This window comes from Salmo trutta, chromosome 16 (genome assembly GCF_901001165.1).
Source record: "Salmo trutta chromosome 16, fSalTru1.1, whole genome shotgun sequence".
Lineage (NCBI taxonomy): Eukaryota > Metazoa > Chordata > Actinopteri > Salmoniformes > Salmonidae > Salmo > Salmo trutta.
Window position 1 is genome coordinate 17,272,671 of NC_042972.1, and position 144,179 is coordinate 17,416,849.

At 42.1% G+C, this 144,179-nt stretch overlaps 3 protein-coding genes and 1 long non-coding RNA gene across 5 annotated transcripts; 1 reads left to right on the forward strand and 3 right to left on the reverse strand.

Moving 5' to 3' along the window:
• Positions 1–3,491: 3,491 nt before the first annotated feature.
• LOC115149852 (uncharacterized) lies at positions 3,492–3,815 on the reverse strand. Its single transcript, XR_003866981.1, has 2 exons — positions 3,775–3,815; positions 3,492–3,721 (listed from the first exon to the last, which is right to left on the reverse strand). It is a non-coding gene; the product is annotated as an uncharacterized LOC115149852 (long non-coding RNA).
• A 44,971-nt stretch (positions 3,816–48,786) lies between these two features.
• On the forward strand, positions 48,787–98,002 carry LOC115150189 (syntaxin-18-like). Its single transcript, XM_029693197.1, has 11 exons — positions 48,787–49,390; positions 88,078–88,145; positions 92,595–92,710; positions 92,795–92,872; positions 92,982–93,048; positions 93,629–93,738; positions 94,257–94,354; positions 96,375–96,433; positions 96,544–96,613; positions 96,720–96,800; positions 97,071–98,002. The coding sequence occupies exons 1-11, from the start codon at positions 49,238–49,240 to the stop codon at positions 97,164–97,166; spliced, it is 996 nt and encodes a 331-aa protein (XP_029549057.1). The 5' UTR covers positions 48,787–49,237; the 3' UTR covers positions 97,167–98,002.
• Positions 98,003–100,407: 2,405 nt separating this feature from the next.
• LOC115150190 (neuronal vesicle trafficking-associated protein 1) lies at positions 100,408–104,758 on the reverse strand. Its single transcript, XM_029693198.1, has 5 exons — positions 104,575–104,758; positions 104,108–104,266; positions 103,669–103,785; positions 102,327–102,437; positions 100,408–102,023 (listed from the first exon to the last, which is right to left on the reverse strand). Exons 2-5 carry the CDS (start codon positions 104,234–104,236, stop codon positions 101,832–101,834), a joined length of 549 nt encoding a protein of 182 aa, XP_029549058.1. The 5' UTR covers positions 104,237–104,266; positions 104,575–104,758; the 3' UTR covers positions 100,408–101,831.
• A 747-nt stretch (positions 104,759–105,505) lies between these two features.
• Positions 105,506–111,529, reverse strand: zbtb49 (zinc finger and BTB domain containing 49). Of its 2 annotated transcripts, XM_029693199.1 has the most exons (9): positions 111,286–111,529; positions 110,602–110,805; positions 109,216–110,354; positions 109,037–109,083; positions 108,858–108,931; positions 108,391–108,473; positions 107,455–107,547; positions 107,072–107,233; positions 105,506–106,821 (listed from the first exon to the last, which is right to left on the reverse strand). In XM_029693199.1, the coding sequence occupies exons 2-9, from the start codon at positions 110,751–110,753 to the stop codon at positions 106,052–106,054; spliced, it is 2,520 nt and encodes an 839-aa protein (XP_029549059.1). In that variant the 5' UTR covers positions 110,754–110,805; positions 111,286–111,529; the 3' UTR covers positions 105,506–106,051. The 2 variants fall into 2 exon arrangements, with proteins under 2 accessions (XP_029549059.1, XP_029549060.1); XM_029693200.1 differs by lacking the exons at positions 107,455–107,547; positions 111,286–111,529 and having other exon boundaries at positions 110,602–111,266.
• Between the last annotated feature and the right edge of the window lie 32,650 nt (positions 111,530–144,179).

Consider the following 144,179-nt stretch of genomic DNA (forward strand, 5'->3'; position numbering starts at 1 on the left):
GTCCCTACGTTACCTGAGGAGAACTTGGCACAACAGCCGAGCGCGCAATGGAAAATAGGAAAATCTTGTGCCCATGGGTGAGAAACAATTATGGGTTTGTGTTCATTACAATTGTGTACAAAGGGAATGAAAATACCAGAGCTAAGTTTTTTACCCTAAAAACGCCAGGAGCGAAATGAATGTAATTAAGACCACAAATATCTCAGGCTTTCGTAAAAATAATTTTACTGCTTCACCAGGATGCATGTACTCTAACTTCTTGAACCCTGCCTGAAATCAAGGGCCCACTTAACTGTATCTTTACTTTACTATTTATATTTTTGACAACTTTTACTTCACTACATTCCTAGAGAAAATATTGTACTGTAATATTTTACTCCATATATTTTCCCTGACAACCCAAAGTACATTTTGAATGCTTAGCAGGACAGGAAAATTGTGAAATTCACACACTTATCAAGAGAACAAGTGGTCATCCCTACTGCCTACGGTCTGGCGGACTCGCTAAACACAAATGCATCTTTTGCAAGTAATGTCTGAGTGTTGGAGTGTGTCCCTGGCTATCCATACATTTTCAAAATAAGAAAATGGTGCTGTCTGCTTAGCTTAATTTTAGCAATTTAATTTACTTTTGATACTTAAGAATATTTTAGTCAAAAAGTATTTTACTGGGTGACTTTTACTTGAGTAACTTTCTATTAACATATCTATACTTTTACTCAAGTAAGTACTTTTTCCACCACTGCTTATTCCTAGCACGCAATGATTACATCAAGCTTGTGACTCTACAAAATCGTTGGATGCATTTGCTGTTTGTTTTGTTTCAGATAATTTTGTGCCCAATAGAAATGAATAGTAAACAATGTATGGTGACATTTTTATTGTAAATAAGAATAGAATATGTTTCTAAATAATTCTACATTAATGTGGATGCTACCATGATTACGGCACAAAATAATCGGAAACACAACCCAAACAAACAGCAAATCCATTCAAAAAGTTTGTAGAGTCACAAGCTTGATGTAATCATTGCGTGCTATGAATATGGGACCAAACACTAAACTTTTTAATACTTTAATACAAATATAAGTGACTTTGTCCCAATACTTTTGGTCCCCTAAAATGGGGGGACTATGTACAAAAAGTTCTGTAATTTTGGAATGGTTCACCCTATATGGATGAAAATACCCTCAAATATAATTTCAAATTCAAGGTGCTGGAGTACAGAGCCAAAACAACAAAACATGTGTCACTGCCCCAATACTTTTGTAGCTCACTGTATGTAACTGATTATGTATTGTCACTGTGTACATAGTCAAACTCTAAAGCATCACTGTGCGTGAAGCTCCACGTATCTAGGGTACTTCCAACAGTGCTAAAACCCATTAAGACACAGGAGCAAATGATAGAACATTGTAAAGTCTCCCATGAATGATGAATCGGTGTTGTCACTCATACGTACTTTCTACTTGTTCTTGCCTTCCGTCAAAACCACACTAGCTGCCTGGCTCCTGGAAAATCTCATCATAAAGGTACACAGTACACTGTAAGAAGATAAGTGACATTTGGTTGAACTTTTGGGTGAAATTGGATTTTCCTCTTTAAGAGACTGTATTTTACTTTCATATTCCTACTCTTTCCCAGTAACATAATATGCCTCGTTACATGACGTCATGCCAAAGGACAATCAGTTTGTCAAAACATATTTCAAGACGGGTAGAAAGAGCATGAAAACGACAACAACAAAAAAACGCGAAAGGAGGGAAAGAGAACTGGAGAAGTTGAGAACGGAGTACTGTCTGAGGTATGTGACAACTGCCGATATTGAAAGAGTAAAGGATACCTCGTTCGGCCCTTTGGCATTTCAAGGTTAACCGTTACAGAGGCTGCTTGTAGCAACTCCCCTTGAAGTCAGGCTGAAGTCAGCCATCCCGTATGCTCGTACTGGACTGGGTGGGTCATTGAGTGACAGGTCCAATAAGCGTAATTATAGTGGCTGATGTGACTAAGTTATGTTGTCTACCGACCCCACCTTCTATGGAGCCAGTTGGACTGTTAACTACCGTGTCAGACCATGCAACTGAAGGCATCAAAGCCCCATTGACTTACAGCAATAAACACATAATCAGGTAACACACGGATACTGGGATGCACACACTCCTGCACAGCCTCACAAACAATTGAGAGTGTGAACGCATGCACTCATGCAAACATGCTCACACATACAAACACTGAGTCTCACACACACACATGCATGCAAGCACAAAGCACACACACACACACACACACACACACATGCCGCACACACACACACACACACACACACACACACACACACACACACACACACACACACACACACACACACACACACACACACACACGCCGCACACACACACACACACACACACACACACACACACACACACACACAGGAGTATGTCTCAAACATAATCGATAGGCCAGCGCTGCCCAAATCCTGACCTTACTGGACCTTTGCGTCTTGAAACTGTTCTTTCACACAAGTATTGCATAGGCTCACTGCAACATGTGTTGTGCTTTGAAAGGGTGGGATTGTGTGTGTGTAAAACAGAGACAGCAGTAGGGGATTCAGGATAGATATGTATATGTATCTCTTGTTTGGTATGTTTCCATGAACAATGCATGTATTTGTAAATAAAATGCGTGCATATCTTTCTGTTCCCCTTGCATGAGTTCAGGTTGTTTGAACCCGTATGGGATATTCAACATCCTATGAATTTTGTTTAGATTCGTCACAGATTGTCAATGCAAAGTATTTTGTTACCAGTATCGAATTTGTACAGAAATTTTTCCAATGTGTTTGGTAGTAAAAAAATACCTGGGTTCAAATACTATGAGAAATACTAGCATTTTCTTTTGTCTGCCTCGAGTGCCCGTTGGGCAGGGTTTGCAATTGTGTGACTATCCTATTAGTTCCATTGTGGCAGGCAAGCTCAATCAAACCTAACTAAAGTATTTTAAAGTATTTCAAATAGTATTTGAACCCAGGTCTATAACTCAGTACCATAACCTCAGGCAATTCAATGTTTTACTATGGTAGTAGAATACTGATCTGGTCCCCCACAAACTAAAAACAAGTGTAATTTAACCTGTTTACATCCAAACTGACAATTATGTTTAATTATAACGCAACTTAATGACATCTTCTCAGACCAATTATGTATATAGTGATTATTTTTGCCCGTCACAATAACTGGGCAATCAAGCTGATTCGTTATCATTACATGGAGTTTAGTGCAATCACAAACACATTGTTTGGGTTTTTATATAGTGGAGGTCGGACCACCTGCCTTGGCTACTCTTATAGAGAAGCAGGATTTTTAATGAGTTTGCAAGTATTTTGGTGAAAAAATATTAGCAATATAAGAGACATTTCTGTAATTGCTATACATAGGTACTCTACTGTACTAAAGGAAATCGTTCTCCTTCCTCAACTTGAATTTTTTTTCTTGGGGATGCACAAAGAGAAGAAATATACATTTTCAAAGCCCCATAACACAGCATTCAAGAAACATACCTTGAGCACAAGAGTATTATTAGTTAGTAGACCGCAGCTCAGTCTACCTGTAGTCAACTCATGGACATTGTCCCGATATATCTTCACAGTCGAGGTGTAGCTTTTATCTCTCACTTTACCTTGTCCAACAGTTGGAGCATCTCCATAACTTTTGCACATAACCTCCCTCACCCTGGCAACCCAGTTGGAGCATCTCCATAACTTTTGCACATAACCTCCCTCACCCTGGCAACCCAGTTGGTGCATGTATCTTGTATCCCTATCAAAAGTTAGATGAACATCTCAAGAACTTTCATACATTGCACAAAACTTCCTCCAACCTGGAAACCCAGCAGGTAGGCGTACTGTGTTTGAGGGTTAGTTACCGTGGGCTACAAGGATAGGAGGAAGGTCAGGCCCATTCCTCAGTGGAGCCAGCCTTGTTTAGAGGCATGTCCTGTCTGTCTGTGCCTGCTCCTCACAGGTCACTTTAATATCAGCCCAAGGCCTTGGATCTGCCCCCATGCAGCTCCAGCAATTACTGTCTGGAATATCCCCTCCCTCCTTCCTTCATTTTTTGTTGTGTAGTCTGCCTTTTCAGCTGGATAGCATGTACCTCTCCCAGCAGCTCTCCTTTGCTTTCTCTCTCTTTTTTCTCTGTCTCTCCCTCTCTGTCTCTCTCTCTCCCCCCATTTCTCCCATCTCTCTCTCTCTGTCTTTCTCAATTCAATTATGTCTCCCTGCCTCCCCCCCTCTCTCTCTCTATTTCTCTCATACCTCTCTCTCCTTTACTCTTCTCTCTCTTTCCCTCTCTCTCTCTCTCTCTCTCTCTCTCTCTTTCCCTCCCTTTTTTTCTCTCCCCCCTCTCTTCCCCTTTCCCTCTCTCTCTCTCTCTCTCAACACTCAGTACTAGTCAAAAGTTTGGACACCTCTACTCATTAAAGGGTGTTTTGCTGGCTTTGCTGGCATGCATCAAATTGTTTTTGTTTTTTATTTGCCCCACAAAGATGAAATACTAAAATCGCCACTGGAGCACTGCATTTAACAATTCCTGCTAAAGTGGATAAAAATGTCAAGCGATGAAATACATAAAGCCATCTTTAACAGTAAGACACAATCAATGAAAGTAACTAATCAGAAAGATTAAGTAGATCTAATGTACAATAACAGTTCTGGATTTGATCAAGTTGGAGCTTAGCAATTTTTTTTATGCTGGACGTGATATATGAGTGTTTGTGAAAAAGTAAAAGTTAAGTATATTATACATAAAAATACACAGTTGGAAATACCAAAAAAGCTGATGAAAATAGTTACTTAAATTTTTTAAAGTGGAAGTTGCACAATATTTTTGACAGTGTGTTTCTGAGTGTATGTGTGTGTGTGCGTCCGTTCACGTGCTTGATTGAATGTGTGCGAGTGTGTGTGCATGCATGTGAGAATGCTGTGCTTTGAGAGGATACGGAGTCCTGAAAGGCCCTTTAACTTCAATAAAACAGAGAGCTGCATCCTGATATCCTGGTGTGACTGTCTGGTTCCATGGGATAATCTGCTCCCTCAGAAACAGCCTTTTAGAGGTTCCACATGTGCCTTGGCACCAGACAGCAAGAAGGCCGGGAGGTTCATTAATTGCAGCAACATTCCTGTAGCGTTGTCACACAGTTTTAGTAGCGTTAGAGCCGCCTCGGGCCCTGTCATTACCTCTTTCACTCAACTCTTCCCGTTCCTGTCCACTCATTATAGCTGACAACCACAAAGAATGAACGATAGGACAGTAAAAACGATGCCATAATGCACCTATAGTTAATGGTTTTTTAAATACACCTCCAATGGCATGATGCAATTGGCTGCCCAGGTAAACCCATGCACCAATCAGGAATCGCCTAATGCCAAAGAAGACATCAGCGGACCTATTAGGTGGGACCGTTGAGTAAAAGCTCAAACTATGAAACTTTTGATTGGTTTAAAAATGTTATCGTCCTGATAGCTTTACCAAACCCTGTATCGTTGTCAACTTTAAATGTTTGTACTAGCAACCAGTTTGGCAGTTTCATTATTCCAGAGTTATGAAATGAAATCAAATTTTATTGGTCACATACACATGGTTAGCAGATGTTAATGTGAGTGTAGCAAAATGCTTGTGCTTCTAGTTCCGACAGTACAGTAATATCTAACAAGTAATGTAACAATTCCCCAACAACTACCTAATACACACAAATCTAAAGGGGTGAATGAGAATATGTACATATAAATATATGGATGAGCGATGGTCAAGCGGCACAGGCAAGGTGCAATAGATGGTATAAAAAAGAGTATATACATATGATATGAGTTATGTAGACATGTAAACATTATTGAAGTGGCATTACTTAAAGTGGCATTGTTTAAAGTGATTAGTGATCCATTTCTTAAAGTGGCCAGTGATTGGGTCTCAATGTAGGCAGCAGCCTCTATGAGTTAGTGATTGCTGTTTAACAGTCTGATGGCCTTGAGATAGAAGCTGTTTTTCAGTCTCCCTGTCCCAGCTTTGATGCACCTGTACTGACCTCACCTTCTGGATGGTAGCGGTGTGAACAGGCAGTAGCTCGGGTGGTTGTTGTCCTTGATGATCTTTTTGGCCTTCCTGTGACATTGGGTGCTGTAAGTGTCATGGAGGGCAGGTAGTTTGCCCCTGGTGATGTGTTGTGCAGACCGCTACACCTTCTGGAAAGACTTACGGTTGAGGGCGGTGCAGTTGCCGTACCAGGCTGTGATACAGCCTGACAGGATGCTCTCGATTGTGCATCTGTAAAAGTTTGTCAGGGTTTTGGGTGACAAGCTAAATTTCTTCAGCCTCCTGAGGTTGAAGAGGCGCTATTGCTCCTTCTTCACCACACTGTCTGTGTGGGTGGACCATTTCAGTTTGTCTGTGATGTGTACACTGAGAAACTTAAAACTTTCCACCTTCTCCAATGCTGTCCCTTTGATGTGGATAGGGGGTGCTCCCTCTGCTGTTTCCTGAAGTTCACGATCATCTCCTTTGTTTTGTTGACGTTGAGTGAGAGGTTGTTTTCCTGACACCACACTCCGAGTGCCCTCACCTCCTCCCGGTAGGCTGTCTCGTTGTTGTTGGTAATCAAGCCCACTAGTGTTGTGTCGTCTATAAACTTGATGATTGAGTTGGAGGCATGCATGGCCATGCAGCCGTGGGTGAACAGGGAGCACAGGAGGGAGCTGAGCACCCACCCTTGTGGGGCCCCAGTGTTGAGGGTCAGCAAAGATGTTGTTTCCTACTTTCACCAACTGGGGGCGGCCCATCAGAAAGTCCAGGACCCAATTGCACAGGACGGGATTGAGACCCAAGGCCTCCAGCTTGATGATGAGCTTGGAGGGTACTGTGGTGTTAAATGCTGAGCTGTAGTCAATGAACAGCATTCTTACATAGGTATTCCTTTTGTCCAGATGGGATAGGGCAGTGTGCAGTGTGATGGCGATTGCATCATCTGTGAACCTGTTGGGGCGGTATGCAAACTGAAGTGGGTCTAAGGTGGCCGGTAAGGTGGAGGTGATATGATCCTTGACTAGTCTCTCAAAGCACTTCATGATGACAGAAGTGAGTGCTATGGGGCGGTAGTCACTTAGTTCAGTTATCTTTGCCTTCTTGGGTACAGGAAGAATGGTGGCCATCTTGAAGCATGTGGGGACAGCAGACTGGGATAGGGAGAGATTGAATATGTCCGTAAACACACCAGCCAGCTGGTCTGCACATGGTCTGAGGACACAGCTAGGGATGTCGTCTGGGCCAGCAGCCTTGCTTGGGTTAACACGTTAAAATGTTTTACTCATGTCGGCCACGGAGAAGGAGAGGTGGGGCGCAGTCCTTGTTAGCGGGCCGCGGCGGTGGCACTGTAGTATCCTGAAAGCGGCAAAGAAGGTGTTTAGTTTGTCTGGAAGCGTGACGTCAGTGTCCGAGACGTGGTTGGTTTTCTTTTTGTAGTCCTTGATTTCATGTAGACCCTGCCACACACGTCTCATGTCTGAACCATTGAATTGTGCCTCCACTTTGTCCCTGTACCGGCATTTTGCTTGTTTGATTGCCTTGTGGAGGGAATAACTACACTGTTTATATTCAGCCATATTCCCAGACCTCTTTCCATGGTTAAATTCGTTGGATCACACTTTCAGTTTTGTGCGAATGCCGCCATCCATCCATCCATGGTTTCTGGTTAGAGTAGGTTTTAATAGTCACAGGGGGTACAACATCTCCAATGCACTTCCTTAAAAACTCACTCACCGAGTCAGCGTATAGATCGATGTTGTTCTCTGAGTCTGACCGGAAAAAATCCCAGTCCGCTTGATCAAAACACTCTTGAAGCGTGGATTCCGACTGGTCAGACCAGCGTTGAATGGTTCTAGTCACTGGTACATCCTGTTTCTGCCTACAAGACGGTAGGAGCAAGATGGCGTCGTGGTTGGATTTGCCGAAGGGAGGGCGGGGGAGGGCTTTGTATGCATGGCGGAAGTTAGAATAGTAGTGATTGAATGTATTACCACCGCGAGTACTGCAGTCAATATGCTGATATAATTTAGGTAGCCTTGTTCTTAAATTAGAGTCCAGTGCAAGAGCAGGAGGTTCTGGTAATTTGTGACTCACGACCTGGATTCGGTCTTACGAGGCAAAATTTGAATATCTGTTTTTGACATTGGATTAAAGTAGAGACTCAGAGCTACAAAAGTGTATGTCATACACTGATTTTGAGGAAACAATGGGAATGTAATTCTGCTTTGAAAGTTGATCAACTTGTAAACTTACTTTTGAGAAAACTGTCTTTCAGTGTTTTGGTACTACTATTCGAGACCCGTTCTTTGTCTACACCCATTCAGCATAGTTCACACCCTCTTAAGCCTTAGCCCCACCCATCTCTTTAAGGGTTGATCCGAGCATTCTGTATTAACTTGCCAGCTACTTCCAGACATCTAAGAGAGAGAGAGAATAACTCACTGAACATTACTCACCCTATCTGTGGTTTCGCGCTGAGAGCGCACACTTGACGATCTGGCCAATAAGTAGGGTTGTTCTGAAAGCTCAGACCTCACAACTACAGTCAAGCACCCAAGCTAACTGGCTAACATTGACTAGCTACTTTCAGACACGTAATGAGAGAACAACCCACTCTGACCATTTTACTTGCCCTAGCTTAGATTTTTTTAATGGAATCCAGAGCGTTGGTGAGTGTAACTGTGCTGCTGGCAACAATTGAATTACGATTTGTTGCCGACGTTTGGTAAACTCACTTTTGAGAAAACTGCCTTTCAATGTTTTGGTACTACTATTGGAGACCCCTTCTTTGTCGACACCCATCCAGCATAGTTCACACCCTCTTAAGCCTTAGCCCCACCCATCTCTTTAAGGGTTGATTTGTGTGTTCTGTACTAACTTGCAAGCTACTTCCAGACATCTAAGAGAGAGAGAACAGCTCATTGAACATTACTCGCCCTAGCAGAGTTGGTTAGGCTGTTATGTTATCCAGAGCGTTGGTGACTGCGACTGTGCTGTCAGATTGTCCATTCGTAAATTCAGAGTGTTTCGAGTTCAGAGCGCACACTGGATGCTCTGGCCAATAAGTAGGGTTGTTCCGAAAGCTCTGACCTCACAACGATAGTCAAGCACCCAAGCTACAGTAACTGGCTAACATTGGCTTGCTACTTCCAGACACGTAAAGTGAGAACACCCCACTCTGACCATTTTACTCACCCTAGCAGAGCTGGTTAGGAAGTTTTTGTGTTATCTAGAGCATTGGTGACTGTAACTGTGCTGCTGGCAACAATTGAATTACGCTTTGTTGTCGACATTTACTGACACCGGACATATTCAGCAGGTGTTGAGCGTTCAAAAATGCATCAGTTATTCTGCGCTCTGCAACACTAAGACGAAAATCCTTTGGTAAGATATGTAGCTAGATAGCTAGCTAGGTAAACAATGAATTCCAATGCATGACATAACATTAGTTAACGAGCCAGCCAGTTAACGTTAGCTAGCTAGCTAACAGTACACTTTAAGTTGAAATGAAAATATTTTGTCAAAATTATAGTGGAGTCTTTTGTTAAGAAATGTAGCTGGCTAAACAATGGACCATAATCACAACTCATGACGTTCCTACCCTGCATGAATCTGCAGGTAGTTAACCAACCAGGTTCTATGGCTATTACTGGTCAAGCAAATGTGTCTGAGATACGAAGAATAAGATCATACACACAACGTTAGCTAGCAACCCAGCCAGCTAACATTAGCTAGCTAACAGTGCACTTGAAATGAAACCACTTTCTGTCAAAATTAGAAACGTGTAATGTCTGAACATCTTACCAGTAGTATACATCATGGTTGGACCCGTCTCCTGTCTATTGACATGCATGTTGCCTTAGTTTGACGTTGTATTCCAGACTGGTGTTTTCTCTATCTCCTTATCTATCATACTCAAATTCCACTGATTTCAAAACTCGGTCCTCCAGAAAGTGGAGCGCATACACATAACGTTAGCTAGCGAGCCAGCCAGCTAATGTTAGCGAGATAGCAGTACACTTTAACTTGACATTAGGTTTATGCAGTTCAACTACGTGATAAAAAAATTCAATTCAAATTCAATCCGTTCAACACGATTACCTAAACATACTGACCAGCTCCAATAGACAGACGCATTCTATATGGTAGACCAATCCAAACTCATCTCTCGGCATGTCCAGCCCACTCATTATCTCAGCCAATCATGGCTAGCGGGAAGGTTGCTATTTTTCTGTGGCTCAACCAACTAGGCTCGTAATTTAACAATTTTATTCGTATTTACAGATGGCATACAAGTTTGATATTAAGGCACATGAAAGTTCACATGCTCGAAAAGTCATTTCTGCCAAAAAAAACAACACATTTTGATAAACAAATATTTTTTACGTTCAAATAGCTCTCCTGTGAAGTCATGACTTGCGACATATGCCTAATTTCCTGAATCGGATCACATTTGATAACAGCTTGACATTTTTAATAGACAGTATTGTGTCCATACACATATATTGAATCTACTTCCTTAATTACTTTAGAGGGTGAATGGCAGCATTTGCTTCTCCTGTCTGGTAGAGCCTTGTTTCAATGTCAATAACGACACGTTATCAATCACAAAGTAGAGTGCTAGTGAGACAAAGCCACGTCTGCCTCAAGGTTTAGATAAGATATACTCATTGGTGGCCAATTCTTCGTGTGCATCCTAGCCCTAGATAACTTGAATTGTTTGAACAGTAGATGCTGAGAGTGTCTCAAAGCATGTTAGCAAAGTCAACAAAAAGCTCCAACTTGAGAGCCCCTCGATTTAGCCCGTGAAGGGTAATAGTCCAAACATTCATGAATTTCAAATCATAACACTTACATTTTGGCTGATGACTCGCTTCTGAGATTCAAACAAACGGACCCACCATGCTCCTAATATGTACAATGTGACTTGACTTGGAGGGCCTCCTAACTGCTTACAATTTACTGAACAATCAAGCAACAAACAGTTTAAGTGATTGTATAACTTATTGTGACAATATTATTTTTGTGCTAGGTAATAAAGGGCCACCGGAAATGTTTGTATAACTTATTGCGACATCATTTTTTTGTGCTATGTAATAAAGGGCCACTGGAAATGTTTGTTTCTAATGACTTCATTAACTACCATATAGGCATGAAATCAGAGGAGGTTGGTGGGAGTGGAATATATGGAACGTAGTCAAACATGTGGTTTCCATATGTTTGATGTGTTTGATACCGTTCAATTTATTCCATTCCAGCCATTACAATGAGCCCGTCCTCATATAGCTCCTTCCACCAGCCTCCTCTGCATGAAATGTTTTGTACTTTTCCCACTTGGATTCCAAATCTCTTTACAGTGAGATGAGGGAACAAATGTGATTTTAATGGTATTCAAGTAGATTGCTACAGGGAACCCAAGTTCAACCAAAATACTTACTGAATGCATGTATGATATGAAATAAGATAAAAATCACACTGAGTGTTCAAACAATTAGGAACACCTTCCTAAAATGTAGTTGCTCCCCCTTTTTCCCTCAGAACAGCCTAAAGCTGTCAGAGGAAATTGATTCTATAAGGTATCTTCAATGCTTCCACAGTTGTGGCAAGTTGGCTGGATGTCCTTTGGGTGGTGAACCATTCTTGATACACACAGGAAACTGTTGAGCGTGAAAAACTCAGCAATGTTGCAGTTCTTGACACACTCAAACCGGTGTGCATGGCACCTACTACCATACCCCGTTCAAAGGAACTTAAATATGTTGTCTTTCCCATTCACCCTCTGAATGGCACACATACACAATCCATAGCTCAAATGTTTAAAGGCTTATAAATCCTTCTTTAACTTATCTCCTCCACTTCATCTACACTGATTGAAGTGGATTTAACAAGTTACATCAATTAAGGATTATAGTTTTCACCTGGATTCACCTGGTCAGTCTCATGGAAAGAGCTCCTAATGTTTTGTACACTCAGGGCATCACTAACAAACAAACACGAAACAAACCTTTCACTCAAGAATACACATTTCCTAAACATATCCGAAACATAATATGGCATTATGTTAATTGTCTTGAAAATGTATTTATTATTACCTATAGGCATATTACCAACATTAAAGGTCCAATGCAGCTGTTTTGATCTCAATATCAAATAATTTCTTGGTAATGATTGTTTTAAATTAAAATTGTAAAATACGTAAAAATAGTTTCTTAGCAAAGAGCAATTGATCAAGCAAGTATTTTGGAAGGACTGCTAGAGAGTGTGAGGGGAAAACTGAAAACTAGCTGTTATTGTCAACTTAACACTTATTCTTATTGGTCTATTAACTAATTTACCACCAAAACAAGCTGAAATTTCAGGCGGTCTTCTCAAACAGCTATTACATTTAAATGGTATTATCATAATTTTCACAATTTCACAGTATTATTCCAACTTGAAGAAATATATACAGTTGAAGTCGGAAGTTTACATACACCTTAGCCAAATACATTTAAACTCAGTTTTTCACAAATCCTGACATTTAATCCTAGTAAAAATTCCCTGTTTTAGGTCAGTTAGGATCACCACTATTTTAAGAATGTGAAATGTCAGAATAATAGTAGAGAGAATGATTTATTTCAGCTTTTATTTCTTTCATCACATTCCCAGTGGGTCAGAAGTTTACATACACTCAATTAGTATTTGGTAGCATTGGCTTTAAATTGTTTAACTTGGTTCAAACGTTTCGGGTAGCCTTCCACAAGGCAGTTCTGCCCACAAATTTCCTATAGGATTGAGGTCAGGGCTTTGTGATGGCCGCTCCAATACATTGACTTTGTTGTCCTTAAGCCATTTTGCCACAACTTTGGAAGTATACTTTGAGTCATTGTCCATTTGGAAGACCCATTTGCGACCAAACTTTAACTTCCTCACTGATGTCTTGAAATGTTGCTTCAATATATCCAGATCATTTTTCTCCCTCATGATGCCATCTATTTTGTGAAGTGCACCAGTCCCTCCTGCAGCAAAGCAGTCCCTTCACGTTTGGGATGGTGTTCTTCGGCTTGCAAGCCTCCCCCTTTTTCCTCCAAACATAACGATGGTCATTATGGCCAAACAGTTCTATTTTTGTTTCATCAGACCAGAGGACATTTCTCCAAAAAGTACGATCTTTGTCCCCATGTGCAGTTGCAAACCATAGTCTGGCTTTTTTATGGTGGATTTGGAGCAGTGGCTTCTTCCTTGCTGAGCGGCCTTTCAGGTTATGTCGATATAGGACTCATTTTACTGTGGCTATAGATACTTTTGTAACTGTTTCCTCCAGCATCTTCACATGGTCCTTTGCTGTTTTCTGGGATTGATTTGCACTTTTCACATCAAAGTACGTTCATCTCTAGGAGACAGAATGCGTCTCCTTCCTGAGTGGTATGATGGCTGCGTGTTCCCATGGTGTTTATACTTGCGTACTATTGTTTGTACAGATGAACATGGTACCTTAAGGCATTTGGAAATTTCTCCCAAGGATGAACTAGACTTGTGGAGGTCTACAATTTATTTTCTGAGGTCTTGGCTGATTTCTTTTGATTTTCCCTTGATGTCAAGCAAAGAGGCACTGAGTTTGAAGGTAGGCCTTGAAATACATCCACAGGTACACCTCCAATTGACTCAAATGATGTCAATTATCAGAAGCTTCTAAAGCCATGACATAATTTTCTGGAATTTTCCAAGCTGTTTAAAGGCACAGTCAACTTAGTGTATGTACACTTCTGACCCACTGGAATTGTGATACAGTGAATTATAAGTGAAATAATCTGTCTGTAAACAATTGTTGGAAAAATTACTGGTGTCATGCACAAAGTAGATGTCCTAGCCGACCTGCCAAAACTATTGTTTGTTAACAAGAAATTTGTGGAGTGGTTGAAAACCGAGTTTTAATGACTCCAACCTAAGTGAATGTAAACTTCCGACTTCAACTGTATATAAAACACAAGAAATCATGTTTTTGACTGCACTGGGCCTTTAACAGTCCATGGTAGACTAAAGGCTCTATTCAATCTGTAAAATCTGTTCAATCTGTTAAAGCTTGGACACATCGGTAGGATTGTCAAACATTTGCCTGCCAACATTACTTAGCACCTCTGAACAGTTTCGACAGTCAGTCTTTTTTGTTCACACAGCAACGACCTTGGATGTCGTCAGCCACTCAGACTTGTGAAAATACTCCAAACCAGAAGGTGGCAGTAGCGTTGTTTGGCAATGCTATATGCACAAGATGGCGAAGAAACAATTTAATTCACCCTCCATAATCCCATACTGCCAGTGCCAGCCCATAGCCAAATGTATAGCTAGCTCACTAACATTAGCATATTCACCAGCTAGCATAATATAGCTAGCTAGGGACACTTCACTGCACTATGCACTTAGTTACCATATGAAGTGTGACTGCCTCATCCATGGGTGTACAGAGAAAATGCCAAATGTTCTCCGTTTTTTTATTGGCTCACCCATGTGCTCTCTGATTGGCTCATTGTCACGTTTTTGGCCACTAACAAGCATTGCAATTCTACAAGTAGAATCGGTAGGTTCATCGCTACTGGATCAGAATGCAGCAAGCACCACTTCGGTTCTATCAAGAGAACATATGGCCTCCCACTGTGATAAGTATCTACCAGCAGTTTATAGACAGTACATTTTCACAGTGTCTTATTGCTCCAAACACAACACTATGTCTACCTACCACCCAATTAGCATGTCAGCTAGTTAGCTATGTGTGCCTAAGCCCTCTGTTCTCTGGACAGAGTTGAGAGGTGAGGAGTGAGTGCATACCGCAGCAGGATGGCCATGAGATCCAATACACATCATTGAGTGGAGGTGGTGGCGAGTCAGCCGACAGAACGACAACCTGTCAGAACAGAACTCCATCTCAGCTAGGGGCAATTACCAGAGTTTGCTTCAACTTTGGGAACATGCTGTCAACTGCTGGTGTCAATTACGTCCTTTTGACTCCTCTTTCTAGCACCGGTGTGGATTATTGCTCATTAGGACTTGGACAGAGATCTTTAACTGTTTTTTTTGGATACTGTGTGTATCATGCACAACATAACCTCCAAAGCAAAAGGAGGCATTCATTTTGCCATAACTGCAGGCAACAGAGATTACGGAGTGTATTGCCCTTTTAATTTGCAACAACGTGTCTCATTGGAACACTGTATCTGTAATCCTGCACAATATTCTATCTTCGTAGCTACACAGTAATTTCCATAGTAAGAATCTTGTATTAATACTGTATGTAGTTACATATTAACTGCTTTGATTTGATTTATTAGGATCCCCCATTAGCCAATGCCAATGGCGACAAATAATAAAAAAGACATTACAGACAAAATACTTTACAATTTACATACATTTAAAAACATTAACATGTAGTGCGGTTGTGCATCTATCAGGTATTGCTTTATTTGTTTTTTGAAACCAAATAAATACATTTTACATGGTAATAGAGTTTAGCATTAGCTAAAAGGCATGTTCCTTGGGTACCCATTCATTGTGCTTGTGGCGATATAGAGTACATTACCTTAATCTCCATTTTTGTTTGTGGATGTATCCAACATTCAGCTATATATTCTAACATTTACATCTCCCAAATGATTGTTGTTACCTGTATAGTGCCTCTTTCTCCTCTGCAATTACATAAATATGAACCTCCAAATACCTACAGGCCCCTTTCACTATACAATTAAGGTGGTGTGAAACCCAAGTTTTTTTAGATCGTCATTCCCATGCCACATTTAAATGACAGTGTAAGAACCCCTTGGAGGCAGTGTGAATGGGTTTATTGGGATTGTTTAGCATAAGTAATTATCTATAGTAATTTCCCTTAATTCCACCCACTCCTGATAATCTCCCAGGTTATGTATAGCTGCAGGGAAAGCTCTGTGTCACTGCTTGTCATAAAGAAGTGTAATGTATGGGAAACAGAACTGAAGAACTCCATGGGATAAAGGAGTGGGCAAGGAATGGTTATGATGACAAGGAATAGTAAAAATTTCCCTAGTGAAGCCTACTATTGGACTAAAAAGTATGCTCAAGTATACTAACTCCGACACTAATGGTCTCTCTCTGTCTCTCCTCCCTCTGATGGTCTCTCCTTCTCCCTCTCTACTCCATCTACTGCCTCCTCTCTCTCTCCCTCTCTCTCTCTCTACTCCATATACTGCCTCTTCTCTCTCTACTCCATCTACTGCCTCTTCTCTCTCTCTCTCTCTCTCTCTCTCTCTCTCTCTCTCTCTCTCTCTCTCTCTCTCTCTCTCTCTCTCTCTCCTCCCTCCTCTTTGGCCATCTTGTAGTCATGTTTTGATTAACCCGGGGGGCTTTCTGCCGACAGGCTCAAGCAGACAGGATGTCAGTGCTCAGTGGGAGGTTGCTAACTAGGGAGAGCATCAAAGAATGACTAAATAATGTAATTCTGATGACTCGCTTTGTAAAAAAGTGTAAAAAGGAACAATGTTGTCTAAGGACCAGACCTAGATCTCATTAGAAATATGTCAGAATGGTGGCATTTAACCATGGTAGTTATACGTCACTTTGGTGACTTAATAGGACATACATGTTTTATCCGACTTGGTAGTGAAATATGACATTTTGAAATTTATCCTAAACAAATGCTTTCTCTTAGCTTTCACTATTCTCCTTGCTGTTTTTGCTTATTATTGCATATCTTGACAATTACAGAGATGACGGATTGCAACGTTGGTTCATTATACGTTTTTCAATCAAGACTTTCAGAAATGCCCTTGAAAGCCGAACTCTATTGTAAGCCAGAACATCCCACTGAGTACCCACTTGGCAAAAACTGGTTGAATCCACGTTGTTTCCTAAAACAAAAATTCTATGTGATGACGTTGAATCATTATGGAAAATTGATTGAACTGACATCTGTACCCAGCAGTGGTGTAAAGTACTTAAGTAAAAATACTTTAAAGTACTACTTAAGTAGTTTTTTAAGGGTATCTGTACTTTACTGTTTATATTTTTGACAACATTTACTTATACTTTCACTCCACTATATAATATTCTGTTCCAAGGTGGCTTAGCAGTCTGACGTGTATTTGTCTTGTCCCGTCTTGTCCCATGTACATAGCTGTTTTCCTTGTTTTCCGTATATATTTCGTATATATTTTAATCTCACTTTCCATCCACGAACTGAATATACTTTCCTGCAACCCGCCTCACCCAATGTGGTACAGATCTGCTATTTTTATACTTTAGAATCGGAACCTCCATCAGAAGCTAGCCAGCTAACTAGCTACTAGCTAGTAGTCAGTTAGCCACTGCTAGCGGTCTTCAACGTTAACTCGGACTCCAGCCAGCTTCTGCTCGGTCAATAACTGACAGTCTGCACAGCGCGATATCAACCCAGAGAATATCGGACTGCTTTTTCTCTACCTCAACACCGGATTCCTGCCGCAAGCCCTGGTCGATTTCACCGGATCATCGCAGCTAGCCAGCTGCATTCAAGTGGCTACTGCTGGCTAACGCCTCTGTCCCAAAGCAAGCACCAGTTAGCCTTGAGCTAGCCTCGAGCTTGGCCCATCTCCCGGCTAGCCGAAGAGGTCTACCAGCTAATTCTTGGGCTACAATACTGCTTTTGCCAATTGGCCTGGATCCTTTATTGCCGACACGGAGCCCCACCGATCCATCACAACTGGTCTGCCGACGTAATCGTCCAAGGTGGTTTCAACAGGCCCTTCTGTTGCGACGTCGCCGAAAGCCCATCTGCTAGCCCCGGCCCGCTAGCTGTCTGAATCATTGTGTCTCCAGCTCGCCTAGCATTGTAGCAACCATTGAACGGCTCCCTGACTCACCTAGTGCTGATCATTGGACCCTATGATCACTCGGCTACACATGCCTCTCCCTAATGTCAATATGCCTTGTCTATTGCTGTTTTGTTTAGTTATTATTGTCCTATTTCACTGTAGAGCCCCCAGCCCTGCCCTACATGCCATAGATATCCCTTTTGGACCCACCCCCCACATATGCGGTGACCTCACCTGGCTTAATAACTGTTGCCTCAAGAGACAAAACCTCTCTCATCATCACTCAATGCCTAGGTTTACCTCCACTGTACTCACATCCTACCATACCCTTGTCTGTACATTATACCTTGAATCTATTCTCCCACGCCCAGAAATTTGCTCCTTTTACTCTCTGTTATGAATGCACTAGATGACCAGTTCTTATAGCCTTTAGCCATACCCTTATCCCACTCCTCCTCTGTTCCTCTGGTGAAGTAGAGGTTAACCCAGGCCCTGCAGCCCCCAGCACCACTCCTATTCCCCAGGTGCTCTCATTTGTTGACTTCTGTAACCGTAAAAGCCTTGGTTTCATGCATGTTGACATCTAAAGCCTCCTCCCTAAGCTTGTTTTATTCACTGCTTTAGCACACTCCGCTAACTCTGATGTCCTAGCCGTGTCTGAATCCTGGCTTAGGAAGGCTACCAAAAATTCAGAAATTTCCATCCCCAACTACAACGTTTTCCAACAAGATAGAACTGCCAAAAGGGGTGGAGTTGCAATCTACTGCAGAGACCTGTAGAGACCTGACAGGACTGTGCCCAAACAATTCAAGCTTCTACTTTTAAAAATCCACCTTTCCAGAAACAAGTCTCTCACCGTTGCCGCTTGTTATAGACCCCCCATCAGCCCCCAGCTGTGCCCTGGACTCCATATGGGAATTGATTGACCCCATCTATCTTCAGAGTTCATACTGTTAGGGGACCTAAACTGGGATATGCTTAACACCCCGGCCGGCCTACAATCTAAGCTAGATATGCTCAATCTCACACAAATTATCAAGGAACCTACTAGGTACAACCCTAAATCCGTAACCATGGGCACCCTCTTAGATATCATCCTGATCTCTAAATACCCTTCTGCTGTCTTCAACCAGGATCTCAGCGATCACTGCCTCATTGCCTGTTTCCGTAATGGGTCCACCATCAAACGACCACCCCTCGTCACTGTCAAACGCTCCCTAAAACACTTCAGCGAGCAGGCCTTTCTAATCGACCTGCCCCGGGTATCCTGGAAGGATATTTACCTCATCCCGTCAGTAGAGGATGCCTGATTGCTCTTTAAAAGTGTTTCCTCAACATCTTAAATAAACATGCCCTATTCAAAAAATTTTGAACTAAGAGCAGATATAGCCCTGCACAAAAACATCCTGTGGTGGTCGGCATTAGCATCAAATAGCCCCCGCGATATGGAACTTTTCAGGGAAGTCAGGAACCAATATATACAGTCAGTTAGGAAAGCTAAGGCTAGCGTTTTCTTTTTTTAATCATTTTTTCTCCCCAATTTCATGGTATCCAATTGGTAGTAGTTACAGTCTTGTCTCATTGCTGCAACTCCCGTATGGACTCGGGAGAGACAAAGGTCGAGAGCTATGCGTCCTCTGAAACACAACCCAACCTAGCCGCATTGCTTCTTGACACAATACTCATCTAACCCAGAAGCCAGCCGCACCAATGTGACAGAGGAAACACTGTACACCTGGTGACCTGGTCAGTGTGCACTGCGCCCAGCCCGCCACAGGAGCCGCTAGCGCACAATGAGACTGCCGGCCAAACCCCCCTAACACGGACAACGCTGGGCCAATTGTCTGTCGCCCCATGGACCTCCCGGTCGTGGCCGGCTGCAACAGAGCCTGGGACCGAACCCAGAATCTCTGGTGCCACAGCTAGCACTGCGATGCAGTGCCTTAAACCACTGCGCCACCCGGGAGGCCAAGGCTAGCTTTTTCAAACAGAAATTTGCAACCCGTAGCACTAATTCCAAAAGGTTTTGGGACAATGTAAAGTCCATGGAGAATAAGGGCACCTCCTCCCAGCTGCCCACTGCACTGCGGCTAGGAAACACTGTCACCAACGATAAATCTACGATAATCGAGAATTTCAATAAGCATTTTTCTACGGCTGGCCATGCTTTCCACCAGGCTACCCCTACTCCGGCCAACAGTTCTGCACCCCCTGCAGCAACTTGCCTAAGCCCTCCCCCCCCCCCGCACTTATCCCAAATCCAGACAGCTAATATTCTGAAAGAACTGCAAAATCTGGACACCTACAAATCAGCTGGGCTAGACAATCTGGACCCTCTCTTTCTAAAATTATCTGCCGAAATTGTTGTAACCCCTATTACTAGCCTGTTCAACCTCTCTTTCGTATCATTTGAGATCCCAAAGATTGGAAAGCTGCCGCGGTCATCCCCCTCTTCAAAGGGGGAGACACTAGACCTAAACTGTTATAGACCTATATCCATCCTGCCCTGCCTTTGTAAAATCTTCGAAAGCCAAGTTAACAAACAGACCATTTCGAATCCCACCGTACCTTCTCCACTATTCAATCTGGTTTCCAAGCTGGTCATGGGTGCACCTCAGCCACACTCAAGGTCCTAAACGATATCATAACTGCCGTCGGGCTGGCTTTTTTCTCTGTGTATATCAATGATGTCGCTCATGCTGCTGGTGATTCTCTGATCTACCTCTACGCAGACGACACCATTCTGTATACATCTGGCCCTTCGTTGTACACTGTGTTAACAAACCTCCAAATGAGCTTCAATACCATACAACACTCCTTCCATGGCCTTAAACTGCTTTTAAATGCAAGTAAAACTAAATGCATGCTCTTCAACCGATTGCTGCCCACACCCGCCCGCCCGACTAGCATCACTACTCTGGACAGTTCTGACTTAGAATATGTGGACAACTACAAATACCTAGGTGTCTGGTTAGACAGTAAACTCACATTAAGCATCTCCAATCCAAAATTTAATCTAGAATCGGCTTTCTATTTCGCAAACAAAGCCTCCTTCACTCATGCTGCCAAACATACCCTCGTAAAACTGACTATCCTACCAATCCTTGACTTTGGCGATGTCATTTACAAAACAGCCTCCAACACTCTACTCAGCAAACTGGATGTAGTCTATCACAGTGCCATCCATTTTGTCACCAAAGCCCCATATACTACCCACCACTGCGACCTGTATGCTCTTGTTTGCTGGCCCTCGCTACATAGTCATTACCTAACCCACTGGCTCCAGGTTATCTATAAGTCTTTGCTAGGTAAAACCCCGCCTTATCTCAGCTCACTGGTCACCATAGCAACACCCACCCATAGCATGCGCTCCAGCTGGTATATTTCACTGGTCATCCCCAAAGCCAACACCTCTTTTAGCCGCCTTTCCTTCCAGTTCTCTGCTGCCAATGACTGGAATGAATTGCAAAAATCACTGAAGCTGGAGACTTATATCTCCCTCTCTAACTTTAAGCATCAGCTGTCAGAGCAGCTTACTGATCACCGCACCTGTACACAGCCAATCTGTAAATAGCACACCCAACTACCTCATCCCCATATTGTTATTTATCTTTGTGCTCTTTTGCACCCCAGTATCTCTACCTGCACATCATCATCTGCACATCTACTTCATTACTCCATTGTTAATGCTACATTGTAATTATTTAACTTCTATGGCCTATTTATTGCCTTACCTCCCTAATCTTCTACATTTGCACACACTGTACCTACATTTTTCTATTGTGTTATTGACTGTACATTTGTTTATGTGTAACTCTGTGTTGTTGTTTTTGTCGCACTGCTTTGCTTTATGTTGGCCAGGTCGCAGTTGTAAATGAGAACTTGTTCTCAACTGGCCTACCTGGTTAAATAAAGGTGAAATAAAATAAAATAAAAATATTCCTAAAGAAAATAATGCACTTTTTACTCCATCCATTTACCCAGACACCTAAAAGTAAATTTTGAATGCTTACCTGGAGATTAAAATTGGCCAATTCATGCACGTATCAAGAGAACATCCCTGATCATCTCTGCTGCCTCTGATCTGACGGACTCACTAAACACAAATGCTTCGTTTGTAAATGATGTCTGAGTGTTGGTGTTCCCCTGGCTATCCGTACAAAGAAAAATGTAACAAGAAAATGGTTCTGTCTGGTTTGCTTAATATAAGGAATTTGAAATGATTTATACTTTTACTTTTGATACTTCAAAATGTGTTAGCAATTACATTTTCTTTTGATAATTAAGTATATTTAAAACCAAATACTTTTCGACTTAAACTGAAGTAGTATTTTGCTGGGTGACTTTCATTTTTATTTGAGTAATTTTCTATTAAGGTATCTTTACTTTTACTAGTATGACTAGTATGACTGTTAGGTACTTTTCCCACAACTGATGCCCAGTGGTTAGGCTTTGAATATGATATCCTAGTAAAGCATGTCCATTAATTGTTTTCTCTGTCCACATGATCTTTGTTACCTAGTATCACAACTTCAGTCTGAGTTCCTTATTAAGTTATGTCACATAGTATATTCATTTGTAATCTCTCATAGAGTTAATATTACAGAGATTTCACTTGTCACTTCTCATAGTGTCTGAAACTGCTGTGAATGATAGATGTGCACCAATGTTCTGTTCACACTACTGTTGTCAACAGATGATTGTGGAATCACAAGTCTAATTTAACAACCAATGCTTGTCCATATGTCTTTACCTGTGAATTTCTAAAGTATTAGTAAAGAGATAGAGAGAGATGAGGAGAGTGCTTGTCCATTCAGGTGTGGTCGTTATCTGTTCTAGAGTTTTTTGGAGCCCTACTGTCACGGGTGTCGTAGGGTTGAGACCAAAACGCAGCGGGTTTATGTACACTCGTCTTCTTTTATTAGGACAAAGAAGGGAAACCAAAACAAACACATATACAAAAACACACCAACGATAAACAGTCCTGTAAGGCATAACGCTAAACACGTAAATAACCTCCCACAAAGTGACAGGTGAAAACAGGCTTCCTAAGTATGACTCTGAATCAGCAACAACGATGTACAGCTGTTCCTGATTGAGAGTCATACCAGGCCAACACAGAAATACAAAACTAGAACAGCCCCTTAGAAATACAAACACAAGAACATACCCAACACCCCGGAACACATAAACAAAATACCCCTCTACAATACACACACACCCCGAACGACCTAAATAAACTACCCCCTCTACATCGACACTTACACCAATAAACCCCAGAAACACTCTACACAAAATATCCCTCTATCTAAACACATATACAAAACCATGAAAACAAATACCCTCTGCCACGTCCTGACCAAACTACAAAAACAAATAGACCCCTTTACTGGTCAGGACGTGACACCTACTCCTTGTGAGATATGACTTGCATTTGACTACAAACAGTTTTGTTTAAGCACCCTCCCATGCAGTTCCTCTATTCTGCACTCAATGCTTGCAGTGTAGATACATATATAATTTCTCCCTTAAAGGCCTAATGCAGTAATTTTTATCTCAATATCAAAACATTTCTGGGCAACAAGTACCTTACTGTGATTGTTTTCAATTAATATAGTCAAACATAAACTAAAATAGCTTCTTAGCAAAGAACAATTTATCAAGCAATAATTTTGCTAGCACTGTCTGGGAGTGGTCTAAGTGGGAAGGGGAACACTAAAAACTAGCTGTTTGTAGCAGAGAGATTTGGAACTCTCTTTCTTATTTGTCTATTAACTAATTAACTGCCTCGTGATTTTACCAGGCAGGCCAAAACACCATCCCACCAAAACAGCCAAAAATTTCAGGTGGTCTTTTCAAGCAGCTTTTACACTAAAAGGGCATTATCATAATTTAAAACATTTCACAGTATTATTCCAACCACAGTGTGGAAATATATATATTTAATACAAGAACATCTGATTTTTGTCTGCACTGGGCCTTTAACATTGGTCTCCAGTACAACAGCTGTCTTCACTTTGCACTTTATTATTCACCATTTTCATTGGCCTGGCAGGCAGCCGTAGTACAGTAATAGCCATCAGGCTGACTTTACACAAACCGCCATTCTCAAAACCACATACTGTATAACACTCAGTACCAAAAAACTGAGGACTCCACCAACTCTCACCCCTGTTGAGTTGCAGAGCAGAAGTCGCTGTAGACACGAAAATAATGACACATTTATTTGGTGACAGCGTCTTTCTCTGTCTGTATTCACCACAATTCAAAAAGTGCCTTCATAAATGACCAAATGAAAGTTGTGAACATAGACACTAAAAGAGCTGTTCTGCTGCCACATGTTCCACAATTCTCAGTTTCTCATTATCTCTGTCATAGATGATGCAGCCAGGCAGTGCTTTGACAACACAAGCCTCCCCCTTCTCTTACACATTGAAACCGTCCCTAGGTGTGCGTGAGTAAACATTGACTCTATTTCATTGCCCAGAGTGGGTTTTTGGCCTCTCCATTTCATAGGCTCACCATTGTGCCCTACTGCCTTTTCTTTTCTCATTCATTCCAAAGGACCCCTTATGACTTTGTCCACCACACCCCCACCCCCTACCACCACCCATTTTTAAGTCTTGAAGTGCCCCCCCCCCCAGTCTGTCAAACAGAACAAGACCTGCTTTGACTGTCAGTTAATTACACACCGTTTTACTCCACTGTTTACCAGTCAAAGGGAGGGCCGGCAGGGCCTGCATGGGACATGCGTGGCATCCCCTCCATCAATGTCGGTGGGCCCACAAAGGCCACAATGGGGATGACTCCCTTAAAGTTGTGGCATGTCCACTACTCAAAGCCACCCATTCCTAATTACCTTCAGAGATGCCTGATAATGGCCACTTTGAAGTGGAAATGAGCCCTAATGAGAGGAGAGGAGGGAGGGAGGGAGGGATCATGGAGTGAGAGGGAGTGGAATAGGGGTGCTGTCCTGGCCTGGATGGGAGCGCAGAGAAGTTGGGGAGACAGGGGCCTCGAGACGGACTCCTGGCAGGGGTCCCTCTCCATCCATCTTCTGGGCCCCGTTGGCCCCAGGCTCCCCTGCCGTTGTTAGAAGTGTCTCTATCTTTTCTCTCTTTCCCTCTCTCTCCTTTGGTTCCTCCCTCCCCCTCTCTCTCTCTCTCTCTCTATTTCTGTATGAAAGCCTCTGAGGAAAGGTTGACAATATCACCGCACTAGGTCTGGCGACTGAAGTTCCCTTAAGAACTACATGCCTGGCATTCTATGCACTGTCTTGCATCCTTTCACATGGTGTTGAGGTGCCTCGCAGACTGCTGAATTTGCATACAAAGCATTTTTTTCTCACCCTTTGTTTTCAAGCTCTTTGCTCTTCTTACCTTATTAATGCTCTGATTTTGCCACTCTTTAATCTTCTAATTTCATCTGATTTGGTTTCGTCCTCAGTAAAATACTATGCTTAATATTGACATAAATCGGGCATACAATCTAGCTTCCTAAAGCATATCTATACACAAATGAGATTTTGTAAGATGACAAATCCTACAGGTTTAACACCCACATTTACCGAACAGAATACCTACAAAAGGATATCTGAATCACAACATACAATACATGTACAACCAGCACTTTGTAACTTGATATAACCTAAGAATAGGGTTTCATACACTCATAGAAGTAAAGGTGCCTGGAAGAACCTTTTGGGTCGCCACACCGGTGGAACCTTTCTAGTTCAAAAAGGTTCCTCAAGGAGCCCCTCTCAAAAGGGTCTTTGAGGAAACCCTGTGTAAAGGTTAAAACTGAAACCTTTTTAATAATATATGGTAGAGGTTGCAGCCTATCAGATTGGAGGCGTGGCTAATTAGAGGTCAACCGTTAGCATAAATATCATTTCTGTTCATCATATTACGTTTGTACACCGCAAATAGTAAAACGTCCTTGATCTTGTCTCATCGCTGCAACTCCCCAACGGACTCGGGAGAGGCAAAGGTTGAGAGTCATGCGTCCTCCTTCTTAACACACTGCTCGCTTAACCCGAAAGCCAGCCGCACCAATGTGTCAGAGGAAACACCGTCCAACTGACAACCGAAGTCAGCTTGCAGGTTCCCTCCAGGAACCCGTCGCTACATTGAACCATTAAAGTTCTACCAAGAACCCCTTAACTAACCGAAGGTACAAATATGAACCATTGACTAGCAATGGTTCCTTGAGGAACTCCAGGGTTCTTTGAGTCACCACTATTCTTACAGGCCTATTTCTATTTTGCCCTGTTTATCAAAAGTGTTGGAAAAACTTGTCAATAATCAACTGTCTGACTTTCTTGATGTCTATAGTATTCTCTCTGTTATGCAATCTGGTTTCCGCTCAGGTTATGGATGTGTCACTGCAACCTTAAAGGTCCTCAACGATGTCACCACTGCTCTTGATTCTAAGCAATGTTGTGCTGCTATTTTTATTGACTTGGCCAAAGCTTTTGATACGGTAGACCATTCCATTCTTGTGGGCCAACTAAGGAGTATTGGTGTATCTGAGGGGTCTTTAGCCTGGTTTGCTAACTACCTCTCTCATAGAGTGCAGTATATAAAGTCAGAAAATCTGCTGTCTCAGCCATTGCCTGTCACCAAGGGAGTACCCCAAGACTCGATCCTAGACCCCACGCTCTTCTCAATTTACATCAACAACATAGCTCAGGCAGCAGGAAGCTCTCTCATCCATTTATATGCAGATGATACAGTCTTATACTCAGCTGGCCCCTACCCGGATTTTGTGTTATATGCTCTACAACAAAGCTTTCTTGGTGTCCAACAAGCTTTCTCTGCCCTTACCCTTGTTCTGAACACCTCCAAATCAAAGGTCATGTGGTTTGGTAAGAAGAATGCCCCTCTCCCCACCGGTGTGATTACTACCTCTTGAGGGTTTATAGCTTGAGGTAGTCACCTCATACAAGTACTTGGGAGTATGGCTAGACGGTACACTCTCCTTCTCTCAGCACATGTCAAAGCTGCAGGTTAAAGTTAAATCTCGACTTGGTTTCCTCTATCGTAATCGCTCCTCTTTCACCCCAGCTGCCAAACTAAGCCTGATTCAGATGACCATCCTACCCATGCTAGATTATGGAGACATAATTTATAGATCAGCTGGTAAGGGTGTTCTCGAGCGGCTAGATGTTCTTTACCATTCGGCCATCAGATTCACCACCAATGCTCCTTATAGGACACATCACTGCACTCTATACTCCTCTGTAAACTGGTCATCTCTGTATACCCGTTGCAAAACCCACTGGTTGATGCTTATTTATAAAACCCTCTTAGGCCTCACTCCCCCCTATCTGAGATATATACTGCAGCCCTCATCCTCCACGTACAACACCCGTTCTGTCAGTCACATTCTGTTAAAGGTCCCCAAAGCACACACATCCCTGGGTCGCTCATCTTTTCAGTTCGCTGCAGCTAGCGACTGGAACGAGCTGCAACAAACACTCAAACTGGACCGATTTATCTCTTCATTCAAAGACTTAATCATGAACACGCAATGATAGTTGTGGCTGCTTTGCGTGATGTATTGTTGTCTCTAACTTCTTGCCCTTTGTGCTGTTGTCTGTGCCCAATAATGTTTTTACCATGTTTTTTCTGCTACCATGTTGTGTTGCTACCATGTTGTTGTCATGTTGTGTTGCTACCATGCTGTGTCGTCATGTGTTGCTGCCTTGCTATGCTGTTGTCTTAGGTCTCTATTTATGTAGTGTTGTTTTGTCTCTTTTGTCGTGACGTGTGTTTTGTCCTATGTTTATATAAATAAAAACAATTAATCCCAGCCCCCGTCCCTGCAATAGGCCTTTTGCCTTTTGGTAGGCCGTCATTGTAAATACGAATTTGTTCTTAACTGACTTGCCTAGTTAAATAAAGGTTAAATACATTTTTTTTTTTAATATTCCTCAGAGTGTAGATTGTGTGGAGGCTATAGAGGCAAGAGTCAAGCTAGTCATCTCGTCCTTTGAAACCAGTTTTTGTTGGCAGCAGATAGCCTGGTGGTTAGAGCAATGGGCCAGTAACTGAAAGGTTGCTAGATCAAATCCCTGAGCTGACAAGGTAAAAATCTGTCGTTCTGCTCTTGTTCAATCTGTCATTGTAAATAAGAATTTGTTCTTAACTGTTTTTCTTAGTTAAATAAAAAATAAAATTCAGCAGTTAGTAAGAGCCTCAGTTATGTTGCGAGCTGCCCTCATAACACCATAATACAGAACCTGTTGGGATAATGAAAGACAGTTAACTGTAATCTCCCTTTATCTGGCAAAATCATCCATTGTGATCCACATCGGGATGTTTTCCTGTGGCCTGGCATTTCAAAGGAACTCTCTCCTCAGACAAAGACCAGAGCCACTGGGTTTTAAATGACAATGCATTCAGGAATCAGTCAGTATTTACTACCGGAGCAGTTTAGTGCATTAATAAGGCTCAGGCCTGCTTGTCTACTCTGTTTGCCTGTACTAATTGCCTGGAAAGCGATCAGTGTTGATACAACACAAAATAAAACAGTGATCAAAAGGGAGAAGAGGATATAGAGGCTTACAAGGAATATTAATGTGGAAAACGTGCAATAGTATAAGGGGTCACCATACAGAAGACGGATCCTGAAACAAATGGGAAAGGTAAAGATCTTATAAACAGGTGGGTGTGACATGCTTCAAAGGCATGTAACCCCAGTTCATTGCATGTAGGTGAAGCGTGGCGGTGAAGCATAATTCCCATGCACGACTGTATGAGACCCAGTGGCCATACCAGGGCAGCGTACTTGAGCACTGGCCTGACAAAGCAGGTGTACACTGTCAATAGGTTCTCAGAGGGAAATTTAAAGGTGATATCATCCTTACGACTGTGCATGGTCCCCGTAACCAGTCATTAAGTGAGAAATTACCATTATTCTTAATCATGACACAATGTTCTGTCTGCTGCCTGTGCAACATTTGCAGGGGTCCCTTGCAGTCACAATACCCTGTCCTTTAGGAAACCCTCAGAGGCCATCATGTCAAAACATGTAGGGAGGGAAACAAGCGGCCAGAGGGTTGGTTCCATCTAACCATGGGCTCTAGTCTAGTTAGTAATCAGAACAAGCTGTGCGAACACTTGGCCACAATCCAGAAAAGCCCAACCACGATTTCTGTCTCTGAGTGGGAAGATGAGAAGAATACCAGAAAGAAAACGGGGGGAAAATACAAAAAAAATTCAGCTGGGAGAAATCCTTTTAATGTTTAGGGAGAAGGCAAGCCACAGGTCTAGATGGTGAGGTCGGGGTTGTATGGAGGCGTGCATCAATACATTTTTTTGATGATGCGAGCCTCTGGAAAACAGAGAAGCTACTCATCAGCTTCTAGGTCAGAAAGAGCCCAAATTGACCGTGTGACAGACAGCGAGGGCTCAATGCGAATGCCAAAAAGGCAGTTTCCAAAACGGTCATAGTTGAAGCCAGTATTCACAGTGAATTTCCGGCCACAGTGCCCTGTCTAAGTCCCCTGATTATTTTCTGGTTCAGGGGTTGCTTCAATTCAAAGGCCCTCTCTATCCTCATCTATGTTTTAGTATTTTTAAGGGGTCTATATTTCATTGGAGAAACACACAAAGACCTAAAATTAAATTAAAAGTGACTATCAATCACACAGGGTCGACTGTATTCAGTTGCTGTATAGTGCATACCACAGTCCACAGTCTGTGTCTAACATAGCCTACTAATACAAGTATTTGCTGAGTGTGTTTTTGCAATAGAGGCATATACAGTGAGGGAAAAAAGTATTTGATCCCCTGCTGATTTTGTACTTTTGCCCACTGACAAAGAAATGATCAGTCTATACTTTTAATTGTAGGTTTATTTGAACAGTGAGAGACAGAATAACAACAAAAACATCCAGAAAAACGCATGTCAAAAATGTTATAAATTGATTTGCATTTTAATGAGGGAAATAAGTATTTGACCACCTCTCAATCAGAAAGATTTCTGGCTCCCAGGTGTCTTTTATACAGGTAACGAGCTGAGATTAGGAGCACACTCTTAAAGGGAGTGCTAATAATCTCAGTTTGTTACCTGTATAACAGAAGCAATCAATCAATCAGATTCTAAACTCTCCACCATGGCCAAGACCAAAGAGCTCTCCAAGGATGTCAGGGACAAGATTGTAAACCTACACAAGGCTGGAATGGGCTACAAGACCATCGCCAAGCAGCTTGGTGAGAAGGTGACAACAGTTGATGCGATTCTTCGCAAATGGAAGAAACACAAAAGAACTGTCAATCTCCCTCGGCCTGGGGCTCCATGCAAGATCTCACCTCGTGGAGTTGCAATGATCATGAGAACAGTGAGGAATCAGCCCAGAACTACACGGGAGGATCTTGTCAATGATCTCAAGGCAGCTGGGACCATAATCACCAAGAAAACAATTGGTAACACACTACGCCGTGAAGGACTGAAATCCTGCAGCGCCCACAAGGTCCCCCTGCTCAAGAAAGCACATATACATGCCCGTCTGAAGTTTGCCAATGAACATCTGAATGATTCAGAGGACAACTGGGTGAAAGTGTTGTGGTCAGATGAGACCAAAATGGAGCTCTTTGGCATCAACTCAACTCGCCGTGTTCGGAGGAGGAGGAATGCTGCCTATGACCCCAAGAACACCATCCCCAACGTCAAACATGGAGGTGGAAACATTATGCTTTTGGGGTGTTTTTCTGCTAAGGGGACAGGACAACTTCACCACATCAAAGGGACGATGGACGGGGCCATGTACCATCAAATCCAGAGTGAGAACCTCCTTCCCTCAGCCAGGGCATTGAAAATGGGTCGTGGATGGGTATTCAAGCATGACAATGACCCAAAACACACGGCCAAGGCAACAAAGGAGTGGCTCAAGAAGAAGCATATTAAGGTCCTGGAGTGGCCTAGCCAGCCTCCAGACCTTAATCCCATAGAAAATCTGTGGAGGGAGCTGAAGGTTCGAGTTGCCAAACATTAGTCTCGAAACCTTAATGACTTGGAGAAGATCTGCAAAGAGGAGTGGGACAAAATCCCTCCTGAGATGTGTGCAAACCTGGTGGCCAACTACAGGAAACGTCCGACCTCTGTGATTACCAACAAGGGTTTTGCCACCAAGTACTTGGTCATGTTTTGCAGAGGGGTCAAATACTTATTTCCCTCATTAAAATGCAAATCATTTTATAACATTTTTGACATGCGTTTTTTTGGATTTCTTTGTTGTTATTCTGTCTCTCACTGTTCAAATAATTCTACCATTAAAAATTATAGACTGATCATTTCTTTGTCAGTGGGCAAATGTACAAAATCAGCAGGGGATCAAATACTTTTTCCCCTCACTGTAAATCTATATACAAAAAGGTTGAACTTCTACCTTGATCAATTCTCGAGTTTATTAAACAAGGGGGGGGGGGGGTCTTTAACACAACATGTAATAAAGGATCTTACTTCAGAGGATAAAATCAAAACAATCTGCCCTATCAATTTTGTCTAGTCAGACCTAGAGGAGCAAACATTGCCATTGTAATATTTATAGAAGGCCTAGTGAAAAATGGGCAAAGGAGAGCTATTTTGCTATGGTTATAGATGGAGTGTGCTGAGTTTTGCACCAAAGGACATCACAGGGCAAAGGGACGACACAACAGTGAGTGAGGGGAAGACATATCAAACTTTGAGATAGCATAAACCACAAAGCGCTAGTCATCAGGAGATAAAAGACAAAAATGAGCTATTCCGACAAAGGAAAAACATATCTGTTTCACAAAGTACCATTCCCTGTCCTCATCCTCCATCCACCCCTTGTCTCCTATGAAGCATTTGATGAAAGAGAAAACCTCATCATAAAATTGAATAAACCATCTTCCAAGGTTGAATTATTGTAATTACGTGTAATTGACTGTTTGGCAGCATAGTCATTTCCTCCTCAGATCCAGCATCACTTTGTTCTTTGCCTAGCCACGGACTGACCTTCTCCAGTTGCAGTCTGTTCATGAATGTCTCTGACATGACACAGAATGGAGCTGGCTCGGCTCTGAGGGACGGCCACGCTATATTGTCACAAGATTAGTTACTTTCTTACCATTCCCATATGGTTCTATTCACGTTTTCGGGTCCTCTCTCTCATTCTGCCTATTTATAAATATGTTGAGTCTCTCACGAAGATTTGGCCCGAGGGAGTCTAATGTTAAGAACAGGAGAAACACAAATTAGTTCGAGTTTAGTTTCTCTGTGCTGCAGAGGGCTTCGGTTTTGGAGCCAGCAATTTACCCAAAAGTGTCCATAAACTTTAATATCAGTCACTGTTTTCTTAATGTTACTCACGTCATTTTTCATTAAGTGAAGCCTACTATTCCCAGGAACAAAAGAGTACTACTTTTACTGACCTGAAATGGGCCAATGGCAATCGTAGAAGATTGGATGAATTGACTGTGCTGTTCAGAATCATGTGATGACATGTCTTAACTTGTCCCATCTGCTCTAATGAATCAAAGATTCAACATACCGTAGCTCATAAAGTTTGATAGAATAATATTCCAGCATCATAATTCATAAGGAAGATAAATATTATGCTACACCTTGTGGTCTGATGTTTGACTACAGTCATACTTTCTGTATGTAACCTGTGTAACCAACAATGCACTGAACACTGTAGCTACCTCTTACGTAATGTTTCCCATTGACTTCAGTAAATAACCTTAATTACCTAAATAATTGCATACATCAACTCTTTTTCTAATGTCAAAGCTGCAATGGGACAATCTATGATTCATTCTTTCTTTTAATTTTCCTTCTAAGGGTTTTGTGTCATAGTGAATGAACACTGTTGTGTCATGACAGATGGAAATTGTCTGACCACTGTGCTTATTAAGTTGTTACAGACACCTTGCCAGAGACATGACAAGGCGTACAGTAGCTGCACTCCAAGCAGAAGTGGGTTGAGTCAACATTGTTTCAGCGTTATTTCAACTCCCTTATCAACGTAATCACACTGTGTCGATGTGGCAAGTTGGTTAGAATTTGCAAAGAATTTGCAAGTCATCAGCAGGTTTTGTCCCCAGGTGTCAACCACAAAGAAACAATATGGTTTTGAGATTTGATTGATTTCCAGTTGAATTCTGCACAATTTTTTACATTCTAAAACTGATGCAATACATCAAATGGCTGCATTTAAAATTGATACATAAATGAATGAATGAAGGAATGCCACTAACATAAAACTCAAATCATTTTATAATTAACAACTATAATGCGTTTATTGGTACACCACATCTGTAAAATAACTCAGTGTTCCTTGCATGGTGAATGAAGGTTGTGCTCTCATACAAAGTATCATTAATTACATGAATTCAGGATCAAAAGCACGTTGCTATTGAGGATATTAGGCAGCCATTTTCTTATGATTGCTTGAAGAAAGGTCTAATTTGGACCTGCCTTGGTAACTCAAATGCCTTAAATGCCATTTTACCTAGGAATGTGAAAAGTGTCTGTGCAAAAAATTATGCCATTTTCTGTTGAACTTAATTACAAAGAGGATTCCCTTTTACTGGTGGGGCAATTGCTGTCCATTTTAAAGACCGACTATTCCTATGAATTAATGAATGAAGACACAAAAGATCTGCGTTGATATATTGTCATATACAGTTGAAGTCGTAAGTTTACATACACCTTAGCCAAATACATTTAAACTCAGTTTTTCACAATTCCTGACATTTAATCCTAGTAAAAATTCCCTTTCTTAGGTCAGTTAGGATCACCACTTTATTTTAAGAATGTGAAATGTCAGAATAATAGTAGAGAGAATGATTTATTTCAGCTTTTATTTCTTTCATCACATTCCCAGTGGGTCAGAAGTTTACATACACTCAATTAGTATTTGGTAGCATTGCCTTTAAATTGTTTAACTTGGTTCAAACATTTAGGTTTTAGTCATTTAGCAGACGCTCTTATCCAGAGCGACTTACAGTAGTGAATGCATACATTTCATTTCATGCATTTTTTTTATTTTTTGTATTGGCCCCCCACAACCCTGGCATTGCACACACCATGCTGGCATTGCAAACACCATGCTCTACCAACTGAGCCACAGGGAAGTCTGTTCTGGGTAGCCTTCCACAAGCTTCTCACAATAAGTTAGGTGAATTTTGGTCCATTCCTCCTAACAGAGCTGGTGTAACTGAGTCAGGTTTGTAGGCTTCCTTGCTTGCGCACGCTTTTTAAGTTCTGCCCACAAATTTTCTATGGGATTGAGGTCAAGGCTTTGTGAGGGGCACTCCAATACCTTGACTTTGTTGTCCTTAAGCCATTTTGCCACAACTTTGGAAGTATGCATGGGGTCTTTGTCCATTTGTAAGACCCATTTGTGACCAAGCTTTAACTTCCTGACTGATGTCTTCAAATGTTGCTTCAATATGTCCACATAATTTTCCTTCCTCATGATGCCATCTATTTTGTGAAGTACACCAGTCCCTCCTGCAGCAAAGCACCCCCACAACATGCTGCCACCCCCATGCTTCACAGTTGGGATGGTGTTCTTCGGCTTGCAAGCCTCCCGCTTTTTCCTCCAAACATAACAATGGTCATTATGGCCAAACAGTTCTATTTTTGTTTCATCAGATCAGAGGACATTTCTCCAAAAAGTACTGTCTTTGTCCCCATGTGCAGTTGCAACCGTAGTCTGGCTTTTTTATGGTGGATTTGGAGCCATGGCTTCTTCCTTGCTGAGTGGCCTTTCAGGTTATGTTGATATAGGACTTGTTATCTGTGGATATAGACACTTTTGTACCTGTTTCCTCCAGCATCGTCACAAGGTCCTTTGCTGTTGTTCTGGGATTGATTTCCACTTCTCGCACCAAAGTACGTTCATCTCGAGGAGGCAGAATGCGTCTCCTTCCTGAGCGGTATGATTGCTGCGTGGTCCCATTGTGTTTATACTTGCGTACTATTGTTTGTACAGATGAACGTGGTACCTTCAGGCATTTGGAAATTGCTCCCAAGGATGAACCAGACTTGTGGAGGTCTACAATTTTTTTTCTGAGGTCTTGGCCGATTTCTTTTGATTTTCCCATGATGTCAAGCAAAGCATAATGTTTACACCTCCATGTTTGATGGCGGAGATGGTTTTCTTGGGGTCATAGGCAGCATTCCTCCTCCTCCAAACACGGCGAGTTGAGTTGATGTCAAAGAGCTCCATTTTGGTCTCATCTGACCACAACACTTTCACCAGTTGTCCTCTGAGTCATTCAGATGTTCATTGGCAAACTTCAGATGGGCATAGTATATATGTATTCTTGAGAAGGGGGACCTTGTGGGCGCTGCAGGATTTCAGTCATTCACGACGTAGTGTGTTACCAATAGTTTTCTTGGTGACTATGGTCCCAGCTGCCTTGAGATCATTGACAAGATCCTCCCGTGTAGTTCTGGGCTGATTCTTCACCGTTCTCATGATCATTGCAACTCCACGAGGTGAGATCTTGCATGGAGCCCCAGGCCGAGGGATATTGACAGTTCTTTTGTGTTTCTTCCATTTGCGAATAATCGTACCAAATGTTATCACCTTCTCACCAAGCTGCTTGGCGATGGTCTTGTAGCCCATTCCAGCCTTGTGTAGGTCTACAATCTTGTCCCTGACATCCTTGGAGAGCACTTTGGTCTTGGCCATGGTGGAGAGTTTGGAATCTGATTGATTGATTGCTTCTGTGGACAGGTGTCTTTTTTACAGGTAACAAGCTGCGGTTAGGAGCACTCCCTTTAAGAGTATGCTCCTCAGCTTGTTACCTGTATAAAAGACACCTGGGAGCCAGAAATCTTTCTGATTGAGAGGGGGTCAAATACTTATTTCCCTCATTAAAATGCAAATCAATGTATAACATTTCTGACATGTGTTTTTCTGGATATTTTTGTTGTTATTCTGTCTCTCACTGTTCATATAAACCTACCATTAAAATTATAGACTGATCCTTTCTTTGTCAGTGGGCAAACATACAAAATCAGCAGGGGATCAAATACTTTTTTTCCCCACTGTATATAACGAATTATAAAACAATGTTCTTCACATTTTCAAACAGTCCCTTTATATTTTCCAACAGGGCTATACATTTGGGAGAATTTTTCTCTCGCCTGAATGATTTGAATCTAGGATGACATCGACTCTCCATAACTATTTTGAATGTGCAGGACAAAATTGAGGCTATGATTATGAAGCTGGAGCGCTTCTCTGTCTGCATTAACAAGGACATTCCACAGGTATTTCCATCATTGTTTGATTTTTTGTGTGCAAATGAACTCAAGTTTACAGACAATGTCAAATGTGATATAGCGAAGCATCTGAGTGAGTTGGGTGTTATGACCTGCCTCCAGTCCTCTTACCGACATCTGAACAAGAGAGCCTCATCGAAATTGCAACAAGCGGTTCTGTGAAAATTGAATTTAATCAGAAGCCGCTGACAGATTTCTGGATTGGGCTGTGCTCAGAGTATCCTGCCTTGGCAAATCGTGCTGTTAAGACAATGATGCCCTTTGCAACCAAGGACCTATGTGAAGGTGGATTCTCGGCCCTCACTAGCAAGAAAACTAAATACAGGCACAGACTGTGGGTGGAAAATGATTTAAGACTGAGACTCTCCAATACAACCCAACATGGCAGAGTTATGTGCATCCTTTCAAGCATACCCTTTTCATTAACCTGTGGTGTTATTCACAATTTTCGATTAACAAATAAAGTTTTATATATAAGATGGCTAAATAAAGAGCAAAATGATTGATTATTATATTATTATTTGTGCCCTGGTCCTTTAAGAGCTCTTTGTCACTTCCCACAAGCCGGGTTGTGACAAAAACTGACACTCATTCTTATGTTTAATAAAAGTATTGTTTAGTGTGTGTGTGTGGCAGGCTTACAATGATGGCAAAAAACAACATTTGAGAGTGCGCTGACCCTAGTGGTAGAGGGTGTACGCTGCTGGAGGTTGAATGTTTGAAGGGGTACGGGACTATAAAAAGTTTGGAAACCACTGCTCTACAGGATCGGTGTCCCCCCCACGGAACGGTTAAGCTAACGCAGGCTAATGTGATTAGCATGGGGTTGTAAGTAACATGAACATTTCCCAGGGCATAGACATATCTGATATGGGCAGAAAACTTAAAATCTTGTTAATGTAACTGCACTGTCCAATTTACAGTAGCTATTGCAGTGAAAGAATACCATGCTATTGTTTAAGGAGAGTGCACAATTATGAACTTGAAAATGTATTAATAAACCAATTAGGCACATTTGGGCAGTCTTGATACAACATTTTGAACAGATAAAAAAATGGTTCATTGGATCAGTCTAACACTTTGCACATACACTGCTGCCATCTAGTGGCTAAGAAAATTGCACCTGGGCTGGAATAATACATTATGGCCTTTCTCTTGCGTTTCAAAGATGATGGTACAATTATTATTTTTTTAAACGCAAGTTTTTTTCTTTGTGTTATCTTTCACCAGATCTAATGTGTTATATTCTCCTACATTAATTTCACATTTCCACAAACGTCAAAGTATTTCCTTTCAAATGGTATCAAGAATATGCATATCCTTGCTTCAGGTCCTGAGCTACAGGCAGTTAGATTTCTGTATGTTTCAGCGAAAATTGAAAAAAGGGTTGGATTCTTAATTAAGCACATTTTTACTCATTAATTATTTAGACTTGCCATAACAACGTGGTTGAATACTTATGGACTCAAGACATTTCAGCACTTCATTTTTGATTACTTTGTAAACATTTCTAAAAACATAATAACACTTTGACATTATGGGGTATTGGCCAGTGACAAAATATTTCAGGCTATAACACAACAAAATGTGCAAAAAGTTAAGGGTTGTTAATACTTTCTGAAGGCACTGTATTAAAATACATATGATGCTAATGTAGATAGGGCTTTATAAAGCAATTTGATTGATTGATATCCAAAAGAGGAGATGAACCAGCAAACAATATTCACCCCAAATCGGTGTCTTCTAATCCTAAAACCATTCCAACCGTTCAGAAACACGAGGAAGGATATAGCTGCAGGGACCAAAGGGAAGGGCCTTTGATATAATCTAACCATGTTGAAACAGTCAATAGATGAGCCCTCTGAAGATAAAGTGGTGAGGACTGACAGGCCAGATAATGGTCCAGACATAGAAAGTGAAGATTAAGCGTAAGAGTTAAGGCTCCTTTTCAGAGAGTTAAGTTGTCTGCCCAGAGGCCACTCAACAACATGGTTCATCTGTCACACAGAGAGAGTGACTGAATAATATTTTTTTTTTTTATTTGTACCATTATTTAACTAGGTAAGTCAGTTAAGAACAAATTCTTATTTACAATGACGGCCTGCACCGGCCAAACCAGGACGACGCTGGGCCAATTGTGCACCTCCCTATGGGACTCCCAATCACGGCCGGTTGTGATACAGCCTGGATTCAAACCAGGGTATCTGTAGTAATACCTCTAGCACTGAGATGCAGTGCTTCAGACCACTGCACCACTCACCAAGCTAGGCTTCTCTCTTGTCAAAATAAATATAGATATTCAGTGCATTCGGAAAGTATTCAGACCTGTTGACTTTTTCCACATTTTGTTACGTTACAGCCTTATTCTAAAATTGATTTTTAAAAATGCTCATCAATCTACTCACAATACCCCATAATGACAAAGCAAAAACAGATTTTTTGAAATGTTTGCAAATTTGTTATAAATAAAAAACTGAAATATGACATTTACATAAGTATTCAGACCCTTTACTCAGTACTTTGTTGAAGCACCTTTGGCAGCGATTACAGCCTCGAGTCTTCTTGGGTATGACGCTACAAGTTTGGCACACCTGTATTTGAGGAGTTTCTCCCATTCCTCTCTGCAGATCCTCTCAAGCTCTGTCAGGTTGGATAGGGAGCGTTGCTGCACAGCTATTTTCAGGTCTCTCCATGGATATTTGAATCTTGTTCAAGTTCGGGCTCTTGCTGGGCCACTCAAGGACATTCAGAGACTTATCCCGAAGCCACTCCTACAGTCTCTTGGCTGTGTGCTTAGGGTCGTCGTCCTGTTGGAAGGTGAACCTTCGCCCCAGTCTGAGGTCCTGAGTGCTCTGGAGCAGGTTTTCATCAAGGATCTCAAGGATGATCAATGAAAACAGGATGCACCTGAGATCAATTTCAAGTCTCATAGCAAAGTTCCTGAATAACTATGTAAATAAGGTATTTATGTTTTGAATTTTACATTTCTAAAATGTCTAAAAGCTTGTTTTTGCTTTGTCATTATGGGGTATTGTGTGTAGATTGCTGAGTATTTTTTTCAATATTTAATACATTTTAGAATAAGACTGTAACGTAACAAAATGTGAGAAAAGTCAAGGGGTTTGACTACTTTCTAAAATCCTGTAGATGACCATGAGATCTCTGAATTTATACTAAAATGCTAGAAGGTACAATTGATAGAATAATTGTATATTTTCACCAAATCTGCAGTTGATAGCCTTTATGTTGAATGTAATAGCATGATGTCTTTTTGTCTTGCTCATCAGCCTACTTTACATTGCTATAGACATGGTAAAGCAGAGATTGTATGTTGTTATGATGAGAATGGATTTGCCTGCAAATAAGTCAAATAATTAACAGTGGTACAGGAGGCTATAGAAACCTGACATAAAACATACAGTAACTGTCACATCTATCATGCCAATTTCAAGCAGCTTTGAACTAGGCCTAAATGTTGGTCTATATATTCCAACATGGTTATTTCTCCTCTGGGCAATCTTTACTCAAACTGAATTTGTCAAGGCAGCTTAAGTTAACAGCAACTACCATAACTCTTCAAGAATGCATAATTTTCCTCTATTTGGAATACCATATTTGGATACCCCTTAAATGAACATGTGGACGGCAAACCACCAGTCACAGTCTTGTGTCCATATAGCCTCAGTTCATGAAAGGAGCCTCTCTTTTGACAGGCAATGCTTGTGGAGGTGGAAAAACGGCTGACATGGAAGCATCTGAGTGCTGAAGCTGCAGAAGACACAGTCACAGCGCTCTGTAAATGTCTGGCGCAACACTAACAAAGGAAATGAGCAAACCGCTCAGCAAATAACAGTGTTTTATTCAACACTTTGGGCCCCTCCCTCCACTGACATCTGGGTGCCAACCCAAGTGAAAAATATTATGTACAAATTACTACATTTGTCTAGACAGGACATTATTTTAGTTTTACTTACCTTGGCAATGTTGTAGTGTAATTTTTATAAATATGTATATTGGTTTATGTCAAACATTTACAGCATCCAAATGTGCACTTAAGCATAAATTACATAGCCTACTTCAACCCTAGCAATTCAATTACTTTTTGAACAATGCAGAACTATTCACATGCGGAAGAAGGCTCAGGATCCCACATTCTACAGTGCACTTAGGTAAGAATCCTAAAGAAGCACTCCTACCAAATATTCGTATAACTAAACCAAGATAGACCACAGTCTGTCGTTTCCAATGGGAGCAAATTAATCATAGTGGGCAGAACAAGCAAGGAGGTGGGCAGAGCCAAACACGAGCTAGTGATGTATTTGCATATTTCCGTTAGGGGAACGCCTACTCTGTGAAGTGCGGGTGTGCAATAACCAGGGTTGGGGAGTAATGGATTACATGTAATCTATTACATGTAAAGGATTACAAAAACGGTAAATGTAATCAGTTACATTAACAGAAAAATATTGTAATCAGATTACTGATACTTTTGAAAAACTAGGTGATTACTTTTAAATTCAGAAAGGATGTTTTAGAAAAAAATCTTTGACACTTCTGTTTTCTCATTGACATTCAAATCAGCATTGAAAAAAGGCGCAAATTTAAATTTCTTCCACCTGAGCGAGTCTGACCACAAGTCAGGGACCACTATGATGACCCGCCAAATGTGTTTGATGGATCGCGGGAAAAGAGCAGGAATAGGCTTTTGTAGGCTACAGTACAGTCCAAGCTATGTCTTCCAATGGTGCGACTGCTGTCGGCATCCAAAGATTATCCAACTTGAGTAAAGGCTTGGAGGTAAGGATGACAGTAGTTGTGTAGTCTACAGAGATACAGATATCACTTATTATTGACATCTACATAGCGCATTGATGTGAATCACACTCCTGCTCTGTGCTCTCTCATTTAGCTATTTGTGCCTTACGGATTGTGGTTGTTGTGGATGGCTGTTCACAAATCTAAATGTGTATTTGAACCCAATAATGGTTAAATTCAAGAAGTTTAAACTGACTATCAATCATTGTTTTTGAAACCAGTGGACAGCCAGTGAAAAATTCGCTCTTGCAACAGCTGCATATTGCGGAGAAGCCTATGGAATAAAAGTGGGGCTTTTATTTCTCAATCTAATTCATACTGATAAAAAAAATATATCCATTGGCCTAATGGACACATGCTCAAACTTGCACACTTTTGATAGACTTAAAGGGGCAATCTGTAGTTGCTACATCCATTTTTGGACTTGTAAATTATATATATGTATATCCATTGATACTTGAAGAATATAATTTATAAATGCCTCATGAGCTCACAATCCATGAGAACCCAAAATATAAGCTTGTTTTTCTCCAATGTTTGTAAACATTGTAAATGTAAACAAACACTGTATGGCCTCATAACATGGTTAAAATAATACTTTTTATATAATGGATGGTCAGTCCTTGCATCCATAGCTCTGTCTATTAATCTGAGAGTGATTACATTTCTCAATGCCCATCCGTTAGATATTTACCAAAACAGATGCGGGGCAATCATTTTGTTATTGTTTCATTTGCCCTTTTAACAGCTGCATATTATCAAGATATCAAAGTATCACCAACAAAAGGTAAACAATAGGCCTATAGCGAATGCAGCATATGGCATTAATTTTTCACATGTAAATAGCACTTTTCAGTAGTGCTCAAAGCATGCCATTCCATGAGCGCAGAATTTATTTTTCAACTTGAAACAATGAGCCAAATCAGTCCTCCATGACAACAAAATCAATATCATAAACAACAGAGTAGGGCATTTTTGTCTTCTTCTAATGCCTCTTTAAAGGGAAAGTAATCTAAAAGTAACGGAATGTAATCATATTACGTTACTGATTACAATTCTGGATGGGTAACTTCATACTGTAATGGATTACATTTAGAAAGTAACCTACCAAACCCTGGCAATAACTCAATTCACCCTTGCACTCCTTCCAAACAATGCAATTTTTAGAAACTTCGGCAAAAGGAAAAAAGTCCACAAATTTAGTCCACTCTGTTCGTAACCGATTCTAGTTTTGGAAACATAAAACTGTATTCAAATCAAATGTATCATCAATGAGAAACTCGGAAGAATGTTGGCCGAAATCCATCTCTCTCCATCTTCTCCCACTGCCAGCCACTGGGCTTCCTCTCACCACCATATTTGGTAGTGAGTGGAAGCGCCAGCCGGATGCTTCACATTTATACATCCAATGAAATATCTGTTTCATTGTTCTATCTGTGCTACTGTGAGTTCTTTGTGAATTCCCTGAATTTCTTTGCGTAACAACTCATCCTGAATGTAATTCCGCTGCTCTATCAATTGCTCTTTACATTCATTGTGGAGAAGAAACGGTTTCCACTAGATAGCACAGACACAAAGTCAAAATTGGCTCTATCGTAAAAATGAACGAAAACAAAAAATTGCTTTTGGTCTTAATTTAAGGTTAGGGTTACGCATAAGGTTAGCAGTGTGGTTAAGGTTAGGTTTAAATTAAGATCAATTGTAGAAATAGGCAGGGTTTATGACTTTGTGGCTGTGGTAACTAGTGAAACGCTAGTGGGCATGGCGTTTGGAAGGCGCAATGTGGATGGGTAGTCAGGCTGTGAATAACTAGCCCGGTTGCCAACCTGCCAGGGTCTAGTTTTTCAAAAGTTATCTGTCTTGATTTCGCCTATAGTAGAGGATTAAATGCATAGAAATAGTATTAATAGAATGGACAAATCATTGACTTGAATGGGGACTCGGTCTATTCATTCTATATCTATGCATTTAATCATATCTGATAGCTGAAATCCGGATAGATAACTTTTGAAAAACTGGGCCCTGAATATGCTTTAGCTAACATTATTAAAGGCCAAGTACAGTCAAAAGTGCAGTGTTTTATATATATTTCCACACAATGAGGTTGCAATCCCATATGGTAAACTAATATATGGCAAAATATGTGCATTACTTATATCTTTTATAAAATAATATATGGTGGAAACATATATGCCCATATATTCTTACATATGTATCCACACATATAAGTACATGTATGTCACATACACACTATATATACAAAAGTATGTGGACACCCCTTCAAATGAGTGGATTTGGCTAGTTCAGCAACACCTATTGCAGACAGGTGTATAAAATTGAGCACACAGCCATGCAAATTAACATAAACAAACATTTGCAGTAGAATGGCCTTAATCAAAAGCTCAGTGACTTTCAGTGTGGCATCGTCATAGGATGACACCTTTCCAACAAATCAGTTTGTCAAATTTCTGCCCTGCTAGAGCTGCCCTGGTCAACTGTTATTCTGAAATGGAAACGTCTAGGATCAACAATGGCTCAGCCGCAAAGTCGTAGGCCACCCAAGCTCACAGAGCAGGACAGTAGAGTGCTGAAGTGCGTAGCACGTAAAAATGGTCTGTCCTCGGTGGCAACACTTACTGCCAAGTTCCAAACTGTCTCTGGAAGCAACATCAGCATAAGAATTGTTCGTCTGGAGCTTCATGAAATGGGCTTCCATGGCAGAACAGCCGCACACAAGCCTAAGATCACCATGCGCAATGCCAAGCATCAGCTGGAGTGGTGTAAAGTTCCCCGCCATGGGACTCTGAAGCATTGGAAACACGTTCTCTGGAGTGATGAATCAGGCTTCTCCATCTGGCAGTCTGACAGACTAGTCTGGGTTTGCCGGATGCCAGGAGAACGCTACCTGCCCCAATGCATAGTGCAAGGTGAAAAGTTTGGTGGAGGAGGATTAATGGTCTGGGGCTGTTTTTCATGTTTTGGGCTAGGCCCCTTCCAGTGAATGGAAATCTTATCACTACAGCATACAGCACATTCTAGATGATTCTGTACTTCCAACTTTGTGGCAGAGCCCTGACCTCAACGCCAGTTACGCCTTCTTCACCACTCTGTCTGTGTAGGTGGACCATTTCAATTTGTCCATGCTGTGTACACCAAGGAACTTAAAACTTTCCACCTTCTTCACTACTGTCCTGTCGATGTGGATGGGAGGGTGCTCCCTCTACTGTTTCCTGAAGTCCACGATCATCTCGTTTGCTTTGTTGACGTTGAGTGAGAGGTTATTTTCCTGAAACCACACTCCGAGGGCCCTCACCTCCTCCCTGTAGGCCATCTCGTCGTTGTTGGTAATCAGGCCTACCACTGTAGTGTCGTCTGCAAACTTGATGATTGAGTTGGAAGCGTGCATGGCCACACAGTCATTGGGTAACAGGAAGTACAGGAGAGGGCTGAGAACGAACCCTTGTGGGGCCCCAGTGTTGAGGATCAGTGGGGTGGAGATGTTGTTTCCTACCTTCACCACCTGGGGGCGGCCTGTCAGAAAGTCCGGACCCATTTGCACAGGGCGCGGTCGAGACCCAGGGATAGGGAAGTGTGCAGTGTGATGGCGATTGCATCGTCAGCAGACCTATTGGCGCGGTAAGCAAATTGGAGTGGGTCTAGGGTATCAGGTAGGGTGAAGGTGATATGCTCCTTGACTAGTCTCTCAAAGCACTTCATGATGACAGAAGTGAGTGCAATGGGGCGATAGTCATTTAGTTCAGTTACCTTAGCTTTCTTGGGAACAGGAACAATGGTGGCCATCTTGAAGCATGTGGGGACAACAAACTGGGATAGGGATTGGTTGAATATGTCCATAAACACACCAGCCAGCTGGTCTGCGCCTGCTCTGAGGATGCGGCTAGGGATGCCGTCTGGGCCGGCTGCCTTGCAAGGGTTAATACGTTTAAATGTTTTACTCACATTGGCCACGGAGAAGAAGAGCCCACAGGCTTTGGTAGCGGTCCGTGTCAGTGGCACTGTATTGTCCTCAAAGCGAGCAAAGAAGTTTTTAATTTGTCTGGGAGCAAGATGTTGAAGTCCGTGACGGGGCTGGTTTTCTTTTTGTAATCCATGATTGACTGTGGACCCTGCCACATACGTCTCGTGTTTCAGCCATTGAATTGCGACTCTACTTTGCCTCTATACTGACACTTTGCTTGTTTGATTGCCTTGGGGAGGGAATAGCTGCACTGTTTGTATTCGGTCATGTTTCTGGTCGCCTTGCCATGATTAAAAGCGATGGTTCGCGATTTCAGTTTTGCGAATCAATCCATGGTTTCTGGTTAGGGAAGGATTTAATAGTCACAGAGGGTACGACATCTCCGATGCACTCACTGAGTCAGCGTATAGATCAATGTTGTTGTCTGAGGCTATCCGGAACATATCCGAGTCCACGTGATCGAAGCGATCTTGAAGCGTGGAGTCCGATTGGTCAGACCAGCATTTTATTGACCTGAGCACAATTGTTTCCTGTTTTTGTTTCTGTCTATAGGCTGGGAGCAACAAAATGGAGTCATGGTCAGCAGACTTGCCGAAGGCAGGGCAGGGGGAGGGCTTTGTATGCATGGCGGAAGTTTGAGTAGCAATGATCCAGAATGCTACCAGCTCGTGTTGTGCATTCAATATGCTGATAGAATTTATGAAGTATTGTTCTTAGGTTAGCTTTGTTAAAATCCCCAGCTACAATAAATGCAGCCTCAGGATGTATGGTTTCCAATTTACATAGAGTCCAGTGAAGTTTTTTCAGGGTTGACGTGGGATCTGCTTGGGGGGGGAGATATACACGGCTGTGACTATAATCAAAGAGAATTCTCTTGGAAGATAATGCGGTTGGCATTTGATTGTAAGGAATTCTATGTCAGGTGAACAAAAGGACTTGAGTTCCTGTATGTTGTTTTGATTACACCATGAGTCGTTAATCATAAGGCATACAGCCCCGCCCTTCTTCTTACCAGAGAGATGTTTGTTTCTGTTGGCGCGATGCGTGAAGAAACCGGGGGGCTGTACCGACTCTGACAACATATCCCAAGTGAGCCATGTTTCCGAGAAACAGAGAATGTTACAATCTCTGATATCTCTTTGGAAGGCAACTTGTGCCCTAATTTCGTCCACCTTGTTATCTAGAGATTGGACATTGACGAGTAAGCGGTGGATGGTGTGCTCGGCCTTGAGTCTGACCAGTAGGCCGCTCCGTCTCCTTAGTGTACTTTCTCATTATTTATCTTAACCTCATGTACTATGTTTCAATAAAAATGCCTTTACATAGCTAAATGAACCATAAACCAGTACAGCCACCTCAATACTGAGCCAGCTAATGGTAGACGTTTAGCTAATAGCAACCCTAACCTTGACAAGCTAGCATTAGCATATACAGCTTTTTAAAACTCTGTAATATATAACACTTGGGTAGGGAGATGTCCGTCCCTAGACCATATAAAGGGAATAGAAAACCCCCAATAGATCAATAAATTGAAATCAAAATATTATTTTGACCTATTTTTATGGGTTATTCTATGGACTCGCTATGCTTAGCCGCAAACCCAGTCATCTCTTATGTCAAGATCGCTAGCTAACATTATTCACTAGATCCATTTACACATTTAAACTTTACAATTTCAACATAAAAGGTAAGTATCACTAAGATAACCATTTAGACTCTAACATTTTCTATAGATAATGTGCTAAAACATAACTGTTTAAAAGAACAAAGAAAAAAGAGACAGGAGCAGAAACGGTAGAGTTGTCACAGAGTTGTCACAAGTGTCATCGAGGGGAGGGGAGATGCAAACCGCTGTGCTCCCCGCCCCCTGCAGGTGGCAACACGCATCAACAATTCCCAATAGAAATCCTTGGAGGACTCAGCCCAAAATAATAATGGATTGCAACCATTGTTGATTACAACAATATCATGTTTTATAAATACAGTGTGATTCCATAAAATGAAATGGCAAGTATCATCTATAGTGGATAGATACGACAAAGTAGATGTAAGGTTGCCTAACACTGAATGCAATTAGAAGATAATGAATCCCTACATGTGAGATTTATCTATTGTTTTTAAATATATGCCATGTAAAAATAAAAATAAACGATTCTGGAACACATTTCAAAGCAAAAAAATGAATGTTTTGAGTACATTTTTCTTAATGAAAATGCATATCCATATTATAATTGTTTGTATGGGGGAGGGTGTGAGATGTATATATGTCATTAAAATATATTATCATATATTTGAAAATGTATTTCACTTTTATATATTGGTTTTAAATATATGATCATATATTTTAAATTATAAACTGGGTGGTTGGAGCCCTGAATACTGATTGGCTGAATGCTGATTGGGCCTTATTGCTTAAATACTATATATGCCACTTTTTGTATATATATAAGGCCATATATTATAACAGTTCAGTTTATAACAGACCGTATACCATGGGTATGACAAAGCATGTATTTTTACTGCTCTAATTACGTTGGTAACCAGTTTATAATAGCAATAAGGCACCTCGGGGGTTTGTGGTATATAGCCAATATACCATAAGAACAGCCATTAGCCGTAGTATATTGGCTATATATCACACCCCCTCGGGCCTTATTGCTTAAATATATGTCACTTTTTTATACATAAGGCCATATATTTATTTTCCATATGGGATAATACTGTGAAATTGTTTAAATTACGATAATTAACTTTTAGTGTAAGATCTGTTTGAAAAGACTGCCTAAAATGTCAGTCTGTTTAGGTGGGGATGGAGTTTTGGCCTGCCTTGTGACATCACCAGGCGGTAAATTAGTTAATAGACCGATAAGAAAGAGTTTTAAACCTCTCTGCCAATTGATTGATTGATTTTATTTGTCAGTTAAAGAAAATACACATATATATATATATACACACAGTACAAAGAATATAATAGCTAGTTTTCGTATTTCCCCTCCCTACTCAGACAGCTCCCAGACAGTCCTAGCTAAATTGTTGCATGAGAAATTGTCCTTGCTAAGAAGCTTTTTTTTTTTGTATTTTGATCGAAAATAATTACAGTTAGTTACTTCATTTTTACTCAGAAATGACTTAATATTGAGATAAAATGGCTGCATTGGGCCTTTAATAAAACACATCTGTCCAACATATTAAGGCCACCACAGGTGGCTGGTGGCACCTTAATTGGGGAGGACGGGCTCATAGTAATGGCTCGAATGGAATCAATGGAATAGTATCGAACACATCAAACTCTCTCCATTCCAGCCATTATTATGAGTCGTCTTCCCCTCAGCAGCCTCCTGTGAAGGAAGGCCACACTTGTATTGGCCTAATAGTCAGCAACTCCCTGCACATTGAAAATATGGTATTGAAACTGACCACTGATTCTGTATATGGATGCTTTGTTTCTCATGTTCTTATTTCTCATTTTTATTTATTGTGTGTTTTTGTTCCACCTTATGTTATTTTTAGTGCTACATTGATATTGTTTACTGCATTGTTTGGTTTGGAGCTTGCAAGAAAGGCATTTCACTGTATTTATTCCTGTGACATTAAAACTTGAAACATTAACTATTCCTTGAAAAGATACATCTCTAACTCCACTGAATGTATTTCTAATATCTGAACCTACTGCAGTAATACTAGTTAAGTCCATTCATTCTATTTTGTTTTATTATTTTGATACCTAAATAGTATTTCACTGGAATACTGCTAACTTTAGTACCATGATCTCATACTCGTCTCAAACGCACCCATGTGTCGCAAAAATATGACGTCAAAATTGGTGACATGCCTGAGGGAGTTCTATTACGCGGGTTCAACCGGGCAATGATCCGTACCAGTACCATCATCGGGCGAAAGCGGTGAGGTAATCTTAGCAGTTCGGTAATGTTGTTGACAAGGCAGCATGGTGCATCATCCAGAAACATATAACATCTCTTTCCATAAAACACATGTTTCAATTGTCAAACTAGTTTTCATTGGGAAGGCAGATAAAACGTTTTTTTTTTTTCAAAAGCAATCACTTTTGCATGTGAAAACACAGAATCCTGCTCATTACATCATGTTGTTTTGAGCCGATTTCGCCATCGGACAGAGCAGGGCACCACAACCGCACCTGGCTCAAGCCCGGGAGGCAGGCCGTTTCCTTATCGAATGGGATCAACTTTCAGCCAGTGAAAATCAAGACTACACGGGCGCCCGTTTGAGATTAATCGAACCTCTCTGTGTTGACAGTGGACCTCCTATGTGCTACTAACAGAATGGCTGTTGATATAACTTTACTGTTCAAAGCCAGTGTAAAAACAGTCAAAACCCGAAATAAAGCTATGGGAGTAGTGTTTGATTCGCCTAAAGATGAAATATTCAAGAAGAGCAGACCGAAGAATGGATTTTCTCTCAAGGCGAAGGAAGTGGTGAGTGTCCATTCACTGGCAACACTGCACTGGCTAACGTTAGTCTTGCTAACTAGTTCATTTAGCTAGCTAAGGTATTTGTTGTCATTTATTTCCATAACAGTTGTAGCTATAGACGGGGGAAATAAAAATGTAGGTAAATCAATAGAGTTCGGGTGCCGTTACAGGTAACTTAGCTAACGTTAGCGAAAGGCTTCTTAGCTAGCTTAGTCATGAAGGTTACCTAGCTAACTAACGTAGATAGCTATCTAATTTAGGCCTAAAGTTAGGTCTATGATGTGCTCGCGGCTTATATTATTTGACCTCTAACTTGCTAAGTTACCAAACCAATACAACGTTGCTCAAACGTTCAGTACTTTGCATGTAACTAATTAGCTTCCTGGCAGCATTTGACAGGTTAGTGGTGCCTTCCAGAAAGATAAACAAGACGAGCTGTGGTTTAACGTGACCACGCCCCCGAGTAGGGTACAGCATTAGTGCACTCCTGCCACTCCCATGTAATTATCCTAACTTTGGCGGTATCCTGAGTAAACTACTGACACTTTTTTTGGTCGTTTCAGTTTTCAGAAGCCTCATTTGTCTTTATTAACATACTTGGCTGTCACAACAACTAATGATTAGCATGACACTTATTATGCCACTAACTGGGGAGGTTCCCATTGCTTGGAAGGCAGCCATGGTGCGTCCTTTATTTAAATGGTGCGTCCTTTATTTAAAGGGGGAGGTCAAGCTGATCCTAACTGTTATAGACCAATTTCTATTTTGCCCTGATTATCAAAAGTGTTGGAAAAACTTGTCAGTAATCAACTGACTGACTTTCTTGATGTCTATAGTATTCTCTCAAGTATGCAATCTGGTTTCCGCTCAGGTTATGGATGTGTCACTGCAACCTTAAAGGTCCAAAATGATGTCACCATTGTCCTTGATTCTAAGCAATGTTGTGATGCTATTTTTATTGACTTTGTCAAAGCTATTGATGCGGTAGATCCTTCGATTCTTGTGGACTTCCAAAACAAAGGTCACGTGGTTTGGTAAGAAGAATGCCCCTCTCCCCACCGGTGTGATTACTACCTCTGAGGGTTTAGAGCTTGAGGTAGTCACCTCATACAAGTACTTAGGAGCATGGCTAGATGGTACACTGTCCTTCTCTCAGCACATATTAAAGCTGCAGGCTAAGGTTAAATCTAGACTTGGTTTCCTCTATCGTAATCACTCCTCTTTCCCCACAGCTGCCAAACTAACCCTGATTCAGATGACCATCCTACCCATGCTTGATTACGGAGATGTCATTTATAGATCGGCAGCTAAGGGTGCTCTTGAGCGGCTAGATGTCCATCACCATTCGGCCATCAGATTCGCCATCAATGCTCCTTATAGGACACATCACACGGCCAGGTCTCTGACCTCCTCCCAATAGGGTGTCTCATCGTTGTCGGTGATCAGGCCAACCACCGTTGTGTCATCGGCAAACTTAATGATGGTGTTGATTAGAGGTCGACCGATTATGATTTTTCAACGCCGAGACCGATTATTGGAGGGCCAAAAAGCCGGTACCGATTAATCGGCCGATTATTTCCTCCTTTTTTTATAATGACAATTACAACAATACTGAATGAACACTTATTTTAACTTAATATAATACATCAATAAAATCAATTTAGCCTCAAATAAATAATGAAACATGTTCAATTTGGTTTAAATAATGCAAAACAAAGTGTTGAAGAAAGTAAAAGTGCAATATGTGCCATGTAAGAAAGCTAATGTTTAAGTGCCTTGCTCAGAACATGGGAACATATGAAAGCTAGTGGTTCCTTTTAACATGAGTCTTCAATATTCCCAGGTAAGAAGTTTTAGGTTGTAGTTATTATATTATTATAGGAATTATAGGACTATTTCTCTCTGTCCGATTTGTATTTCATATACCTTTGACAATTGGATGTTCTTATAGGCACTTTAGTATTGCCAGTGTAACAGTATAGCTTCCGTCCCTCTCCTTGCTCCTACCTGGGCTCAAACCAGGAACACATCGACAACAGCCACCCTCGAAGCAGCGTTACCCATGCAGAGGAAGGGAAACAAGTACTCCAAGTCTCAGAGCGAGTGACGTTTGAAGCGCTATTAGCGCGCACCCGGCTAACTAGCTAGCCATTTCACATCGGTTACACCAGCCTAATCTGGGGAGTTGATAGGCTTGAAGGGGTGGGTATAATTTGTGGAACGTTCCAACAGGAATCTGTTCCAAAAAAAGTAAAGTAAAAGGTTGCCAACCAACAACGCATACAAAGTTGCAACGCATACAAACCTAGCTAACTAGCTGCCGAATAGGCATCAACTCACCACGTAGCTTATTCTTAATGTTTGTCCATAGGCAAACAGACATGTGAGGACAGACATTTTTCGGAATAAACGTGATGAGTGAAAAACGCAATGAAATAGACCACTCCCTACCCGGTATCTTATTCTGCCGCTATACAACTTTGTATGCGTTGTTTTTTGGAAACCTTGTTATTTACGAAGTTTTTGGAATAGATTCCTGTTGGAACGTTCCACAAATTATACCCACCCAGGTTGAAGTCATGAACAGCGCAATGCTTGAAGCACAGCGAAGGGCTGCTGGCAAAACGCACAAAAGTGCTGTTTGAATGAATGCTTACGAGCCTGCTTCTGCCTACCACCGCTCAGTCAGACTGCTCTATCAAATCATAGACTTAATTATAATAAACACACAGAAATACGAGCCTTGGGTCATTAATATGGTCGAATCTGGAAACTATCATCTCGAAAACAAAAGTTTTTTTCTTTCAGTGACATACGGAACCTTTCCGTATTTTATCTAACGGGTGACTAAGTCTAAATATTGATGTTTATGGTTAGGTACATTGGTGCAACGACAGTACTTTTTTTGCAAATGCGCTTGTTAAATCAACACCCGTTTGTCGAAGTAGGCTGTGATTCAATGAAAATTAACAGGGACCGCATCGATCATATGCAACGCAGGACACGTTAGATAAACTAGTAATATCATCAACCATGTGTAGTTAACTAGTGATTATGTTAAGATTGATAGTTTTTTATAAGTCTAATGCTAGATAGCAACTTATCTTTGCTTCTTGCTGCCCTCGCGTTACAGGTAGTCAGCCTGTTAATCCTTGTGGAGTGCAATATAAGGCAGGTGGTTAGAGCGTTGGACTGGTAACCGAAGGTTGCAAAAATGAATCCCCCCTGAACAAGGCAGTTAACCCCCGTTTCTAGGCCGTCATTGTAAATAAGAATGTGTTCTTAATCTGACTTGCCTAGTTAAATAAAGGTCTAAATAAAAATAAATAAATAAATCAAATCGGCAAATCGGTGGCCAAAAATACCGATTACCGAGTGTTATGAAAACTTGAAATCGGCCCCAATTAATCGGCCATTCCGATTAATCGGTCGACCTCTAGTGTTGATGGAGTCTCGCCTGCCCATGCATTCATGAGTGAACAGGAAGTACATAAGGGGACTGAGCGCGCACCCCTGGGGGGGTACCTGTGTTGAGGATCAAGGTGGTGGATGTGTTGTTACCTACCCTTACCACCTGGGGGTGGCCCGTCAGGAAGTCCAGGCTACAGTTGCAGAGGGAGGTGTTTAGTCCCAGGGTCCTTAGCTTAGTGATGAGCTTTAGGGCCACTATGGTGTTGAATGCTGAGCTGTAGTCAATGAATAGCATTCTCACATAGGTGTTCCTTTTGTCCAGGTGGGAAAGGGCAGTGTGGAGTGCAATAGAGATTGCATCATCTGTGGATTTGTTGGGGTGGTAAGCAAATTGGAGTGGGTCTAGGGTGTCTGGGATAATGGTGTTGATGTGAGCCATCACCAGCCTTTCAAAGCACTTCATGGCTACAGACGTGAGTGCTACGGGTCGGTAGTCATTTAGGCAGGTTACCTTTGTGTTCTTGGGCACAGGGACTATGGTGGTTTGCTTGAAACATGTAGGTATTACAGATTCGGTCAGGGACAGGTTGAAATTGTCAGTGAAGACACTTGACAGTTGGTCAGCACATGCTCGAAGTACACGTCCTGGTAATCTGTCTGGCCCTGTGGCCTTGTGAATGTTGACCTGTTTAAAGGTCTTACTTACATCGGCTACGGAACGAGTGAGCACAGTCATCCGGAACAGCTGATGCTCTCATGCTTGTTTGTGTTGCTTGCCTTGAGGCAATAGAAGTAATTTAGCTCATCTGGTAGGCTTGTGTCACTCATCTGGTAGGCTTGTGTCACTGGGCAGCTTGCTGCTGTGCTTCCCTTTGTAGTCTGTAATAGTTTGCAAGCCCTGCCACGTCTGACGAGCATAGGAGCTGGTGTAGTACGATTCATTCTTAGTCCTGTATTGATGCTTTGCCTGTGATGGTTTGTCGGAAGGCATAGCAAGATTTCTTATAAGCTTCTGGGTTAGAGTCCCACTCCTTGAAAGCGGCAGCTCTACGCTTTAGCTCAATGTGGATGTTGCCAGTAATCCATGGCTTCTGGTTGGGGTCTGTACGTACAGTCACTGTGGGGATGACGTCATCTATGCACTTATTGATGAAGCCAGTGACTGGGGTGTACTCCTCAATGCGATCGAAAGAATCCCGGAACATATTCCAGTCTGTGCTAGCAAAACAGTCCTGTAGTTTAGCATCTGCGTCATCTGACCACTTCTTTATTGACCGAGTCACTGGTGCTTCCTGCTTTAGTTTTTGCTTGTAAGCAGGAATCAGGAGGATAGAATTATGGTCATATTTGCCAAATGGAGGGCGAGGGAGTGTTTTGTACGCATCTCTGTGTGTGGAGTTATGGTGGTCTAGAGTTTTTTTTTCTTCTCTTTTTTCTCACTGGTTGCACATTTAACATGCTGGCATTCAAGTCACCAGCCACTCGGAGCGCTGCCTCTGGATGAGTGTTGCTTATGGCCGTATATAGCTCATTGAGTGAGGTCTAAGTGCCAGCATCAGTTTGTAGTGGAAAATAGACAGCTACAAAGGATATACATGAAAACTCTCTTGGTAGATGGTGTGGTCTACAGCTTATCATGAGATACTCTACCCCAAGCAAGCAAAACCTAGGCACCCCGACCTACGTCCCTGATGTCTCTGTCTCTTTCTCCTGCGAATGATGGGGATGAGGGCCTTGTCGGGTGTCTGAAATAAATCCTTTGCGTCCGACTTGTTGAATAAACATTCTTCTTCCAGTATGAGGTGAGTAATCGCTGTCCTGATATCTAGAAGCTCTTTTCAGTCATAAGAGACGGTAGCAGAAACATTATGTATGAAAAAACACGCACAATAGTACAATTGGTTAGGGGACCGCAAAACGGCAGCCATCTCATCCGGTGCCATTGTCTCCCCCGGGTCGCTCCTCTTTTCAGTTCCCTGCAGCTAGCGATTGGAACGAGCTGCAAAAAACACTCAAACTGGACCGGTTTATCTACATCTCTTTATTCAAAGACTCAATCATGGACACTCTTCCTGACAGTTGTGGCTGCTTTGTGTGATGTATTGTTGTCTCTACCTTCTTGCACTTAGTTGTGCTACTACTATGTTGTTGTGTTGCTACCATGCTGTGTTTTCATGTTTTGCTGCCATGCTATGTTGTTGTCTTAGGTCTCTGTTTATGTAGTGTTATGGGGTCTCTCTTGTTGTGATGTGTGTTTTGTCCTATATTTTTATTGTATTTTTAATACCAGCCCCCGTCCCCGCAGGAAGCCTTTTGCATTCTGGTAGGCCATCATTGTAAATATGAATTTGTTCTTAGCTGATTTGCCAGTTAACATTATTATATTTTTTACGTTATTTATCTGACATGCTAACACTGACAGTAAATATAGTAAAGCTGTTGTATTATACATACGTCACTGTTTGTTTACCCCTAGCTTTTTTGCCGGGAAGCTGACTTTAGCTGGCTGGCTAGCGAAATAAATTTGTCTTGATCTAATTCGCTAGTCTTAGATATGTCACGTAACTACTTCCAGTCTTTGGCTGCCCTTGAACGGTCTAGGTATTTAGAAAAGTTGATTCTTGTTGGCTTACCTATATGTCCTTTCAAATTGCCGGAGACCAGCTGGGGAGACAACCCTACCAAATGGGCCAAAGTAGCCTATGGAGATATCTACACCTACTTGGTGGAATCTCCAGTTTTGCATAAATATCCAAATGCAAAAGAATATTATAGCTGTTATTTGGACGGATACAGCTCACTAGTCCTTACTACAAGCTAACTAGTGATCTTAATGCAATACACATAGCTAGTTAGATACAAACAAGTGTTAGCGACTTCCCAGTGATGAAGTGCTTCAAACACACAAAAATATATTGAGTAACCGGAGCCCACAGCTTTCCATCATCATCCATCATAATAGCCTGAAAACATGAGGTTCATGAGGGTCTATAATCAACAGTGGACTCCAACTTTTCCTGGTTTTAATCATTTGAAATAACTGTTTGATACATGGAACTCGGAAGTACTGAATTGAGTGACGTGTGTTGCCATTGTGTAAATTGGGGGGCTACTTTGTCCAGAAATGTTGAATATAAATCTATGGAAAAGCCATCCATTCCTTGAGCTGTTTGTTCTCTGTGAGAATGTTTTAACATTATCTAATATTTATTTTTGGTGATCTCTGTTTTAGTGATTATATTTAGTCTGCTGAAAGTTCCTGCAAGAGTTGTTGGGTCTAAGAATGCTATAGGATCTGTCCAACTGTTTAATTCTGATTTATATACATTTTTATGGACGTTTTTAAAGTCACATACACATAGTTAGCAGATGTTATTGCGAGTGTAGCGAAGTCCTTGTGCTTCTAGCTCTGACAGTGCAGCAATATCTACCAAGTAATATCTAACAATTCCACCAAAGAATACTTAATACACACACATCTAAGTAAGGAATGGAATAAGAATATATAAATATATGGATGAGCAATGTCAGAGCGGCATAGGCTAAGATGCAATGGATAGCATAGAATACAGTATATGAGATGAGTAATGCAAGATATGTAAACATTATTAAAGTGACTAGTGTTGCATTTATTAAAGTGGCCAATGGTTACAGGTCTGTAATTTAGACAGCAGCCTCTCTGAGTTAGTGATTGCTGTTTAACAGTCTGATGGCCTTGAAATAGAAGCTGTTTTTCAGTCTCTCTGTCCCAGCTTTGATGCATCTGTACTGACGCCACTTTCTGGATGGTAGCGGGGTGAACAGGCAGTGACTTGGGTGGTTGTTGTCCTTGATTATCTTTTTGGCCTTCCTGTGACATCGGGTGCTGTAGGTGTCCTGGAGGGCAGGTAGTTTGCCCCCGGTGATGCGTTGTGTAGACCGCACCACCCTCTGGAGAGCCCTGCGGTTGTGGGCGGTGCAGTTGCCGTAGCAGGCGGTGATACAGCCCGACAGGATACTCTCAATTGTGCATCTGTAAAGGTTTGTGAGGGTTATGTGACAAGCCACATTTCTTCAGGCTCCTGAGGTTGAAGAGGCGCTGTTGGGAATCTTCTTCACCACATTATCTGTGTGAGTGGACCATTACAATTTGTCAGTGATATGTACGCCGAGGAACTTAACTTTCCACCTTCTCCACTGCTGTCCTGTCGATGTGGATGGGGGGTGCTCCCTCTGCTGTTTCCTGAAGTCCACGATCATCTCCTTTGTTTTGTTGAGTGAGAGGTTATTTGCCTGACACCACCTGGGGCTGACCCGTCAGTAAGTCCAGGAACCAGTTGAATGGGGTGGGTTGAGACCCAGGGCCTCAAGCTTGATGAGCTATACTATGGTGGTGAATGCTGAGCTATAGTCAATGAACAGCATTCTTACATAGGTAATCCTCTTGTCCAGATGGGATAGGGCAGTTTGATGGCGATTGCATAGTCTGTGGACCTATTGGGGTGGTAAGCAAATTGAAGTGGGTCTAGGGTGACCGGTAAGGTGGAGGTGATATGATCCTTGACTAGTCTCTCGAAGCACTTCACGATGACAGTAGTGAGTGCTACGGGGTGATAGTCAATTAGTTCAGTTACAATTGCATTCTTAGGTACAGGAACAATGCTGGCCTTCTTGAAGCATGTGGGGAAAGCAGACTGGGATGGGGAGAGATTGAATATGTCCGTGAACACACCAGCCAGTTGGTGTGCACATGCTTTGATGCCGTCTGGGCCAGCAGCCTTGCGAGGGTTAACGCGTTTAAATGTCCTACTCACATCTGTCACAGAGAAGGAGAGCCCACAGTCCTTGTTAGCAGGCCGTGTCGGTGGCACTGTATTAAAGCGTAACTTCCATGACGCATACAAGGACCTCCCCCGCACTCCCTTCGGGAAAATCTGACCACGACTTAGTTTTGCTCCTCCCTTGCTATAGGCAAAAACTCAAACAGGATGTACCCATGCTAAGAACTGTTCATCGCTGGTCTGACCAATCAGAATCCACGCTTCAAGATTATTTGATCACATGGACTGGGATATGATATATCGACGTATACGCTGACTTGGTGAGTGAGTTTACAAGGACGTGTATAGGAAATGTTGTACCCGCTGTGACTATTAAAACCTACCCAAACCGTGGATAGATGGCAGCATTTGCGAAAACTGAAAGCGCGTACCACCGCATTTAACCATGGCAAGGCGACTGGGAACATGGCAGAATACAAACAGAGTAGTCATTCTGGAACCGAGACAGCAAGTGCATTTCGTCTCTCCAGTGCCTTTCCGTTCACCTTCACATTCCTGGGCCAGACTACACTCAATCATAGGACCTACTGAAGAGATGAGTCTTCAATAAAGACTTAAAAGTTGAGACCGGGTCTACGTCTCTCACATGGATAGGCAGACCATTCCATAAAAATTGAGCTCTATAGGAGAAATCCCTGCCTCCAGCTGTTTGCTTAGAAATTCTAGGGACATTAAGGAGGCCTGCGTCTTGTGACCGTAGCGTAGGTGTGTACCGCAGGACCAAATCTGAAAGATGGGTAGGAGCAAGCCCATATAATGCTTTGTAGGTTAGCTGTTAAACCTTGAAATCAGCCCTTGCCTTAACAGGAAGCCAGTGTAGAGACTAGCACTGGAGTAATATGATCACATTTTTGGGTTCTAGTCAGGATTCTAGCAGCCGTGTTTAGCACTAACTGACGTTTATTTAGTGCTTTATCTGGGTAGCTGGAAAGTAGAGCATTGCAGTAGTCTAACCTAGAAGTGACAAGCATGGATCAATTTTTCTGCATAATATTTGGACAGAAAGTTTCAGATTTTTTTCAGTGTTACGTATATTGAAAAAAGCTGCCCTTGAAACATTCTTGATATGTTCGTCAAAAGAGAGATCAGGGTCCAGAGTAACGCCAAGATCCTTCAGTTTTTTATTTGAGACGACTGTCCAACCATCAAGATTAATTGTCAGATTCAACAGAAGATCTCTTTTGTTTCTTGGGACCTAGAACAAGCATCTCTGTTTTGTCTGAGTTTAAAAGTAAAAAAATTGCCGCCATCCACTTCCTTATGTCTGAAACACAGGCTTCCAGGGAGGGCAAATTTGGGGCTTCACCATGTTTCATCGAAATGTACAGCTGTGTGTCGTCCGCATAGCAGTGAATGCTAACATGTTTCCGAATGACATCACCAAGAGGTAAAATATATGGTGAAAACAATAGTGGTCCTAAAACAGAGCATTGAGGAACACCGAAATGTACAGTTGATTTGTCAGAGGACAAACCATCTACAAAGACAAACGGATATCTTTCCGACAGATAAGCTCTAAACCAGGCCAGAACATGTCCGTGTAGTTCAATTTGGGTTTCCAATCTCTCCAAAAGAATGTGGTGATTTGATGGTATCAAAAGCAGCTCTAAGATCTTGGAGCACGAGGACAGATGCAGAGCCTCGATCTGATGCCATTAAAAGGTACTTTACCACCTTCACAAGTGCAGTCTCAGTGCTATGATGGGGCCTAAAACCAGACTGAAGCGTTTCGTATACATTGTTTGTCTTCAAGAAGGCAGTGAGTTGCTGCGCAACAGCTTTTTCTAAAGTTTTTGAGAGGAATGGGAGAATCGATGTAGGCTGATATATATATTTTTTTTAAAATATATTTTCTTGGTCAAGGTTTGGCTTTTTCAAGAGGCTTTATTACTGCCACCTTTAGTGAGTTTGGTACACATTCGGTGGATAGGGAGCCGTTTATTATGTTCAACATAGGAGGGCCAAGCACAGGAAGCAGCTCTTTCATTAATTTAGTTGGAATAGGGTTCAGTATGCAACTTGAAGGTTTAGAGGCCATGACTATTTTCATCTATGTGTCGAGATATAGTATTATACAACTTTAGTGTCTCCCTAGGTCCTGGCAGTGTTATGCAGACTCAGGACAACTGAGCTTTGGAGAAATAAGCAGATTTAAAGAGGAGTCCGTAATTTGCTTTCTAATGATCATGATCTTTTTGTTAAAGAAGTGAATGCCATCCTCTTGGGGAATGCTGCTTTTTAGTTAGCTTTGCGACCGTATCCTCGATTTAAGTTGGAAAAATAGGATGATCGAGCAGCAGTGAGGGCTCTTAGTACCATGCAGTATCGGTCTTTCCAAGCTAGTCGGAAGACTTCCAGTTTGGTGTAGCGCCATTTCCGTTCCAATTTTCTGGAAGCTTGCTTCAGTGCTCGGGTATTTTCTGTATACCAGGGAGCTAGTTTCTTATGACAAATGTTTTTTGTATCTAGGGTATTACGCAAGGTTAAATTGAGTTCCTCAGTTAGTTGCTTAACTGATTTTTGTTCTCTGACGTCCTTGGGTAGGTAGAGGGAGTCTGGAAGGGCATCTAGGAATCTTTGGGTTGTCCGAGAATTTTTGATTATCTTTGGTTAGGGTCAGAGCAGATTATTTGTTGCGATTGCAAATGTAATAAAATGGTGGTCCGATAGTCCAGGATTATGAGGAAAAACATTAAGATCCACAACATCTATTCCACGGGACAAAACTAGGTCCAGTGTATGACTGTTGCAGTGAGTAGGTCCGGAGACATGTTGGACAAAACCCACAGTCGATGATGGCTTCAAGCCTTTTGGAGTGGGTCTGTGGACTTTTCCATGTGAATATTAAAGTCACCAAAAATGTCAATATTATCTTCCATGACTACAAGATCCGATAGGAATTCAGGGAGAAGACACTGTACAATGTGACCGGTCGGGAGTAGGCTACAGTACTACAGAGACACAGTTGCACCTTGTGACCCAAAAGCATAATCAGTGCTCTAACTCCCCCTTGCGCTGGTCTGGAGCAATGAAGTAGTGACGCCTGGTACCATACTAAACCACAAATCACCTCTGTCCCGCTGCATAACCGCAAAACTTTTAGTTGAGTAACCACTGTATGCCTCTACACACCCATTCTCTCCCGCCCTCCTATACATATTCATATTCACCCTCCTTTACTCTCCCATTCTTGCCCACACACACCCATCCATAGAACAGTTATTGACTTACATGCTATATTTAAGCAATAAGGCACGAGGGCTTGTGGTATATGGTGTATATATATTGGCCATATACCACAAACCCCCGAGTTGTCTTACTGCTGTTATAAACTGGTTATCAACGTAATTAGAGCAGTAAAAATACATGTTTTGTCATACCCGTGCTATATGGTCTGATATGCCACGGCTGTCAGCCAGTCAGCATTCAGGGCTCTAACCACCCAGTTTATAATTCCTCTTTTTAATATTGTATTTTCAGTGTCCATGTATCTCATTGGCATTGGCTAATTCTATCATTACTTCCTAGAGAAGAACAGTTACTTGGGGACAATAGTCAAAATTCTATTGGGGGAGGGAATATTGTCTCAACTTACTAGAAGCTTGCTTGGGGATATATTGATCTATCAATTTTAAAATCTTAAATTAAACTGTTTTACATTTTAGTCATTTAGCAGACGCTCTTATCCAGAGCGACTTACAGTGGTGAATACATACATTTCATTTCATGCATTTTTTTTTTGTACTGGCCCCCCGTGGGAATCGAACCCACAACCCTGCCGTTGCACACACCATGCTGGCGTTGCAAACACCATGCTCTACCAACTGAGCCACAGGGAAGGTCAAAGTCGAGGAAGGCCCAAGCCAGATTCTGTTGTCTGGCTTCTACTTATAAACACAGTTTTGACCGTACAAAACGGAGTTACCATCTCCCATGTGTCATATCGGTACGTGCATGCGCCTTCCCCTGGATTTCTTTCTGCTTTTTTTCAGGTCTAGATTGCAAACTCATCATTAGTGTTGAAATAGAGAGAATAAGTGTGCCGCATGCAGCATGACCACCAAGACATACAGAGGTCAGTTCCCCCGACATGAGTGTCATGGATACAAGTCCCATCAAAGGCACCTTGAAGAACTCCTCTGGATTTTCCAGGGGCTTCAGCTCTTGATCCGTACCTGATGTTCCCACCCAGCATCGGCAGGAGAAACAAGCCCAGTCACACAGCTCCACACAGCTATACTTTTTTATGCTTTGCGCACCCCTGTTGCAATGATATTGGAAATGGTTGTGTAATAAAAGCAGGGATGCTGATTTGAGGGAACTCAAACCTAGCCTGTGGTGCCTGCCCATACTCCCCCCACCCCAGGCCCCCACCCTCCCGCTGTCTCCCCTACTGCTACCGATATCATCTGAAACGATCTCGGTGATCCAACATTTGGAGCAATTTAAATTGTGAGTTTGGAATGTCCTGACTACATACAGTTATGTTGTGGTTTTCATCCGCCCCCACCCGCTCGTCGTACTCTCTGTACGGCTACAGATACGGGCTACATTTTTTGTGTGTGCGAGCCCTCTCTTCGCATGTTTGATTCCATAAACATGCTGCAATAACATTTTTCTTTCTGCTTTCTAACAATTTCTTGAGGAAAGCCGATCCTCCCAAGAGCCAGTGATTAAAGGTGGAAAATCAAAACAGAAAATATTAAATTAGGTCCCCAGTAACAATGTTGACGGCCGGCTCCTAATGCTGAACAGATGTGGCCGCCCTCCCAACACATGCACTGCCTTCTCAGTTTCCAGTGACACTTCACTAAGCAGATAGCAAAAAAATGTCAAAAGTTAACAAATATAAAGTAACATGTATAGGTTGCTTTTTTCATTAAAAACTTGACCCTTTGTGGAAAGTGAACATCTTTTTGAAGAAGGCGAAGAGAAAGGCTCTATGGACTAGTAAGAGGGTTAGTGTGTGCAGGGTGCGGTGTTCAGGGGGGGAATCTTTTACCTTGTTGGGGGCACTGTGATCTCACTTTCACCGCTCTCCTCCTGGTCTTCACAGCAGGCTGGCCTTCTCCTGTTTAAATGGAGGAGGTCACCCCAAAATTGTTAAATTGTGTGTAGAAAAATAGCCTTTGGCTACCCACCGTGCCTTCAGCAGTGCTGTTCCAAAACGGAACAGCTTTTTACTGTGTTTTCTTTGAATCTCCGAAAGTGTGGCGATCAGCCAGTGCTTAGAAGTGTATGCATTATTGCTAAACTTGAGCGAGGAAGGGGGTGGGTGCCCTCATATGGCAAATTTTAAATGGAAATGATAATCTGTTAAATTCTCAAAACATTGAGTTACATTTTGAAAACTCTGGTCTATTTTAGCTTAGTGTTTTGTGTTCGTAGTGAGCTGTGAACGTCTCTCCTATTGGAGAACCTCGGGCTCTTGAACAGAATAACTTTGGATTCTGTCAAAGTTTAAGTGCTTCTACAGCGTCGTAAATGTGATTCTTTGGTGGAATTTAGCTGCTCTGAAATTAGAATACCATAGCCTAGGCTATATTTATTGGCCCTATTACATGAGAATCCTAATTTGAGCAGTTAAATACATCTCTTCACCCCATTTCTTCCAGTTGACACAGACCAAGTTTTCACAAGTCACCCCACAATAATTGCCATGAACCTGCATCAGCTGTCATGATGATCAATGAACCTGCATCAGCTGTCATGATGATCAATGAATCTGCATCAGCTGTCATGATCAAAGAATCTGCATTCAGTCCTGTGTGGCTCAGTTGGTAGAGCATGGTGTTTGCAACGCCAGGGTTGTGGGTTCAATTCCCACGGGGGACCAGTATGGGGAAAAAATTTATGAGATGTATGCATTCACTACTGTAAGTCGCTCTGGATAAGAGTGTCTGCTAAATGACAAAAATGTCAAAAATCAGCTGTCATGATGATCGATGGACCTGCATCAGCTGTCCTGCATCAGCTGTCAATTCATTATTTTGTAGTCTCACTAGACTTCTGTCTGTCCCCCAACTATCTCTCTCTCTTTTTCTCTATCTCTTTCACAAACACACACAGTGGTTAGAGCGTTGGGCCAGTAACCGAAAGGTTGCTAGATCGAATCCCAAAGCTGACAAGGTAAAATTCTGTCGTTCTGCCCCTGAACAAGGCAGTTAACCCACTGTTCCTAGGCTGTCATTGTAAATAAGAATTTGTTCTTAACTGACTTGCCTAGTTAAATAAAGGTTAAATGAATACTTTTTTTTAACTGTGAATCATTCTCTCACCACCAGGTTGTGATTTGAGGGGATTTACCTGACCTGAATGTCCTTCTAAACAATGTCTTTACCATTTGGGTTAATCTCTGCTCTCTTTTCGCATTGAGGCCAGGCAAATTCCCAAAGATGTTTCGAAAAAGGGATTTTGTCTGTTTTGCAAAAATGAAAAGAACAAAGTGTAAAATATGGAGACAAATGCACAAACACTGTCTGTAGACTAGTGTCAAACTTAGGGGCAGCAAGACAGAATCCAGATACTCTGCAGACTAAACAGTTTAATTGTAACAAAAGTACTGTACTGCTTCAGAGACACAGGCTTTATAGGCAACATTCTGATTGATATGAGCCATAACGGCATTCTGTAATTAAGACTCATTCCTTGACAAATAGGCATAGGCCACATAAGACAACATGTAATCTAAAGGATAATTGATTACTCAAACATGATCAATTCCACTATCATCTTGCATATCTGTATTAAAATAGGCAGAAACATTTCCTTAAAAATCACAAACTATCAAACATCCACTCTCATGCTCAGGGACAACAGAACAAACCTCAGAGGAAAAGTGACATTTCTTAAAACAACTGTAAAAGGTTTCAAGACATAAATACCTGTCTCTTTCACAAATACATAATAACCATTAAATCCTGTGAACAATTTAATTTTTAAATAGGCTAGCCTTAAATACAGATTGTGACCAGTTAACATTACGTTTGGGTAGCCTACTGTTCATTGGTACACGCTAAGTCTGTCCTACTGTTTACCAAAAATGTGCATAATATACACAGGCATAAGAAGAGAAGAATAATGTGTTCCTTCAGCTAAGTGTTTTGTTAATGAATCCCTTAAGTGCAACGACACCAAACATTAGGGTTGCTCAAATACCCAACAAACACCACGTTCCAGTCATGTTTTCCATTTAACTTCAAAATAAAAGACTGGCCCAAAATAAGTGGAGGGGTAGTGGATGATCTGGCGGGAAGTCTGCGGTCTCAATTTCTTTCTTTCTCAATAAAGCTTCAACATGTCATTGCTGTTTGCGTCTATGGGAATCAGGACAAACAGAGAGAGAGGGAGCTGCCTTGAACAGGATAAAACTGAACCTTTTTCATCAAGTGGACACATTACTTGTTTTTGCCCCCAAGTGATGTAGGTTTGTTCAAAGGGGGTAAAAAAAAGTATAAAATACTTTAAAAAAGTGTAAAATACTTATGACTTATACTGTATGCATGTGTATATTTACACACACTATATATATATATATATATATACATATACTGCTCAAAAAAATTAAGGGAACACTTACACAACACATCCTAGATCTGAATGAAAGACATAATCTTATTAAATACTTTTTTCTTTACATAGTTGAATGTGCTGACAACAAAATCACACAAAAATAATCAATGGAATTCCAATTTATCAACCCATGGAGGTCTGGATTTGGAGTCACACTCAAAATTAAAGTGGAAAACCACACTACAGGCTGATCCAACTTTGATGTAATGTCCTTAAAACAAGTCAAAATGAGGCTCAGTAGTGTGTGTGGCCTCCACGTGCCTGTATGACCTCCCTACAACGCCTGGGCATGCTCCTGATGAGGTGGCGGATGGTCTCCTGAGGGATCTCCTCCCAGACCTGGACTAAAGCATCCGCCAACTCCTGGACAGTCTGTGGTGCAACGTGGTGTTGGTGGATGGAGCGAGACATGATGTCCCAGATGTGCTCAATTGGATTCAGGTCTAGGGAACGGGCGGGCCAGTCCATAGCATCAATGCCTTCCTCTTGCAGGAACTGCTGACACACTCCAGCCACATGAGGTCTAGCATTGTCTTGCATTAGGAGGAACCCAGGGCCAACCGCACCAGCATATGGTCTCACAAGGGGTCTGAGGATCTCATCTCGGTATCTAATGGCAGTCAGGCTACCTCTGGCGAGCACATGGAGGGCTGTGCGGCCCCCCAAAGAAATGCCACCCCACACCATGACTGACCCACCGCCAAACCGGTCATGCTGGAGGATGTTGCAGGCAGCAGAACGTTCTCCACGGCGTCTCCAGACTCTGTCACGTCTGTCACGTGCTCAATGTGAACCTGCTTTCATCTGTGAAGAGCACAGGGCGCCAGTGGCGAATTTGCCAATCTTAGTGTTCTCTGGCAAATGCCAAACGTCCTGCACGGTGTTGGGCTGTAAGCACAACCCCCACCTGTGGACGTCGGGCCCTCATACCACCCTCATGGAGTCTGTTTCTGACCGTTTGAGCAGACACATGCACATTTGTGGCCTGCTGGAGGTCATTTTGCAGGGCTCTGGCAGTGCTTCTCCTGCTCCTCCTTGCACAAAGGCGGAGGTAGCGGTCCTGCTGCTGGGTTGTTGCCCTCCTACGGCCTCCTCCACGTCTCCTGATGTACTTGCCTGTCTCCTGGTAGCGCCTCCATGCTCTGGACACTACGCTGACAGACACAGCAAACCTTCTTGCCACAGCTCGCATTGATGTGCCATCCTGGATGAGCTGCACTACCTGAGCCACTTGTGTGGGTTGTAGACTCCGTCTCATGCTACCACTAGAGTGAAAGCACCGCCAGCATTCAAAAGTGACCAAAACATCAGCCAGGAAGCATAAGAACTGAGAAGTGGTCTGTGGTCCCCACCTGCAGAACCACTCCTTTATTGGGGGTGTCTTGCTAATTGCCTATAATTTCCACCTGTTGTCTATTCCATTTGCACAACAGCATGTGAAATGTATTGTCAATCAGTGTTGCTTCCTAAGTGGACAGTTTGATTTCACAGAAGTGTGATTGACTTGGAGTTACATTGTGTTGTTTAAGTGTTCCCTTTATTTTTTTGAGCAGTGTATATATATATATGTGTGTGTGTAAATATACACATGCATACAGTATAAGTCAAAAGTTTGGACACCTACTCATTCAAGGGTTTTTATTTTTACTATTGTCTACATTGTAGAATAATAATAAAGACAAACTATGAAATAACACATGGAATTATGTAAACTCAGCAAAAAAATAAATGTTCTCTCACTGTCAACTGCGTTTATTTTCAGCAAACTTAACGTGTAAATATTTGTATGAACATAAGTTTCAACAACTGAGACATGAAGACATAAACTGAACAAGTTCCACAGACATAACTAACAGAAATGGAATAATGTGTTCCTGAACAAAGGGGGGTAAAAATCAAAAGTAACAGTCAGGTTCTGGTGTGGCCACCATCTGCATTAAGTACTGCAGTGCATCTCCTCCTCATGGACTGCGCCAGATTTGCCAGTTGTTGCTGTGAGATGTTACCCCACTCTTCCACCAAGGCACCTGCAAGTTCCCAGACATTTCTGGAGGGGAATGGCCCTAGCCCTCACCCTCTGATCCAACAGGTCCCAGACGTACTCAATGGGATTGCGATCCGGGCTCTTCGCTGGCCATGACAGAACACTGACATTCCTGTCTTGCAGGAAATCACGCACAGAATGAGCAGTATGGCTGGTGGCATTGTCATGCTGGAGGGTCATCTCAGGATGAGACAAAACCACGACTCGTCAGTGAAGAGCATTTTTTGCCAGTCCTATCTGGTCCAGTGACGGTGGGTTTGTGCCCATAGGCAACATTGTTGCCGGTGATGTCTGGTGAGGACCTGCAAGACGGGCCTACAAGACCTCAGTCTCGCCTCTCAGCCTATTGCGGACAGTCTGAGCACTGATGGAGGGATTTTGCGTTCCTGGTGTAACTCAGGCAGTTGTTGTTACCATCCTGTACAGGTGTGCTGTTCGAATGTACCGATCCTGTGCAGGTGTTGTTACACGTGGTCTGCCGCTGCGAGGACGATCAGCTATCCGCCCTGTTTCCCTGTAGCGCTGTCTTGGGTGTCTCACAGTATGGACATTGCAATTTATTGCCCTGGCCACATCTGCAGTCCTCATGCAGTATGCCTAAGGCACGTTCACGCAGATGAGCAGGGACCCTGGGCATCTTTCTTTTGGTGTTTTTCAGAGTCAGTAGAAAGGCCTCTTTAGTGTCCTAAGTTAGTGTCTTAACGACCGTTCAACAGGTGCATGTTCATTAATTGTTTATGGTTCATTGAACAAGCATGGGAAATGGTGTTTAAACCCTTTACAGTGAAGATCTGTGAAGTTATTTGCGTAATAAAATTTTTTGCTGATTTAAAAAAAAAAAAATTTTAATTTTTAATTTTATTTAACCTTTATTTAACCAGGAAGGGCTCATTGAGATTTAAAATCTATTTTTCAAGAGCGTCCTGGCCAAGATAGGCAGCGCCAAGTCTTTACAAAAATGACAGACAAACAACATGAAAAACTACAATTAATCCAGTAAAAACCATAGAATTAACAAAGAATATAACAAAATCAAAAACAGCTAATTAAAAACATTGACATGTCAGGGAATCAGTCTCAAGATCATTCATCAGTGATTTAAAAATACCAATCGGGACAAGTTCTTCCAGTTTAAAAGTATTTTGTAAGGCATTCCAAGATGATGGCGCAGAGTACATAAAATCCCTTTTACCAAATTCAGTTCGGACATTTGGAACAGTTAGCAGGATAAAGTCCCGCGAACGAAGAGAGTACCCACCACATTTCTGAACAATAAAAATGCCCAAAACACTTTTTTTTTGTTATTCACCCAATGTTTGCGGGTCTGTTGAACGCACAACATTATTGGGTTTTTTAAACGATACAGCCATAACAATTTACACAAAAATACTTTCTTAGATGTTGACTTATGGGTCAAAGACGTATAAGGACTTCGAAGTAGCAAAACAAATAAACAGCAATTCCAATTCCCTAAAAGGCTTTTTTTTGTGTTCATTGGAGTGTCAGCTATGCACTTATTATTTCTATTCAAGAATAAAGCCAATATTTTTTTTTATTATGATTCATATGAATGTATCCTAGTAAAATGCCATTCAGTATAACACTAAGTGTTAAAAAAAAAATCATTTTCATTTTTCATAATCACAAGGTTATATATCCATGCTTGGTCTGGCAGAATTATAACTACCCAGAAAAAAATTACATTATGTTGAATACCACATTTTTGATGTGTCACGGGTACAACTCAAAATTTCTTGAAGGTTTTTTACAAAACTTCCTGCCTTACACTGAAAAAAAATGTCACTTCATCATTTGAGATTTGTTTTTGTCTCTGAGTCAACAAAACAAAGGTATTGTATGACAATATTTTGTTACCCTGAATGACACATATCAATATGGCCCACAAATATTGATTAAATGCGATTCCTTCAGCAATAACAATAATTTCGGCACTGCTCAACTTGTTGCAACCAGTTAAACTGGTGCCTCGCAAGAGCATCCAGTTTCTCGTTGAAGTTTTTAACCAGATCGAGCCAAGTGCCCATCTGTTTTTTTTTGTCTTCACAAAATCAGTGAATGAACTTTCTCCGTTGCTTGATTTCTCCCTTTGCCACTGTTGCCATGAACATCGGTGCATTCTCTTCAGGTAGGGCCAGCTCTACCTCATCATAGCAACACTTTGCACAAACACGGTACATGCATTACTTGTTCTTGAGATCACAGACAATGGAATACAGTAACATGAAACGCTTGAGGTTTTCAGCAACCCGCTTTGGCTCAACCTGTCAACTAGAAGTTTCACATTCTCGTGATTGAGACACGCACAGGTGTTGCGGTCATGTGCCTTTGTCTCTGTAATGTAAAATGGCCGCAGTCGTAAAAACTGTCTGTATGACAGCGAGTGTCCCTTCCACCTCTGAATTGTACTCTGCATGGAGTTATTTTAGAGATTTAATGAGTATGCGCCTCTGAACCAACTTCTTTTGCGTGACCGTGTCTTTCTTCCCTGAGAGAAGGTGACGATTTTCATCTCTACTGAGAAATGCAATGAACTGTGTTTTCTTCACTAAAGACATTTTTCTTTTTCCCTCGTGGCCTTTATTTTTCACTTAGATTGCGTTTGAATTTATTTGACCTTTGCATGCCCTTTCGGAATTTGACGCTTTTTTGTTGTGATTGTTTTAGTTGCATTTCCAGTTGGAGAGTTTTGTTCTTTAGTTCTCGTTTTTCCTTTTGCAGCCACTTGCAACGCTTTTATACCTTTTTTCCCACTTTTTCTGGAATGGAGGAAGCAAGTGGTTGCTTCAGTGTTTGAGATTGAGGCTCAAGGGATTGCTCCTTGGAGTCAAGGACTCAGATGCTTGCTCCAGCTCTGGAGGTGCAGGTTCATGTTGTACTTGTAGAAGTTGTTCAGGGGGCTGCTCAAGAGTTTCCTTCAGTGGATACTGGAGTTAAGTTCATCACCACATTTATTTGTTAGATTTTTTTTCACAGCGCCTCTGATTTAAGAGGACTAGCGGAATGCCTAGCCAACATCCAATGGAACAGCATGGCGCGAAATACAAAACATCAAAAATCTAATTTCAATTTCTCAAACATACGACTATTTTACACCATTTTAAAGATACACTTCTCCTTAATGTAACCACATTGTCCGATTTCAAAAAGGCTTTACAGCGAAAGCAAAACATTAGATTATGTTAGGAGAGTATATAGCCAAAAACAATGACACAGCCATTTTCCAAGCATATAATGTCACATAAACCCAAAACACAGCTAAATGAAGCACTAACCTTTGATGATCTTCATCAGATGACACTCCTAGGACATTATGTTATACAATACATGCATGTTTTGTTCAATCAAGTTCATATTTATATCCAAAAACAGCTTTTTACATTTGCATGTGATGTTCAGAACATGCATTCCCACCCAAAACTTCCGGTGAATTTACTAAATTACTCATCATAAACGTTGACAAAATACATAACAATTATTTTAAGAATTATAGATACAGAACTCCTTTATGCAATCGCTATGTCAGATTTTAAAATAGCTTTTCGGCGAAAGCACATTTTGCAATATTCTGAGTACATAGCTCAACCATCACGGCTAGCTATTTTGACACCCGCCAAGTTCGGGGCTCACTAAACTCAGAATTACTATTAGAAATATTGTATTACCTTTGCTGATCTTCGTCAGAATGCACTCCCAGGACTGCTACTTCCACAAGAAATGTTGTTTTTGTTCCAAATAATCCATAGTTATGTCCAAATACCTCCGTTTTGTTCGTGCGTTCAGGTCACTATCCAAAGGGTAACGCACGAGCGCATTTCGAGACGACAAATTCAAAATGTTCCTTTACCGTACTTAGAAGCATGTCAAATGCTGTTTAAAATCACATTTTATGGTATTTTTCTCGTAAAATAGCGACAATATTCCAACCGGACAATAGTGTATTCATTCAAAGAGGAAAAGAAAAATAGCATGGTCGTAACCCCACAGATACTGTAGTTTCGAAAGGGACCTGAAAGAAGAACTACAAATTCTCAGACAGGCCACTTCCTGCTTGGAATCTTCTCAGGTTTTTGCCTTCCATATGAGTTCTGTTATACTCACAGACACCATTCAAACAGTTTTAGAAACTTCAGAGTGTTTCTATCAAAATCTGCTAATAATATGCATATTCTCGTTTTGGGCAAGAGTAGTAACCAGTTTAAATCGGGTACGTTTTTTTCATCCGGCCGTGAAAATACTGCCCCCTATCCCAAACAGGTTAACAGGTTTTAATCTGTGTCATTGTATGGATCGGTGGATGATCAGGAGTGACATCATACCGACTCTGATGGCAAATTTTTATAAATGTAATAGTTATGACACTGGCCCAGAATAGGATTCGCATCCATTAAATGTTTAGTAGTCTATTAATAGTAGGCTATACAATGATAACACTTAATCAAAGTTTAAAATTTAAATCAACTCCCTCTCCCTTTCTCTCTCAAACATGTTTTGTTACTATTTCATTGCTAATGTTAATAATAATCATTTAACTATAATTTGAGCCTGCGGCAACACTTTATGTTGCATTTAGTTGCATTATTACACGATTATTACATGGTAGTTAATGTTGTAATTATGCATTGTTAAACTAACTGGTATTGTTAAACTAACTTCTATTCAATGCAGGTACACTAATGCAATTTCAAGATACCTACACAAAATAGCTACATAAAATGCCCATCAAACGAAATCAAATTTATTTATATAGCCCTTCGTATATCAGCTGAAATCTCAAAGTGCTGTACAGAAACCCAGCCTAAAACCCCAAACAGCAAGCAATGCATGTGAAAGAATGGAAAAACTCCCTAGGAAAAACTCCCTAGAAAGGCCAAAAACCTAGGAAGAAACCTAGAGAGGAACCAGGCTATGAGGGGTGACCAGTCCTCTTCTGGCTGTGCCGGGTGGATATTATAACAGAACATGGTCAAGATGTTAAAATGTTCATAAATGACCAGCATGGTCAAATAATAATAATCATAGTAGTTGTCGAGGGTGCAACAAGCACGTCCGGTGAACAGGTCAGGGTTCCGTAGCCGCAGGCAGAACAGTTGAAACTGGAGCAGCAGCATGGCCAGGTGGACTGGGGACAGCAAGGAGTCATCATGCCAGGTAGTCCCGAGGCATGGTCCTAGGGCTCAGGTCCTCCGAGAGAAAGAAAGAAAGAGAGAGAATTAGAGGGAGCATATTTAAATTCACACAGGACACCGGATAAGACAAGAGAATACTCCAGATGTAACAGACTGACCCTAGCCCCCCGGCACATAAACTACTGCAGCATAAATACTGGAGGCTGAGACAGGAGGGATCAGAAGACACTGTGGCCCCATCCGATGATACCCCCGGACAGGGCCAAACAGGCAGGATATAACCCCACCCACTTTGCCAAAGCACAGCCCCCACACCACAGCCCCCACACCACAAACTACTTCAATTCAAACTTGTACAGTCTCGATTTTTCATAAAGTGCCCCAAATGTGAAGCAGTGATTAACTAATATAATTCATAATCCATTTTTAATCCAATATTTGTGTGTGAGTTTGATATTATATGAACTAATATAATCCATCAATTATACCTTAATTGCAGTGCAATAAAACATTAACTACAGTGTAATAGTGCAACTTAATGTTAGGTGTTATCCAACCAGCTTTATATCCTATTATATCCTATTCTGTTGCCGACAGTGGCATAAAACCATGAAAACAATACCTTGCTTTATTTCTGGCTAGTCTACAGTATAAAGATAATGTGCCTTGTAATACCTTAAAATGCCATAAAATAGTTTCAAATGATAATATTCAGTATTCATACAACAAGTAAATATGAATTGCATGATTAAATGTTGTAAACTTGTGAAAACATGGGATAACAACGCTACTGTCATTCAGCATAACGGGTGACATTGTGTTATAACATTAAACTTTTTTTGTGCTGAAGGACAAATGGTGATACTGAAGGACGGATTTCATACATAAACATATTTAACTTCACTGGGCTAGGTCCCACCCTAGTCAACAGCCAGTGGAATCGCGTGGCGCGAAATACAAATACCTCAAAAATGCTATAACTTCAATTTCTCAAACATATGACTATTTTACACCATTTTAAAGACAATACTCTCGTTAATCTAACCACATTGTCCGATTTTCAAAAAGGCTTTACAGCGAAAGCAAAATATTAGATTATGTCAGGAGAGTACCCTGCCAAAAATAATCACACAGCCATTTTCAAAGCAAGCATATATGTCACAAAAACCAAAACCACAGCTAAATGCAGCACTAACCTTTGATGATCTTCATCAGATGACACTCCTAGGACATTATGTTATACAATACATGCATGTTTTGTTCAATCAAGTTCATATTTATATCAAAAACCAGCTTTTTACATTAGCATGTATATGTTCAGAACTAGCATACCCACCGAAAACTTCCGGTGAATTTACTAAATTACTCATGATAAACGTTGACAAAATACATACAAATTATTTTAAGAATTATAGATACAGAACTCCTTTATGCAATCGTGGTGTCAGATTTTAAAATAGCTTTTCGGCAAAAGCACATTTTGCAATATTCTGAGTACATAGCCCGGCCATCACGGCTAGCTATTTTGACACCCACCAAGTTTGGGACAACCTAAACTCAGAATTACTATTAGAAAAATTGTATTACCTTTGCTGTTCTTCGTCAGAATGCACTCCCAGGACTTCTACTTCAACAACAAATGCTGTTTTGGTTCCAAATAATCCATAGTTATATTTTATTTATTTATTTATTTATTTATTTCACCTTTATTTAACCAGGTAGGCAAGTTGAGAACAAGTTCTCATTTACAATTGCGACCTGGCCAAGATAAAGCAAAGCAGTTCGACAACATACAACAACACAGAGTTACACATGGAGTAAACAACATACAGTCAATAATACAGTAGAAAAAAATAAGACTATATACAATGTGAGCAAATGATGTGAGATAAGGGAGGTAAAGGCAAAAAAAATGCCATGGTGGCAAAGTAAATAAAGTATAGCAAGAAAAACACTGGAATGGTAGATTTGTAGTTTGAAGAAAGTTCAAAGTTCAAATATAAATAATATGGTGCAAAGGAGCAAAATAAATAAAATAAATAAATACAGTAGGGGAAGAGGTAGTAGTTTGGGCTAAATTATAGATGGGCTATGTACAGGTGCAGTGATCTGTGAGCTGCTCTGACAGCTGGTGCTTAAAGCTAGTGAGGGAGATAAGTGTTTCCAGTTTCAGAGATTTTTGTAGTTCGTTCCAGTCATTGGCAGCAGAGAACTGGAAGGAGAGACGGCCAAAGGAGGAGTTGGCTTTAGGGGTGACCAGAGAGATATACCTGCTGGAGCGCGTGCTACAGGTGGGTGCTGCTATGGTGACCAGTGAGCGGAGATAAGGGGGGACTTTACCTAGCAGGGTCTTGTAGATGACCTGGAGCCAATGTGTTTGGCGACGATTATGAAGTGAAGGCCAGCCAACGAGAGCATACAGGTCGCAGTGGTGGGTTGTATATGGGGCTTTGGTGACAAAACGGATGGCACTGTGATAGACTGCATCCAGCTTGTTGAGTAGGGTATTGGAGGCTATTTTGTAAATGACATCGCCGAAGTCGAGGATTGGTAGGATGGTCAGTTTTACGAGGGTATGTTTGGCAGCATGAGTGAAGGATGCTTTGTTGCGAAATAGGAAGCCAATTCTAGATTTCACTTTGGATTGGAGATGATTGATGTGAGTCTGGAAGGAGAGTTTACAGTCTAACCAGACACCTAGGTATTTGTAGTTGTCCACAAATTCTAAGTTAGAACCGTCCAGAGAAGTTATGCTGGATGGGCGGGCAGGTGCAGGCAGCGATCGGTTGAAGAGCATGCATTTAGTTTTACTTGTGTTTAGGAGCAGTTGGAGACCACGGAAGGAGAGTTGAATGGCATTAAAGCTCGTCTGGAGGGTTGTTAACACAGTGTCCAAAGAAGGGCCAGAAGTATACAGAATGGTGTCGTCTGCGTAGAGGTGGATCAGAGATTCACCAGCAGCAAGAGCGACATCATTTATGTATACAGAGAAAAGAGTTGGCCCAAGAATTGAACCCTGTGGTACCCCCATAGAGACTGCCAGAGGTCCAGACAGTAGGCCCTCCGATTTGACACACTGAACTCTGTCAGAGAAGTAGTTGGTGAACCAGGCGACGCAATCGTTTGAGAAACCAAGGCTACTAAGTCTGCCGATGAGGTTGTGGTGATTAACAGAGTCAAAAGCTTTGGCCAGGTCAATGAATACGGCAGCACAGTATTGTTTCTTATCGATGGCGGTTACGATGTCGTTTAGGACCTTGAGCGTGGCTGAGGTGCACCCATGACCAGCTCTGAAACCAGATTGCATAGCGGAGAGGGTGCGGTGGGATTCGAAATAGTCGGTAATCTGTTTGTTGACTTGGCTTTCGAAGACCTTAGAAAGGCAGGGTAGGATGGATATAGGTCTGTAGCAATTTGGGTCAAGAGTGTCACCTCCTTTGAAGAGGGGGATGACAGCAGCTGCTTTCCAATCTATGGGAATCTCAGACGACACGAAAGAGGTTGAACAGGCTAGTAATAGGGGTTGCAATAATTTCGGCAGATAATTTTAGAAAGAAAGGGTCCAGATTGTCAAGCCCAGCTGATTTGTAGGGGTCCAGATTTTGCAGCTCTTTCAGAACATCAGCTGGATGGATTTGGGAGAAGGAGAAATGGGGGAGGCTTGGGCGAGTAGCTGTGGGGGGTGCAGTGCTGTTGAATGCAGTAGGGGTAGTTAGGTGGAAAGCATGGCCAGCCGTAGAAAAATGCTTATTGAAATTCTCAATTATAGTGGGCTTATCGGTGGTGACAGAGTTTCCTATCCTCAGTGCAGTGGGCAGTTGGGAGGAGGTGTTCTTATTCTCCATGGACTTTACAATGTCCCAGAACTTTTTAGAGTTGGAGTTGCACGAAGCAAATTTCTGTTTGAAAAAGCTAGCCTTGGCATTTCTAACTGCCTGTGTGCATTGGTTTCTAACTTCCCTAAAAAGTTGCATATCGCGGGGCAGTTCGAAGCTAATGCAGAACGCCACAGGATATTTTTGTGTTGGTTAAGGGCAGTCAGGTCTGGGGAGAACCAAGGGCTATATCTGTTCCTGGTTCTAAATTTCTTGAAAGGGGCATGCTTATTTAAGATGGAGAGGAAGGCATTTAAAAAAAATAACCAGGCATCCTCTACTGACGGGATGAGGTCAATATCCTTCCAGGATACCAGGGCCAGGTCGATTAGAAAGGCTTGCTCGTTGAAATGTTTCAGGGAGCGTTTGACAGTGATGAGTGGAGGTCGTTTGACCGCTGACCCATTACGGGTGCAGGCAATGAGGCAGTGATCGCTGAGATCTTGGTTGAAAACAGCAGAGGTGTAATTAGAGGGCACATTGGTTAGGATGATATCTATGAGGGTGCCAGTGTTTGCGGCTTTGGGCTTGTACCTGGTGGGTTCATTAATAATTTGTGTGAGATTGAGGGCATCAAGCTTGGATTGTAGAATGGCTGGGGTGTTAAGCATGTCCCAGTTTAGGTCGCCTAGTAGCACGAGCTCTGAAGATAGATGGGGGGCAATCAGTTCACATATGGTGTCCAGAGTACAGCTAGGGGCCGAGGGGGGTCTATAGCAGGCGGCAACGGTGAGAGACTTGTTTTTGGAGAGGTGGATTTTTAAAAGTAGAAGTTCAAATTGTTTGGGTACAGACCTGGATAGCAGGACAGATCTCTGCAGGCTATCTCTGCAGTAGATTGCAACACCGCCCCCTTTGGTCGTTCTATCTTGTCTGAAAACGTTGTAGTTAGGGATGAAGATTTCACAGTTTTTGGTGGACTTCCTAAGCCAAGATTCAATCACAGCTAGGACATCCATATTGAAATAGCTCCGTTTTGTTCGTGCGTTCAGGTCGCGTTTCGTGACAAAAAAATTCAAAATATCCCATTACCGTACTTAGAAGCATGTCAAACGATGTTTAAAATCTATTTTTTATGCTATTTTTCTCGTAAAATAGCGATAATATTCCAACCGGGCAACGTTGTATTCATTCAAAGGCTGAAAGAAAAAATTTGAGAATTCTCATGAACGCGCATCTGTGTCACTGTCCCCAGGCTGACCACAAACAAACAGAGCTGTTGTACTTTGCCCATTCCACTTTCTGGCGGCTTTAGAGAGCCAATGGGAGCCTTAGAAAGTGTCACGTTACAGCACAGATGCTGTATTTTCGATAGAGATGCAACAGAAGGACAACAAATTGTCAGACAGGGCACTTCCTGTATGGAATCTTCTCAGGTTTTGGCCTGCCATATGAGTTCTGTTATCCTCACAGACACCATTCAAACAGTTTTAGAAACTTTAGAGTGTTTTCTATCCAAATCTACTAATTATATGCATATTCTAGTTTCTGGGCAGGAGTAGTAACCAGATCAAATCGGGTACGTTTTTTTTATCCGGCCGTGCAAATACTGCCCCCTAGCCCCAACAGGTTAACAGGCAGTTCCTTGGTCACCTATATAAAGTAATCACCTTGACCTATAAGGATGATCCTTTTCATATTTAATATAGCTTTTTATAAAATAATAACATTAAAAGTATGTTTTCTGTGTTGTACTGAAGGACATGCGTTTTTGTTACAAATTTTACTCGTGGGTGAAATCATCAAATTTTTCAGAGATTTACTTCCCTCATCACATTGATGTGTGGTGTCACACACTGTCACATGATTATCATGTGATATGCTTTAAAATAGATTTTTACCTTTGTTATACTGAATGACCTTGATGAAGTGCAAAAGTCTGGACAAAAGTTATTCAAGTTTAAATGTTTTTTTCGATACAGTATGTTGCCCATTATTCTATATATTGTTGCAAACACTAACACAATTATGACATGGGAGTTCATTTATATTTTTAGGATGAATATCTACAATTTAAAAAATATTTTTTGTTATTAGAATTTTTACCTGGACAGTTACACTGAAGGACATTTTGACACTTTAGAGCTCAATAACTCCCTTAATTTAATAGTTTGCAACACAAATATTTCTGGGTCAAAAGGGGGGTAAGAGTTGAGTGATTTAATATTATATTTATATATATTTATTTTTCTATGTTAAATGAATGGTCTTTGGACACCAAATGTACACGTCTTGTCTTTGACCCTTATTTCAATTATAAGCAATATAGACAGCATACATGGTTAATATTTGCCATTTACCTCTGCTAGATCACATTTATCAATAAAAGCGCTATTCATTTTTTGGAATAAAATGTGATTTTTGTAAACAATCTAAGACATGGGTGGTATAAATCACGTATCTTGAACAAATATAAATGAAACAAGTTTTTCATCGCTATAGATGTTTTTTGCTTTGAACTGAACAAATTGGAAGGACACATTTTACATACAGTATTTTATGGAAATAATAAATGAGCCCCATTGAATACAAATGGGGGCCGGTCTACACACCACATGAGGGACAGAGTTTTACTGTGTGTGTGTTGCAAATGTATTTCCTGCACTTGATGCATGTGTACTGTGTCTTCCTGTTCTTCTTGGTTCCACCCACATGGCAGCGCTTCTTCTTGTTGCTACCGGTTGCAATCTAGAATGATGAAAACTAGTGATGCACCGATTTAACATATTTGGCCGATACCGATATCTGATATTTTCCTTGCCAAAAAACATGATACCGATATTTAATTTACTGCCTTTTAAGCAGTCTAGTACTGTTAACTATTTAACAGACACACATGGACGCAGCGGTCTAAGGCACTGCATCTCAGTGCAAGAGGCGTCACTAAAGTCCCTGGTTCGAATCCAGGCTGTATCACATCCGGCTGTGATTGGGAGTCCCATAGCGCTGCGCACAATTTGGCCCAGCGTCATCTGGGTTTGCCCTAGGTAGGCAGTCGTAAATAAGAATATGTTCTTAACTGACTTGCCTAGTTAAATAAAGGTTACACACACCACACTGACCAAAAAGTTATTTTGTTGGCATTTACGTATATCCCCATTACCAGTAAAACATAATCAAAACCTATTTCTTTCACTTACTTGCTGTGTTGTTTCGTTGTTCATCTGTTCAGTCGTTTCATTCTCAACCATGATTTCTACAGAACACCGTTTTGGGTCTTTGCGTGTCAAAAAAGACACAAGTCAAATAAGCTTGTTGACCTATCAGGACCTGAATATGACTGCACATAAAAATGTAACACGTTCATCAATTTTTTAACGTAGTTATTACACATTGATTACACTATCACTCGTGTTTCATATGTCACAACGATACATCGATAGGCATGCTATGATGCTGGTAAAGTTGTCTTGCGCACCTACAGTGCTGATCATATAAAAAAAGCTGCTCATGGATACAAACACTGTTCTTCCCCAAAAACATAGCAAAATGACAATCTGTTTCAGTAGCTAACTATATAGCTAGGTGTCATCTAAAATAACCCTAATTTATAAGACAGTTCTTATTTGATTAATGGTGGTCGGACCCATCTATGTGAAGCTAGCCACAATAAGGATTAGCCAAAATTGTGGACTTTGCAGTTAGCCTTCAAAATAAAAGTATGTCACTGACAGTGATGCAAATGAGTACAAATAGTAGAATGCCATAATTGAATAGATCATGCTAAATGAGGCTGGAATGTCATTATATTAAATCAACAAACACAATCGTTTGTTAATTTGACAAATCTGTTGAAATCACACTGGACGTATTATACTTTAGAATTGCATTGGGAGCATACTTATTTCACTGACAAGCCTTACCTATGGATTGTGGATCAATGACATGGGGTATCAGTCTACTCAGTGACACCCAGAGAACATTAGCATCATAGCTCTTGTTGCAGGACTCTGAAACAACTGTGAATTGAGCCACATTTATTGTCAACCTATGTGTATTGAACCCTATTCCCGAGGAAAAACAATACTGCATGGATGTTTTGGAGTCTGATCACTCTGAGGACGACGTTGGGAAAACTTATCTTGGGTATTGAGTAAACTGATACCTAATTTCACTGATCCCCAATCCTTAGGTAAAGCTGTAGAGTGCAATATGAATGTCAATACACAATAGGCTGACTGGGGAGGTGATTTCACACAGTCACAGTCCTGCGATAAGAGCTAAAACGCTAATATTTGCATAAACTCTACACAGTTGTGTTTTGTGGGTGTCACCAAGTAGACTGATACCCCATTTCATTGCTTCACATTCCAACCTTGTTTAACATTATGAGTCCACCAATTGTAACCTTCTGCATCACTTTCAAAGTGGTACTTTTATTTTGAAGGCAAACCTCAAATTCCACTATTGTGCCTAATCCTTATTGTGGCTAGCTTCACAACACATAACCCAGTCCGGTCGAGCCTCACTAGCCAGATAAAGCTAGCTGGCTGCCTATAACGTTAGCTTTGGGCAACAGGGTTAAGTAAGCTGGCTAGCTATTTATTTTCATGAACTGAAGTTCAATTTCAATAGGCGAACAACAAGTGGCTACCTAGCTAATGCTTACTCACACGATTCCTAAATCATTGCTAAGAATAATGAAAATGACTGCAGTTTCTACTGGTCATTGTTTTCAGGCTGGTTGTATTGGTGCTAGCTAGGTACCACGCTAAAGCTAGCTAGCCCAGAAGTTGCGGGCGACAGTGCTACTGATAGTAGTGATGGCGCTTGGCTTGCACGTGCAATTTCAGAACACACAACATTCTATAATAGAACTGTTATTTGACATGTCAAATTAAAATACTATTTAACAGGTCAAATAGTGTTATTTGATGTGTATCTTTTTTGACACGCAAAGACCCAAACAGCGGTCCATAGTATGTCGAGAAGCTAATAGCAGTGACGCTATTACTGTGTAACTCCAGTAGGGCAACGTCTGAAAAATAGTCGGCGAAAGCCAACATCACCCACGACAGAGAATGGTTGATTGTCAAGGGCAATGAATCCCATTATCTTGGCTTTAATGGGTTTCGCCTTTTGAGTTGTCTCGCTGAAATGTTCTTACTCTTTGAAATGACTTCTCGACCTGTTGACTGCTCGATCCACACAGCAGACATTGTAGGCTAGGTTAGGAATGCTGTGTTGCGCAACATTTTACGTGGCGCCATTACGTCATGTACCTACGTTATATAGGTATGCACGTCAGCTTTGACATCGGTATTGCACATCGGCGTTAAACTAGACATCGGGCCGATACTGATAACGGCATTTTTAGCTAATATCGGCCGATTCCGATATGTTCACCAATATATCGTGCATCCCTAATGAAAACACTTAGTTCAGGAATTTGACTAACATCTCACTCACTCACATATAGTTACAGCAGGCCAAGTTAGGAGTGTCATACAAAGACATGCAACAACATCACTCACACTTAGCTCCGGAATTGGAGTTGTTGGTTCTGTGGGTCGGGCGAATGGGGCACCAGCATCCTCCTCCTGAATTCTCTTCACGATGGCTGCAGAAACTGGGGTCCTTGGGATATGTTGCCTCCTCTGGATTTGAGGTCTTACCAATGCCTTGCCCAGCTCCTCGACAAAGAGCTGTCTCCTCTGGAGCTCCCCTCTGTTCCAATCTGGGTTTAACACCATCCAGATGACAAATGCGTTGTATCCCGAGCTGTCCAAAAAGTTTAAGAATATCACAAGTGGCCAGCTTAGCATTCTTCTTTTGCAGCTGTAGCCAGTCACCAGCTTGTCTAAATTGTCCACCCCTCCTTTTGTGGCATTGCAATCCATTATGATTTCTGGTTTTTGATGTTCCTGGCTACAGATTTTCCCATCCCTATGCAGCATACTCATGAGTACCCCATTTTTGCCTTTTTTTAGCACGTTGGACACTAGGGACGTGTCGGCCGTGAACACAAACTTAGAGGAATTGATAGGCCTGTTCTGTGTATTCAACAGCTGAGGTGGGAGCGCTGGCTTGTTTTTTCGTACTGTTCCTACCATCATCAGCTTCCTCTTGAGGAGCTCCTGTCCCAGCTTGTGCAAAGTATATCGTATGTGATGATGTGGCCACGGAGTCACTGTATCACATCCAGGGCAACCCGCATTCCTTCGTTCTTCTCAGGGGCTCCTCCATCTGGTTTCCCCGTATACACTTGCAAGTTCCATGCATATGATGAAGCAGCATCACAGGCAGCCCAGATCTTGGTTTCATATTTTGCGGGCATGTACTGCCTGAAGGGGCAGCAGCCACTAAATGGTATAAGCTGTTCATCAACCGTAACGTTAGGCCCAGGGTTGTAAGACAGGGCAAGGCGGTCCACCCACTTGTCCCACACTGACCTGATTGCAGCTAGCTTGTCTCTCTGCCGCCGAGCTCGTCTGGTGTCTTGGTTATCAAAGCCTGGAAATAATGTGAAAGTTTTCCATAGACATTGTTGCACTGAAAAGTTCTCTGCCAATTTCTGCATCCCACAGGGATTTTGTGGATTCCCCATTGGAGCTGAAAAGAACAACAAGGATAAGAACCCCAAACCTATTCCCCCTCAGGAGACTGAAAATATTTGGCATGGGTCCTCAGATCCTCAAAAGGTTCTACAGCTGCACCATCGAGATCATCCTGACTGGCTGCATCACTGCCTTGTATGACAACTGCTCGGCTTCCAACCGCAAGGCACTACAGAGGGTAATGTGAACGGCCCAGTACATCACATTGGCCAAGCTTCCTGCCATCCAAGACCTCTATACCAGGCGGTGTCAGCGGAAGGCCCTAAAAATGGTAAAAAACTCCAGACACCCTAGTCATGGACTGTTCTCTCTGCTATCGCACGGAAAGCAGTACCCCCCCCCCCCCTCCCCCCCTTACACTGCTGCTACTCTCTGTTATCATCTATGCATTGTCACTTTAATAACTCTACCTACATGTACAGTTGAAGTCAGAAGTTTACATTCACCTTAGCCAAATACATTTAAACTCAGTTTTTCACAATTTCTGACATTTAATCCTAGTTAAAATGCCCTGTCTTATGTCAGTTAGGATCACCACTTTATTTAAAGAATTTGAAATGTCAGAATAATAGTACAGATTGATTTCAGCTTTTATTTCTTTCATCACATTCCCAGTGGGTCAGAAGTTTACATGCACTCAATTAGTATTTGGTAGCATTGCCTTTAAATTGTTTAACTTGGGTCAAATGTTTCGGATAGCCTTCCACAAGCTTCCCACAATAAGTTAGGTGAATTTTGGCCCATTCCTCTTGACAGAGCTGGTGTAACTGAGGCAGGTTTGTAGGCCTCCTTGCTCGCACACGCTTTTTCTGTTCTGACCACACATTTTCTATGGGATTGAGGTCAGGGCTTTGTGATGGCCACTCCAATACCTTGACTTTTTTGCCATTTTGCCACAACTTTGGAAGTATGCTTGGGGTCATTGTCCATTTGGAAGACCCATTTGCGACCATGCTTTAAATTCTTGACTGATGTCTTGAGATGTTGCTTCAATATATCACAGTTTTCCTGCCTCATGATGCCATCTATTTTGTGAAGTGCACCAGTCCCTCCTGCAGCAAAGCAGTCCCTTCACGTTTGGGATGGTGTTCTTCGCCTTGCAAGCCTCCCCCTTTTTCCTCCAAACACAACGATGGTCATTATGGCCAAACAGTTCTATTTTTGTTTCATCAGACCAGAGGACATTTCTCCAAAAAGTACAATATTTTCCCCATGTGCAGTTGCAAACCGTAGTCTGACTTTTTTATGGTGGTTTTGGAGCAGTGGCTTCTTCCTTGCTGAGCGGCCTTTCAGGTCATGTCAATATAGGACTAGTTTTACTGTGGATATAGATACTTTTGTACCTGTTTCCTCCAGCATCTTCACAAGATCCTTTGCTGTTGTTCTGGGATTGATTTGCACTTTTCGCACCAAAGTACGTTCATATCTAGGAGACAGAACGCGTCTCCTTCCTGAGCGGTATGACGGCTGTGTGGTCCCATGGTGTTTATACTTGCGTGCTATTGTTTGTACAGATGAACGTGGTACCTTCAGGTGTTTGGAAATTGCTCCCAAGGATGAACCAAACTTGTGGAGGTCTACAATTTTTGTTCTGAGGTCTTGGCTGATTTCTTTTGATTTTCCCATGATGTCAAGCAAAGAGGCACTGAGTTTGAAGGTAGGCCTTGAAATCCATCCACAGGTATACCTCCAATTGACTCAAAGGATTTCAATTACCTTATCAGAAGCTTCTACAGCCATTACAACATTTTCTGGAATTTTCCAAGTTGTTTAAAGGCACAGTCAACTTAGTGTATGTAAACTTCTGACAAACTGGAATTGTGATACAGTGAAATAATCTGTCTGTAAACAATTGTTGGAAAAATGACTTGTGTCATGCACAAAATAGATGTCCTAACTGACTTGCCAAAACTATAGTTTGTTGACAAGAAATTTGATAAGTGGTTGGAAAAGGAGTTTTAATGACTCCAACATAAGTGTATGTAAACTTCCGACTTCAACTGTACATATTACCTCAACTAACCGGAGCCCCCGCACATTGACTCTGTGCCGGTACCCCCCAGTATATAGTCTCGCTATTGTTATTTTACTGCTGCTCTTTAATTACTTGCTACTGTTATTTCTTATTCTTGTCCGTATTTTTTTTAAACTGCATTGTTGGTTAGGGGCTCGCAAGTAAGCATTTCACTGTAAGGTCTACACCTGTTGTATTTCACGCATGTGACTAATAACATTTGATTTGAAATGAGTTTGGTCCATCTCTCTCCAAAAACACACCTTCCCTCCAAATTAGTGCAGTCCAGAATGATTTTTTGGATGGTGTCTGGGATGAACAGTTCAAAAGAAGTCTTTATGTCCTGCACATGAGTAACCGCCATCTGCGTCAGGCCTGGTTGCATCCTTATCACAGTCAGATTTGATTAAATATAACAGAACAGGTAACCTGGGATGGCATTCACTGGATTGGTTGCCCAAAAAAACTATCTGAAAGCCACACTCCCAAAAAGCCACGAGTATGACTGCATTGAGGCATATCACTGCTTCTTATGGCTATATGCACCATGCCAGTTCCTGTTTCATTTGTTCATTTAGAAAATAAGGTAGAGCATAATCCAGTGCCTTTATCACAGTCAACACACCTATATTTTAGCTTTAATTAACTATAAAACTGCACATTTTCCTCTCAGCCTCATGGCTGAGAGGAACCTTTTAGTTTTTTTTACAGCAATGTTTGGCGATGGACTAGGAATGCCTTTGAGCTCGACCAGCCGATTGCAATCGACGTGTTGGTGACCGCTGGGCTAGGCTATATCTAAAAGGAGATTTAGACATGCTTCAAAATGGACAGAGAGGGGTCAAGCCATGGAGACATAAATGACTGCTGGGCGATCATTATAAAATTAGCTCAGTTACCAAATCTGCTGGCTAAACCCCTGTGACGGTTTGTTTGCGCATTGTTCAGGCTTAGGAGTAGGAGAGAGTGGAGGTAAATTGGGGGTCCTTCATGATGAAATTAGATTTAGCTTGGCAGACTCTCCTCCTGCTGCCTCGCTACACACACACGCAAGCACATATTCATATAAATTCACATACTTTGGCAAAGACATCATGCACACACACTCCTCCAGCCTCAAGCACAAGGTTACCCCCTTTACTCATTGTTTAGGTATTATTTGCTCTTTAGAGTCTTAAGTTACAAGAGCAATTGATCCCGGTGACCCCCTGCAAACCCTGAAAGTTGTAGTGAGAATCTGAACCTAAATGTATACACAAAGGAGATGTATCACCCATCCCCTCCAAACCAGCATGCTTGACATCTTCTCTCTGTTCTCTCCTGAGAGCTAGCGGGGCTCTTACACTAGGGACCTACTGCCACATGCTGGTGAGGTGTGGCAAAGCAGAGACACATTGGCTTGTATGGAATTTAAGAATATGACGTTTGTCATTTTGATTTTAAGTAGATGATTTCAAATAGCACACCAGTGGTCTAGTGACCCTGGATTGTAGGTCTACTATGTGCGTATTGTTTAAAAAAAATGCTAGGTATTATTATTGCACTGTTGGAGCTGGAAACACAAGCATTTCGCTGCACTTGCGGGATTTGCAAATCTGTGTACGTGACCAATAAACCTTGATTTGAATTTTATTTTATTTACAATATTAAGCATGTTTAGGGTTTATAGCTGTGAGAAATATAGTGAAAGTGCCTGGGAGAATTGGAAAAACAAACACTCAGGCCTTTGACTGTTGGAGATGCCCAGACACGGTAGACAACACACTCCTGCCTTTCAACCATGGGAATGTTTCGCTTCACTCAACCCCTTTACAAGCACAAGTGCTCTAAATAACAAATAACATTTGATCCCTTAAACCTGATTGGTTCTAATTGCTCTGAAGCAATGTCACACCTTAAGACTAAACTGTCTAAACTGCTTGGAGTAACCCTGGATTGTAAACTGCCATGGTCAAAACATATTGCTACAACAGTAGCTAAGATGGGGAGACGTCTATCAATAATAAAGCGCTGCTCTGCCTTAACACTATCAACGAGACAGGTCCTACAGGCCTTGGTTTTGTCACACCTGTACTACTGTTCAGTAGTGTGGTCAGGGGCCACAAAGAGGGACTTGGGAAATTGCAGTTGGCTTCGAACAGGGCAGCACGGCTGACCCTTAAAAGTACATGGAGAGCTAACTTTAATGACATGAATGTCAACCTCTTATGGCTCAAAGTGGAAGAGCGATTGACTTCATCATTACTTGTTTTTATAAGAGGTGTTGACAAGCTGAAGGTACACCCATGCATACCCCACAAGACATGCCACCAGAGCTCTCTTCACAGTCCCCAAGTCCAGAACAGACTATGGGAAGCGCACAGTACTACAAAGATCCATGACTACATGGAACTCTATTCCACACCAGCTAACTGATGCAAGCAGTAGAATACTTCGCTTGTCTGGATTATTTTCTTTTTTTCCCTTTTCTCAAACAGAGCCTGCTGTGTGTGGACTCAAAAACACTTCTGTCCTTCTCGCGCTCTACTCTGTGGATGGGAAATAATTAGGTATTTTTCGATGTTACCTGAATTACAGGAGTAAATATTGGATTCCACCGAGTTTCCTCTGGTTTTCCTGCACACACATTTACTCTGACATTTTATCTGTGATAAATAGTTGACAGATTATACAATTTTAGGCATATTTTAATGTTTTCTGTCAGGGCAGCTATATAGAAGTGTATAATTTTATTTACTGGTACTATTTAACAAGGAATTGCCTGTTTTGAATTTGGTATGTCCTGCTGTAAACTAATAGTAATTGGTAAATGTTCAGAATGGATAGAGAGAGACACATGGACAAGGTTCGCCTGTCAGAGTCAATGAACGCAAAGTTGTGTTGTTTTAGAAGGCCTAACTTGAGACGTGTGAGCAAGGCCTGAAATTAACTCTTTGGTCCACCAGTGAAGGAATGAAATCCACCAACCTCTGACTTCTTACCAGCATTTGGCTGTGCGAGACATAGTGTGCGAGACATTGTTGAGAGAGAGGCCTACTTCTCAAGATACTGCATCGTTATCTCATAAGCCCTTTAGATGTTTACACTGGTTTGGTAAAAAGAAAGGGGTTCCAGGTACATCTTACCAATGAAAGTCCACAATCATGGCCAAAATCATGAAGAGGAACTGTGATGTAGTCAACAAATGGAGAAGGAGACATGAAGAAATTGATAAACGTTCCTGTAATGTATTTTCTATTCATATTGACAGATCTCCAACATCACCAAGCTGAAAGACTTTCTACTGCAGCACAGGAAGGACTATGTGAATGCTGGAAGGTAAGCCTCCTATCAGGTTACCGAACCATGTCCTGTTTACTGTCTGTTTTCTGTCCATTTCAACTGTATGACTTTCATGTGGCTAATCCATTTTCACGTTTGACCCCAAAAATGCCCCCACCAAGGTTTCAGCTCGGCCTTCGTGTGGATTGTGATATATTTAACCGTTGACAAATTGATTGATGTTTCGGAAGTTTACATACACTTAGGTTGGAGTCATTAAAAATCGTTTTTCAACCACTCCACAAATTTCTTGTTAACAAACTATAGTTTTGGCAAGTCGGTTAGGACATCTACTTTGTGCATGACACAAGTAATTTTTCCTAAGGCTAATTGACATCATTTGAGTCAATTGTAGGTGTACCTGTGGATGTAATTTTTTGGCGAAAAGTGCAAATAAATCCCAGAACAACAGCAAAGGACCTTGTGAAGATGCTGGAGGAAACCGGTACAAAAGTATATATATCCACAGTAAAATGAGTCCTATATCGACATAACCTGAAAGGCCGCTCAGCAAGGAAGAAGCCACTGCTCCAAATCCACCATAAAAAAAGCCAGACTATGGTTTGCAACTGCACATGGGGACAAAGATCGTACTTTTTGGAGAAATTTCCTCTGGTCTGTTGAAACAAAAATAGAACTGTTTGGCCATAATCACCATCGTTATGTTTGGAGGAAAAAGGGGGAGGCTTGCAAGCCGAAGAACACCATCCCAACCGTGAAGCACGGGGGTGGCAGCATCATGTTGTGGCGGTGCTTTTCTGCAGGAGGGACTGGTGCACTTTACAAAATATGGCATCATGAGGCAGGAAAATTACGTGGATATATTAAAGCAACATCTCAGGACATCAGTCAAGAAGTTAAAGCTTGGTCGCAAATGGGTCTTCCAAATCGACATTGACCCCAAGCATACTTCCAAAGTTGTGGCGAAATGGCTTAAGGACAAAAAAGTCAAGGTATTGGAATGGCCATCACAAAGCCCTGACCTCAATTCTATAGAAATGTTGTGGGCAGAACTGAAAAAGCACGTACAAACCTGACTCAGTTACACCAGCTCTGTCAGAGGAATGGTCCAAAATTCCCACAAAACCTATTGTGGGAAGCTTGTGGAAGGTTACCCAGAACATTTGACCCAAGTTAAACAATTTAAAGGCAATGCTACCAAATACTAATTGAGTGTATGTAAACTTCTGACCCACTGGGAATGTGATGAAAGAAATAAAAGCTGAAATAAATCCTTCTCTACTATTATTCTGACATTTCACATTCTTTAAATAAAGTGGTGATCCTAATTGACCTAAGACAGTGAATTTTTACTAGGATTAAATGTCAGGAATTGTGAAAAACTGAGTTTAAATGTATTTGGCTAAGGTGTATGTAAACTTCTGAATTCAACTGTACATATATGGACGAGCAATGTCAGACATTGGACTAAGATACAGTAGAATAGTACAAAATACAGTATACATATATGAGATGAGTAATGCAAGATATGTAAACATTATCGAAGTGACCAGTGTTCCATTTCTTAAAGCGGCCAGTGATTTCTAGTCTATGTTTATAGGAGCATCCTCTAATGTGCTAGTGATGACTGTTTAACAGTCTGATGGCCTTGAGATTGAAGCTGTTTTTCAGTCTCTCGGTCCCAGCTTTGATGCACGTGTACTGACCCCGCCTTCTGGATGATAGCGGGGTGAACAGGCAGTGGCTCGGATGGTTGATGTCCTTGATCTTTTTGGCCTTCCTGTGACATCGGGTGCTGGCTTGGCATAAGCTTGTGTGCGGCTGCTTAGCCATTTCATGAAGCTCCCAAAGAACATTAATTGTGCTGACATTGCTTCCAGAGACCATTTGGAACTCTGTAGTGAGTGTTGCAACCGAGAACAGACACTTCAGCACTCGGTGGTCCCGTTTTGTGAGCTTGGGTGGCCTACCACTTTGTGGCTGAGCCATTGTTGCTCCTAGACGTTTCCACTTCACAATAACAGCACTTACAGTTGATTGGGGCAGAAATGTGTTGACTCTAGTTGACCCTAGCAGGGCAGAAATGTGTCAAAACTGACTTGTTGCAAAGGTGGCATCCTATGATGGTGCCACGTTGAAAGTCACTGAGCTCTTGAGTAAGGTCATTCTACTGCCAAAGTTTGTCTATGGAGATTGCATGGTGGTGTGCTCGATTTTATTCAGCTGTCAGCAACAGGTGTGGCTGAAGTAGCTGAATCCAGTAATTCAAAGGGGTATCCACATACTTACATGTGTGTTTATTTATTTTTATATATAGAATATACATATAGAGAATTTATTTCTACATGTAGCCAATGTGATCGCTATGTTGCACTCATTGCTATGATATAATTCCTCCACGAAGACCTAAGACGTGCAAACTGTTTAGCCTACCGGTCGTTGTGTCACTATTATTAGCTAGGCTACTTAGCTAGCCATTCTGGGGGTGTGTGTTTTAGCTAGTGTTTTTGACAGACCTGGTCCCTTATTGGCAAACATGTCGCTTATTTTGCAGCATTTAGCTGTGTCTGTGGCAAGGGCCTTTCTCTTTTTTTATTCTCTTCCTCTCTGCTCCACTTTTCCTTTTCTGACCGTCCATTTCGCCATGCGACTTGTCTAAAATGTTATCGGTAGAGAAGCAGGTAGACGAGACGGTTGCTATGTACGTCGGAGACATCTGATGTCATTTTTGCCGTGCGCGGGGACACTGCAGCAAGAGAGCGAGAGTCGCACCTGATGCGTGGATTCTCCAACTCATTCCTGCTTGCTATATTATCGCTGGTCAAGTTGACTATTCACAGCAGGCCAAAATGACCCTCAGGCCACCGGGAAATGTCCCGGTGCTCCCGACCACCAGTCCGCTATTGTGTGGAAGCACCTGCTTTCAATATACTTTGTATCCGGGGCCCCTCGGCTGTGTTCAGGGCTCCTTGCCAACAAACTATCATGGTCCAAACACACTAAGACAGTTGTGAAAATGGCACGACAACACCTTTTTCCCCTCAGGATCCTCAAAAAGTTATTCAGCTGCACCATCGAGAGCATCTTGACCGTTTGCATCACCACCTGGTATGGCAACTGCTCTGCATTTGACCGTAAGGCGCTACAGAGGGTAGTGCATACGGCCCAGTACATCACTGGGGCCAAGCTTCCTGACATCCAGGACCTATATACTAAGCACAAAAATTGTCAAAGACTAGTCACCCAAGTCATAGACTGTTTTCTCTGCTACCACACGGCAAGCAGTTCCGGAGCTCCAAGACTAGGACCAAAAGGCTACTTTAACAGCTTCTACCACCAAGCCATAAGACTGCTGAACAAGAATATCAAATGGACACCCGGACTATTCATAGCCTCGTTATTGTTATGTAATTTTCTTGTTACTTTTTAATATTATTTTTTACTTTCGTTTATTTAGTAAATATTTTCTTAACTCTTTCTTGAACTGCTTTGTTGGTTAAGGGCTTGTAAGTTAGCATTTCATGGTAAGGTCTACACCTGTATTCGGTGCATGTGATAAATACAATTTTTTTTTTATTTGATCCCTCATTTACTCAAGTGTTTCCTTTTATTTTGGCAGTTACCTGTATGTAGCGATAGATAGAGCAGCGGAATGAAATGTAGTATGGGCCTATGCCTAAATTCAGTATGAGCCAGCAATTTGGATCCATTAGCCAAATTGTTAATGATTTTTTAAAACCTGTGTCCAATGGAGAATATTAAATAAAAATGTAATGAATGAAACATATTATTAGTTGAAATGGGAAGAAGTACAATCTATGACATTATCTTCCCATAGACTTGTATAATATGTACGTATATTGTTTCTTTATTAAACACGTCAAAGGTCTGGGTGCCCTTTTCATGTTTCTTTGACAGAAAATGAAAATAACTGTACACGTGTCTGTCATCGCAGAACTATTATTCAGAGACTGCGATTTAGCACCTCTACAGTCCAATTCTCTGATTGGTTAGAGACGATCCAATCTCTAACTTGTTTTGTACAATGTCCCTCACTTTGACGTCAGCGGAATGATTTCTGGCAGTCTCAGTCTCTAAAAGGCTAGGGTGGCCAGAGCTACTGACAGAACATTGGAGTCTGTCAGAACTCGGCTCATAGTGATTTGTTTTGTGTGTGTGTGTGTGTGTGTGTGTGTGTGTGAGAGAGTCAGTCAGTCAGCAGAGTAACTGATTTCATTTAACTGCACAGAATCAGCAGATCTGGTTTATAGCAGATCTGGGTCCAATACTAGCTAAAAAAGCTAGCTCTCGATAGCATCTCAACGACCATCTATCCTAACACTTTTAATATTGGTTTTGTTTAATTAAATTACTTGCATTTATGATATGTTGTATGCTCATGGATTGTATTGACTTCTATATGAATGTAATAAAAAACTTGAATTTGAAATACGTTTTTTATTTTATTACTTTGTGTGTTTACAGTCTCATCTCATCAGACCTAACCCGGATGACAGACAATGAGCGAGACCAGATCGACCAGGATGCCCAGATCTTCATGAGAACCTGCTCTGAAGCCATCAAGCAGCTCCGCTCTGAAGGTGTGTGTGTGTGTGTGTATATGTGTGTGTGTACTGCTTAATACACAATAATAACACTTTTCTAATTTTTTGTCGCCCTTCCAGCTGAGAAACAGGTCATATCGACCCAGATTAAAGAGCACAGGGGGGCTGTCCTCGACCTAATCGAGATGTATTTGAAAGGTGGGCTCGTTAGTGATGCCGGTATATATTTGATGTCAGTGCATATTGTAAGTTCTGTACTTTGTAATAATGTTGACAATATATGATTTGTGTCGATCATTGTTTGCAGGAGTATGCAAGCTTTATTCCGAACAGAGGGCTATACGAGTGAAGAGAGTGGTAGACAAGAAGAGACTGTGAGTGTTCGAGGAGCTATTATTCTCGATGGAAGGATAAAACAAAAAATACCTTGAATTATTCATTTATTGTTAGAATTCTTGATTTTAGGGACGCTTGAGTTGAATTCTGACGTGTATTATTAGTCTGTATTTTTACAACACGTAATTTATTTGTGAATTATTCTTCATTCATTTACAACATTATGGCAGTAATCTATCTCCGTAAAACACGTTGTGACCTTGCCTTTAGGGATAGTTTGAGATTTTATCTACTTCCACCGAGTCAGATGAACTAGTCGATACCATTTTTATATCCCTGCATTCAGTTTGAAGGAAGTTGCCAACTAGCGTTACCACAATCATAGGAAGTCTGTCCTGCAGACTTCCACTCATTGCGCTAATGCTAGTTAGCATTGGCTCACGAAACTACCTCTAACTTCATTCATACTGGATGCAGAGACATAAAAATGGTACCCATGAGTTCATCTGAATGGTGAATTAAAGGGCTTCATTGCCAAACACACAAACTATCCCTTTAGTGTTTTTCTTGATATTTAGGAAGACTGAGCTTGCCTTTGGCGTTTTGACATTATTCTAGGTCCCGACTAGAGCCAGAGCACCACCACAGTAGGGTGGTGGTGGAGAAAAGCCCACAGGTGGAACATCACAGCGAGGAGAAAACATCCAAGGAGGAGAGCAGCAGCGGTGGTGAGTACAGAGACCAAGAGGTGATCCCACTGAGTGGAAAGAAAATCTATTTTGAGAACAGCTGACTATTTGAATGGTGTTTGTCTTTATTACAGCCCCACAAAACTTTACATGTAACATGTTATTCTCTCATGGATTACTATTTCTTTACTACTAGTACTACTACTGGTATATTCATTGACATAATAGCGCTAATTGCACATGGAAATCATATATGCAGTGCCTTTAACTGAAATGTTTGAATGGAAATGGTCAACTTCTGTATTTAAAATAAAGAGTTATGAAAGGAGTGACTTCTTAATCTTTGCGTTAGCTTTTTTTTTTACCTTTATTTAACCAGGTAGGCTAGTTGAGAACATGTTCTCATTTACAACTGTGACCTGGCCAAGATAAAGCAAAGCAGTTCGACACATACAACAACACAGAGTTACACATGGAATAAACAAATAAACATACAGTAGAAAAAGTCTATATACAGTGAAGTGAAGAGTCTACATCTCCTTGTTTTCTCCCTGAAGAGCGAAGCGTGATGGAGGTCCCGGAGAACAATGTGAGCCTGTGGGAAGAGGGCCAGGGTCGTGTGGATGACGAGCTCTCACCTGAGGAGATGCAGATGGTATGGTACTATGGAACAGAGATGTTGTGTATGCTAACATGTGCTTGCTCTCTCTCTCCCCAATGCACTTTTCTATTATTGTCTCTACGTTGTTGTCTGATCTCATGTGATTCAAGTCACTTTTACCCCTGCCTACATGAACAGTGGATTCAGAAAGTATTCAGACCCCTTGACTTTTTCCATATTTTCTTACATTACAACCTTATTCTAAAATGTATTAAATGGTGTTTTTCCCTCATCAATCTACACACAATACCCCATAATGACAAAGCGAAAACAGTTTTTAAAAACATTTTTGCTAATTACTTTAAAATAAAACAGAAATACCTTATTTACAAAAGTATTCAGACCCTTTGCTATGAGACTCGAAATTGAGCTCTGGTGCATCCTGTTTCTATTGATAATTCTTGAGATGTTTCTACAACTTGATTGTAGTCCACCTGTGGTAAATTCAAGTGATTGGACATGCTTTGGAAAGGCACACACCTGTTTATATAAGGTCCCACAGTTGACAGTACATGTCAGATCAAAAACCAAGCCATGAGGTCAAAGAAATTGTCCGTAGAGCTCTGAGACAGGATTGTGTGGAGGCACTGATCTGGGGAAGGGTACCAAAACATTTATGCAGCATTGAAGGTCCCCAAGAACATAGTGGCCTCTGTCAATCTTAAATAGAAGAAGTTTGGAACCATCACGACTCTTCCAAGAGCTGGCCAAACTGAGCAATCGGGGGGAAAAGGGCCTTGTTCAGGAAGGAGATCACTAACCTGATTGTCACTTTGACAGAGCTCCAGAGTTCTTCTGTGGAGATGGGAGAACCTTCCCGAAGGACAACCATCTCTGCAGCACTCCACCAATCAGGCCTGTATTGGTAGAGTGGCCAGACTGAAGACACTCCTCAGTAAAAGTCTCATGACAGCCCACTTGGAGTTTGCCAAAAGGCACCTAAAAGACTCTCCGACCATGAGAAACAAGATTCTGGGGTCTGATGAAACCAAGATTGAACTCTGGCCTGAATGCCAAGCGTCACATCTGGAGGAAACCTGGCACCATCCATATGGTGAAGCATGGTGGACGCAGCATCATGCTGTGGGGATGTTTTTCACTGGCAGGGACTGGGAGACTAGTCAGGATCGAGGCAAAGATGAATGGAGCAAAGTACAGAGAGATCCTTGATGAAAACCTGCTCCAGAGTGCTCAGGACCTCAGACTTGGGCGACGGTTCACCTTCCAACAGAACAATGACCTTAAGCACACATCCAAAACAACACAGGAGAGGCTTTGGCACAAGTCTCTGAATGTCCTTGAGTGGCCCAGCCAGAGTCTGGACTTTAACCCAATCAAACATCTCTGGAGAGACCTGAAAATAGCTGTGCAGCGACGCTCCCCATCCAACCTGACATATCTTGAGAGGATCTGCAGATAAGAATGGGAGAAACACCCCAAATACAGCTGTGCCAAGCTTGTAGAGTCATACCCAAGAAAACTCGAGGCTGTAATCGCTGCCAAAACTCCTTCAACAATGTACTGAGTAAAGGGTCTGAATACTTAAGTACATTTGATATTTCAGTTTTTTAGTTTGAATACATTTGCAAACATTTCTAAAAACCTGTTTTTGCTTTGTCATTATAGGGTATTGTGTGTAGATTGAGGGAAAAAAATGTTTTAATACATTTTAGAATAAGGCTTTAACGTAACAAAATGTGGGAAAAGTCAAGGGGTCCGAATGCACTGTATCTACCAACTGCATATTGATATGATACTGGTACTGACCTTGTGTATATAGTGTAAATTATCATATGTTTTACTTCCCGTGTTTTTATTTGTAGATATCTGACTTAGTATTGATTCCGTGCTCTTTAAAATCCTATTCTGATTTTCTATTTTTGTATTTTGATATTAGACATTGCATTGTTGAGGAAGAGCTTGTAAGTAAGCATTTAGCTGTACTGTTTACACCTGTTGTATTTTTTGCAAATGAAAAATAAACGTTGATTTGATTGGGTTTCACTCTGTCTAGTTTGAACAGGAGAACCAGAGGCTGGTGAGTGAGATGAGCAACCTAGTAGATGAAGTCAGGTTAGTTTTTAATCAGCCCTTCAGATCATTCTTACCACTACATTCCTAAATATGCCTGAGGTGAAGCAACGATGAAAAAGATGAATTCATCTCCTCCCAATGTTTTTCAGGCAAATCGAAGGCAAGGTTGTCGAGATCTCGCGACTCCAGGAGATTTTTGCGGAGAAGGTGCTAATGCAAGTGAGTGACTTCCTTATTCCCCCTGGTCTAATGCCCATCCCACTTAATAAAGTGTGATTGATGTGTTATTAGTGTGTTTTTATTTCCTGTTTTGTGGTCTTCACAGGAAACTGAGATAGACAGTATCCATCAGCTAGTTGTGGGAGCCACTGAAAACGTCAAAGAGGGAAACGAGGACATCCGAGAGGTAATGGCAGGTTATGCTAAACAACCCTGGTAGTTTCCCCTGCTCTTTATACTGTACAGTATATTATTGTATGTAGATATTAAACATATTTGGAAATATTTATCTAAATATTTTTTTATTATGAGGGTGTCCATATGTTTCCATTGGAGGAAGTAACTTTTAGAAAAACAAATGTACCAAATATTCGTGACTGACTCTTGAGGTGCTTAGCACAGCCAGTGATCTCTTTTAACTCTGTGGTTTCATCGTATGCGTGCCTTGCGTTTCCAGGCCATCCAAAACAATGCTGGATTCCGTGTCTGGATTCTCTTCTTCCTCGTCATGTGCTCCTTCTCTCTGCTCTTCCTGGATTGGTACGACAGCTAACCCCTTGAACCTGGCAGAACCAGGAAGTAAGTGACTTCCATCAGCAGGAAGTGACATCAGCCTGGGCTTAAGTGGTTATCACATTGAAGTATATGGTTGGATGGACGAAGTGTTGGGTTTAGGACCAGCTTTTCCTACTCCGAAGAGAACTGACCCCAGACGTGCTTTGAGGACGACTTCACTACTGTCAACCGTACTCGATCCACTAGAGGACAGTGTAAACGCATGTTTACAAATGCAGTAAAGCACACTATTGGCTGAATGCAAAGTGCTGTCGTCCACCTGTACTGTGTGTATATATGGGCGATCAGTATCACATTCTGACCACAATGCTTGTTATTGCATCAACAGCAACTGTCCTCTACCGTCTTTCTCAAAGGAAGTAAGTGGTTTTTGAGCTATTCATCATTCTTTCTTTGTATTGAGGTCTTGACAATACACATTGTAGACTTACGCTTTGTTGAGATGAAGAAAATGTTTTTTGAAACCCTTTGAAACATTTTTGTCGTTTAAGAGAAAAGATATGAGAAAACCACAAAAATGTGCATACCATTGAAATAAATACATATGAAAGACCATAAGGGTTTCAAAAAACATTTTCTTCATCTCAACAAAGCGTAAGTCTACAATGTCTATTGTTTAGCTCTTGCAGATGGGTTATTTTCAAGAAAGGGTTATGAGTTACACAGACCAAGTAAGCCTTTGTTTGTGTAAATATGGTAGTTATGATCAATCAATGAGAGTATTTTTGTTGGTATAACTCCACTTGGCACTTGCTGCTTGTGTTGAAACTTAGTCCTAAGACAAATAAATTGAAGCACTGCTTGTGAAAGAAATTTGACTATTTTCTCTTATTTCTCCAAATTACAGCAAGTTTTTTGTCTGGGGCTACAACAAAAATGTGTGCTGTTGGGGGTACTCGAGGATTGGCATTGAGAAATACTGCACTAGTTGATACATGTAACTGCCAAAATAAAGGAAATGCCAACATAGTGTCATAAATAGGGCATTGGGCCACCATGAGCCAGAACAGCTTCAATGCACCTTGGCACAGATTCTACAAGTGTCTGGAACTCTATTGGACGGATGAGACAGCAGTAGCGGTGCGTGGGTGAAATCACTGGGGAAGCCAAGCACCCCCCCCAAAAGCCATATTACAACCTACACTGTATGTGTTGTGATAATTGCGTTGTTTGCTGCTAATTCATATGCCTTGCGACCGTGATATATATATAAATAGGCCTAAAGGCCAAGACAATAAGAAGACAGTGGCAGAATAACTTCAACCACACCTTTGTTTTATCACAAAACCGGATAGCAACCTCTGTCCGGTGAAGTCCACGACGCATAATGCATGTAACAGACAGTTACATGACCTACAACCTGGTTAAGTAAGTAAATGTTTCTGACATTTTCGGACCACTAAACAACTATTGATTTAGAACCACAGGAACAAAGAAAACAGGAACTGCCTCCTCTGTTCCAGCACCATTTCAACTTCAACATCCTCAAATCACCTCTGCTTAGTCTAATACAGTGACATCTAAAAGATACCAAAAACAATTTAGTCCAATCAACAAAAGCTAAATATGTCCTTCGTTCTGATTTCTGTTTGCATTCGTGCATGTAGAAAAACATGTTGACTCGCCCTACTTGTAGAGAAACGCCAGTGCCATCCCCCTCTTTCATGTTGACGAAACGGTCTATCACTCTATCATACAGTACACACTTATTTTTTGTCTTAGGCTACCTGGCTAAAATACTTGCTCGCTAGAAAAACTTCCCTTCATGGGCAACGTTAGCTAGTTAACATTAGCCTTCTACATCTAGCTACATATTGGACTTCCATCCTCTCAGGCCAGGGGCACAACAATTTATGAATTAATGGTTGGCTCAGAATTGCCGTTATAATCATTGGCCAGTACGGAGAATTAGGTAAAACCACAAGTCCAAATCCTTATCTCCACCCATGTCTAATTTAGGAAAGGGATAATTTTAGCTAGCTAGTTATCTAGCCACCGGCGGACAACAACACAAGATGCAACAATTCAAGTTGCTTCGGTTAATGACATATGCCCTCAAAGCGATTTGATAGGAGAGACGCCAACTCCTAGCTGGCTTCCCCCGCCAGGAACATTCACAGTTGAGCTCGCTCAGTTTAGCTTAACACTGATTGGCAAATTCATTCTACTTTTTTGTCAAGGGAGGCCAAATGCTTGCTGGCTTCCCTTGCATTCAATGCTACAGGCGGCAACAATGTCATACTTGTTCGGACCAGACGGTATCAGATAGATGGCCTACACGTAGAGAGACAGAGGGGCACTGTTTCACTCGCTCTGATGTTCTCCTGTGAGATAGTCATCAGCCTCTTGCGAATTGAAGGAAAATTATGAAACACAGAGACAAAATAAATATTTTGGGAGTACATTTTTGGCATCCACAAATACACACCACTGTGCGAAACCATTCTTCCACGAGAAATTCCATTATTTGGTGTTTTGTTGATGGTGGTGGGAAAGGCCGTCTCAGGCGTCACTCCAGAATCTCCCATAAGTGTTCCAAGGGGTTGCGATCTGGTGACTGAGATGGCCATGGCATATGGTTTACATAGTTTTTAAGCTCATCAAACCATTCAGTGACCACTTGTGCCCTGTGGATGGGGTCTTTGTGATCCTATGGGGACATAGCCATGCTAGCCAAAATAATGGCCTGCCCAGCATTTTTATACATGACCTGAAGCATGATGGGATGTTAATTGCTTAATTAACTCGGGAACCACACCTGTGTGGAAGCACCTGCTTTCAATACACTTTGTATCCCTCATTTACTCAAGTGTTTACATTATTTTGGCAGTTACCTGTATATTATACAAATTGTACTATAGCTATTCTCCAGTCTAGTGTATGACAAACCAACAGTATCCTACTGTTGCCTACAGCATGAACCTCAATCCAGAAAATGGCCTTTGGAACAATGAGCTTTAGAGATTTCATTCTCAGAGTTATGCTTCTGAAAATCTGTTCATTTGGATGAACCTATATCCCAGCAAAATGATTATATTACTACAATATCTCACTTTGATCAAGGCCCTGGGGAAATACTGTTAAAAGCCATGATTTCCTTTATCTTAAGGAAATTGAACACTACTGAATTGAACTGATACAAGATTAAGCATTATTACACCATGCTCGTAAATACATGAATGAACTTCATCTTGTTGAGATATGATGGATTACTCAAATGTTTTTGAAATGTGTGCATTTTAATATATTTGTTTACATTGGTTTCCAGCTCAAAGCCTATTACTCATTTGTCCCCCAAAAAACCCAGCATCAAATGTACTTCTGTTTACGTCATTGTATAAAAAAAAAGTGAGAACACAAGGCATTACTCTTAAATGACATATGTTGAATAAAAAGCAATGTATTAATCACTCCTTTCAGAGGTTTCATTTTTAGAGTTCTTGAGTTCTACTACACATCACTTTGTATGACTTGACTGCATTCTAGGGTGACTGACAGCTACAGAATCCCATTCATATAGCATTACACGTTTACATTCAATAGCAATGCAAAAAAAAAACATTCAATATCAATGAGAAGAATACAGGATATGCTATGCAGTGACAATAAGCATTCACATGCTTTATGAAGGCATTGACATAGTGCCTGATCAAATATAGTGTAGTTCCCAATAAAGACGAACTCTAAGTGCTGCGTGTGGAGACGGATAAATTACAGAGGGTTCAATAATGCAGGATAAATATAATGAGCATCATACCTGTGTCATATTCAGGTGTTTTGAAATGCAAAACAAAAATGGACATTTCTTATTGGACTAGTTTAGGTAGTACTGCCCTTTTTTCCTATTGAACAAGAGACAGAATTAAAAAGGTCCTCTACACAAATGGAGGAGTCAATTAAAATGCATCTTCAAGTGAGTCACACACCCATTCATCCACAAATGGGAGAGGCAAAACAGTCTAGGAGGAGCAAAAAGTTATAATTTTAGCTGGATCTCAAGGGTTAAATGGCACATGCTCTGACAGTAATTGAAATGTTTTTTTGTAGTAATAAAGACAAGGTATGGTTGTGTGAAATGCAGAAGCCTTACAAAATGAACCGTGCATGTGTTTAAACCAGCTCCACAGACACTAGAATGGTTCAGTCAGTTTATATTTGGGGTACAGAAGTGAGATTTTATTCCCCATTATGTTTATGTACAAAGATGTTTTGTCAACAAGTGTCTGTCTGTGTATGTACTCAAACAAACCAGATACCCATCCAACTGCAGTTCCTGTCTGTGCTTACACATGCATTTGTCAAATAATTTCACTGATTAAAACACATTATGCCTGATACATTCCAGTTATATCATATCAGTTAAAACTGGCGTAGCTCAAGAACAACCATTTTAGCTAAATAAAATTTTTCCAGATTTTTGGGTTTGCTTGAACGGCACCGTGTATACTATTTTTCACACGGCTGGATGATGATCCTAGGGTCTGTTCAGAAGGGTGCAACGTTACAAAACGCTCAGATAGAAATACATTTTGTAGAACAGATGATTATCGCTCATGTTGAATTGGGCATCAGGTCAGCTCTATTTATTGTAGTTCTATTTGTAACATTCTTAACATTTCACCTCTGAATACAGCCCAGTGCGTTAGGCCAGCTTCTGGTGGGTCTCTGTCTCTTGCTGGGAGACCTTCTCCTCGGACATGACTGTCATCCACGGGGACACGGACCGGGTGATGGTCTGCTTGGCCATGTTGTAGTGGTTGATGATGGTGAAGAGACGCCCGCGCCCGCCAGGGGGGTAGTAACCGTACATCCCCGTCGGCATGCACCGACCTTGCTGCAAGACAGGGAGAGAGATTTAACAGAGGAACAAAGGGAATAACTATAGAAATGTGGACAAGAGAAGCAAGACTTGGAGTCTAGGAAGTGCCTGTGAAAACCTGTCATTTCCAAAATTACCAAACATCATGTTGCCAATAACAGAGAGAGAAAAGATAATTGATTTTCCACAGCAAGTTCTATCTTGCAGATGCAATTGTATGGTGCCATTGATATGATTAGTGGATTTCTTAAAGATGTCGGTCTTCATTGGTACCTTGAATACTTAAGAAAAAAAAAAGAGGCATGCTTAGTTGCTTACCACATACATGAAGCCCTCTGGACAGGGCTGCTCATACTGGTAGACTTTATAGACCACCAGAAACACCACGCAAACCAGAAACGCCAAAGCACAAATCACCAGCAGAGTGACCTGGGAAGATGAGACACACAAACATCACCTCTGGGTTAATGAAGGTGCCTAGCCCCTAGATACTACTCTGTGGCGCTTTATGGATACAGGGCCAGAAGGCTAGGTGGAGTTATTACCATATTGCATCTATTCTATTGTTCAGATCTACGAGAGCTCATCAAGACGCGGCTGAGGGTTTGATTAGGGAATATGAATTGGATATTAAACTGAACAGAGTGAGAAACATGACGTCTTTAAAAGAGTCTGCACAAGAACATTGCACTGACATCGCTAGAGTGTTACGCAATGACTACTGGAGCTTTGAGGAACTGAGGAGGCGGGGAGTGGAAGAGAGGTGTTGGAGAAATCACTCAGTGATGAGGCCTGGGCCGTATTCATTAAAAGTCTCAGAGTATCAGTGCTGACCTAGGATCATTATAATCAAAGGCAAAACTGGTCCTAGATCAGCTCTCCTACTCTCAGACACTTTATGAATATAGACCCTGATCTTGTCTTGGTTGGGGGACAAAACATAGTGAATTATATCATGAATTTTATTTGACAGAGGTTTACTAAGAGTTCTTCTGATTTCCAGGATATAGATGTCATATTTCTCAGAGTTAGATACATCTTGCAAAAATCATTTAAAAAAATGTAAATGAGGGGATGCTATGCAAAACCAGACTTGGCGCCAGAGAAGAACCCATGTAACCCACCCCTTTCATCTACAGGGCATATTGCCTACAGCAAAGTACATGTCTTACAAGTGATAACAGATTATGCCTTATTAAGCTGGGAAATACCATGAAGAGCACTACAGATATAGAAATCAAGTGCTATGGGATGTCATGGGATGCATTTGCTCCATTGGTGTTGATGGCCCACACTTTGATAGCTTGCAAATCAGAGCAGATATGGCTTTGTAAGATGATCTGTAGCAATCAAACTATTTGCTTCTCAAAGACCTCTATGGTTGTGTTTAGACAGGCAGCCCAATTCTGATTTTTGCTACTAAATTGGTATTTTCCACTACTAAATTGGTCTTTTGACCAATCACATCAGATCTTTTCACATCAGCTCTTTTACAGAGCTGATCTGATTGGTCAAAAGACCAATTAGTGAAAAAAGATAAGAATTTGCCTGAGTGTACTGAGTGTGACAAAACCATTAAAAGTCCATTGCCATGGCAGCAGTTGAAATAATCAAGAGGTTGAGGTGCTAGGGTGAAGAAGAAGAATGTAACATGTCTTACTTTGAGTCGTTCAGATACCCCTTCGATTATGCTTATTGAGAATTCTGCTATTTTGGGGGACCGCAGCCTGCTCTTCTTGTTCCCTCCATCATAGTCTGTTTTGGTCTTTACCACCACCTGAAACACAAGGAAAAATACCAAGATGTATAAACAATGAAGCTCATAGGCCTGCATGAAAGTGTTTATTCATGTGGAATAAATTGTGGGCTATTTCCTTCATGTGTGTAATGGAGAATAGGTTTATATATGTTTATTTGAGGCTATTGACCAAACAGTGATTATATTATCTCTAGACACGTTTATTTCCATTGGGTCCTTATTTGACCACATTCATATTATTTCAGACTATAAAGAAAACGGACCCCATGAAAACATTTGACGATGGGTAGCGTAGATCTATTGCATCAATAGGCATTCAAGTCACTTGAATAAATCTTACCTTGTCGAGTGCAGGGAACTGCAGTTGACTGGCATCTAGGGGTGTTATAAGGGGAATGGTGTCGAATCCATCTTCTGAGACGGTTTTGGCGTTGTTTTTGTCACTGAAATTATTCCCCAATTTAACCATTTTCCCAGACGAAGGCTGGAAATGTATAACCTGTTCGGAGATACAAATCGTTCAGTGATTGTCTGAGAAATACATGTGATTGTTTTCATTTCATTTTAACGTAGCGAATCACTCCTGAGATGAAGCAAAATCACACCTACATATCACATTGCAATTGATAAAATATACTGTATGCAAGGTGGATTATTTTCGTTAATTTCATTATAAAAATACACGAAGGAGCGCTCGAGAATAACACATCCATTGTATCCTATGAATGTTACGGTTGCAATAAGCACAATTTTAATGATACGAACGATAAACCTGTATATGCTATTGACTGATACATCAGCACTTACCTGTTATTAACGTTTTACTTGTAGTTCGTGTTTATTTTGTCCTATTTTATTGCTTTAACTGAGAACGCCGGTGTAGGTGTGACGCAGACGATTTACGACAAGCTGGATGCACAATATGGCCAAGCTCTCGTTGATGCTCCTCGAAGGCGGTCCCTTCGAGCTATGGATGCTGCTGTTGGCAGCGTAAGTGATGTAACAACATTACATCCCCTACATAGGCAACACAAGACATAAACCCCTGAGAGCAAGTCCAGGGCAAGAAAATTGTTGCATTAACAAAACAAATATTTTGTGTTATTTGTGCACCCCTTCTCACCAACTTGGATTGCTGTTTTTCCCTATTGGGACTTTTTTAGGGTTAGTCTATTACACAATATTTAGAATTAGACAAAAATTACTCCTGTTAGTTATGGAAATAAGCAACTTTATCATCATGTGTAGGTGGCCGTGTTTAGTTACAATTAGCTATAGTTCTTCAGCTCAAAAGTGAATAGTTGTGATTAGTTTGAGAAATGTATAGTCCTTATTGTGTCATAAAACTGGCGTACCAAAAACAGTCCAATTTCAGCTCCATAGCCGCTGAACAGCCCCGTGCCCAGCTCACATGAACCTGTTGTAGGGCAGTGGCTGCGGGAAGGCCTTCTGATAGACATTTTGCTATGCTTTGCTATTGTTCCCATTCCACTTTACCGTGAAATTTTCAATTGTGAATTTATAGAAAATATTACAAGATTATAGCAATATTTCTCTGACTTTTTGATATTCTATGCACTGCTGCAACATTGTCTGTGCCTATTCTCAATCCATAGACCTTAGCTGTGATCATTCTCATGACTTCATGTTCATGCCTAATGTTATCTTCATGGAGAAGGTCAGAGAACTCAGACTGCAGACTAAATCCCTGTTCTGAAGAGAGAACTTAACCACTGGCTTGGAGCCACTAAAGGAGACATTTATTGAAGCCATAATGAACCAAATACATTTCCTCTATGTTGTGTGGTTGACAGAGCAGACTTACACAATACACCATTGTAACATTACTGCATGAAAATACAATATATTTTAAACTAAAAAAACAATTTTGGCATCTTTTATTTCAAAACAGTGCATACTTATCCAGAAAGAATATACATTTTTTTGCCATCTTTATAACACATTGTTCTAAAAACAATATCCTATAAAAGGAAATACCTGAGTGTTATATTCTATTCATTGAAGTTAGATAATATCATAGTGCTAAGCAGTCTTCCTTCATAAGGGAACTCTATGACTAGTTCTGAATAGACTAAAGTGACCTCCTGTCCTCATCTCCTTCCCTTCATCTACAATGATGTGAAAGAACTGAACAGATGAATGATGATCACCAGTAGGTATCATCATGTGGTTTTGCCCTACAACAGTGTCTTCAAATCAGCGCTGACAAAGGAGACGAGATGAGGAAAGGAAGCAACATTAGACACACTACTTTCTCCAGCTTTCACTGCTCCAAGTCATTGTCATTCTGCAGTGTTTTCATGGCCAGCCCCCATAGTGTTACACTGGAAAAGAAGGGTCCCTCACTTGCCCTGTAGGGGTTACCACTGGGGCGGCTAGCCCCTGGGATGGCCCCACAGTAACTGTCTGGGGCTGAGAGGTATGGCCGGGCCACCACCGAGGCCCCAGACCCCTGCTGTTGTATCTCCACACCCACCGGCCCGTTCTCCACATAGGGGCCAAACACAAGGGCCTCTTGAGGTAGGTGAGCTTTGCCCAGTTTCAGGGAGTCTGCTAGAGGAGGGCACTTCTCCTGCTGCTGGGAGGGGGTAGAGGGGAGGAGGTGCTGGGGCACGATGGCGAGGTGCTGGGGAACGATGGAGCGCAGCTCGGGGAAGGACGTTGAGGTAGACGGGCTGAGGTGGATACTAGTCGACGGGGCTTCTGTATGTGCTGGTGGGGGCGAAGGCTTATCGAGCTCCATCACGGTATTGGAGGTTGGTGATGGTTGCCTGGGCTCAGGTGCTTTACTGTGGCTGACAGGCTTGTGGAATGGGCCTCCTCCTCCGTCAGTACTGCTACTGCCAGGCTGCTCTGGGTCCTCTACGTCAGGGCTGGAGTCGTCAGGCGTGGCCTTGCAGTGCATGCTGCAGTGTCTCCTCAGGACAGCCGAGCGGGTGAAGCTCTTGCCGCAGGTGTTGCAGAGGTAGGGTCTCTCCCCCGTGTGCGTTCTCACGTGGCGACGCAGGTCGCCCGACCCAGCAAAGCTCTTCCCTGCGGTACGGTTTGATATGAGTTATCATGATATGTACCCAACCAACACAATCAACCATCCATTGACATTGTGCTCTCAACTACTGCCTTCATGCAGAAAAATATACTGTTGCCTGAATTTGGAAAACTACATTTCACAGACACTTTTTTCTACCAAACTTTTCTTGTGGTCTTCATGTCTGCATCTATAAAATACAGTATCCATATTCGGACAACCTCAGGGTCTGTCCTAATACAGGTTGATACGCACCACAGGTCTGGCAGGTGTGCGGTTTCTCCCCGGAGTGTCTGATCTTGTGCTTCAGCAGTTTCCTGTGCATGTTGAAGGACTTGCCACACTGGTCACAGGTGAACTCTCTGTCTGTAGTGTGGGTCTTCTTGTGCTCCTTCAGGTTGCTGATGTTGCTGAACCCTGAGTAAGGAAGGATACAACATGCATTCAATGAGGACTTGGTAACACTTAATAATAATGGATAGATAGATCGACATTAATCATCCTTAATAAATGCATGTTTATAAAACTAGTGATGTGCAGTTTGCAAACAATTAGTCCTTTTTGAACGACTCTTGTAACTGACACGAGTCATGATTTGTTTTTCTGAGTGACTCATTCGTTTTAGTCATTGGTTTGACCTGCTAGTGCTGGTAGCAGTGAGTCTTTCAGCAGGATTAATACACGCTCCTCCAGCTCAGCGGCTCCAGAGACGTGCTCCGACCACCAACTGTCTGTCATATACGCATGCAGGAAAATACATCATGAGCACAGAGAAGAAAAATACATGTTTAGAACTGATAATAGATTGCATGGTGCAAGAATGAATGCAATTAATTTATTATTGAATTTTATGATGGACACAGCTTTGTAGAACCAAAACATACACAGCCCCTGGTCAACAAATTCGAACTCGAGAAAAAAATGTGTTCGGGAGGTGCAGTTTGCAAGCGACATTGTGCTTATGAGCCTCACGGCAGTCAAGCAATGCATTCTGCCAAGAGTCGTTCACAATCTAGTCCGGTTGTTGACACAACTAGACCTCGTTTCAAATATATCAATAGATAATCTTATTTGTATGCCTAGCAATCAACAAATGTATATTGTTTAAAGCACACATTTATAAGTCTCAGTCACAAATTACGCTAAGCCCCCTATGGTGAATGGCATGTGAATGAGACAGGCTTGTCATGACTCTTTCGAGTTTTCAGTTCATCTTCCGCCAGAAGGGGGTCCAGCGTGCTCTGGCCATTATTGACTCAAATGAACCAAATTAGTCTAAAGATTTGTTATTTTGATTGAACGAGTCGAAAAGATTAGTAAAATGAGCCAAACTTTCCATCACTATTATAAACACGTTTAATTGTTGTTTCTTTACATTTTTAAATGCTTATATATAGCAGGCCTTGTAATGTTATGAGAATGTCAGAATTATTCATTGATGTTTGATTTCTCAAACATTATATACCGCCCACCTTAAAAACGCACATAGTAACACTGTAACATCTAAGAATCCATGTTTATATTGTGCCAGGAATCCATACTGGGATAAGTAATTTGTTGGTTGTAGCACTCACCGCGTCCACATATGTCACACAGGTGTGGCCGCTCTCCCGTGTGGATCACAATGTGACGTTGAACATCCCCCGAGGCAGCAAAGCTGGGAGATGCCACAGTAAGGGAAGGAGAAGTAGTCAGCATAACACAAATACACCACATTAGATGGCTGAGTCCATGTTATGACTCACATCCATTGTTATCTAGACGGCTGTGGCACATGCACATTCATGATTGTTCTGTTACTGCTTATGAAGGTCTAATGCATTGTTTGTAAATGTGTTATGTATTTGTAGTGCCCTCCACAGTGCTATCTAGAGCAAGGGTCTACAACTACTAGGCTAGATCAAAAGCCTGCCCACCAAGTAAGACCAGGACCAGAGTTGGAGACAACTGATTTAGAGCTGTCCATTCTAGCAGTATGGTGACAGATCACCCAATATGGAAAACTTTTCTAAATTGTAAAAAAAAAAAAACAAGTGTTTACCTTTTCCCACAGAGTTCACAAATGTAAGGTTTTTCTCCAGAATGCCGTCGTAAATGGGTCTGCAAATTACCTGCCTGTCAAAAAAAAACAGTGTTCATGTAAACCTCTCCATTTGCCTAGTGGACACACTAAATGACTTTCATAAATTGATTGAACCATTGATAACTGTGCACCTTTACCTGTGAAAAGTTTTTCCTGCAAACATTACACTGGAATGGTTTCTCCCCTGTGAGAAAAAAAAACTAAAACAATTTTTCACCTTACAAAAAGTCAGCATACAACTTTTTGGTGCATTTTTCCCACACATTTTAAAGCTCCAAAAATCAGTAATGACACAATAGTGAAATTAACAAACTACCAGTGTGTGAGCGCTTGTGAAGTTCCAGGTTGCTTGGGTGTTTAAAGGTCTTCCCGCACATCTCACAGCAGTACTGCACCTTATGCCCAGTTGGTTCTGTTGGATCACTGATGGTTGGTGGGTCCGGTTCCTCCTCTTGGTCAACAGGAGGTGGACTTGGAAGTTGAGAATCCATTGCAGTCTCCAACACCACTTCCCTGTCTCTGGTCAGGCAGTCTATGGGAGGTAGGCAGTCTACAGGAGCTTCAGGTGTCTCACTCTGGACCACTACCTCCTCTTGGTGAGTCTCCTTTGGGCAGTGGTTGACTGGTTCGCTGCTCTGCTCCAGGCACATCTCTTCTAGAGCCTTCTGAGGGCGCAGGTAGTTGTATTTCTTCAGGTAGACGGCTTTCTTTGGCCGCATGGGCTTATTGACAGGGGAGACTTTTCCTCCTGGGTTGGCTGTGGTTGACAAGTCTTCAGCAGGCAACGTTGAACCAAACTCCTTCTCAGCTGGTATAGCCTGCGGACAGGGTGGGTTTGACTGAACCACATTGCCTGAACATACAGGGGCATTCGCGCATGGTTGTGTGACCCCAAATTGGAACTGCTGCTCTTCAACCAGCACCAGGGGGCTTGGGCCTTGGTTTAATGCTGCATTGCTAGTCTCAGCAGCAGCACTCTGCTTGAAGTACTGCTTGCTGTAGAAGTTGCGTAGCTTGTAGCCGTGTACTAGCTGCTTCTCTGGGACTGGCTGGGTAATGGCTGTAGTCTCAGAGGTAGCATTCCCACCATGAGACATTGGTGCCCCACTACCAAAGGCAGACCTCTGACCTACTGAAGAAGGGCAAGGAAGGTCCACGTCTTGGGCAAGGCCAGTCCCGAGGAGGTAGTCGTGTTCCGAGGTCAAGACACCAGACAATGAGAAAGAAGGGGCCTCCACGGCAGGAGCGCTGGGTTTCAGGAAAGTGTTGCACATGCTCTGTACATTTGGGACCTGTAAGCACTGGGCGATGTCCAACAGTGCTTGTACATTGTCCTGGTTGACGTCTAGATGGGAAGTGTACATGTAGTCCAGTATCTGGCCTATACCTCCCACATCCTGAATGACCAGTTGAAAAACGTCATTTTTTTGACTTGGCGAATTTTGGAACAAAGACCTGCTGGGACAAAAGTAAAAAGGTTATTTTACAATGTCGACACATTACTAATTTATCCCTGTGGAGCTCTATCAGGCTATAATATGAGAACACAAAGCATGTTGAATCTCCATTTCATGTCTGTTTTGTTTAATATCAGTAGTAAGGGAAAAACAAAATCCTAAGAATCAAGGTATTCATCTAGTATGGCAATATTCTTGAATATATTCACTACATGACTTGTGGATGATTATTATTAATGACACACCTGAAATAGGAGCTAAATGCAGCAAGTACATTTTTGTGGGCTTTGAAGCATACTCCTTTGACTACTAGCATGCAGTCACAGAGTAGCCCCTGTATCCTCTGCTCCTGTAACTGCTGGAGAAGGTAAGCACTGTGACTGGACAACGTTTCCATGCTTTTAAAAGCAGTCTTCAGGTGACCCAGGGAAGTATAACCATCAAAACAACTAGAAAACATTCATAAAACAGAAGAACTGAGCATATGTTATTTACAAACAAGCAATGTACTGCCTCTCATTGAAATGGTATCACTTAATTGTTGAAATGTATAACTATGGGCCCCCTGGGTTATTTAGAGGGTTATTTAGACAGCGGGGAAACATGACAGCAGTAGGCCCATTTATGAAACTACAACTCAATTATATGGGGATTGACTAACGTGTGACAAGTACAGAATAGTTAGGCAACATAATTAATTTAGAAAGATAATATTGTAATAACCGCGCAAACTCCTATTACTGTTTTGAGACCAACCACGAGAAAATGTGACCAATACGGGACCATCTGTCCTTTGCCGATGTGCCACATCGAAAACAAGTTACATTAAGCGACCTGCAACTGTACTAATAGACATGGTTCTAATTACAACATATACTGATGTTATTCAGCCACTACATAACTATGTAATACTTATTTCGCTGACTTACCTCTATAATTTATATTTATATTTGGATGATCGGTCCCTTTCAAACATGTTACATAACTTCCGGTATGACTTTCCACACTTAGCCAAAGAGAAAATGCGTAATACCAACTATTACGAGACAAGATTACTTCTACTTTATGTAGGAACGACCATTAAACTATGTTAATCTCTGGGTACACACTAAAGTAGCATTTTTCTTTAACGTCTTTAAGAATCATGACCTGGAACCCCTCAAAACCATCTGCTGTATTTTCGGAACGTAAATAACGTAACACTTCCTGTCTAGAAAGAAGTCACGTGTGCGTTGACCGGTAATGCTGCGTTCGTCACCATATGGCAGGTAGGAATGTACCAGTTGTGAAATCGTAATTACCAGTTGAATGCATTCCCCTGCTTTGAACTCGTTGAGAAATGCAGATTGGCTAATGGCCAACAAGCTGCATAAACCATAAACAAAAATTACAGCTATCACATTTATAAACAAATTATAATGTTTAAAAAACAATTCCAACTCGGGAACTCTAGTCTCTTTCTGGAGCTCTGTATTTCTGACCTGATGATCACCGATGTCATGAATTTACCTTTTTTTTTATTCGCTGTTGTCCTGAACGCACTATAAACACCACCTTTCCACTGGTTATAAACGCAGGGTAAGCAAAAACTGGCAAGAAGGCCGTGACCTCAGCAATTTCTGTTAAAAATAGAAGTGTCTTGCAAACTATTACAGACTACAAAGGGAAGTCCAGCCGCGAACTGCCCGGTGACATGAGCCTACCAGACAAGCTAAATGACTTCTATGCTCGCTTCGAGGCAAGCAACACTGAAGCATTTATGAGAGCATCAGCTGTTCCGGATGACTGTGTGATCACACTCTCCGCAGCCAATGTGAGTAAGACCTTTAAACAGGTCAACATTCACAAGGTCGCAGGGCGAGACGGATTACCAGGACGTGTACTCTGAGCATGCGCTGACCAACTAACAAGTGCCTTCACTGATATTTTCAACCTGTCCCTGAATGAGTCTGTAATACCAACATGTTTCAAGCAGACCGTCGTAGTCCCTGTGCCCAAGAACACTAAGGTAACCTGCCTAAATGACTACCGACCCGTAGCACTTACGTCTGTAGCCATGAAGTGCTTTGAAAGGCTGGTCATGGGTCACATCAAAATCATTATCCCAGAAACCCTAGACCCACTCCAATTTGCATACGGCCCCAACAGATCCACATATGATGCCAATCTCCATTGCACTCCACACTGCCCTTTCCCACCTGGACAAAAGGAACACCTACGTGAGAATGCTATTCAATGACTATAGCTCAGCGTTCAACACCAAAGCGCCCTCAAAGCTCATCACTATTGTTTTATTATTTATTTTTTTATTTCACCTTTATCTAACCAGGTAGGCCAGTTGAGAACAAGTTTTCATTTATAACTGCGACCTGGCCAAGATAAAGCAAAACAGTGCGGCACAAACAACACAGAGTTACACATGGGATAACAAACGTACAGTCAATAACACAATATACATAGTGTGTGCAAATGTAGTAAGATTGGGGAGAGAAGGAAATAAATAGGCCGCAATGGCGAAATAATTACAATTTAGCAATTAAACACTGGAGTGATAGATGTGCAGATGATGAATGTACAAGTAGAAATACTGGGGTGCAAAGGAGCAAAAAAATAAATAACAATATGGGGATGAGGTAGTTGGGTGTGCTATTTACAGATGGGCTGTGTCCAGGTGCAATGATCGGTAAGCTGCTCTGACAGCTGATAGTTAAAGTTAGTGCGGGAGATATAAGACTCCAGCTTCAGTGATTTTTGCAATTTGTTCCAGTCATTGGCAGCAGAGAACTGGAAGGAAAGGTGGCCAAAGGAGGAGTTGGCTTTGGGGATGACCAGTGAAATATACCTGCTGAAGCGCGTGCTGCTATGGTGACCAGTGCGCTGAGATAAGGCGGGGCTTTACCTAGCAAGGACTTATAGACGACCTGGAGCAAGTGGGTTTGGCACGGAATATGAAGCGAGGGCCAGCCAACGAGAGCATACAGGTCGCAGTGGTGGGGGGTACATGGGGCTTTGGTAATAAAACAGATGACACTGTGATAGACTACATCCAATTTGCTAAGTAGAGTGTTGGAGGCTGTTTTGTAAATGACATTGCCAAAATCAAGGATCGGTAGGATAGTCAGTTTTACGAGGGTATGTTTGGCAGCATGAGTGAAGGGTGCTTTGTTGCGAAATAGGAAGACGATTCTAGATTTTATTTTGGATTGGAGATGTTTAATGTGAGTCTGGAAGGAGAGTTTACAGTCTAACCAGACACCTAGGTATTTGTAGTTGTCCACATATTCTAAGTCAGAGCCATCCAGAGTAGCGAAGCTAGACGGGCGGGTGGGTGTGGGCAGCGATCGATTGAAGAGCATGCGTTTAGTTTTACTTGCATTTAAGAGCAGTTGGAGGCCACGGAATGAGTGTTGTATGGCGTTGAAGCTCGTCTGGAGGTTTGTTAACACAGTGTCCAAAGAAGGGCCAGAAGTATACAGAATGGTGTCGTCTGCGTAGAGGTGTATCAGAGACTCACCAGCAGCAAGAGCGACATCATTGATGTATACAGAGAAAAGAGTTGGCACAAGAATTGAACCCTGTGGCACCCCCACAGAGAGTGCCAGAGGTCCAGACAACAGGTCCTTCGATTTGACACACTGAACTCTATCTGAGAAGTAGTTGGTGAACCAGGCGAGGCAGTCATTTGAGAAACCAAAGCTATTGTCACGCCCTGACCGTAGAGATCCTTATTATTCTCTATGTTTGGTTAGGTCAGGGTGTGACTTGGGTGGGGAACTCTATGTTTTTTGTTTCTTTGTTTTTGGGCGAGTGTGGTTCCCAATCAGAGGCAGCTGTCTATCGTTGTCTCTGATTGGGAATCATACTTAGGCAGCCTGTTTTCCAATTGTGTTTGTGGGAGGTTGTTTTCTGTTTAGCATTCTGAGCCTGACAGAACTGTTCGCTTTTGTTTTGTTTCTTTTGGTTATTCTGGTTTGAGTGTTTCTTGAAATAAATTATCATGAACACTTACCACGCTGTGCTTTGGTCCACTTCTCCTTTGAACGACAGGCGTTACAGCTATTGAGTCTGCTGATAAGAATGCAGTGATTGACAGAGTCGAAAGCCTTGGCCAGGATGATGAAGACGGCTGCACAGTATTGTCTTTTATCGATGGCGGTTATGATATCGTTTAGGACCTTGAGCGTGGCTGAGGTGCACCCATAACCAGCTCGGAAACCAGATTGCATATCGGAGAAGGTACGGTGGGATTCGAAATGGTCAGTGATCTGTTTGTTAACTTGACTTTCGAAGACTTTAGAAAGGCAGGGAGGATAGAAATAGGTCTGTAACAGTTTGGGTCTCGATTGTTTCCCCCTTTGAAGAGGGGGATGACTGCAGCAGCTTTCCAATCTTTAGGGATCTCAGCGTTAAGGGCCCTGGGACTAAACACCTCCCTCTGCAACTAGATCCTGAACTTCCTGATGGTTCACCCCTGGGTGGTAAGGGTAGGTAACAGCACATCTGCCACACTGATCCTCATCACAGGGGCCCCTCAGGGGTGCACCCTCAGTCCCCTCCTGTACTCCCTGTTCACCCATTACTGCATGGCCAGGAACATTAACTTTGTCGACGACACAGCGTATAGGGAGGAGGTCAGAGACCTGGCCGTGTGGTGCCAGGATAACAACCTCTTCCTCAATGTGATAAAGACAAAGGCGATGATTGTGGACTACAGGAAAAGGAGGACCGAGCATGCCCCCATTCTCATTGACAGGGCTGTAGTGGAGCAGGTTGAGAGCTTCAAGTTTCTTGGTGTCCACATCACCAACAAACTATCATGGTCCAAACACACCAAGACAGTCATGAAGAGGGCACAACAAAGCCTATTCCCCCTCAGGAGACTGAAGATTTGGCATGGGTCCTCAGATCCTCAAAAGGTTCTACAGCTGCACCATCAAGAGCATCCTGACTGGTTGCATCACGGCCTGGTATGGCAACTGCTCGGCCTCCAACCACAGTGCACTACGGAGGTTAGTGCGTACGGCCTAGTACATCACTGGGGCCAAGCTTCCTGCCATTCAGGACCTCTATAGCAGGCGGTGTCAGCAGAAGGCACTAAAAAGTCCCTACCGGAGCGCCAAGTCTAGGTCCAAAAGGCTTCTTAACAGCTTCTACCCCCAAGCCATAAGACTCCTCTACAGCTAATCAAATGGCTACCCGGACTATTTGCATTGTCCCCCCCACACCCCAAACCCTCTTTTATGCTGCTGCTACTCTCTGTTTATCATCTATGCATAGTCACTTTACCTCTACCTACATGTACATATTACCTCAATTACCTCGACTAACTTGTGCCCCCGCACATTGACTCTGTACCGGTACACCCTGTATATTGTAATGAACACGAGGGGAGACAGAGAGCTGGTTTCAAGCGCAGGGCGCAGCAGGTGTTTATTGCAAAGGACCACAGGAGGAGGCAGGTAGCTGGGTCCAGGGGCAGGCAGAAGGTAATACACAGGGGGTCCAAAAAGGTAACAGTACAGGCAGGGAAAGGGCTAGTAACATAGTCCGGGAGATCAGGCAATAGGTAGATAACAGGAAATCCTGTAAATCACGGGAAAAACAGAGCTCTGAAAGTCGTGTGTCACAAACAAACAATACCTCACAGTGATGGTGTGCAAAGAACTGAACTAAATAGTGTGTGATAATAACATACAGGTGTGTGAACAGGTGATTAGAATTCAGGTGATTGGGATCTGGAGAGTGAGCTCCGTTCAGGGGATCTAGGTGTTTAAGGGTGTGAGTTGGAAGCAGACGTAACATATATAGCCTCGCTACTGTTATTTTACTGCTGCTCTTTAATTATTAATTACTTGTATATTTTTTATTTATTTTTGCAAATTATTTTTGCTTAGCACTTATTTTTCTAAAGCATACATTTTTGGTTAAGGGCTTGTAAGTAAGCATTTCACTGCAAGGTCTACACCTGTTGTATTCGGCGCATGTGACATTTTTTATTTTATTTTAGTCCCCCAATGAAGATGATAAAAAAATAACACTAATGGTCGAAACACTTAACATTTTATTTGTAAATGTTAGCATCCTACGAATATTGTTAAGCAATATTTTTTTTTTTAAATAGCACAAATTATATTATGGCATTGACAATATTGTTAATTAACAGCATCAACAGTAATGATTACAGCTCCCAACTGGCTCAGCGGTCTAAGGCACTGCATCTCAGTGATAGAGGCATCAGTACAGACCCTGATCCGATCCTGGGCTGTATCACAACCGGCCGTGATTGGGAGTCTCATAGGGCGGCGCAGTTTGGCTGGGGTAGGCCTTCATTGTAAATAAGAATTTGTTCTTAACTGACTTGCCTACTTAAATAAAGGTTAAATAAAATAAATAAATGCACATTTCTAGATAGTTATTATAGTAACAACAGTAATACAAATAACAAAACATGATTTATATTGCTATTATTAATAATAGTAATAACAATAATAATAATAATTCGAATATTCAACTTTAGAAAACACATTTAAATTCCTTTGTTATTTAGCCCATTTGTATTACACTGCACACAACGTTCTGTCATTCATATTGCACTGTACACAATTTCCTGTACATTGTGTCACAGTAAACGAGGGCCCATTCTTCTCAGGAGCACCTCTAATTTCATAATCCACAGAATTTACACCAGAGGAGGCTGGAATGGAGTCAAACACGTTGTTTCCATGTGTTTGATACCATGCCATTGATTCCATTCCAGCCATTGCAATGAATACGTCCTCATATAGCTCCTCCCACCAGCCTCCTCTGATTTACACGTTGCTGTGAATTTTGTGGTCATTTATCTGTGGAAAACCAGTCAGATTCTGACTCTGATATGCATATTGAACATTCATATTACACCTCTAGTTTCCAAATCCACAGCTGATGCCGGTTGTGTCCTATATTCCACTATCTCTGGTCCTGATTGCCTGTAGCAGGACAGAAGATATGTGCGGAGGGATGTCAGAACAAGAGAGAGAAAGGGATTGAAACTAACAGGCCAAGACACGAAGCACACAACAAAAACTCCTCCCTCATTATACATATAATACATACCTACACACAATTTGCATGTCACACACTATAATTAAGATTGGAGCATGGAAAGCTTGTTGATCCATTATCAGTAGTTTGGAAAATGGTTATACTAGCTAGTAAAATGTTATCTGCTTCCTGGACAGTGTTGTTGTAGTGAATTTCCAGTTTGTAGAACTCATCATCATCCTGTCCTCCAATAGGGATGCCAGTGTTTTCTGGAAGCTAAAAAGCCAGAGAAGACAAATCGATAATGAAGAGACAAAGTGCAGACTAATGTGTGTGGGTGTTAATTCATGCATGCATGTGTGTATGTATTAAAGTTTCCAGAAGGGGGCAGTCTCTCACCCATCTTACACCACAGGCAGACTACACAGATGTATTCATCAGCTGGTTCTCCCATGTGGCATTTCTGAGAAAGAGAAAGAAGTGAGAAAGAAGGAGCAGAGACGGGAAGAGACATCAGAAACCTCTATGGACTCTAACAAACTTATGTTATAATTGTAAAAGGTTTAGACCATGAAAAGAGAAAGTGGTCCTTTACCCGAGTGATATGATTTTTCCTGTTGAACTTTGGCACCTTCATGACCTTGCAGTGGTAATATGCAGGTTCTGTTAATATTATCTGTGTATATACAAATACACTGACTTATATGGGTGGTTAACATTTAGACATAACAGAAATGTTGCATGTATAATATACAAATATATACAAGAGGCATGTAAGCTAAGCCTTCTAAGGTCTCATATACAGTTGAAGTCGGAAGTTTACATACACTTAGGTTGGAGTCATTAAAACTCCTTTTTCAACCACTTAACACATTTCTTGTTAACAAACTATAGTTTTGGCAAGTCAGGACATCTATTTTGTGCATGACACAAGTCATTTTTCCAACAATTGTTTACAGACAGATTGTTTCACTTATAATTCACTGTATCACAATTCCAGTGGGTCAGAAGTTTACATACACTAAGTTGACTGTGCCTTTAAACAGCTTGGAAAATTCCAGAAAATGATGTCATGGCTTTAGAAGCTTCTGATAGGCTAATTTACATAATTTGAGTCAATTGGAGGTGTACCTGTGGATGTATTTCAAGGCCTACCTTCAAACTCAGTGCCGGTTTGCTTGACATCATGGGAAAATCAAAAGAAATCAGGCAAGACCTCAGAGGGACTGGTTACTTCACAAAATAGATGGCACCATGAGGCAGGAAAATTATGTGGATATATTGAAGCAACATTTCAAGGCATCAGTCAGGAAGTTAAAGCTTGGTTGCAAATGGGTCTTCCAAATGGACAATGACCCCAAGCATACTTCCAAAGTTATGGCTTAAGGACAACAAAGTCAAGGAATTGGAGTGGCCATCACAAAGCCCTGACCGCAATCCTATGGAAAATGTGTGGGCTTGAACTTAAAAACCGTGTGCGAGCAAGGAGGCTTACAAACCTGACTCAGTTACACCAGCTCTGTCAGGAGGAATGGGCCAAAATTCACCCAACTTATTGTGGGAAGCTTGTGGAAGGCTATCCGAAACGTTTGACCCAAGTTAAACAATTTAAAGGCAATGCTACCAAATACTAATTGAGTGTATGTAAACTTCTGACCAACTGGAAATGTGATGAAAGAAATAAAAGCGGAAATAAATCATTCTCTCTACTATTATTCTGACTTTTCAGATTCATAAAATAAAGTGGTGATCCTAACTGACCTAAGACAGGGGATTTTTACAAGGATTAAATGTCAGGAATTGTGAAAAACTGAGTTTAAATGTATTTGGCTAAGGTGTATGTAAACTTCCAACTTCAACTGTACATGGGACATACACATTTAAAGGCACTTGCATACCACTGTCTGAAGTCATTGATGCATGCAAAGTGACACGTATTGAAAAAAATAAGCAAAGTCCGCCTCAAGGACAAGGAGCTGGATAAGGAAGGGGGAAAGCAGAAGGTGGAGGAGGGGGGAGGAGGACAGGAGGGAAAGGTGGAGGAGGACAGTAGGAGGAGGGGTAGGTGGAGGAGGCGGAGGACAGGAGGAGGGTGGTGAGGAGCGGGTGAAGGTCGAGGAGAGAGGAGGACAGGAGGAGGAGAGAGGAGGAAGGAGGAGAGAGGACAAAAGGAGGATCGGAGAGAAGCAGGACAAGAGGATGAGGGGGAGGAGGAGGAGGAGAGGATATTTTCCTCCTTGCTCTGCTGGTTAGTATTTATCTCCGCTCATACTTGAGTAATAAAGGCCTAGTGCACACTTTAAAAAATAGATATTAAATACAAAATGTTTAAAGCACCCCTATTTCCTGCGGCTATGGATGAACAAACTGTACATAAGAGAAAATAATCAGGGTTTTAGGAAGAAACTGGAGCTTTGCATGGAGGCATGTAGTGATATTATGAGAAGATTTAACATTACAAACAATGAAGTACAACAATGAAAAACCAAAGCACAATAGCCTAGAAACCTGGCTCTGAGCCCAGAAAAAAAGGTAACACTCTTTTAACAGTAATGTCCGATTTCTCAGGGGTGTGAGATCCTTTGGGTCCTGGAGGCCATGCCATTATTACTGTGGATAAGAGCGATACTATTTTTATTTGTCAAACGGCAGTCACAACCATTAACATGTCACCAGAATAAGACCCTTGATATTTATTGGAAAGGAGCATCAAGCTCATCACGTGCGCTTTTACCACACTGTAAAGTTAATCATAATTTATTTGATCTGTAATCTAATAAACTGCATAGTTTCAGAAGTCGTAATGGGAGGACCAAACAACATATCATCGCGTGATAGGTATAGCCTATTATACTGTATCAATATTTGCGCATAAATCCGTTTCCACCGCAATTTCACGCATAATTACTTTTGCCGACACAAAAAGATCCCACCATGTCGAACGAACAAATTGTCTGTCATTATTTTTACAATTCTATCGGCATATCCTGTTTCCATCAGCCCCGCTGTGACTTTTTTCATACGTCAAGTAGCTAATTAATCTGCATGAAATAGTTGGATGGAAACCTGGTTAATGTCTGTGCTTGTTTCTCTTTTTCTATAGGGCTATAGTCTACACAGTATGCATCTGCGTCACCTTACAATTTTGTGTGCAAATGTTTTCACCACGACCTGTTGGCCTATTCTGCGGTGAGATCGTTTTCTAAATGAAAACTAATAAAGAACTAAGAAGCATTAGGCTCTCGGTCAGATATGCTCTTTGGAACACCTGAGTAAGCACCACTGATTTCACTGGAGCCATCGTAGTCTTGACCACGGCATTTGTTCACCGATATCCACTTACTTTCAATCAGTTCAATCGTTCCTTTTTCAAGGCCTGACACACTTCGATCAGTCACATTCTTGAAGCCCAAGAAACCGACAAGTAGCTTCGTACACTCTAAAAAGTAAAGGTTCCTGGAGTATTATTTAGGGGTTCTTCAAATTGAAACTGTGGGGGAACCACTATAAGTTCTTAATGGTTCCTCGAAGAACCTTTTGGGGTTCATTTTTTTTAACTCCCTGTCCACTCTCCCTCCATTATAAAAACATATTTTAATAATAACAATATTGACAATATTTATTTAAATAATTCATTGTTTATTTAGTGGCACCACAAATGTGAAATAATATTTACAAAACAATTTACCAAAGAAAACACACTACAAAATTGCAACATTTCTGCAGACATGTCAAACCATAATAAATAATACATTTACTTTGTATAGTGCTTTTCATTACATTTAAAATGTTTTTTTTTTAACAATGATGTACAATAAAAACAACATACATTAAAAATGAATCATAGTTTACCTAACAATATTGTAGACTTGATGCTAAATACAGATTTTTTAGCTTTAGTGTGTGTGTGTGTGTCTATCTAACAACCACTTGCCCAACAACCACTTAGTTAAGTTAGGAAGTTTGCCATCTTTATGACCGGCCCTGGTAACTTCACCCCAAATTATTTTATCCCCAGAACACAGTAACCTAAGAACATAAGTGTTTTTCTGACATTTTTGGGAAATTTAACGGAAAATAAAAAATACAGCCCTAACAGAGCCCCAAGTCCCATGGGGACGTCCTCTAGGGCGTGGATGTTCTCCCCATCAAAGGCCAGCGTGATTTCACTCTCATGGTGAAATGGATTTCCGTCAATGTGCAGTAAAGGAGTGAAGAGCGGTGAAACCTGTGTCAACAAAAGTAAGAAAAGATGAATACACATACAATTAACAAAGAACATAACAAATGTTCAGCTCTAGTTTTATTTAAAAGCAAACACACCTATGTTTATGAAGAAACAGATCATTTGTGCAAAGGCCACTCTGGTCCTCATTGAAGAGGTAAGGCAAGAGCAGGATCGCTGCTGTGGTCTCAAGTCCTAGTAAGGTAAAGCATTGATCTTACTACACTTGCTAATTTTATTACAAAATACATTACAGAAATGGACAGAATAAAAGCAAATACCTCTCTGTATTGTCCTTCAGGGACTGTCAAAATAGCAGGATGATGTCCTCACCCCTGCCTCGACTCTCTACCTCTGATAGTCCTTGAATTATCTTTTTGTCTATATCCATTCCATGGACTTCATTAATTTCTGAGAAGATCTGAAAAGATCATTTGCACACTTTTATATGCTAATAGATTTCAGTTTGTATTGACTGCTATGTAGGTTGAATGTCCACTTCAAATGTAGCAGTCCTACAACATATCCATACCTTCTTCTTGATCCCAATTGCATTGTATCCATGTTCTTTCCCATAATAATTTCAAAGGAAGAGAAAGTGTCAAAGAATAGTCTTACAAGCATTAATATATATATATATATATATATATATATATACTGCTCAAAAAAATAAAGGGAACACTTAAACAACACATCCTATATCTGAATGAAATAAATAATCTTAAATACTTTTTTCTTTACATGGTTGAATGTGCTGACAACAAAATCACACAAAAATAATCAATGGAAATCCAATTTATCAACCCATGGAGGTCTGGATTTGGAGTCACACTCAAAATTAAAGTGGAAAACCACACTACAGGCTGATCCAACTTTGATGTAATGTCCTTAAAACAAGTCAAAATGAGGCTCAGTAGTGTGTGTGGCCTCCACGTGCCTGTATGACCTCCCTACAACACCTGGGCATGCTCCTGATGAGGTGGCGGATGGTCTCCTGAGGGATCTCCTCCCAGACCTGGACTAAAGCATCCACCAACTCCTGGACAGTCTGTGGTGCAACGTGGCGTTGGTGGATGGAGCGAGACATGATGTCCCAGATGTGCTCAATTGGATTCAGGTCTGGGGAATGGGTGGGCCAGTCCATAGCATCAATGCATTCCTCTTGCAGGAACTGCTGACACACTCCAGCCACATGAGGTCTAGCATTGTCTTGCATTAGGAGGAACCCAGGGCCAACCGCACCAGCATATGGTCTCACAAGGGGTCTGAGGATCTCATCTCGGTACCTAATGGCAGTCAGGCTACCTCTGGCGAGCACATGGAGGGCTGTGCGGCCCCCCAAAGAAATGCCAACCCACACCATGACTGACCCACCGCCAAACCGGTCATGCTGGAGGATGTTGCAGGCAGCAGAACGTTCTCCACGGCATCTCCAGACTCTGTCACGTCTGTCACGTGCTCAGTATGAACCTGCTTTCATCTGTGAAGAGCACAGGGCGCCAGTGGCGAATTTGCCAATCTTGGTGTTCTCTGGCAAATGCCAAACGTCCTGCACGGTGTTGGGCTGTAAGCACAACCCCCACCTGTGGACGTCGGGCCCTCATACCACCCTCATGGAGTCTGTTTCTGACCGTTTGAGCAGACACATGCGCATTTGTGGCCTGCTGGAGGTCATTTTGCAGGGCTCTGGCAGTGCTTCTCCTGCTCCTCCTTGCACAAATTTCGGAGGTAGCGGTACTGCTGCTGGGTTGTTGCCCTCCTACGGCATCCTCCACATCTCCTGATGTACTGGCCTGTCTCCTGGTAGCGCCTCCATGCTCTGGACACTACGCTGACAGACACAGCAAACCTTCTTGCCACAGCTCGCAGTGATGTGCCATCCTGGATGAGCTGCACTACCTGAGCCACTTGTGTGGGTTGTAGACTCCGTCTCATGCTACCACTAGAGTGAAAGCACCGCCAGCATTCAAAAGTGACCAAAACATCAGCCAGGAAGCATAGGAACTGAGAAGTGGTCTGTGGTCCCCACCTGCAGAACCACTCCTTTATTGGGGGTGTCTTGCTAATTGCCTATAATTTCCACCTGTTGTCTATTCCATTTGCACAACAGCATGTGAAATGTATTGTCAATCAGTGTTGCTTCCTAAGTGGACAGTTTGATTTCACAGAAGTGTGATTGACTTGGAGTTACATTGTGTCATTTAAGTGTTCCCTTTATTTTTTTGAGCAGTGTATATATATATATATATATATATATATATATATATATATATATATATATATATATATATATATATATATATATATATATATATATATATATATATATAGATAGAAAGATAAATTGCATCGACATACAATTTAATGCAAAATAGAAGAACATATTGGAGAAAGTACTTGCTAATACAGTACTGCCATACAGTATAACTACTGCCATACAGGCCTAATGTCAAATTTCAAGCTATCTTTGTACACAAATTCTTCAATATTTTATCAGGCTGACTTGAAAGATTATATGCAACATTTTGCTGCGTGGCAATACTGTGTTTGGATTCAGAAGGGCATGCATTTATACAAAAGAGGTAGTCTAGTCACTGTATTAATACCATTATACATTTGAATCCCAACTATAGCTACCACCTAAGCTATTCATTTCTCTTCACAAGGGGGCATACATGTAATGTTTCCAAAATGGGATAGTATTGTACATGTAATGTTATGCCTCCTTGTGAGTTAATAGTATTGAATGCTGTACCAGGCTATATAAAGAAGAAGACCTCAATTGACAATTCAGTTCGTTGTAACATCTTGTCTGGACATGTCACCATCCTTAGTTAGTTGGTTAATGAGTTGGTTAGCTAGCTAGCTAACGTCAACGAAGCTAACATTAGTTAGTTCATTCTCACAAAAGTGGGAACTGCTCTAGATTGGAAACTTACGTTAATGAGTGTAAAGCCATGTTGGCTTTATGGAAACGATATACAATATATGAGAGAGAATATAGTTCAGGAAATAATACAAACCTAGTTCTGCCTAGTTAGGACATAACGTTAGCTAGCTAGCTAAAGTTACTGTACTGTAGCTCATACAAATGCCAAAGGTCAAACCCGGCTTTCTAATAGCTATAGTAACGTTATTGAAGCTATTCACAGAAGACCATAATTGTCTCCGTTATTCATTAGTATTTTATATTATTATATAAATTATTTCAATACATATTTAGAGCCAAACATCAACCGAACTGTTGTCGCATTCAAATTTGGCACGAGCATTTTCAGTTCCCTGAAGAACTCCAGCAACAATGGGGGTTCCTCGATGAACCCCACCACCTAAGAAGTTCTTTGAATAGCCCTTTGGGGTTGTTTTCATTACCAAGAACCCTAATGTTCTTCGGGGATCTTTAAGAATCTTAGAAGAAATCCAGTTGAATCCCACATTTTTAGAGTGTAGTACATTTGGAAATTAAAACGTTTTATGAATGAGTTTTGGGGAGTTACTTACAAAATGGTGAAAACTAAGTATATAGAGATATCAACTGCAACCCCAATTGAGTGCTTGGCATCCAACTGCAAGGCGTTACTTAGGGTAGTGCATACAGCCCAGTACAACATTGTGGCCGAGCTCCCTGCCATCCAGGACCTTTATACCACATGGTGTCAGAGAAAGGCCCTAAAAATGGTCAAAGACTCCAGCCACCCAAGTCATGGACTGTTCTCTCTGCTACCGCATGGCAAGCGGTACCGATGCACCAAGTCTAGAACCAACAGGACCCTGAACAGCTTCTAACCCCAAGCCATAAGACTGCTAAATAGATAGTTAACCAAATAGATATCCGGACTATCTGCATTGACTCTTTTTGCACACATTTTTTGGACTCATCATATAAGCTGCTGCTACTGATTATTATCTGTCACTTTATTTCTAGTTGTACACACTACATTACCAGGTGTATGTGGACACCTGCTCGTCGAACATCTCATTCCAAAATCATGGGCATTAACCTGTCTGGGCTAGGGGGCAGTATTGAGAATTTTGGAAAAAAATATGTTCCCATTTTTAACTGCCTCCTACACCAACTCAGAAGCTAGAATATGCATATTATTGTTTGGATAGAAAACACTCTGAATTTTCTAAAACTGTTTGAATGGTGTCTGAGTATAACAGAACTCCTATGGCAGGCAAAAACCTGACAAGGTTTCAAGCAGGAAGTACCCTGTCTGACAAGGAGTCGTGCGTCTTGCATCTTTTTATTGAAAAGTAAGGATCTTAGCTGTAACGTGACAATTCCCAGGGCTCCGATAGGCTCTCAGAGCCCGGGAAATAACTGAAGGTTTACGAGAGAGCCTCAGGCTGAAACACATTATCACCTTTTGTAAGTGGCTGCTCCGAGGACCTTTGAATGAGGCGCGTGCATGAGTCGCTTCTGAGGAGAAATTTTATTCGGCTGTTTAGGCTCAATGCATACTCCCGGTCGGAATATTATCACTAATCTACGAGTTGAATGGCATAAAAATTGGTTTTAAACAGCGGTTGACATGCTTCGAAGTACGGTAATGGAATATTTAGACATTTTTGACACGCCAATGCGCCATGCGCGGGACCGTGAAGAAGCATTCTAGAACTCACGAACAAAACGTCGCTGTTTGGATATAACAATGGATTATTTGGGACCAAACCAACATTTGTTATTGAAGTAGAAGTCCTGGCAGTGTATTCTGATGAAGAACAAGCAAGGTAAGAACATTTTTCTTATAGGAAATGTGATTTTGGTGGAGGCTGACCTGGGTGGGTATCTAAATAGCTAGCCCTGTAATGCCGGGCTATGTACTTAGATTATTGCAAAATGTGCTTCATCCGAAAAGCTATTTTAAAATCGGACATATCGAGTGCATAGAGGAGTAATGTATCTATAATTCTTAAAATAATTGTTATGCTTTTTGTGAACGTTTATCGTGAGTAATTTAGCAAACTGTTAGTAAATTCCCCGGAAGTTTGCGGGGGTTATGCTTTTTCTGAACGTCACATGCTAATGCAAAAAGCTGTTTTTTGATATAAATATGAACTTGATTGAACAGACATGCATGTATTGTATAACACAATGTCCTAGGTGTGTCATCTGATGAAGATCATCAAAGGTTAGTGCTGCATTTAGCTGTGGTTTGGGTTTATGTGACATGATATGCTAGCTTGAAAAATGGCTGTCTGATTTTTTCTGGCTGGGCACTCTGCTGACATAATCTAATGTTTTGCTTTCGTTGTAAAGCCTTTTTGAAATCGGACAGTGGGGTTAGATTAACGAGATTCTTGTCTTTAAATAGCTGTAAAATAGTCATATGTTTGAGAAATTGAAGTAATAGTATTTCTAACGATTCAAAAATCGCGCCACTGGAATTTCAGTAGCTGTTACGTAGGTGGGACGAAATCGTCCCACATACCCGAGAGAGGTTAATATGGAGTTGGTCCCACCTTTGCTGCTATGACAGCCTCCACTCTTCTGGGAAGGCTTTCCACTAGATGTTGGAATATTTCTGCGGGGACTTTCTTCAGCCACAAGAGCATTAGTGAGATCGGGCACTGATGTTGGGCAATTAGGCCTGGCTCACAGTCGGAGTTCCAATTCATGCCAAAGGTGGTCAAATGGTGTTGTGGTCAGGGCTCTGTGCAGGCCAGTTCTTCAACACCGAAGTTCTTCAACACCGATCTCGAAAAAACATTTATGTGTGGGCCTTGCTTTGTGCATCGGGGCATTGTCTTGCTGAAACAGGAAAGGGCCTTCCCCAAGCTGTTGCTACACAGTTGGAAGCACAAAATCGTCTGCAATGTCATTGTATGCTGTAGCATTAAGATGCTACAGCATTCCCTTCACTGGAACTAAGGTGCCTGTACCATGAGAAACAGCCACAGACCATTATTCCTCCATCAAACTTTACAGTTGGCACTATGCATTGGGACAGGCAGCGTTCTCCTGGCATCCACCAAACCCAGATTCGTCCGTCGGACTGCCAGCCTCCAGAGAATGCGTTTCCGTTGCGCCAGAGTCCAATGGCGGCCAGCTTTACCACACTCCAGCCGACGCTTGGCATTGTGCATGGTATTTTAGGCTTGTGTGCGGCTGCTCGGCCATGGAAACCCATTTCATGAAGCTCCTGATGAACAGTTCTTGTGCTGATGTTGCTTCCAGAGGAAGTTTGGAACTCGATAGTGAGTGCTGCAACTGAGGACAGACAATTTTTACACTCTACGCGCTTCAACACTCGGCGGTGTAATGCTTTAGTAGAAGAAGTGCGGAGTCAGGCGCAGGACACATGGATGAGTGTAAACAATAACGTGTTTACTAAAATCATAATCAAACTTTTTCCACATCCAAATACAGGTTAGGAGAAAACACCTCCAACAATCACAAAACAGGAAACAATCACGGACAAGACAAACAGGGAAGCCAGAGGGTTAAATAATGAACATAATCAGGGAATCAAAAACAGGTGTGAATAATAAAGACAAAAGCAAACGAACAGGGAAACATAGATCGGTGGCAACTAGTAAGCCGGTGACGTCGACCGCCGAACGTCGCCCGAACAAGAAGGGGTTGACTTCGGTGGAAGTCATGACAGTACCCCCCCCCCCCCCCCCCGACACGCGGCTCCAGCAGCGCGCCAACACCGGCCTCAGGGGCGACCCGGAGGACAGGGAGCAGGGCGATCCGGACGGAAGCGGTGAAACTCCTGGATTAACGATGGGTCCAGGATGTCCTCCGCCGGTACCCAGCTTCGCTCCTCCGGGCCGTACCCCTCCCACTCCACGAGGTACTGAAGGCCCCTCGCCCGACGTCTGGAGTCCATAATGGCTCGTACTGTATACGCCGGGGCCCCCTCGATGTCCAGAGGGGGCGGAGGAACCTCCCGCACCTCAGACTGCTGGAGCGGACCAGCTACCACCGGCCTGAGGAGAGACACATGGAACGAGGGGATAATATGATAATCAGGGGGCAGTTGTAACCTATAACAAACCTCGTTCAATCTCCTCAGGACTTTGAATGGCCCCACAAACCGCGGACCCAGCTTCCGGCAGGGCAGGTGAAGGGGCAGGTTTCGGGTCGAGAGCCAGACCCAATCCCCCGGTGCGTAAACCGGGGCCTCACTGCGGTGGTTGTCGGTACTCGCCTTTTGCCGCCTGATGGCTCGTTGTAGTCGGACATGGGCAGCGTTCATCCACTGCAGGAGCCTCGATCTGGCTCTGATGCCATGGTGCCAGGACCGGCTGATAACCTAGCACACACTGAAAAGGAGTAAGATTAGTCGAAGAGTGGCGTAGGGAGTTTTGGGCCATCTCTGCCCAGGGGATAAATGACGCCCACTCCCCGGCCGGTCCTGGCAATAAGACCGCAGAAACCTACCCACCTCTTGGTTTACTCTTTCCACCTGCCCGTTACTTTCGGGATGGAAACCTGAGGTAAGGCTGACGGAGACCCCCAAGGCATCCATAAACGCCCTCCAGACTCTAGATGTAAATTGGGGACCCCGATCAGACACTATATCCTCAGGCACCTCGTAGTGCCGGAATACATGGGTGAACAGGGCCTCCGCAGTCTGTAGAGCCGTAGTGAGACCGGGCAAAGGAAGGAGATGGCAGAACTTAGAAAATCGATCCACAACAACCAGGATCGTGGTGTTACCCCGTGACGGGGGAAGATCCGTCTGATAGGTGTGACCACGGTCGCTTGTTCCTAGAATTTATAAGCAAACAGCTAGAGGCAGGGCTTTCTCCTATAGAGCTCCATTTTTATGGAATAGTCTGCCTACCCATGTGAGAACACGCAGACTCAGTCTCAACCTTTAAGTCTTTCCTGAAGACAAATCTTTTCAGTAGGTCTTATGATTAAGTGTAGTCTGGCCCAGGGGTGTGAAGGTGAACGGAAAGGCTGGAGCAACGAACCGCCCTTGCTGTCTCTGCCTGGCCGGTTTCCCCTCTTTCCACTGGGATTCTCTGCCTCTACCCCTATTACGGGGGCTGAGTCACTGGCTTACTGGTGTTCTTCCATGCCGTCCCTGGGAGGGGTGCGTCACTTGAGTGGGTTGAGTCACTGACGTGGTCTTCCTGTCTGGGTTGGCGCCCCCCCTTGGGCTGTGTTGTGGCGGAGATCTTTGTGGGCTATACTCGGCCTTGTCCCGGGATGGTATGTTGGTGGTTGGAGATATCCCTCCAGTGGTGTGGAGGCTGTGCTTTGGCAAAGTGGGTGGTGTTATATCCTACCTGTTTGGCCCTGTCCGGGGGTTTCATCGGATGGGGCCACAGTGTCTCCTGACCCCTCCTGTCTCGGCCTCCAGTATTTATGCTGCAGTAGTTTATGTGTCGGGGGCTAGGGTCAGTCTGTCATATCTGGAGTATTTCTCTTGTCTTTTCCGGCGTCCTGTGTGAATTTAAATATGCTCTCTCTAATTCTCTCTTTCTCTTTCTTTCTTTCTCTCTCTCGGAGGACCTGAGCCCTAGGACCATGCCTCAGGACTACCTGGCTTGATGACTCCTTGCTGTCCCCAGTTCACCTGGCCGTGCTGCTGCTCCAGTTCCAACTGTTCTGCCTGCAGCTATGGAACCCTGACCTGTTCACAGGACGTGCTATCTGTCCCAGAGCTGTTGTCCCAGACCTGCTGGAACCCTGACCTATTCACCGGATGTGCTACCTGTCCCAGACCTGCTGTTTTCAACTCTCTAGAGACAGCAGCAGCGGTAGAGATACTCTCAAAGATCGGCTATGAAAAAGCCAAATGACACTTACTCTTGTGTTACTGACTTGTTGCACCCTCGACAACTACTATGATTATTATTATTTGACAATGCTGGTCATTTATGAACATTTGAACATCTAGGCCATGTGCTGTTATAATCTCCACCCGGCACAGCCAGAAGAGGACTGGCCACCCCTCATAGCCTGGTTCCTCTCTAGGTTTCTTCCTAGGTTTTGGCCTTTCTAGGGAGTTTTTCCTAGCCACCGTGCTTCTACACCTGCATTGCTTGCTGTTTGGGGTTTTAGGCTGGGTTTCTGTACAGCACTTTGAGATATCAGCTGATGTAAGAAGGGCTATATAAATACATTTGATTTGATTTGTAATTTCCCTCTGGGCAGATGTCTAGGTGCCTTGCACTGTGCGCATACCGAACAAGAGGAGACATAAACCCTCAAATCCTTAGCTAGCGTGGGCCACCAGTACTTCCCCGCAAGGCAGCGCACCGTCCGACCGATACCAGGATGACCAGAGGAGGGTGATGTGTGGGCCCAACAGATCAAACGATCGCGAACATCAAACGGAACGTACACGCGCTCAACGGGACACTGGGTGGGAAAGGGTTCTGCATGTGACGCCCGTTCAATGTCCGCGTCCAGCTCCCATATCATCGGTGCCACCAGGAAAGAAGCGGGAATTATGGGAGGGGGCTCCGTGGACCGCTCCTCTGCATCATACAGCCGGGACAGTGCGTCTGCCTTCACGTTCTGAGAATCTTGTTTGTAGGAAAGGGTGAAAACAAAGCGTGTGAAAAACATAGCCCACCTAGCCTGGTGAGGGTTCAGTCTCCTCGCTGCCCGAATGTACTCCAGATTTCGGTGGTCAGTCCAAATGAGAAAAGGGTGTCTAGCCCCCTCAAGCCAATGTCTCCATGCTTTCAGAGCCCCGACATCAGCCTACAACTCCCTATCCCCCACATCATAGTTTCGCTCCGCCGAGCTGAGCTTCTTCGAAAAGAAAGCACAGGGGCGGAGTTTTGGTGGCTTACCCGAGCGCTGAGATAGCACAGCCCCTATTCCAGCCTCAGATGCATCCACCTCAACCATGAACGCTAAGGAGGGATCAGGATGCGCCAGCACTGGAGCCGTGGTAAACAGAGCCTTCAGGTTACCAAAAGCTCTGTCTGCCTCAGCCGACCACCGCAGTTGCACCGGTCCCCCCTTCAGTAAGGAGGTAATGGGAGCCCCCACCTGGCCAAAACCCCGGATAAATCTCCGGTAGTAGTTGCAAACCCTAAAAACCGCTGCACCTCCTTTACCGTGGTTGGAGTCGGCCAATTACGCACGGCTGAAATGCGGTCAGTCTCCATCTCCGCCACTGACGCGGACAACCGGTACCCAAGGAAGGAGACAGACTGTTGAAAGAACAGACATTTCTCCGCCTTGACGTAAAGGTCATGCTCCAACAGTCGACCAAGCACCATGCGTACAAGGGACACATGCTCAGCGCGGGTAGCGGAATATATTAGAATGTCATCTATATACACCACTACACCCCGCCCGTGCAGGTCCCTGAAGATCTCATCCACAAATGATTGGAAGACGGATGGAGCATTCATTAACCCATACGGCATGACGAGGTACTCATAGTGCCCAGAAGTGGTGCTAAATGCAGTCTTCCACTCATCCCCTCCCTTGATACGCACCAGGTTGTACGCACTCCTGAGGTCCAATTTTGTGAAGAAGCGCGCCCCGTGCAATGACTCTGTCATACTAGCGATAAGAGGCAGCGGGTAACTGTATTTTATCGTAATCTGGTTCAAACCTCGATAGTCAATGCACGGGCATAAACCTCCATCCTTCTTCTTCACAAAAAAGAAACTCGAGGAGACAGGTGAAATGGAGGGCCGAATGTATCCCTGTCCCAGAGATTGGGTGACATATGTCTCGATAGCCTCCGTCTCCTGCTGTGACAGAGGATACACGTGACTCCTGGGAAGTGCAGCGCCCTCCAGGAGATTTATCGCACAATCCCCCGGTTGATGGGGTGGTAATTGAGTCGCCTTCTTTTTACAGAAGGCGATTGCCAAATCGGCATATTTGGGGGGAATGTGCATGGTGGAAACCTGGTTTGGACTTTCCACCATAGTGGCACCTAAGGAAACACCTAAACACCTCCCTGAACACTGACCGGACCATCCCTTAAGAACCCTCTGTTGCCACGAAATAATACGATCATGAGAAGCCAACCAGGGAAGACCCAACACAACGGGAAATGCAGGAGAGTCAATCAAAAAGAGACTAATTCTCTCCTCATGACACCCCTGCGTTACCATAGCAATGAGAGCTGTGACCTCCCTAATCAGCCCCGACCCCAAAGGACGACTATCTAGGGCATGTACAGGGAAGGGAACATCAACGGGAACAATAGGAATCCCTAATCTATGGGCCAAGGACCGATCCATAAAGTTCCCAGCTGCACCTGAATCTACTAGCGCCTTATGCTGGGAATGCGGGGAAAACCCCGTAAATCCTATAGATAACCACATGTGAGCAACAGGGGGGTCTGGGTGAGTCGTGTGCCTACTCACCTGAGATGAACCACCAGTGTTCCACCTACCACCTCGACTTCCTGGAGAACCTCCCCAGCACCGACCAGCAGTGTGCCCTCTGCGATCACCACTAGTGCATGGACTGGTTTCCCCTCCGGTCTCCCTCGTACCAGCCCCTCCCAACTCCATTGGTGTTGGGTCTAAGGGGCTGGGGGATGGAACCAATGGACCCCGATCCGGACGTCCGCGGGAGGCCAACAGGTTATCCAGCCCGATCGATAAGTCCACCAGCTGGTCCAGGTGGAGGGTGGTGTCCCTGCATGCTAACTCCCTACGAACGTTCTCTCGCAAACCACACCTGTAGTGGTCGATCAGGGCCCGCTCATTCCATCCTGCACCCGCCGCCAGAGTTCTAAAGTCCAGTGCAAACTCCTGAGCGCTCCTCATCCCCTGTCTTAACTGAAACAAGCGCTCTCCCATCTGGTCGATCATCAAAAACTGCCCGAAAGCGGCGGGAGAAGTCCTCGTAATTATCCAGAGTCGGGCCTTCCTCTCCCCAGATGGCGTTGGCCCACTCCAGGGCTTTACCAGTCAGACAGGAGATGAGAGCACTCACTCTCTCGCTTCCCGAAGGTGCCGGCTGGACAGCCGCCAGGTAGAGCTCCAGCTGGCACCCGGCGGCTGTTCGGTCATACGCTCTCGGGAGCGAGAGCCAAATCCCACCGGATACTGACAACGGAATGGTGGGCATGGGTGTATGAAGAGGTGCGGGTGGTGGTGGAATGGTTGAGTTGAAGGGAAATCCTCTTCTCTCCACTCTCTCCATAGTCTGCAGCACGCGATCCATGGCTGTCTCGAGATTCTGTAACATTATCGCGTGCTGCTGGACGCGCTCCTTTACTGGATTAGGAAGGCTGGCTGCTCCAGCTGACTCCATATTAATGGTCCGTGATTCTGTAATGCTTTAGTAGAAGAAGTGTCGGAGTCAGGCGCAGGACACATGGATGAGTGTAAACAATAACGTGTTTACTAAAGTCATAATCAAACTTTTTCCACATCCAAATACAGGGTTAGGAGAAAGCACCTCCAACAATCACAAAACAGGAAACAATCACGGACAAGACAAACAGGGAAGCCAGAGGGTTAAATAATGAACATAATCAGGGAATCAAAAACAGGTGTGAATAATAAAGACAAAAGCAAACGAACAGGGAAACATAGATCGGTGGCAACTAGTAAGCCGGTGACGTCGACCGCCGAACGCCGCCCGAACAAGGAGAGGGGTCGACTTCGGTGGAAGTCGTGACAGGCGGTCCCGTTCTGTGAGCTTGTGTGGCCTACCACTTCGCGGCTGAGCCATTGTTGCTCCTAGACGTTTCCACTTCACAATAACAGCACTTACAGTTGCCCAGGGCAGCTCTAGCAGGGCAGACATTTTATGAACTAACTTGTTGGAAAGGTGACATCCTATGACTGAGCCAAGTTGAAAGTCACTGAGCTCTTCAGTAAGGCCATTCTACTGCCCATGTTTGTATGTGGAGATTGCATGGCTGTTTGCTTGATTTTATGAAACCTGTGAAGAACGGGTGTTGCGGAAATATCCTAATACACTAATTTGAAGGGGTGTCCACATACTTTTGTATATATACCATATGTGCATATCTGCCTCAATTACGTCGTACCCCTGCACATCGACTCGGTACTGGTACCCCATGTATATAGCCAAGTTATCATTACTCATTGTGTATTTATTACTTTTATTATTACATGTTTTACTTTTCTCTTATTTCTCTATTTTCTTTCTCTCTGCATTGTTGGGAAGGGCCCGTTTCTAAGTATTTCACTGTTAGTCTACACCCATTGTTTGTGAAGCATGTGAGGAATAACCTTTAATTTGATGATAGGCACATGGGCCCCCAGAGCTCGTGGGCCCTCAGCCTTGCGGGGTTGCAGGGGTGTCTGATATGCCTGTGACAGTATATTTAGGTACAGCAGAAAAAATCTCAACACAGGCTTAGGTTGCTTTGATATTTGTCAATAAACCTTTTCTGAATATTTGTATCATATAATATCTAGTCTCCCCATTTTACAACCCCTCCAGGACTTCGCACTGATTTTTTGGGGATATCTGCAGGCAGAAATGCTTGATTTTGCTGCAGCAATTCTGACTTTTTTTCATGGCAATATGCAATGAAAATTTCTCGGGGCCCTTTACACCCGTTGTTTGTGAAGCATGTGAGAAATAACCTTTTGACCTTGAAGTACTTTGTTATTGTTGCTGATGAGACACTTCGGCAGAAATTCATTCGCTGGTCCTCTCGTGTAACATTTCTGCTTGTATGTCTGGTTCACGGTCATCAGTAGCTTCTATAGTTGGGATCATCAACTAGTGTCACGACTTCTACCGAAGTCGATGCCTCTCCTTGTTCGGCCGGTGTTCGGCGGTCGAAGTCGCCGGTCTTCTAGCCATCACCAATCCATTTTTCATTTTCCATTTGTTTTGTCTCGTTTTTCCACACACCTGGTTCTCATTATGTGTTATGTATTTAACCCTATGTTTTCCCCATGTCTTTGTGTGGTATTGTTAATCTGTTCATGTATGCGCACGTTAGGCTGGTTAAGCTGGGTTATGTTAAACCCTTATTTGTATTTCGTGTTAGTTTGTGCCGTGTGCTTTTGGGTCGCCAAATAAAAGGCACCTTTTTGCTACCAACTATCTGCTCTCCTGCGCCTGCCTTCCTACAGCCCTTCATGCATATCCTGACAACTAGATTCAGCTGTGGGACAATTTTATTTTTATTTTAGACCGCTACCAGCCCAAACAGATGTACCATTTGACTAAAACATAATCATTTCAAACCTTGCTTTATTTGTATATGACCACACATCACATTGTGTGTGGGAATTCTTTGGAACAGATTTCCAAAATTAAAGTCACTTGGATCTGATTTGCTGGTGTTTTTACAGTCTTTATGTCCAACAATAATACATATAACCAATTCTAACTTATAGAAAGTAGCAGAAACCCTGGTTTACAGACAAGGGACAGCCATAGACCACCATGTGATTAACCAGGTCCATCACAGAGAGAGGGAGGCATAGAAAGAAGGAGCAGAGAAGGGAAGAGACGTCAGAAACCTCTATGGACTCCATTGACAAATGTATGTCATAATTGTAAAATGCTTAGACCATGTAAAGAGAGAGGGGTCATTAACCCGAGTGATAGGATTTTTCGTTTTGAGCTTTGGCACCTTCATGACCTTGCAGTGGTACATACAGTACATGTTCTACAGGGACAGTAATCTGCAATGGAAGAGGAACTACTGTGTTCATTTGTCAGATTGACTGACAGGTTAACACTTTTTGGCTTGACTAGCTTGTGATTGTTTGAAAAAATGCATCTGGACACAGCACCATCTTGTTTGTTTCACCTGGCTGCCAATTCCTGATCTTTGAGAACATAATTTAAAGAGTCACCTGAAGCGTGGGAGGAATGGGAGATAGAGGAGTACAGCAGTGCTGAGGCAGAGGGCTCGTAGAGAAGACGACAGGCTACCATTCTGAACTTTGTGTGGTGAGCTTTCTGGCACCCAGAGCTGTTGAGGCATCACCCTGGTGGATGCTACACAGAGAGGAAGAGGAAAGTCCAGTGGCTATAAGACTCCTGGTTCCCAAACTTACTCTCTACAAGATCATCAGCAGACTCCATCAACATCATCTGTCCAGCTCCCTTCGCTCAAGCCACAAACTTACCCTCTCCATCTTTGTGGGATGCAGCTCTCTAAAGACTAGACCTGTCATGATATATTGCTTGTTTGTTTTTTTGCACTTGAAGCGCTTTGAGATTCTGTAAGATGCACAATAGAAATGTAATAAATAATTATGTTATTATTAATACTGCCTGTGTTGCCAGTCTATTCCCCATATGGAAAAAATGTAGAATAATTTAAGAGTCTTATATGGTCTACCTGGAAGTCAGTAGTACATATGGCAGAAAATACACTGACTTATATGGGTGGTTAACATTTAGCCATAACAGAAATGTTGCATGTATTATATAAAAAACATACAAGAGGCATGTAAGCAAAGCCTTCTAAGGTCTCACATACATGGGACAAACACATTTCAAAGCAGTTGCAAACCACTGTCTGAAGTTATTGATGCATGCAATGTGATACATTGAATAAGGAAGCAAAGTGTGCCGTGAGGAGGAGCAGGAAGAGGAAGGGGACAAAGCAGAAGGACGGGGAGGAGAGGGATATGAAATGAGGAGGAAGAGTAGTAGGAGGACAAGAGATCAGGAGGAGGAAAGCAGGAGGACAGGAGGAGGACAGGAGGTGGACAGGAGGAGAAGAAGGAATGACTGATAGCAGCAGTGTATCTATTTAGTTATTAATTGGAGATCTCTCAACAATAATTCTCATGATGGCACATTAGAAGTAGTCAGTGACAAAAATCAAAGATAAGCAGGGTTAACTGTCCAGTATGAGGTGCTGCGCAGCCGGAACTTTGGAAACGCATACCTGAACATTTACATACAAATATGGTATTTTGTCTTATAATAATTGTCTTTTTTTATATGTTGACTTATAATAAACAACTAGTGGCACCTGACTAGAGTAAATCATTGAAAATTCATATTTATGTTTAATGCAATTTCCCCCTCCTGCAAATGAAAAATGTGTTTATCTGTTCAGCTTTTTGGTCTCTGGATATACCAATATTCTCAACTCAAGTTCTTTCATCTAACATTTCCAAGCAAGAATGCGTGATAAAGATATATTGATATGCTATAGGCCTACCTAAATCAGTAATAGACATGAATTTTAGGTTGACATTTAGGTTATTGTTGCTATAAACTGACTGTCAAAATAGTGCTCCAGAAACTCGAAACCAAAACCATTACAAAACCATTACGGTACCCTACTGTTTTTTCCACGATTGCATTTTGAAATGTTGTGCAATTATTGCATTTTTCTCTTCTTTTGCTTCTCTCCATCTAGGCAGTGGTATAAAGTACATACTATACACACACGTACACATGCATTTTGCGTTGTATATATGTGGAAGTATGCATGTGCAAGTATGGGCCTGAGGGCACACACTTAGTGTGTTGTGAATTCTGTAATGAATGTATTGTAATGTTTTTAAAATTGTATAACTGCCTTAATTTTGCTGGACCCCAGGAAGAGTAGCAGCTAATGGGGATCCATAATAAATACAAATACAAATCCACTTGTTTAACAAGCAATGCCTCATTTTCACCTAATTCTCTCATTCTAAAAATTAACCACATATTGTAAAGGGAAAGTATTAGTTCATAGATAGTAGTTAGTTTGTTAGCTAGTTAACATTTCACACATTTTGCCAGGATCCAGTAAACAACTAATGTTATAATTCGAGGAACGGCAAGGAGTCGTACACCAGTTAATACTATAACGAATTGGTTAGGTTACTACTGTTAGCTCATCTGGCATTGTAACATCAGCTAGCTAGCTGTCAGACTTTACTAGCCAGAAAATTTTCACACCATAAACTCAATTATTTGATAAGCTAAGTTGGCTAATGTTGCTCAACATTTCTCTGGTTATCTAACGGAGAATTCGATCCAGATAGCAAGATACTTAACAATGCTAACAATTGTTGTTCCACCACACTTGCTCCCTCACCTCAAACGTTCCAAACGCAAGTTGTTTTTCAGTTACAGCTCATGAAGTACGCTTCATCACCTTCTGACCCCCGTCGCCGGGTGACAGGCTTCTCACCTACCTCTTCGTTACTGTTCAGGGGACACGCTGATGTAACTGGCAAACTGCCTTTCCACTCTCTGCTGTCTTTCCAAAGCGAACCAGGGTCTGTAGTGATGCCTCTAGCACTGAGATGCAGTGCCTTAGACCGCTGTGCCACTCGAGATTCCTAAATATAAAGTGGACAACACCATGTGAGAGGACAACGTGCTTTCTTTGAGAGTAAAATTAAGTAAATGGCGCCAGATGAGATGGCTGCCGTTTTACGGCCTGCTAATCAATTGTGCTATTGTGTGTGTTTCTTTGCGTTATTTTAGTTTATTTTGTACACAATGTTTCTGCCACCATCTCTTATGACCAAAAAGAGCTTCTAGATATCAGGACAGCGATTACTCACCTCGTCCTGGACAAAGATTTTTTCTTTAACGAGTCGGACATGAAGGATTTACTTCAGACACCCGACAAGGCCCAAATCCCTGTGATTCGTATGAGAAAGAGACAGAGATATCGGGGACGTAGGTCGGGGTGCCTTGTAAGGATCCAATGACGAGTGGGTAATCTGCCTCTACCATCAGTCCTATTAGCCAACGTACAATCATTGGATAACAAAATAGACAAGCTACGATCACAAATATCTTACCAACGAGTGATTAAAAACTGAAATATCTTATCTTTCACGGAGTTGTGGCTGAACGTCGACATGAAAAACATACAGCTGGCGGGGTTTACGCTGCATTGGCAAGATAGAACAGCCGCCTCCGGCAAGACAAGGGGTGGAACCATCAAACAGGCAAAGCGTCAACACAGGACTAAGATTGAATCGTACTACACCAGCTCCGACACTCGTCGAATGTGGCAGGGCTTGCAAACTATTACAGACTACAAAGGGAAACCCAGCTACCTGCTGCCCAGTGACACGAGCCTACCAGATGAGCTAAATGACTTCTATGCTCGCTTCGAGGCAAGCAACACTGAAGCATGCATAAGAGCATCAGCTGTTCCAGACGACTGTGTGATCACTCTCTCCATAGCCGATGTGAGTAAGACCTTTAAACAGGTCAACATTCACAAGGCAGCAGGGCCAGACCAATTACCAGAACTTGTACTCTGAGCATGCGCTGGCCAACTGGCAAGTATCTTCACTGACATTTTCAACCTGCATTCAACACCATAGTGCCCTCAAAGCTCATCACTAAGCTAAGGACCCTGAGACTAAACACCTCCTTCTGCAACTGGATCCTGGTCTTCCTGACAGGCCGCCCCCAGGTGGTAAGGGTAGGTAACAACACATCTGCCACGCTGATCCTCAACACAGGGGCCCCTCAGGGGTGTGTGCTCAATACCCTCCTGTAGTCTCTGTTCACTCATGACTTCATGGCCAGGCACGACTCCAACACCATCATTAAGTTTTCAGACAACACAACAGTGGTAGGCCTGATCACCAACAACGATGAGACAATGAAATGGCTACCCAGACTATTTGCATTGACTCCCCCCCCCATTAGACTGCTGCTACTCTCTGTTTATTATGTGTCTAGTTTGAGAAACAGACGCCTCACAAGTCCTCAACTGGCAGCTTCATTAAATAGTACCCATCAGAACACCATTCTCAACATCAACAGTTACTAGGCGTCTGTTTCTTAAACTAGACACTCTAAAGTACTTGTCCTCTTGCTCAGTTGTGCACCGGGGCCTCCCACTCCTCTTTCTATTCTGGTTAGAGCCAGTTTGTGCTGTTCTGTGAAGGGAGTAGTACACCGCGTTGTATGAGATTAATAAACCTGGTGACGTCAACATGGTATAAATGATGATGCAATAATTATGACAGTTTGAATTCAGACTTTAGTGATTTCATAGTGGCCTAGTATTGTCAAGATGATGCAAGAGTAACCGTGCCATTCCAAACACAAAACAATTTGAAAATAAACAAAAATTCTAAACACTGGTGGAATATAAAGTAGATAATCCCATGTGGGATGAAGACATGCTTCTTTTGAGCCTAAAACTGATGAAAATCATCCCAAAATAGGAGGAGATCTTCCAGCAGCTTAGATTTACTTAGCATATTATAATATTGATGTCATATAAGTGGTGGTGTAAAGTACTTAAGTAAAAATACTTGAAAGTACTACTTAAGTTTTTTTTTCTGTAGCTTACTTTACCATTTCTGTTTTTGACAACTTTTGCTTTTACTCCACCACATTCCTGAAGAAAAGAATGTACTTTATACTCCTTACATTTTCCCTGATACCCAAAAGTATCATTACATTTTGAATGCTTAGCAGGACAGGAAAATGGTCATCCCTACTGCCTCAGATCCGGCAGACTCACTAAACACAAATGCTTTGTTTGTTTTTGTTTGGTTTTCTTAATATAAGGAATTAAAAATGATTTATACTTTTACTTTTGATACATTTAAAACCAAATACTTTCAGACAAGTAGTATTTTACTGGGTGAATTTTACTTTTACCTTTCTTTTATTCAAGTATGACAATGGGGTACTTTTCCCACCACTGTATATAAGGCATATAGCTAACTAGCTAAGTTAACACACAAATACACCACTGACATAAGGAAAAACATACAAAATCTTACCAGATCCTTCCTTATTAGATTACTTATTAGATTATTTTTTACAAATAATATTATTCTGCTTTACAAGATTCTTATTTGATTTTCATGATTATTTTCCTTATTGGTCTGTTCCACAGTCACGTTTTCTAGGCTAAGGATACAACCTCCTATATAACCAATTATCATAATATCAATTCAATTTCATTGAATTCAATCATATTTGATCTGTTCAACCCCAAGAGTAAAATAAAAGACTTGACGTGCCTGATCCAGTTGGACAATTTGATCCGGTTACAGGACATGTGTGTGAGGTCAATCTTACATTTTCCATAAATAGGCATTTAACCTCCGGAATGGCCTATTTCTCAGGGATGTGAGCTCCTTTTTGTCCATAAGGCCATGCCATTATTACTGTGGCACAGATGGCATACTGTGGAAGGATATTTTGGCCCACAGTCACTTCAGAACCCCCCCCCCCCCCCGCAATTTTTGAATTTTATTGTCACATAGATGGGATAGGTGCAGTGAAATATGCTGTTTTACAGGGTCAGCCATAGTAGTACAGCGCCCCTAGAGCAAATGTGGTTTTAGTGCCTTGCTCAAAGGCACATCGACAGATTGTTCCCCTTGTCGGCACAGGTATTCAAACCAGCGCACTTTCGGTTACTGGCCTAACGTTCTTTAACCGTTAGGCTACCTGCAACCCTCAACTAATCTCTCGATTTGTTCTACAAAATACATCTATTTAGGTAAAAGGGGAACAACTCTCAAAACAGGCTTTAGGTTGCTAAGATATTTGTAAACAAACATGTTTGTCCTCTTCAATCCTTTTAAGACTTCCAGTAGACATTACTTGTAGTTTGTGTCCCTGTGGGAAAAAGTTGACTCACGGTGATGTGGATGTCATCCTCATCACATGATTGGATAGCTCTCCAGAAGGTTATAGTGGTTTGACCGTCTGCCTCAGTGTCACGGTTGTCGTCGGTGAATGAGGACCAAAATGCAGCAGGTACGTGTATGCTCATTTTTAGATTATTTAACTTTCAAAACAAACAAACCACGAAAACGAACGAACAACAAAACAGTCTGGCAAAGCCTAGGGCTGAACACAGAACAATCACCCACAAAACACAAACACACCCTCATTTATGAGACTCTCAATCAAAGGCAGATAGAAAACACCTGCCTTCAACTGAGAGTCCCAACACCAATTCACCAGACATAGAAACAGACATACTAGACTCCACATAGAACTACCTAGACATAAACCAAAACCCGGACATACTAAATCAAACACCCTTTACACAAACACACCACCCCGAACCACATAAAACAAATACCCTCTGTCACGCCCTGACCAAACTACAAAACAATTAACCTTATATACTGGCCAGGACGTGACACTCAGTCAGGGACAGGATGGTACAGCTCAGTTTCTTATCCACCAGTGGAATCCAGTTCTTTGTGATATGATGATTCTGAAGGAGAGACAATACAGACTGATGTTATCATTAGTATCTATAAAGCCTTCTCGAGTTCTGTGTTCATACACTTAAATGTTGTGGAGATCTCTTCTCTAAAACTTGAGGAGGAGCGACACATTCACATGAACCTTTAAATAGTAATTTGATCTTCCAAAGGTTTTGGAGGTGTTGAGAACCAATACACCTACAACTCCAGACGACTAGACGACTAATACCACTTTACTGTTACAGTAGCCTAGATCTACAATATAACTATTGCTACTCCTACAATGATATCATCCGTTTTCTCATAGGTATATCAGCTGGACTGACCTATGAGAGGAGGTGGGATAGAACAAAACAACACCAATTTACATAAAACATACAAGAGCACAGAAGAACAAAAATCACAGGTTGAGGACTATGTGTGAAGAACATACCGTAGGCAGTAGGCACTAAGTGGGGCATATATAATGTTGTGACATTGAAGTTACCACACTTGTTATGACACCACTGTCTTTATTAAGGCTGTTTTGACTGCTTAGATTTCTGAATCCCTGGGAACCAGGTAGGGTTATGGACAGGTCACTTTTGAAGATGTCTGCCTGTCTCCCTGTGTTCAGGCCATTGTTCTGCTCCCCTGATTGTTTGTGTTGAATTACTCTCAAAAGAAACAGTTGGTGGATGTAAACGAAAGACGGCCTCAAGAGAGTTTTCAAAGAGCAGGTACAGTAGATTGAGCACACTGAACAGAATAGAAAATAATCAGGGTTTTAGGAAGACACTGGAGTTTTGCATGGAAGCCTGTCATGATATTGTATGAAGAAGATTTAACATTACAAACAATGAAGTACAACAATGAAAAACCAGAGCACAATAGCGTAGAAATCTGGTGCCGAGCCCAGAAAAAAAGTTACACACTTTAAATGTGAACTGCCCCTTTGAACCAACTTCTCTGGTTTTAAATGGCCTATATGGCATCGATATGATTCATAAACATGAATTATATTGTCAAAATGGACTACAAAGTGTTAATAGGATAATTTTGGTCATAAAGTCAGTCTTGTCCAAAACAGAGTTTTTTGGAAGTGAGTTTGTCACAACTTACTGGAGGGTTGCGTATGGATTACTTATACTGAACAAAGCTACAAACGCAACATTCAACAATTTTGTTGATTTTACTGAGTTCATATGAGGAAATCAGTCAATTGAAATAAATTCATTAGGCCCTAATCTATGGATTTCACATAACTGGGAATTCAAAAAGTCATCTGTTGGTCACAGATACCTGTAAAAATAATAGACCTCACAATGGGCCTCAGGATCTCGTCATGGAATGGAAGCAAATACACTGACTTATATCGGTGGTTAACATTTAGACATAACAGAAATGTTGCATGTATTATATAAAAAACATAAAAGAGGCATGTAAGATAAACCTTCTAACGTCTCACATACATGGAACATACACATTTCAAAGCACTTGCATACCACTGTCTGTTTGCATCAATGACTTCAA

Excerpts from the sequence above, each read along its gene's own strand:
- LOC115150189 (XM_029693197.1), top strand. The coding sequence starts at position 49,238 with ATGGCTGTTGATATAACTTTACTGTTCAAAGCCAGTGTAAAAACAGTC. Across the intron at positions 88,146-92,594 it reads GACTATGTGAATGCTGGAAG|TCTCATCTCATCAGACCTAA; the intron begins GTAAGCCTCCTA and ends GTGTGTTTACAG. Across the intron at positions 96,434-96,543 it reads AACCTAGTAGATGAAGTCAG|GCAAATCGAAGGCAAGGTTG; the intron begins GTTAGTTTTTAA and ends AATGTTTTTCAG.
- zbtb49 (XM_029693199.1), bottom strand. The coding sequence starts at position 110,753 with ATGGAAACGTTGTCCAGTCACAGTGCTTACCTTCTCCAGCAGTTACAG. Across the intron at positions 108,474-108,857 it reads TGTGAACTCTGTGGGAAAAG|CTTTGCTGCCTCGGGGGATG; the intron begins GTAAACACTTGT and ends GGCATCTCCCAG. Across the intron at positions 107,234-107,454 it reads ACTGCTACCAGCACTAGCAG|GGTTCAGCAACATCAGCAAC; the intron begins GTCAAACCAATG and ends TTCCTTACTCAG.
- LOC115150190 (XM_029693198.1), bottom strand. The coding sequence starts at position 104,236 with ATGGTTAAATTGGGGAATAATTTCAGTGACAAAAACAACGCCAAAACC. Across the intron at positions 103,786-104,107 it reads AGTTCCCTGCACTCGACAAG|GTGGTGGTAAAGACCAAAAC; the intron begins GTAAGATTTATT and ends CTTGTGTTTCAG. Across the intron at positions 102,438-103,668 it reads GGGTATCTGAACGACTCAAA|GTCACTCTGCTGGTGATTTG; the intron begins GTAAGACATGTT and ends TCATCTTCCCAG.